Source organism: Atractosteus spatula, chromosome 18 (assembly GCF_055471065.1).
Source record: "Atractosteus spatula isolate fAtrSpa1 chromosome 18, fAtrSpa1.hap1, whole genome shotgun sequence".
NCBI classification, from domain to species: Eukaryota; Metazoa; Chordata; class Actinopteri; order Semionotiformes; family Lepisosteidae; genus Atractosteus; species Atractosteus spatula.
In genome coordinates, this window is record NC_142723.1 from 15853887 (window position 1) to 15996010 (window position 142124).

The 142124-nt window shown below is 43.5% G+C and overlaps 5 protein-coding genes and 2 long non-coding RNA genes across 9 annotated transcripts; 5 read left to right on the forward strand and 2 right to left on the reverse strand.

The window, feature by feature from the left end:
• The first annotated feature begins 1707 nt into the window (after window positions 1-1707).
• LOC148818691 (CREB-binding protein-like) lies at window positions 1708-59203 on the forward strand. 2 transcript variants are annotated; one of them, XM_088936287.1, is made up of 31 exons: window positions 1708-2592; window positions 23210-23889; window positions 30095-30280; window positions 30381-30642; window positions 32401-32514; window positions 33313-33555; window positions 33768-33873; window positions 34196-34342; window positions 34905-35022; window positions 35382-35565; window positions 37282-37344; window positions 38850-38971; window positions 39374-39559; window positions 41776-42186; window positions 42367-42546; window positions 42663-42849; window positions 42991-43109; window positions 43841-44080; window positions 44511-44599; window positions 47983-48063; window positions 48761-48817; window positions 49524-49601; window positions 49711-49778; window positions 51346-51496; window positions 52071-52217; window positions 52362-52475; window positions 52781-52946; window positions 53669-53836; window positions 54644-54805; window positions 55177-55458; window positions 55926-59203. In XM_088936287.1, the coding sequence occupies exons 1-31, from the start codon at window positions 2505-2507 to the stop codon at window positions 58179-58181; spliced, it is 7455 nt and encodes a 2484-aa protein (XP_088792413.1). In that variant the 5' UTR covers window positions 1708-2504; the 3' UTR covers window positions 58182-59203. The 2 variants fall into 2 exon arrangements, with proteins under 2 accessions (XP_088792413.1, XP_088792414.1); XM_088936288.1 differs by having other exon boundaries at window positions 2436-2592; window positions 23213-23889.
• Window positions 59204-61830: 2627 nt separating this feature from the next.
• trap1 (TNF receptor-associated protein 1) lies at window positions 61831-76204 on the forward strand. Its single transcript, XM_088936396.1, has 18 exons — window positions 61831-62069; window positions 63382-63558; window positions 64053-64135; window positions 65058-65198; window positions 67293-67364; window positions 67989-68149; window positions 68462-68571; window positions 68914-68987; window positions 69305-69460; window positions 70153-70273; window positions 70970-71039; window positions 71607-71754; window positions 72463-72648; window positions 72941-73079; window positions 73385-73470; window positions 73593-73738; window positions 74590-74662; window positions 75386-76204. Exons 1-18 carry the CDS (start codon window positions 61931-61933, stop codon window positions 75485-75487), a joined length of 2184 nt encoding a protein of 727 aa, XP_088792522.1. The 5' UTR covers window positions 61831-61930; the 3' UTR covers window positions 75488-76204.
• A 1572-nt stretch (window positions 76205-77776) lies between these two features.
• slx4 (SLX4 structure-specific endonuclease subunit homolog (S. cerevisiae)) lies at window positions 77777-96460 on the forward strand. Its single transcript, XM_088936289.1, has 15 exons — window positions 77777-77823; window positions 78544-78960; window positions 79819-79959; window positions 81382-81562; window positions 82209-82415; window positions 83207-83409; window positions 84357-84646; window positions 85244-85433; window positions 86075-86157; window positions 87288-87434; window positions 87777-87946; window positions 88154-91116; window positions 92126-92225; window positions 93647-94024; window positions 94830-96460. Exons 2-15 carry the CDS (start codon window positions 78669-78671, stop codon window positions 95182-95184), a joined length of 5700 nt encoding a protein of 1899 aa, XP_088792415.1. The 5' UTR covers window positions 77777-77823; window positions 78544-78668; the 3' UTR covers window positions 95185-96460.
• A 1018-nt stretch (window positions 96461-97478) lies between these two features.
• Window positions 97479-107616, reverse strand: mcrip2 (MAPK regulated corepressor interacting protein 2). The gene is made up of 5 exons (XM_088937037.1): window positions 107094-107616; window positions 106766-106835; window positions 103797-103927; window positions 98601-98702; window positions 97479-97842 (listed from the first exon to the last, which is right to left on the reverse strand). Exons 1-5 carry the CDS (start codon window positions 107146-107148, stop codon window positions 97772-97774), a joined length of 429 nt encoding a protein of 142 aa, XP_088793163.1. The 5' UTR covers window positions 107149-107616; the 3' UTR covers window positions 97479-97771.
• Window positions 107617-113942: 6326 nt separating this feature from the next.
• On the forward strand, window positions 113943-115403 carry LOC148818695 (uncharacterized). Its single transcript, XR_016094389.1, has 4 exons — window positions 113943-114175; window positions 114312-114362; window positions 114519-114569; window positions 115201-115403. It is a non-coding gene; the product is annotated as an uncharacterized LOC148818695 (long non-coding RNA).
• An 871-nt stretch (window positions 115404-116274) lies between these two features.
• LOC148818696 (uncharacterized) lies at window positions 116275-117588 on the reverse strand. 2 transcript variants are annotated; one of them, XR_016094466.1, is made up of 4 exons: window positions 117439-117588; window positions 117217-117301; window positions 116955-117010; window positions 116275-116427 (listed from the first exon to the last, which is right to left on the reverse strand). It is a non-coding gene; the product is annotated as an uncharacterized LOC148818696 (long non-coding RNA). The 2 variants fall into 2 exon arrangements; XR_016094467.1 differs by having other exon boundaries at window positions 117459-117498.
• Window positions 117589-119672: 2084 nt separating this feature from the next.
• Window positions 119673-126311, forward strand: LOC148818697 (astacin-like metalloendopeptidase). The gene is made up of 5 exons (XM_088937040.1): window positions 119673-119761; window positions 124108-124235; window positions 124632-124750; window positions 125082-125296; window positions 126195-126311. Coding segments are annotated over exons 1-5 (477 nt in total). The 5' UTR covers window positions 119673-119759; the 3' UTR covers window positions 126208-126311.
• Window positions 126312-142124: the final 15813 nt, after the last annotated feature.

Genomic DNA, 142124 nt, shown 5'->3' on the forward strand with positions numbered 1-142124 from the left:
CTGGACAGGACACCAGTCCATCTCAGGGCACACACACACTCACACCAGGGCCAATTTTCCCATTAGCCAATTACCCTGCCAGTATGTCTTTGGACTGTGGGAAGAAACCGGAGCACCCAGAGGAAACCCATGCAATCACAGGGGGGAACATGCAAACTCCACGCAGACAGTACCCCAGGAATTGAACCCAGGGCTGCAAGGCAGTAGAGCTCACGACTGTGCCACCATGCCACCCTTATATCTGATCTTAATTTTCCATTCAGAAATCTACAATCCCACCAAACCATTTGTTAGCGATGCTGCTTTTGCTGCGTTTTATGTTGTATCAGGTAGGTTTCTCGCTTTTCTGCTATGCTTTTCTCAGTATCGCCCTCTTTTCGTAGTGAATTGTGGAGATGGCAAAGTTCCTGGACTTGCAAGTGTGAAGTGTCCTGCTAAATTTAGACTACACCATCCCGAACTATTAGAAATGTGTCTTGCAGACTGGACTGTGGCGTTACTTTAGTACTGATATTATTTTTGGTGTCTCCTTAAACTTTCTCCTCAGTTCAGCTGGAGGAGAAATTTCTCACGGCGTCACCTATTCTGCTAGTGCTGATCTCTCAGGTGAGTCTGCTCTCCAGTGGTGGACAAAATGGGTCCCCTCCTATATATTGGGAGAGAAGAGTTTATTTGCGAGATGCACATGTAAATTCTCACAGTTCTCCTGTGACATGCACAGTACAATAGACAACACCCCACAATGTGCACAGTACATTACAAAAAAATAATAATGACAGCCACAACTGACTAACATACACAACAACACACTCAACGTTTTTTACTATCTGATGTATTAATCAGATTTATGCAACTGATGCAATGTTGTGTAGTAAAATAGGTTTGTTGCAGTATCATGGACATGGGGAATGACCTCCAAGATATCAGACTCCAGCCGTGTAGTGGTTGATCAATTTCAGGTGTTGCTGTTGTGCTGATGCAGCTGAAAAGCAGCCTTAATTAAACCAATTTAACTTGTCTTTGCGTAGGGATACAGTGTTTTTACTGTATTTGCAAAAGCCTGCACCTTCAAAGATTAAAATAGGCACAAACTGTTACAACGGGGAGCCGTTTTCTGTTTGGGAGCATTTGCTAAATTTTTTGTGGGGGAAAAAAACACAACCATAATTAAACGATACGATGTGCTACACGAATGTATCATCTTTACAGCGTAATACGCACATTGGTAGACTTTTCACAAATATCACTATAAAGACGTTGCGTGCATCACCCGACAAGGTTATGGAAAAGTGAGTTTATTTTTGTCGGTTTGCTAGAGACCATTCGGATTAGCACGGGAAAATAACTTTTTTTGGACACACAAAATTAACAGAGTGATCTGAGCATTTCCAGTAAATGCTCAGATCAGATACTTTGGCCGCTTGATCAGAGTCTGTACAACGCATACCTAGAAACAATTCAATGAGAACACCCCCTTTCGAAGCGTTTCACACACGCTACACACGTCCGTAACACCCGGAGTTTTAACAATCTTTTTCAAATCGAGACATTCGGGTATTTCCGCCCCTAGAGGCATCTTCGTCAGTTTCCGTGTGACGCACGGCGGAGCTGTGCGTAGGGCGTGATTGCGCGGCCCCTCCCCCTCGCAGTCTATCTGGAAAAAGAAAAAAAACTTTTTGTATCGAAGGAATCAACAGCCGCCATCTTGTCGCGGCTCGGAGTCAGGATTTCGGGAGAGCATTATTTTTTATTGAGAACCGGAACATCCGAACCGAGGCCAAACGGGTTTCTTCTGCCGAAAACGAAAAGCTTAGACGCCTTCGAAGACATTTCGTGAGAAAAAACGGAGATTGGGTCGGTTTTCATCGGCCAGAAAACCCCCCATATATCTGATTTCCCCTTCAGAAAGCGCCGCTTCGCTCCGTATCTCGGTTCGCAGCCGTATTGTTTACCGGGAGCAGCCGGCGGACAGACAGCGGGGAAGGGGCGAAATAGCGCCGTGAAATATTTTTTTTTGCACCGGTGCAATTTTTTCGCCGGCAGAAGGGGGTTTTTAGGCAATTAAATTGACGTCAGAAAAAGGGGGTATTTAAAGATGCGAATTTAGCGCACTCCGCAGGCACGAAAACGACCAAAAAATCCGTCGGGGAGATCGTATTTAATTTTTTGTGCCCTTTGTTCCTTCGAAAAAAATATTTTTCATCGGAGGTAATTATTATTGATAATAATGTGGGTGTTGGGTGTTGGATTATCATGGGGTGAATGGTTTTGGCGAAGCGGGGCGCTGTAGCTACTTTTTTGAGAATTTCGCCTTAATTATTTCGCTCCTGCAAACGGAGAGTAGCGAGAAGGCGAGCGTGGAGGGATTGCTCTCTTTTTGGTTTTGATTTTCTCGGGGGGTGGGGATTATTATTATTATTATTTTTTGGGGGGGCCACCGATCCCTCCCCCCTTGTTAGAAAAAAAAATAACCCAATCAAACATAACAATCCGAGTCGATCGCCATGGCCGAGAACCTGCTTGACGTCGGACCTCCCAACCCGAAGCGGCCGAAGCTGAATTCACCTGCCCTGTCCGCCTCCGACGGTCCAGGTAAGGCCCGAGTGCCCCCGGCTCCCCGGCGTGACGGTTTCACCGCCGGCGTGTGCGAGTGTGTATCGCCTTTGGGTGGTGGTGCTGGTATCTCTTCTGAACTGGGGCTAGATCGGGAGCACCCCGGCTGTGCCTCTTGCTGGGCGCTGCGCGCAATCGGCTGCCCACTTCTCTGGTGCCAAGGCTGGGCGGCAGAGGCGTGGAAATGGGCAAGGTGTGCGCTTTGCCCGTGTGCTGGCTCTCCGCTGTGTGCATGGCCCGGCTGCAGGGGACAGTGCTTGGTTGGTGGGTGGGTGGGGAGGCGGTGGTGGTGTGCCTTTCGGCGTTATGAGATTTTTTCCCCTATCCCAAAAAATGATCATGCCCCCCCCCCCCCCCCACACCGTCTCCTCCACCGACCCTCTGATGCCCCGCTTCGTGCCGGTGGTGGTCGGCTGCAAAACAGACTGACGTCGCGATTTGAGGTGTCGGTTTCAGATGCGTTTTTTTTGTTTGTTTGTTTGTTGTGCGGTTGAATGTGGTGGTGGTCGTAGCCAGGTTTGATCGAGAAAAGTCCCCGTGGTGGTGGTGGTGTTTGTTGTCGACTCTGCGCGGCAGCGAGATGTCGGCGGCGTTGCAGGATTTCTCTCTGCCCGGCTGGTGCCGTGCGTCAAAATTCATACTTGCCCCTCCCCAAAAAAATATTTAAGTAACCGCGGGGACTCGCTGGACAGCTCCCTGTCCTTTCATGTTGGCCAAGATCGTGGCCTTTCGTAAGAGACCTGGGTGCAGCCGTGGCGTTGACAGCGGACCACCTGGGCAGCGCCAGCAGCCTGCGCTTCACAAGCCGAGGATGTACATGCAAGAGCATGACAAGAGGGACGTCTTGTATTGCTCTTCCCCCCCTCTCGGTATCCGAAACGGTCCACCCCCCTCCCCCGGTGCCGAAGCGGCCGGGCCTCCTGGCGCTGGGTCCCGGGTCCTGGCCGGAGCCGGAGTTTGTTGCCCGGGAGGTGGTGTTTCATTGCAAGGCGAAGCAGCTATGGCACCGGCAGGGAGAAGCGTGCATCGGGAGTAGCGCTGGAGGGGAGGGCTTGCGCCTGTCAGTCAGCGGCTGAGCCACTGATCGATCTGATTGACACGGCTGATTTGAGAAACGGTGGTGGTGGACGGGACTCCGGGCTGGGTCGCACACGGTTGGGCGGTCGGTCGGCGGAGTCTGTCCCGCGTGTGGTTTGTGGATCCTCCACGCCTCCTCCCGATCTGATCGCCAAAACACTGTTTAATTCGGGGATCCCCTCAGTTCTGCTTTCGGAAAACGAAACGGTTTGGTTTGTGTCCTGTAAGCGGAGGGGGGCGTGACGCCGTGCGCTCCTGGCCGGAGACAGGAGCTCCGCTGGCGCTCCTGGCGTGCCCCTGCAGGCTGTGTGGAGGGAGATCTGTCGGCCTGGGAGGGTGGAAACTCTCACATGTTAGCTTTCCACAAGTGTGCGGACCCTCGCTGTGCAGTCGGGCAACCGGTGCGCCATCCCTACCGGTCACGACGGGCAACAGTGCCGGGGAAAGTCACGCCGGTACGGTGCTGGCATCTCGGCTGCGTGTACGCTGACGTGGGCGTGGAGGCAGGAGAGCGCTGTAATTTGAGGGCTGCTGCGATTGGTCGGATCGGAATCATTAAAAGTGAACTTTAACAGCTTGTGCTTGGACTATAGCCGTCCATTGTCGCCCTAATTAAAGGGGCATTTGTCGGATTTAAAGCCCAGCGCCTGCTGTCAGTCTGGGTTTAGGAGAGCGACACTTGCAGGTTTTTCACGGCTTAAGGTCTGATTCAGTTATATTCATTGAGCGGCCATGGCAGAAGAGTGACTGAACTGAGTTCCCATTTGCGTTAATTGTGTTTTCTCTCCAGCAAAGAGAGGCTTTTCTGGGTTTTAAACATTACCTTGTGCCAGCAAGTGCGTTGTTAAAACGTGTTTTGGCCTATTTAAAATACACTTTCACTGTATCGGGACCCTTTTCAACTTTAGAATAACAGAAATATCCCTACAGTCCGTTTTACTGTTCCACCAAGGTGTGGTGAAGTAAAACCTGCAACAGAAATAGGCTCCATTCACAGTGATGTCCATGACGATTTTATGTTAAACGATATTAACTCCAGAAAAGGGAGAGAATTCATATTTTGTCAGTGGCTGAAAAAAAAGTTGAGAGATTGACATGGTCCTGACAAAATAAGTAAGCCTTCTTTCTTTTTATCTGGTTTCAATTTTCTTGAGACTGAACTATCACATTTGAAGAAAATCTCTCGGTAGTTTAAATTGCGTTGGATGTGGATTTATTATGAAAAGGGCATGACATTTGCTTCTCAAGACAATGAAGTGCACTAGTTACTAGTGTTTACTATTCTTCTCTGTAATTCTATAGGTGGCGATTGTATCTGTGTTTTTTCATTTGAGAAATGACATGACTTGTTCTGTTTCTTCACTTGGCTGTGCTGGAGGGATTAAGTAGGATTTGTTTAACTGCAGCCAGTTCTTGCTTTACAGTGTAATCTGATCACATTGGTGTAAAACAATGTACAATACTGTACCTGGTGGCACGGACACGTCTTCACATTTAAGATGCTGAGACCATGCTGTTTTTGTCTTGGTAAAAATCAGCTCTTTCATGTCTTTGAATGCGTACACTTGGACTCGTGAGCTGGTAAGGTGTGCATCTAACCCCATTTTGGCTGTGGTTCACGGGGGACAGAAGAGTTATGCTCTTCTAACATCACAGCTTCTGCAGGGGCAGTTTGAGATGGTGTTAGAAAAGTGATCGTTTCCTCAGTGTGACCTTGGTTTTGGAAGCCAAATATTAAATCTGGAGCTGTGAATGGGGGTGGGGCGATCGGTCTGGATTACACTGGCCTTCTTTGAAAGCACGCGGGTTTAGTCGTTTGAGTTCGGCTACCTTGGCTAATGACAGTCTCTCTTGCCTTGGGGTCCTCTCCTGGCCCTAAGCAGGTTTTGAAGTTTGTGATCTCATTGATGATGATCCATTTACTTAAAAAATTAACCTTAACTCGGTCCGGGCCCTAGTCTTAAGCATTATATACTCCAGTTATTACACAACAAATAAATTATTTTGAGCACAGTACATAAAGGTCCAAGGTGTACTGTTCTTTGGGAAAAGACTGAATTATTGTTAAAACAGGTTCAGCTTTAAAGGCTTTGGGTCTTATCTGCTTAGTGTTGGTCCTATGGGGAGGAATTCTGAAACCTCGTTTTCCTCCTTAGCCTGACGTGTACTCAGCATTGCTGTTTTAAGCTTGCCGTCAATAGTAATCTGGGAGAAGCGAGGTGCAGTTTTGCTTATTGCCTGTGTTTTGAGTTAAGCGTGTAATTAGTATGCAAGCAGGCCCATGAATCGCACAGAAATTCACACATTTATACTAAGAGGCTGTAAATATTGGTACTATGTAGAATATACCCTGGGGCGCTTGCTTTGTGTTTGATTGCTCGCTGTCGGCAAAGGAATAATCACACATACATTTAAACTGTATAATTTTTGATAATTCACAGCCTGGAAATAGGGAAGCATTGGAGACTTGAAAGAAAAAAACATCAGATAAGATAAGATCACTTTATTGGCCATATACAATTTCTTGTATTAGGAATTTGTCTTATCACAGTCAGTTCATCAGTGTAATGAACAAGCATTTTGGCTTTGTAATCTGCACGTTTGTTGAATAGAAAGCATTCTTGTACACACAAAATGTGCTAATTTAGTATTTATGTATAGTAGGTTTTAAGCTTATCAGAGGGCACAGGTCTTTAAATTATGCAGTGATTCATTTGTAATTTTGCGTGTATTTATGTGTACAGTCATTCTTTTTTCAACAGCACAGGGAAGCATGTCTAGAGCTTTGTTAGATCACTGTTATGCCAGTAGTTCCACTTCAGCAATTGTGGGGGCAATGTGTTTCTCCTAATGTGTTTTAATTAAAAGACTATTTTTGGCAAGAACAAATATGCTTCCTGTAAATGTGACATTTTAGTCTTATAAAGTGGAGAAGCAATAAAGGCTAACAATTTTAGGATGTATAGTTAAAAGCATAGTATTTAGATCAGGGTTATGTTAAAAAGGTACAATGCATTAGTAAGACCTCAAAATATTCTAAAAATTCTATTTTGATCATCACATTACAAAGATTTTGCTTTAGTGGTATCTGTCCAGAGAAGAGAGACCAGAACAATTCCTGGGTTCAAAGGAATGTCACTCTCTGACATATCCAGACTGTCTTAAAAGTGCTAAATCTTTCTAAACTTGATCAGATCACTATGAGGGGACTCGGGTATCGACAAAGTGGACGTTGTCATCTTGTTCCGAATCAACAGTGAAGCACGTTGTAGGAGACCGTGGGAATGAATGAAGAACTGGAGGAGGGAATCCTTGACAGAACGGGTGTGTGGGAGTCTGGAGCACACTTACCCAGCCTTGTTGTTAACAATGATACTGATCTGGTCAGTTTCAACAAATGGATGGACAAGTGCCTCAGATCAATTATCGACTATAAACCAGACCAGCTAGCTAGCGTAAATGGCCTTCTTTGTTTTGAAAACTTTTATTACTGTATTTGAAAGGTTTTACCATGTTCCTGAAGATTTCCTCCATGAGATCAGCAATTTATCTTCTAAATAGCAGGTTTATCATTCACTTGTTTTTCCTAATTGGCAATATCGAATTGCTTTTTTCAGTTTAATTTCCTTGGCGTTTTGGCACTGCTGTTGGAATATGGAAGAGCAACACATCCAAGGCATGCAGGCAGGGTGATGGGCATTTGTGTTCCTGTAAATCTAGAACAACTGTGCCAACTCGAGGGAAGTTTAAAGATTTTCTGTCGTCCTAAATGCTGTTACCGTGTTGTTTTGAAAAGCCCCAGTTTACATCCCTGACACCTTCTTGAGCTCCAAGATCTGCCTCTTATGAGCCACCAGCAATTCCACTTGAAGTGGTAGAGACTTCGAATACTGGGCTTTATCCTTCTTTAACCCACTTCCCCAGACACTTGCTGGCCTTACAAGTCATTAAGGGTTGAAGTTGTTCGTAATGAAAACTCAACCATAAGTTTCTTGAGGAATGTCAGTTTTCTTAAGACAAACCTGTACAGATATATCAGAACTCTTTTATATTGAAGGCCTTGTGATGTCCAGCCTTGCTTTTAAAGGGATGGATGTCAAAACAAGAAAGATCTTGAGTGCTTTAATGACCATGACACATCCAAGGATGTCCGGTGCGGCATTTCAGAGTAAAGTATCAAACAGAATTATATTAATGGCAGCAGTGACTATAGTGTCATTCTCTATCTCCAAAAGAGCTTATATATTTTTTAAAATATTTAATTAGGAATTTAATTGTTCAAGTTAGTCACATAGTTGTGCATCTTGTAGGAAGGGCATTGACCCACTGTCCTCACATCCAGGCATTGTACTAAAACAAATCTTGCTAAATAGTATTCCAGCATTAACTTACTCTTAATGTCACTGTAGTTGAAATCAGGAGCCTCCCTAACTCAACACTTCAGTCATATCTGTAATAGTTGAAGTACCGAGCCTAATTCTCATTTGTAGGTCTTGATCAGAATATTATATGTATTTAAGTAGCAGAAGAGAATGTAATGCTACTTCAATAGAATCATGGCTTTGCCAACAAAATGGCAAATTAAAGTCGTTATCAAAGTAATTCTGATGTGTTTGATTCAGTAAGATTCCTGCAGTCTCTAAAAGTAATAATGCGCATGTGGCGAACGAGTCTTGGCAATCGATTGTTAGTGTTTTTCCTTTTTCAGAGAAGTGGGAAGCCAGTTTAATTTCTGGGAACTCTAGTGGTGTACTCGGCACAAGGGGTTGGGGGTCTGTCGAGCAGCTTTGTTTTTCCTTAATGTCAGGATACAGGCTCATCCTTAACAGTGGTCTGTTGGAAGCAGATTTATCTGTCTCCCTGATTGATCTTTAAGACGCCCAGGCTAGTGTGAAGCTCAAGGTGCCCTGTGTGCAGATGGAATCCTAACTTCTTTTAGTATATTACTAGTGATGTCTAAAAAAATACTGCCATCATAGTACTGTGACTGACCAGTGTTTGATAAAACCGCAGACATGTTTTTGGTTACACTATGTTTTATTACGGATTTATTTGGTTTGGTATTCTGTAATATGTTAAATGTGGAAAGATTAGAACCAGTGCATCCTCACACATTTTAACTTTTACACAGAGATAATTGTGTTCTTAATTATGTAGTGATTAGTCTTCCTTGGTTACATCAGATTGAAGTAGTGTGTCATCAGTGTCATGCAAAATATTTTTTAGACAGATGTGTGTGAGCCTGCAATTTGTTTTACTACTGACAACAGTTAAGTCCAGGTTATTTCATTGCGTTAAGTTCAAAATGAAGTTGAAATGCCTGTTTCTGTATTGACCAGAACTGGAAAAACTGGACTTGGGGCTTGATATTTTAAGGATCTGTTGTATGCATTAATGTGACCTGTTGTGTGTACTGATGTTTACATGAACAAAACTTGTGAATCTCCGTTTCTCCGACAGAGCATGCATGTTTAGTATGAATAAACAAACGCATGCTGCACTATTTAGTTTTGTATTAATGCTGGTATGGATAATGTCTATAAAAGCTAAATTAAAACAAAATTAGAAGATGTAAAGTGATTATTTAAACAAACTGCTTTTTTACATTTTGTTTACTCAGTGATGCCTAGATTAAGAAAACAAAACAATTCCTTGTGGTGTTGTAACATTTTTTTAACATGAATTTTTAATTCAGATTTACAGCTTGTATTGCAACATATTGCTTTGCACCACAGGTGTTGCTGGGATTTTGTCCTGTTGAGCTGTGTAAAAGATCCTGTCTGCAGGTCCTACATGCTACGTGTGGTCCTAGCTCATCCCACAAAATATCAAGGGGTTTACGACATAACTGTCATTCTCATGTTGCAAGAAAGTCACTGTTACACAAGCACCACGAGGAGTGCGAGCAGATGGGAAGTTTTTGTGTCATGACGGGCCTGCAGGAATGGCGGTAATTGATGTCCCAGGACTTTAATCAGTTTAGCATAGTGCCGTCAATCTGTGTCAGTGCCATCAGTCACTACAGGAAGAGTTCTGTCTTGTCAATATAGACCATCCCATGTAGCCGTCCCCATTGATAGACTCACTGTTGTATGTGCCAGTCATTCTGCATGTCTGAGCCACATTCTGTAGATATGCTTTGGCGCGGTCTTCACTAAACTTTGATTCATTGCTGAAGACTTGGCTCCACAGCGGGAGAGTCCCCCCTGAGGTGGTGCTACAACACAGTGTCCGGCTGCATTGGGCTGCACCCTCCCGGGAGGAGCACTGGCTCGCCAGTTAGTGCAACCTGCATTGGATTGCTCGACCTGCGAGCGATCCTGGAGATGGAGCATGACGATGTCCTGGTGAGGGCTCGTGACTGGAGTTTTCCCAGATAGTGGTCTAACTCGGATGGATTGTTTGCATCGTAATGTCTGGTTTTTAGAGCTGTTGTCCCTGACCGCTTCGGAAAGTGAGCCGGTGTACTGGTTTAGCTGGGGGTTCGTTTCTCTTGATGGTGGGTGACGGTCCCTTTTGGAGTCTGGTGCTCCCACGAATGGTGTAATTTAGTGCTTGTTCAACAAAATCACTCAAGTGTACCACAGTCAGTCATGAACGGTCAATCATTATGATGCTCAAAAGAGCTTAATCAGCATCCAAAAATGATGCTTTGTCTAAAAGCTTATACACTGTGCATATAGAGAGATAGTTTATTTTGATGCACACTATGCAAAGCTGCACTGTAAGAAAGATCCATGAGAGCACAGAGAAAGGCCTGCAAATGTACTCTGAGCTATATTCTCTTCTGCTAGGTAAAATGTTAAAAATGAATTAACTGCTCGGCTGGGTTAGGGGTTCTTGCATGCATTTTTGAAAAAATATGGCTTGTTTCTGTAGTGCTGTAGTGTTAAAGATATGAGGTCTGGTATGATTCAAAATACACTTATTAGTGGCTTACTAACTGAACATAATTATCCATATAAATGGAGAGTTTGTAGTTTTAAAGCATTTTACACTGAATGAGTGTGATAAACAAGGCTGTAGAAGTGAGACCTCCTGGTGCCTCAGTGCCTACATTAATGGGCTGTCAGTAGTGCCAAAGAGCATATAGGTGGATGCTGCACATTGGTGGTGGTGGAGGGGAGTCCAATATAAGTGTAAGCAGTAAGCTTACATAAGAGTAAGCGATGATGATGATTATTATTATTATTATATAAACCCTTTGCAATACATTGTGTGATGGCATTCTGGCAAGTCCTTGATGGCAGAAATCAGAGAGGAGAAATTTGAGTTGTGTATGTAAATGGGGTATGTTAAAGATATCTGTTCTTGTTGCATCTTCTTATTATCTTGAATACGTACCATATACTTAACCAATGGTTACATCTATCAACCACTCTTAGCAGTCAAGGAAGGCAGAGAATTAATGCCTAAAAACATCCCTCATGTTTGTCTCATTGTGGTGCTCTCTTTCAAAGTGTTAATTCTATTTCTTAGTCTGGCGTTACAGAGGAGTAACCTTTGGGACATCCATAGTCCACGTTTGAAAAGCCAGAAGAAACCCCCCTGAAAGCACATGCCTTTCTTAGATAAACAGTTTTATACTGTCCTATTTAAAGAGAACGTGCATGTGTTTTTGATCTTCAGTAAATTTGAATTCTTATGGAATCATGGACAGAAGAGGGTTTCTAGCCAGGTGTGGGCCTTGTATTTTTCTTATTACTTGCTTAATTGACAAAAGGAACTTGTCAGTGTGATTAAAATCATATTTGACATGTTTTAATTATAAATGACATTTTTAGAGTTGATGTTGCAAGATTTTTTTTCAGTGATTCTCAAGTTTCAGGAATTGTTGCAATAAATAAATATGCAGCCTTAGCAACCAGAACTAAAGCATTTGCATCAAGGATCATATCCTATTTGCTTTCTTTCTCCTGCAAAAAAATGAGCTTGTCAGACAAATGAAGCTGTCACAGTTCCTCCTCAGGGATGTATCACACCATGAATGTTGGAACTGGGCACTATGCTGTACGTCGCAAGACTACTTTTATCTTCAGTGACAAGTTAGCTTGTACCTGCCTTTAAAGGCTTTAAAAAAACATGCAGGAAACTAATTGGTATAAATGTTTCAGGTTCCTGGTTCACTTACTATAAATGATTTTCAGATTTTGTAGTCGCTGAATTGTTCTCTTCTATTGAAAAAAGATCCATTGTGGTTTAGAGCTAAAAGCACTGGGTGGTTTTGTAAAAGATTGTCACAGGTGTATGCTAAAACTGTATTGGCTGGTGTAGTTTTAAACTTATAAAACCTTCTGTAGCAGAGCCGCTCCTTTAATGCTGTTTGGAAACAGTCACAGTTTGGATTGTAGGAGTACATCACAGCTCTCGTCTCGGTTTCACAGCAGACACAAGCATCTTCCCTGCTGGAAACGAGATGCCGATTGACACAGGGGTGTCAGTGATGCGTTTGAATCCATAGCACCCCAGTGGTGTACTCAGATTGTTCACAATCTTTCATGATTTTTTTGAGAGGCTAAATTTTCTTTTAGGTGCTATTTTTTTAATTGGTGAATTATAAACATGGGGGTTCCAAGGGGTTCAATCAATCAAGATGGACCCAGTCTGCCACTAGGGTCGTGATTCCACTGGATTTGTTTTTTGCAATGTTAGCAAGTGACATTATATTCTTAAGATGCAATGCGAATCTTTTACCTTTTGTCTTGTAAACGAGATATCATCTCATATTAAACCCTTATGATAACCTGGAACTAGACCATGTGCCTTGTATGTGAGCAGAAAGACCTTACATGCCAGTCCAAATCTGGCGTAGATCCATTGCAATGCGTAGAGCACAGTACTTAAGTGCTAAAGCAGAGTAGTCTTAACAAAAAAGCTGCGGAATTCCCCACATATGTAAGCCAGTTTATTGCCTTGGAAGATTCCCCAGTACGGTAACGTGTTACAGTATTCTCATGTTGAGGACATGAAGGCATCTATCAGTGTTTCAAGTCTTAACTAGTGTCACGCAGTTGGTACAAAAATATATTTGTGAGGCACACAAGATAATACCAAGATTTCCTGTTTCCATCAAGGATTTCTTATCCACTGTCACTATGCACATGCCTCATGTGAAGCACAAATTACAAGTGCCTTGGGACCTGCTGTCTCTATAGTGTGAAGATTTAGGCGTTGTGTTTTTGTGAATGAATTCATCGACAAAGTCCGTTTAAAGATGCAACATAATCCTAATGCTTCATCTAATGCAGGAAAAGATGAGTTACAGGATAGTAATTTTTTGATAAGTTGCAATAATGTCTCCAAAAGCTCATTGCATATAAAGTTCAGTTTTATTGTTCTATAGTCCTTCTCTAAAATAAAAAATAAATGTGAAACATGAGTAATAGCTCTTTATAAAACAATCTGGTTTTCAGGAGGCTAAGGAACTTTTACGATAAGATGTTTTTATCACACTAATGTATTAGCTGTTTTTAAATTTAACCAGATGTCTAGTATTGGTATGCTGCTGATCTGTAGATTGCTATTTTTTCATATTCTGTTTGGACTCTATTGCTAATGCACTGCTAACACTACAGGCATGGCGAAGACACGAGTCTGATTATTGCTTATCGCAAGAGCTTCAGGAGTTGAGTCACAGGCCACTGATGTCAACGTATATAAGATCAGAAAATGAAAAGACAAAAATGTGGCAGTATGGTGGGCGATGCACGAGTGAAGCAATTTGCACTTTTTTTGTCTGAACTATATTCTTCATGTATTGGACCAATCCTTTTGGGATCAGTTTGGTTATCTCTGGGATTTAATGTTCTTCAGTCTGGGGTTCCTGTTTTTCATTTTCACATATGTTTTCTTAACTGGTTTGTGTTTTTTATGTCAGGGGTCTAGGATTAATCTTAATGTCTTCTGGAGTTTTTCTTGCTCAGAGTATCTTTTTTTACTTTGAGGTGCCCAAACTGGGAACATCATGCATGATAGTTTTGTCATTGCTTACCTTGCTGTGAATGAACCTTTTTACTATATCAGCAAAGAGGTGAGTTTCTTTGTTTTTCCAGCTCCATTTGTATGGAAGTATTCAAATACCTGCACGCTTTCTAACTTTTAGCTTTATTTTGATTGATTGCTAGGTGGTTTAACCTTGGACTGTTACCAGACATATTCTTCAGTTATCTCTGGGTTATCAATCCAAACCTGACATTTTTGGTCGAGGGGGAGTGGAGATTGGAATCATTAAGATAAGCTTTAATGACCTATGCAGCCTGTTATGCCTTGAAAAGAAAACAAATTGAATTTCGAACTAATAATTACAACTTTCCCATATAAGGGAAATGTAATAATTTCACTGGAGTGGAGTCCTTGTTGTATTGTACTGAAAATCTGGTTGCCTCACCCTGCTGACTTGACTGTTATGTTTTTTTTGGAGTTTAGGAATGCTGTTAAAAGCACAGTAAAAGCCAAAGGATCATTTGTTTTATTGTTGTAACCTCCGAATCAGCACTCATTTGTACATCCTTCCACTGTTTTTAGAGACCGCGGTTGCTTGTGTGTTGGGTAAGATCCCTTTTCAAGTTTATGCCAGCATTCTGTAGGATTCTGTGGAAGAAATGTTGCTTTCAATGTGACAAATTAACAACTTTATGCACAAGAATTTTATGAATGATACTTAATATTTCTGTTAGTCTTTGAACACTCGTATCGGAGTAATATTTTAATTGTAAGCCCTTGCCATTGAGATACTGTTCTTTTATTAAGATTTCGAACTGTAACCCGAAGGCTTTGATTCCATTCATTGCATAATGATTTTGCCCATATTAAATGAATGAGAAAACATGTCACGCATTTTGTAGCTGGTTCACCTAAAATCTCACTGTGTTAAAGGATTTATAGTAGATATTGAAGCAAATATGTAAAAACAAGGAATCTATTGCTTTGCATAGCAGTTGTTAACCTTTAAATGAATGAAAGAAAAAGGTAATGAGCTTGAAAAAGGAAATGAGTTTATTTCCTTTGCATGTTCCCATATTCTAATATTCAGAACATTTTCAAACGCTTAAATCAGATCTTTGTTTGAATGCAAGTAACAGAGCCAGGTCATAAAACATTAGTTGTCTTTAGTGCTGCCAGACGTCATGTGTTTTTTACTGTACATACTCTCTTTAAACTCCTTGTTGAACACATGCTGCTCTGCTGAATGTGATGTTCAAGATGGGACTTTTGGCACACTGGAAGGTTCTTTGAAAGCTAAGTTTCAGATTGGCAGGATAGACAAAACAATGTTCAGCTTTGGTATAAAACGTAACACCAGGAAATTTCAGTAGCAGTGGAAGTGGAAAAGTATTTTTTTTCTACAGCAAAGTTTGAAGCTAGGGTATATCCTATTCCAGCTATTCCTGAGCTTGGAATCAACTGGTAGTCCATTAGACACTAGAAGTGGAAAGTGTTTAGCTGAATGTGCATGATCTTATTTGATGGAAATGAAAATCAAAGTATACTAAAAAGCAAATAACTGGGCAGGCAGGTGGAGATCTAGGTCAGGTACCACATGTATTAAATTAGTAGAGATTGTGTTAAGCAAGAGTAACAGAAAAGCGTGCTTCAGATGCTCTAAATCTTACTTAGTGAAGAATACCATGCTATAGATTTTCTGTAGCTGTGCACAATAATATTTTTGTTAATGCAGAAACTCACATAGGTAGAAAGATCTGCACTGATCCAAAACTGCCTACATTTGTACTCATTTTTATACAGCTGCGCTTATTTACTGGAGCAGTAGAGCTAGACCCCAGCAGCATCCCAGTTATTAGTCTAGAGCCCCTGTGTCCATGTTATTCCAGATTTGAAATATTAAACCCTTAAATCTTAGAAACTGGGATGACAATGCAGTTTGGTGAAGAAGATCTGGCTCTGCCGAAAAAAACCCTTTTCCATGTAGTCTACTATATAACATTGCTTAGGAGTCTTCCACCTTTGTTTCTTTATACTCCAGTAGGTTGAAGCATCCAACGATCACAGGAGCCTTGCTCAGATGGTGCTGCTGCTGAATAGAACAAAATAAAAGGGAAGCTTTTCCAAAGCTCTCTAGGTGCTTTGGACTGGAGTCTGTAGTGTGGCTCAAGCGTGACGGCAGAGGCAGCTGTTGCAGGTGAAATCCAGACTCGGACGCCCAGCCCCGATCGGTCTGCAGATAGTGCACGATGGGCATTTACTGCTAGACATATTATGTGTTCAGTTTTACTACTGATCATATTCCTGTTTCCATTACTTCCTCTTAGTGGCATTTCTTACTTGAATATGCATCTGAAGTTCATTTTTTTTTAAGCAGCAAACCATGAACAACAAAAACAAATGGACTTTGCTCTAAGTGGATCAAACTCTAGGGTCACTCTTTATTTGAAATTGTTTGATACAAAAGTGCTTTTTTCATTGGTTAGACGATTTTCTGTTAGTACATAAGTAAGGCCAGGTTGGTTTGGAAACCGTAGTATATCCAACTAGTGCATTTGTTCAGTTTAAGTGCATTGTTTTTTTTTTTTGCAGAATGAACACTGTGCATAGCTAATAGATCAGGAACATGCCAGATCCATAAACACCTGCTGTTTCCTTTGAAAACTGGACTTGCTTTACTATGAAGTGCTGGGCAAGTGCACTGTTAGCACTCCTGTAAATACCTGTGGTTTCAGTTCACAGTTGACACTGTTTTCCTTCCTCTGATTTCATTTCATGTTAATGTCTGATCATTTATTATTGCATTTTCTTAGTTTATCTTCCGGTGGACAGTTTTTTACCCCACTAGGTTTAACAAGATTTACTTGCTAGTCTTTTCTGTTGCTGTGATAAGCCATACGTTACAGTTGGCTGTCAGTGTTGGTAGCTGCCCTTCAGCTTCTTCTTGCTAAATTTGTGCTTTTCTGGTGCAGGAGAAGATTACTTGCCTTTCAAATTTGTCAAAGCAGAAATTTGCAGTGTTTTAGTATGTGCTCATAGAAATTAAATGGAAGTTGCTGAGAATTCTGTTGATGTGAATTATGAATGTAATACAGTAAATTCTGAGGTGTGCAGAAACATTTTCATCTGCTTATGTAGAGGAAAGTTCTTCCTTACTGGGAGGTGCTGCACCGTGCAGCATAACAACCAGGGAACGTAAAGAATTTAAAAGCAGAAGAAGAAATGGGCAACATTAGACTGGTCAAGTCAATCTCCAGATTTTCAGTCCAGCTGCCCAGTATTTTTTCATACAGAAGAAGAAATTAGTCGGAACAAGTCAAGAATAGACAATCTCAAAGTGGCTCTAATAACGCATCTCATGATTACATAGGTCCTGTAGGAATGGTAGTGAACTGTTGCCACATAGGTTGCCTGTCTGTTGGCATGGTTGATTTATTGCTGTTTTCATCACAAAGTTGACATTTACTTGTAAGGATTGTATGATTCTTGACTTTTACTAATGTTGTAAACCTAGTAAATGTGAAATCATGTATGTCTTTACTATGTATTATATGGATTTTGTAGATTAAATGTTCTGGTGTCATTTTGATTGGTTCTTAATCACTGTAATTAGTGAGAGTTAATAGACCGAAGAACATTTTCTGTACAATTGGAACGTTAGAGACTTGACTATGCACACTGTCGTTCACCACAGCCAGCAATTTCTAACCCAGCAAAAAACATCACAACCACAGAACTATCTGCAACAACCACTACAAGAGATCTGATGGCTGCATGACGCTGCATTGATCAGGTTGTGTTGCTTTCAGAAGTGGCCACACACTACTAACTTGTGATTTTCACAGAGAACCTTATGCCCAACCCTGCATAAACACTTTGGTAATTTGGTGGTTTACTGCACTTGCAAGTTTCTGTTGATACTGACTACAGAAAAATCAAATCCCTGTAACTGTTCATCTCCATTTTCATCTGGAAAGTACATTAGTGGGTGAAATGATTAATTAGTGCATTAGATTGTTTAACAGTTTTGATAGGAACTGTTGGAACAGATGGGTTGTATGGGATGTAGCAGGTTTGTCTGAGATGCTGCCAGACTAAGAATGACTGACTGATGAGGTGGTGTCTTTACTAAAAGGGAGCCTTTTCAGGCTTTTGTAAATGGTGGAGTGGAGGATAACCATTAACCTGGCCTGGTTCTGTCATTAGGATGACATCAAGAGTTGATTCTCATTGAGATCTACATGCTGTTCCCCTCTCATAAGAGTTCTTAGTGCTGGTCACTGCCCCTCCTCCCACTTGGAATACACACACTGGCCTTATCCATTCTGTGTGCTGAGTGTTGGAAACTTCCTAGGGCTGGAGACTCCCTTTGCATGGAGTCCTGCTTCTTGTACAGTGGAAAATGCATAGTGGAAAGCAAAAGTTAGTGACTTATTGAAGAAGCGCTCTTCTTTTCCTGCTGGTACTAGTACAAACTAAGCACACAGAGCGTACATCACACTGTGATGACCTTATTCTATGGTTTGCTGTGCCTGCATGGAGATGTATTTTGATGGTTTGTGTGCTTTGAACGTGTTGGAATAAACCAGCAAACTGTGGTGCAGCCTGAAATGACGGGGTTAAAGATGGGGGCTAAGCTGAATGAGCTCCAAATTGTTGATTGTTGTAAACTGTGCCTTTTAAGATGGGAGTTTTAATGAGTTTTCCTGACTGTGATGAAGCTTCATTGAGCAGTGGGTAAATCCTTTACATGTTGATGTGACTTTTGAGTCACTCCCAAATACTATTTATAACCAGTGATCACTGCAGAAGAGCTATACCTTTCATTTTGAGAAAGCATTAATTCACACAGTTGTAGGTTTTTATGTCTTCTCATAGGGCAATACTATCTTTTTGTGCATTAAGCTTACATAGCTTTTGTAAAAGGCTTTGCTTTGATTTGGACAGAAAAGTCATAAAGGTATTTGAAACCTCCTGACTTTTTTAATGCACTAGAATGGAAATACCCAGTGGTATTGCTGATGGTCAAAGCAAATAATTCTAATAACAGAAACTGCAACATTAACGTTTATGTCTAGGGATATTTCTGTCAGATCTTAAACTTTTGGGGGAAAAAAATGAACAAAGAGTCCCTTCCATGTTTACATTTAGCCCAAAAAAATACAAGACCTAGTTGTGACTAATTTTCTCCCCTTTTGTAGTTATCACAGAATTTCATGTTACTTAGAATAAACAGGTTATCTCCAACAGACATGCATCATTTAATCATGGCTCTCTAGATGACTTACTCAAGCAGCACTGTTTGTATTGCAGAACAAGTCTATCCCAAAACGGACTCGGTCTGATCAAAAGTGGGAACAAAACGTTATCGAATCTAAATTTGAAAGCGCTTTCCTCAATGGTTTCTGATGCCCCACACTCATACCTTTTGTGATACGTTGAAATAAATTCCCATTAAGTTTAAAATCAAGCAACAGTAGTAGAGAAACGATTTGAAAGGTTGATTTAGTCCAGAAGCAAGCGTGTTCAGTTGTCATGTAACATGGGGGGTTGCGCATTTCATTGGTGCTGCTCACGTGTTGTGTGTGCGTCGTCCCGTCAGGAGTGTCTGTGAAGAGCAGGATCCTGACTGGACCTCAGCTCTGGTGAGTTTGGAGGAGGCGTGTTTGGGCTTATCATCCATCTTAATATCTGCTGTCCTTGCCAACATCATCTTTGTATCTTCATTAATGAGAGAGATCTTCATGAAAGCTGCATTTATTATAGTTCCTAAATGTGGAATGTCACCTGTATCGAGTACTTTTTTCATTTTCATTGCCAAGACCTTGCTGTCCCTTCTACTTTATAAGGCTGAATGGATTTTCTACATGCAACACAACAGAATATGACTGCAAACCCCCAGGTGCAGATATCGTTCTGCAGGAATTTGCTTCTATCTATTAGCTGTGTCATGTAATTAGAATCTCCATAGCTCTGTTTATGGGGAGCTAAAAGCCCTGTTGTAAACAAAGAAGAAAGAATTCTTAATTCTCTTGAATCCCGACGTCTCCCTAAAGGGTTGGGGGGATTGTATAGACCTTTTGAAAATTGGGCAGTTTAGCATGGATTGTTTGGGATGCTAGTTAAGATTGTATAGATGTTTTTAGTTCATCTTAATATAGTAGTTCACTGAAGATCATTATGCAAAAAATAGAATTTTAGAGAAAATTGTATTCCCCTTTCCTTCATTTATACCAGGAGTCTGTTTGCTTTGAAGCTGTTGGACACAGAATCGTGACAATAGGGTTGAGTAATTTTTCTGGCCGCCCTGTTCTGTTCTGAGCAGATGGTGAAAAGTGAAAAGGTCTGTGTGTTATCCCGGCTGTTTTCTCAGCGCTGACAGGGGTTCTCTTCTGCAGTGAGCGCGCTCCTGTGCCGGAGAGCGGATCAAGCCTCCGGCTCCAGTAATTGACTGAAACCCGATACTCTCGCGTTGCAGGAAGAGCCGATGCCACTCTGCGATCTCCAGCAGTGCGTTATCTGACCGCATTGACAGTGATTTCCCTTTTCTCCAGTCAGATAAACGCTGTTCTCGGGCAGCGGTTTGGGTACATTAAAGCATAGCCGTAGCTCTGTGCTTATGTTTGGCAATGTGATATATTTGGCGTTTGCAGTCGCGTGCTGTTGTGGCTTTGTAGTGCTGAGACACGTTCCGCTGTGCTTCCACCACGTTCAGTTTCAGCAGTGTCAGGAAGGCTTCCTGAAATCACGCTTGTGAAGTCTCCTTCCAAAAGAGTCATCTTGCATCTCCCTTGTTCCACTTAACCTTAGTGTTTTTCAATGGCTGTACCATTGAATTTTTTTGGGTGCAGGTGTAAAATCATTCTCTTCAATTCTGGAACATGGTTTAACTGGCATGCCGGTTTTCTTTTAGGAAATGCGTTTGAATATTCAAAGGAATATTTTTATGCCTACATCTGAACAAAATGCACTGCTTAGTGTCTGTGAGAAGTTCCAGTTGACAAAGATCAGTCTTGGTGCGGTGTTTGTGTCACTGATATGGTGCATCTTCTCCTTGGGGATCCTTGTGAGCCACTGCAGAAGAGAAAGTAAATGTGATGTGATAAATTTGCATGAAATGTAAACAGGGTCCTGGCTAGCACAGCGGGAATAGTATACACCGTGTGGACAGAGGGACCCATCTAAGAGTAACAAGTAACTGAGCGCATTACTACTTTTAAAAAGCTAACGCATATTGGAATAGGTCATATTCAGGAATGTCCAAATACAAAGAAAAAAACTTAAGTACACCACTGCTTAGAGTGGATCTTAGTCTTAGCAGTGGTGGACTATACTGTTAATGTCCTTAAAATTAAACCTACAGTTTGCAGCTCTGACCAGCAGCTAATGTTAGAGCATGATCCCTGACTGTCATTTCAGTTTTGCTGTCCTCCACCATGCTACTCTACAACTGAAAGCATATACATGTTTTTTTTTCCCTTTTAACCTTGATTATTTTGTATAGAAGAGCAAAAATTGAATGCCTGAGCAAAAGCATTGCTTCTCCCTCTGATTAACTTGCGTACGTACACAAACGCACATCTTTTGTTTGTAGGCCTGAATGAGACACGTTGTAACTAATGTGATTTTATTTCATCACCCAGTACACATAGCAGCAATAACGTGAATGAGAATGTTTCATTAATGATTGTGCGTGTTTCACCGTTTTCGCATAGAATCTAAAGTTCATATAATCCTTTAAAACTGTTACTTGCTGGCGTTCAGTTGAAACGCAGTAATACTCATTGTGGTGGGCCATAGGCGAGTTGACCACACTGGGAGTTTCTCTGTTTGAATTTGTAATGGCTTAGGAAACCATTCGAGAGAGACAGATATTTTTAGCAGGCACAGGAATTGGATGTCGAGCAGCGAGAGGCTATTCAGCTTCAGCTAGAACTTAGGTCTGCGGTGCTCTGAAACCAAAACAATACTTTGCGTTTGGCAGCATCCCAAGGCTGGGGCATTAGCACAAGACTTGGCAGCGATCTCGCCGTCTGCCATTCAGAGAATTATACTCCGGCGGGGTCGGCGAGCGAGAGTGAAATGCGCAGACGGCGAAATGCTTTTGCTGCGAACTCGAAGGGAAGTATGGTTTTGAAACTCTGCCGTACCTTTCCATGATGGGGTTGTGTCGTTGAGCGGCTGTGATATGTGGTTTAACAGTAGCAGGGTTCGATCAGGTTCATTGATTTGCGTGGTGTGGACGGCGGCTGCTGTTGAAGGGCCCCCAGTGCGCTGGAGGTTGAGCTGCGCTCTGCGGTCAGATGTTTACACTGCTCTAACTGGCCTGAACACCGGTACAGCGGCGGCAGCTCACAGCTGCAAGTCCCTGGGATTGCTCAGAGCAAGCACGCTTCTTCATGTGGAGCAGTGTATTTCACCTCATACTTCTCCCACAGTACATAAAATACCATTCAAAACAGATCTGGTGAAAATTGGTTTTAGATTCTTTTCTAAATGTGGTTTTCCGTTTTGAATCTGGGTCCCCCTGATGTGATGTGAAATTGAGGCATGTATGAAAAAAGTGAATCATGAAGTTCTTCTGGTTTGCCGCCCTTTGTTTTTTTTTGACCATTTGATACAAACCCTGATCACACATTCATTCCTGTAAGCTTGCAAATAGTTAGGTTTGCAACAAATGTGAATACTAATTGTTTAATGCATTCCTTTTGCGATGTTGCATGGTCAGATTTGAAACTACTCTGATAAGCAGAAAGTTCAATTTAAGAATGTGGTTATAAAATATACTGTTACTTCAGTAACGGTAAGAAGCCATCTCTTCAGGTTGCGGTTTTAGGCCATACTATACTGTAGGCATATATAAAAAGTGTTAGATTCTCACTGTTCAATGAAGTTGTATTTGTGCTCTATTGTATGTCTTGTACCTCTGGTAAGGTGCATTTAGTTCCATATTTAATATGTCAGTAACTCAATTTTGAAAGTGAAGTCATTTTTAAACAGGCATTTGTTTAAAGAATGTTTGTCGGTATTGATCATGGTGGAAAGCAGTGGTAGCAGAGTTCTCTGGGGGGTTTCTGACAAATGTCTGTGAGGGATTAGGGCAACCAAGCTCACCTCTGACACTAACAACCCTCTGTCTCCAATATTTAGAGCTGAGTCCTTGCTTAATTCCGCACCCTGTAGGTGGGTCTGACTTTCTTAACCTGCATTGAGATTGCTGCTTGCACCTAACTTCTCAGTAACGCTCCCAAACACCTTTTTGTCTTTGTATTTACTATACAATAGATTTTTATTATTTGGTCTTAGTCGTGTTTCGCGATGAGTGGTATTTGTCTCTGAATTGAGTTTTTGGACATGTTATAGGCTTATCTGACACCTGTGCCATGTTGGATGCTTCAGGTGGAGCAATAGAACAGCTGAAGCCATACCTTCTTGCTGTGCTGCTGTGCACCTTTCTGTTAGTGACGTCTAAGAAAGAATACATTTCGCTTATATGAGATCGTTAAGGTAGATGCACAACTTTCATACAATTTATAAGCAAACTGATTTTTCTCTCTCTTTGTTTTCTCTTTCCTAGTAGACTTGGGATCGCTCTTTGACCTGGAGAACGACCTTCCAGACGAACTGATTCCCAATGGAGGGGACATGACGCTTGGGAGCATGCCCTCCAACGGCGGCTCTGGGATAGGGAGCATGGTCCAGGACGCAGCCTCCAAGCACAAGCAGCTGTCTGAGCTCCTGCGGGCTGGGAGCAGCCCCAGCCTTAATGCAGGAATCAACTCGGGTAGCCCCCAGCCAGGCATGGGCAGCCAGCAGGGTGCCGCCGGGGGGCTGGGGGGCTTGGGCGCGTTAGGCAAGAGCCCCCTGAACCAGGGCCTGCAAGTATCCGGCGGCTCCACCAACGTTCCCTCCCAGGCCCAGAAGCAGGGGGCCGCCCCCCCCAACCCGAGCGGCGCGGGGATGGGCATGAACGCCGGCTTCAACCAGGCCATGCTGAACAGCACCCAGGCCCACGGGCTCCTGAACCAGAACTCCCAGCCGCAGGGCCAGGTGATGAACGGCTCGCTGGGGTCCGTGGGCCGAGGCCGGGGGGCAGCTGGTTTGCAGTACTCCGGCCAGGGCTTGCCGGGAGCCGCGGGGGGCGGCGGAGGGACGAGCGGCGCGGGCAGTGTGCTGGCGGAGACTCTGACCCAGGGGGCGCCCCAGCTCGGCGGGCTCCCAGCCATGAATGCGCAGCAAGCTGGCGCCATGAATAAGGTGAGTGCCTGGCTTTTGATGACCCTGACTGGAGCGTATAGATGAGATGTAAGCCATGAACCCGGCACAGGGCACGTGAGACTAGTCGACATGCTGGGGAGGTGACACGATTCATTACTAAGCATAATGTAATTCTGTCGTACGCAGAGGGAAAGGTAGTTAAGTGTATCTCTACCGATTTGGATCCGTATTCTGAACCTGCTTTGTCTAAAATGTCTCTGGGGTTAATTGGCAATTTGAAGTAGAGCCAAGTAAAATTATTCATTGAACAGGAAGGCCGTTTAACAAAAGTATCTTTTGACAGATTGTGTTGTAGCATTTTAAGTTGACAACTATGAGAACAATTTGTTTTTTTGTGCTTAATTCACAGTGTTAATGCATCTGCTGACATTCAGAAGTTTAACATTTGATAAAACTCAGGAATTGTTAGAATTGATCTCTCTCCCTTCTGTACTTTACTCTGTTGGCTGTCATCCTTTTCTCACTGCTTTCCTTATGCAGTTTGTCCTGCTTGTTGCTGGTTTCTCTTTACTGCAGGCTAATAGTCAATAAGACATTGGATTTCTAATTTGATTTTCAAGGGAGTGTACTGTGGAACTGTATTAATCTGATAAGCTCTCTGAGGTGTATTTTGCGTTCATTGTGGTAGTTCCAGTCATTGTGAGGCACGGTTCTCTTTTCAGGAATTAGTGCAGGTCAGTCCACGGATCGTTTTCTTCCTCTTCTAGATAATTGTCAGTTCATTCTTTCAGGTAATCTGCTGCGGTTCTTCAGTTACACGTTACGAGTTCAAGGCATCATTTTAATCTGCGTTGGGGATTCCTTAAGCTTGTCTTCATGGGAACGCAGGAGAGCCGCAAGGCTCTAGGGGATGAAACAGCGGTAAAATACCATGAGGCAAATAGTTCTGAGCCTTCTGTTTCACAGTAGTCCAGTGTTGTCAGTGGAATATGATTGGGGAGATCACCAGCTTTTCTTTATGCCTTGAAGGAGCAATAGCAAGGTGACAGTAGAATCTGGAAACCAGTAATAGATTTGTCACAATTGCATGCCACTAATACAACACACAAATGTTAAAAGCTGTTCAGGCAAAACATTAATAGGGTCATGGTTTTGAGTATATATGAATCCCCTAACCATGCAACAAAAGAAGGCCAAACTGCTCCAGCACCTATACTGGACTCTGATAGATGATGTTTTCTGCCGTCTACTGTCACTGCCCACAGAAAATCTTCATTTCCTCCTCCTTAAAGCCCCGATCCAGAGCTCATAGATCTTTTATGCTGGCAGGACTTGCAAGTTCTGACAGGCCATGAAGTGTTAAATGCCCTTAACTTTTCTGCATTCACCTTTTATCAAAAATTACTTACATATGAATATAGTAACAATTTCTAAGTGTCTGAGTTCCTTTCACAGGTGCTCTAAAATGGGGGGGAAATGTGTCAAGTTAATGCTACACTGTAAACAGCACTTGGGACATTATTTCTCAGTATATATAATGTTCACAGCATTATCCATCAATTGGAAAGCTGCTTAATCCTGTTAGGCTCCATCCATAAAAGCACAGGGCTCAAGGCAGGAACATACCCTGAGACATTTGGCACTACATGAATTTGCTGTAGTTTTTTACAAACTGATTCTTCCTAGGTTTTTCATTGATTGCTGGTTTCAATGCCTTCAGTTTCACGGTTTGCCTGTGATTAGTTCTTTGCTCAATCTGGACATTAGGGGATAATGTGGTCAGTCGGTGGTGTTCCTGCCCTTGGAGAGTCAGTGGGAATTAGTGCAAGTGATTTGCGAAGATAACTAGAGATGGCACATTTTTGCTGATATGCTCTCAGAATCGCTCAGCATCTGAGCAGTATCATATCAGCCCATCTTTCTTTGTTCTTTGGTTTTTTGTTTTCTGTATGTTCCGGTTGTAGTGAAAAAAGGAAAAAAAAATGGATTTTTTTGATTGAGGATAAAAGGCAAGAATATAAAATATCTACCCACTGTTAAACAGTCAGTTGTTGCTAGTGTTGTCCTTGCCAAACTGAAGTCATAATGTATCAGAACATCACAATGAGTTGCTGCTGTCTGTCTCCACCACATGCAGGTGTACTCACACATTGAATGTAAAAGAATGAAGTGTGAGCTACGCTTTGAACAAACATGTAGCCAAGTACTTTTGTTCGAGTTTGTATTTGAAGTGTGCCGTGTTTTTTGTTTTGCAAAACAGATTACTAGAACTTAAGGCTGTATAGTTTGTTTATATGGGATATGATTTCTAATTCCTAGAAGTACGTTTTTATGGGGAACAGAACTTGGGAAGCTTCAATTCTGAGGTGAACCTGTTGTCCACTGGTACTTACATGGACATGTGTCAATTTGTGATCCTGGTTAGGTCTTAATGTGGATTACCACTCTGCCTGCTTACCACTTGCTTGTTTTTTGGTTTGTTGCTTAGTGGTAATTTACTGTACAGCAATGATCATTTTAACACCGTAGAAAATCTGTCCCTTTTGAAGGTGCCATCATGGATCCTCAGATTCACACTTATCAGTGATGTGAGTTCATGCTGGCCTCTCTGTTGCCTCCGATTTCATGGAAGTGTTTTGCGGAGTTGCAGCTCTGCGCGAACGAGAGAGATGGATCTTGTCTTTATAACTGCAGAGGTTTTCAGCTTGACGTGCAGGAGCACATCGTGTCACACAGGAAACCAGTTGGTTCCGGTTTATCAAAGACCCAGTCTTCTAGCCACAGAAAGGTGCTAACCACAACTGGTGGGGGGCAGGGGAAATTACACAGAAACCAGCACGGGTTCGACTGATGTGCTTGCATCTTGTAACCCCACAATGATTCATAGAATTCCTCTTGTTTACGTAAGCAAACATTTGTATTCTGTTCAGTGCCGGGTTCAGACCAGGCTGTTCTTAGATGTGACAGGTCTTTTTCCTCTGAACGAGCAGTACATTGCTTACCAGACCTGCAAATGTAGAAATGTTGTCAGTTGTCAATCGAAGGCAGTTATATGTGAAAGATCACTGATTGTGTACCCAGTGGTATAAACCAAGCAGACTTTCTTGGGTTTGGTGTAGACATTGGTGTTCAGCTTTCATGTACTTTTTCACCGTTACTGTTAGCTCTAATTGAGTGGATAGTTTTTATAAAAGGAATAAACAGTTCTGGCCATTTTTAATCGATTTGTATAGTAGTGCAGTATCACTCACCTGGTTGCAGATCTATTTTGGAAAAACCCATTGCTATCAAAAAGTGTACAGTGTAATGTCGGATTTTGTGCAAAGCTGTGGAAAATGTGGTATTTATATAAAATAATGTTTTAGAGATAAGCAATTTTATATGAATAACTATGGAAAATTATACAAAAACATGCCGTTTCCATTTTTAATTTGCTTTGCAATATATTTCCAATACCCATATATAGGTGTCAGTGTGTTTTTACAAAAGTAGATTTTCTTTCTAAATTTTGTGCATGTTCATTAACTTGTCGAGCTTTGTAGTGAAGTCACTTTTCTTGTTCAGCTTGCTTTCAAACTAGTGTGCAATTTAGCTTCTTAAAGGCAGCCACCAATGGTTGCATTTAGATCCCTGCTTAGGAGCCAGCTATTTTGACTTTGTAATAGGTTACATTTTAAAACTAGCCTGCAGATCTCGGAAGAAATCTCCTGACTTTTAAAAGTCAAGCAGGTGTCAAGGGAAATTAGTTAGCATCGCCTTTTTCATAGTCACCCTTTTCACTGCAATCGGTTTTCTTCACTCATGTTAGACCTGGCCATGTATTGAAGCACTTGAGAATCTTATGGTAGACGTTGAATATTTTAAAAACTAGAATGTAGACGTGTCAGACAACATGTCTGTAGCATGTACAATAAAATCTTTAGAATGCTAACGTCTATAGGGATAATGTGGTTTTTAGAAGTAGTTTTTGGGTTAAAGTTAAGCCTGGTGGTATGCACACATCCAGTGAAACAGAAAAGTAAATGGAACATTTCAAGTTTCCTTAACGTTGACGAACCACCATTATGGATGCTATTTACCTTGTACGTTTGCCATGAAGGCAGCAAATAATTTTGTCAGAGGAAGGGTCTTTAATCCCTGGTTTGGGCTGCCTGAAAGGGCCCGTGGGGAGTGCCTCATGAATTAGCTCGGTTTTAAAGAGCCTGCCCTGACACTTCCAACAGAAACACAAACACGGGTCTTTCATCTTGTATCTGTGGTGCGTGCAGCGTCTGCATTGTTCCGTAGTAAATCCCGTCTGCGTGTGTGTCTGGCTTTGCAGCACTGCGCCCGGTGTGCCATTAAGGGAAATGCGCTGTAAATCATGTTAAGTGGACAGTGCGTGGCGAGATGGTGGGGGTGGAGAGAGCCGGGCCAGGCGATCTGAATAAAAGATTTCCTTTGGCCTCTGTTGTCTGGCTGTTAAGTGGTTAGTGCTGACTGCTGCGTGTCTGCGTGTGTGGGGGTGTGCCGAGGGAGAGCCGCTGATCTGTGGCGAAAGCTGGTTTCTCGCTGCTTTTATCTGTCTGCTGGATCGCTGTCAGGGTACGAAGGCGCTGTGCACCCCGCGCTGGGGTCTGGAGTAGAGGAATCTTGTGCTTTTTTTTTTAACTCCCATCACTTACGTCTGTCTGGAATTTCAGCCTCAGCTGGAAAGAACAGCCTTTTCTGTTTAAAACTTTGATATTGTTGTGTGTTTTTGTGGGGGAGTTTTTGCTCAGATTAAGGGGAGTGCCAGTTTTTGTTCTGAGACTGTTGTAATGCAGTGGTGAAACAGCCAGAGTCGGAGAAAATCAGTCCGCGGGTTTGCACACAGGAACACCACCGCAGGGCTGCTTTATAACCCCCTGCCTGACGTGCAGAATATATTAATAAACTTTTATTCAGGTTTTAGGGCTCGAATCCAAAATGATCTGCTAGTTGTTAAGACTTTAACAAGAACAAACATTGACTAGAGTGCTTAATGAAGACTTAATTGTGAAACTTGAAATTGATTATTTTGGAGTACATAATGGTTGTTGAATTTTAAGCTCTTGTTTTAAGAGTGAAAGGACACTGGTGTGAAATGCCACAGAATATACAACTTTGAACTAGTAGCAGGGAGACATCTGTTGTGTAATACATTTTTTGAGTAAGCAATTCATTACAGTGAATATTCACTGAAGTTAGTGTCCTATTCAAGCTGTGGATGTGACCAATTAATTTTGAATAGGAGCTTAGATTTCAGAGTTAAACAAGAAAAGATAACTAATGAGCAGTTTGTCTGATCTGCTTAACCTTATTTTGCATCATTTGAGCTGGTTGATTTTATTTTTTTCTCTTCAAGCTTTACATTTTAATAGGAAATGCTTGTAAACACGTTACTTTAATTGGACTTTTACAGATGGAACATATGCTTTTCATTTTGAACTTTTGTCACATTGGACATTGCAACAGAATTGCAAGAGGAGGAGGAGCTTGCTTACCCGTCTTGGGAGAGATTAAAGCACACACAACCCTACAAATTGGCAATTAACTGAACTCTGAATGGGCTAGTTGCAGTATTGTAAGAATCGATGGGATTTCTGTTTTCACCTCCTCTGGTATCCACTTGACCATTGTTTGTTTTATATTGGCAGTGCTGTAAAAATGCAGTACTTCTAAGTAGGGCTTTGCGATATGGCCAAAAACATTATCACGATAAAAATTTTCATATCAGTCGATATCGATAATTATCACGATAAATGTCAAATCATTATTTCTTTCAAGTTTAAAGGCAGATTTTTTCTCCTGAGTAAAAGTTGAAGAAACCAGACAGTTAGTTGGTAAATTAAACAGCTTTTTATTTTAAGAACACAACAAACACTTGCCAAACAGCAGAAACATTAAACAAATCTGTTAGCTGCCCGGTCTGCAACATGCACGCGCACTCGCGCAGTATTTTGTGCGCATGCGCATATCATGCGCAAAGCATAAACATATATATCGAACATTTATCGAACTTTTGTTAAAATTATATCGAGGAAAATTATATCGCGATAATTATTGTTATCAAATTATCGCCCAGCTCTACTTCTAAGGGGTAGCCTGGGAAGGCTACACTCTGAAATGTTTAACTTGCAGTATTTCCCCATGTGGGGAAAAAAACAGCAACTGTCATTAAATAGCAGTGATGTAGTTTGTCTCGGGAGGCAGCGGTGGTAATGGCCTGTGCGCTCTCTTTCAGATGGGGTTGCCGGGGAGCAGCAGTCCTTTTGGCCAGCCATATGGGCAGAACACAGGGCAGCAGCTGGGGACTACAGGGGTGAACCCAGTCAACCCCCAGCTTCAGAACAAAGCAGGGCTGTCCAACAGCCTGCCCCCTTTCCCCACAGACCTGAAGGGGGCTGCCGTTACCAGTGTGCCAAACTTGGTAAGTCCGGAAAAAGAAATCGCTTATCCAAGCATTTCAGCCCTAAGATCAGTAGTCTGTGGAGCTGTCTAGTCACACCTTTACATGCCTGTGCCTCCAGACCCAGATGCAGCAGCAGCCCCAGCAGCAGGTGCCCTCGGTAGGCATGGTCCCCAACCAGGCGGTCTCCACTGGGCCCACCGCCGACCCGGAGAAGCGCAAGCTGATCCAGCAGCAGCTGGTGCTCCTGCTCCACGCCCACAAGTGTCAGCGGCGGGAACAGGCCAACGGGGAGGTGCGCCAGTGTGCCCTGCCGCACTGCCGCACCATGAAGAATGTCCTCAACCACATGACGCACTGCCAGGCCGGCAAGTCCTGCCAGGGTAAGAGGGAGGCTGGGAGCTCAGGCGGGCGGGGGGGGCTGGCGATGCAGTGCTGTCCAGAGATAGAAAGATCTCGCTAGAAAGATCTCGTGATCGCAGCAATGGCCATTGCGCTGTTCAAAATCCACTCGTCTTCATGCAGTAGTTGGACAGACTGAGCTAGGGTTTAGGCAACGGCCTTTTATTTAACCTTCAGATGGTAGCCTGGCACAAACTCATAGCTCACTCTGATTTTTTTGGATGTTCACCCAGAGTTATGTTAAAAAGTAATTTCATTTCTTAGGGGTTAAAAATAACATCGGATCAGTTTGGAAATTCTAGTCTTGGTCTAGATGTGGCATGTACGCAGTCAGCCTTAGTGGTTATTCTTTGCCTAAGTAATTGGCGAATGCCGTTGCAAATTAAGAAATTCTGAGGAAGCAAGTCAGAATGATTTTTTCATGCCATCTGATTTAACTAGGAGGGGTGGGGCTTTCAAGAGTAACTGGCGTGTAACGTAAATTGCTGCTGTGGTATATATTGTATGTGCCTTTTTAATCTTCCTTTCAAGTAAAGGTTGAAAGTAGTTATAGACTAAAGATTTAAAGTTCCTTTTTTTTACTCATTATTTTGTAAACTGTTACCTTCTTTTGTTTTTTAGCGTTTCTGCATTTTATAATTTCCATCTTCTTGTTAAAACTATTGCCAAATTTAAAGGTGCAAAACATTAATAATTAACATTTTGAGAAAATTAAACTAAGTGTGACGGTGACTGATTAGTTAGGGCAATGTTACGTCTTGAGCATAGTCCTTAGCTCAAACAGAGAAAGAAACACATTTAGTGAATTTCACTCTGACAGTGTCAGCATCTTACAGGGTATGAGGATAGATGTGTGTGTTTCGGTTTGCACAGGCTGACTGCAGTGAGAATGAGGCGTACTCCACACCGTGTGTTGTGACTGCATTGTCATCCACACGTCCATTATTCTGACCTCCTTTCGTATTGAAACATATGTTCCTATGTATATAGTGATAATGCAAGTCTTGTAATTCTTCCAAATCAAGACGACTGTAATGTAACAGGTCAAGGACTGCATGCCCTCATGATGTGTGGACAGGTGATCAGTTTGAAGTTTTTGTTTTGAGCCAGGGTTCAGTTGTCATCGGAGAAATTATGGTTGCCATACTAAAATTTAGTTTTATGAGTGTCATTGGAGAGATCCAGATTGTTTCATAAACTGATGGGAATGCTTTTACTTCATCATTTTCATATGCACAGCTCTCTGTGGGTCTGCACTAAGGTGATGATTGTTTTTTGTATATCGTCATTTGTCAGAATGTATTATTTTGGTAAATTACTATCACATTCCCTAGTTTTTCCATGAAGCCAGTCTGCTCATTTGTGTCCTTTGTCGTAATTAGTGACTTCAAGTTCAGTACCACTCTTGCTGGACAAGCATGTGCCTGTTCACTAGTCTATGAGTCCTAGAGGCCACTTGTCATCCCAGCTCTTCCACAAATGTCTGGCAAGTATAGGAACCACCGCAAAATTATCACATTTGCATTTTACATGAAAGCCGATTGTTCTGCAATCGTGGTCAGTCGCAAATCCACCCATTTTCTTTCTAAAAACACATTCAGAACTGTTCATCTGGCCCATTGACAGCAAATGTAAATCCAGTTATTACAGTTATCTGATGAGTTCCATCTGATACTCCTATAAAACAAAATCCGATTTTAAATTCTAATCAGTTTTTAATGTTTTTTCTGGTGTTGCAGTTGCTCACTGTGCATCTTCTCGACAAATCATCTCCCACTGGAAGAACTGCACTCGACACGATTGTCCTGTCTGTCTCCCTCTGAAAAACGCCAGTGACAAGAGGAACCAGCAGCGTAAGTGTAGTTCTACTCACCTACGTAGTACTGTTATAACAATAGTAGTTGCTTTGTGTAGACAACTGGTGATTTTATACCTTTTATTCATTTTCTTCATTGATACAAATTTTGAAAGAATTGAAAGGGCTTAATACCACAGGCAACCAGCTCTACTTTGTTAATATTCTACATAAGAAACTGACTTTTTTTTTTTTACACTAACTTAACCCTTTGTTAGATATGGTAAAGAGCAATTTCCAACAATGTGATATTAAGTTCTAATGCTAGTTTTATCCAGTTTTTAGGAGACTTTTTTTTCCATTCGGCCTGTGTGTTAGTGCAGTGGTCTCTATGGCGCCACCTGCAGTATGCAGGGCGTGGTGAAGCCCTGCACACCCTGAGCTGTGAAGCTGTGAAAGCGAGAGAGGGCTGTTCTTGAGACAGATTCCTGTAGAGCTGGTAATCTGAGAAGCAGGGGAGGGGCTGCAGCGCGATTGGCTGAAATTCTGGTGACTCATTTAAATCCCCTACAGCAGCCCTTGCAGAGCGCTTGCAGACCTACAGACACGCAGCTGTTTTGCATCTTTCTCCACTACATGCTTCTTCGACAGAAGGATGTAGTTTACTCTGGCAAGCTGTGTTCTGTGCAAAATATTTTCTAATTTTCAGAAGAATTACCCCTTTTTTCGATTAAGTTTCCAAGTGTGTTGGTGTAGTTTTAACAGATTTTTCAAACATGTTACTCCTTTCACAAGTCTTGCAACACTTAACCGTAAGGTTCTTTTTTTACCCAACCTGTGTTTGTGCTTTACACAGCGATGTTGAGCTCGCCCAGCGCAGGCTTACAGAATTCGATTGGCACTGTGGGAACAGGCCAGCAGACAACGCCCACCATCAATAGCACTACTCCCATTGACCCCAGCTCCATGCAGAGGGCCTATGCAGCTCTTGGCCTGCCCTATGGCAACCAGCCCCCCACGCAGACCCAGCCTCAGGTACCAGGCCAGCAGACTGCACAGACACAGCCCCACCAGCAGATGAGGCCCATGAACACACTCGGTAGGTGTCAGTGTTCTTCTTCCTTTGGAAGTATGCTGCTTCTGAGAAAGCTATGGGATACTTAAATCTGCTGTGAAATAGGTGGTAAAATTCTTTGTAGATTTAGCTCCTCTTCTATGTATAAGTTTTGTTTTCCATTGCTGAAACATACAACCATATTTTCAATAAACATGTTAACTTGAGGCTTTCTGGCTGTTTTACGCTGTTTAAAGGCACTAATCAGATGAACCTTAGTGGAGGAGGAATGGGTGTCCCAGCCCCTGAGCAGACCAGCCTTCTGTCAGACTCTTCTCTCCCTTCCTCACTCAATACCACAAAGTAAGTGTGAGCTTTGACTGTTAAAAGATGCTGTTATTCAGTTTCCTCATTGCCTTCTGATTCTGCTGCTTGTGAATACTATTTGACCTCTATTGAGAGTCTTGCATTTTTAGAGTATGTGTATATTCATTCCATACACCTAACACAGCATATTTTAAACACTTCAATGTCTTTCCTTGCTTCTGTTTAATGTAACCCGTGCTTGGCTGGGAGTTAAGGTGGAGTATACCTTTTCCTTTTGAGCATCAAAGACTTTATGGATTTTGTGCCTTATTTTAAGTTACACCTCAGGTTAAATCTCTTCTTTGTTTTCCCCTTCCAGTCAGCTGATGCCTGATGGCACGGGCGTGGGCAATGTGGCAAACATGGGTAGCATGCCCACCGCTGCTCCGCTGTCCTCCAGTGGTGTGCGGAAAGCCTGGCACGAACATGTCACTCAGGACTTGCGCAATCACTTGGTACACAAACTGTAAGTCGCAGCAGGGTCGCTCTGATTTCTGAAGAGGCTTTTTTTCCCCACTTAAAGTTAGTGGATGTTTCCCCTGTGTTTTTGTATTGGTTTGGAAATCCTCAGATGCCTTAAAGTGGACTTGTAGCCTGCATTAGACAAAAGTCTAACACTAGAGAGGCCATTTTACTAACATAAAGTAGTTAATTATTCCCTTTTTTTAATAGATTTTATCACTAAAGAATCGAGTCCGTCTCAAAAACTGGTGATTAAGCCAGATCTTAGTAGCTGGTATTTTTAAATCTAAAAGTTTAAACTATGCTGTTAAAATAAACCGTTTGCATCTTTCGTTATAAGAGGCTTGTGAATTTACAACTCTGTTTTAACTCTAGATAAAATTGCCGCCAGAAATGTAAATATCATGGGGACTGTGGAAGTCTTGAGTAATTTTATCTTAAAATAGTCCTATGTACATTTTTTTAGAAAAGGGATGTTTTTTTTTGCAAAAGTTTTAAATTGAGGTTTCAAACGACTCTGCTGATTAGAAGTAATAACACAGTAACATTGCTTTTCTCCCACTCAGTGTTCAAGCCATATTCCCCACACCAGACCCGGCTGCTCTGAAGGATCGCCGCATGGAGAACCTGGTGGCTTATGCACGGAAGGTGGAGGGAGATATGTACGAATCTGCAAACAGCCGGGTATGTTCACTGATCGGTGAAAAGAATTGCTAAGGTTAAGGTGCAGGCCTTCTTTAGAATAAAGAACTGTTTCTGACTCCATTTGGTTGGACTCCATACCACATTTGTGCTGCTGTGTATCATGTTCGTACACAACTGGGTATACTTTGTCTGCAGCTTTGTAATGTATTTGTTTTAGAATGTCTGAAGTCATAAGTTCAGATGGCAAAGTAGTACATTAATCTCCAAAAGCTGCTATAAATGTATCTCCTGTAGAAACGTATTGCCCAAGCACTGTAACGGGCAGAGATTGTTTTCTGAGGGAGCTGCATATTGTGCTACTTGTGGTCATGGCTTCATGTGCTGCTCTGTCCCTGCAGGATGAATATTACCATTTCCTGGCAGAGAAGATCTACAAGATTCAGAAGGAACTGGAAGAGAAGAGACGGTCTAGGCTTCAGAAGCAAAGCATTAATCAAGCACCAATGGCTGCCCCAGGCGGCCAGCAGCCAGGACTGGCACAGCCTTCAGCCATGGGCCCTACTCAGGCTGTGAGACCGCACAGTAAGTACTCTGAAGCCCTGGGCTGCAGTATGAGGGATGCCTGGACATGGTAAATGCATTAACATGTAATGAAACATCAATAACCATTCATCCATTCACTATCTAGAAGGAATGCTACCAGTTAAGGAAAGATTATGGTAAAAGCATAAAATTGTTTTATATTGGGTATATACATAATTGCCTTATACAACATTATATTTCTGTAATGTTTTCAAGAGGCAGTGTTTGCTTCAGTAACATTTTTTAAGTTACCTTCAGATGTTAAGACGGTTAAAGGGTAGATTTGTGTCAGTATTTGTGCTTATTTGTTGTTGCATTCTCTGAAGATGTCAGTCCAGCTACTCAGTGATAGTCTGTGCTTTGTAACTCTCAGAGGTTACGCTACCTACTGTATGAAATGTAGTTTTAAGACAATGGTGTAACAGTGGCAGCTTTCTGTAATGTACACTAAACAAGGCACCCTGTTGGCAAATGATCCAGATCTAGCAACCTAAATTTTGTTTGGGTTTTACTTTATTTTATGCTCTGGTTATTTGTGTCCTGTGGCATCTACTACCAGCTGTGAAAATCTTTCCCTGTGTTTTCAAAAATGCTTTGATATCCCGAGTGCTTGGTGCAGTGGAAACCTCTACACGTTATGAGAGACGTTCCCTGTTGAAATTTGAGTTATGCCAACAAGCTCCCGTGATTGAGAGCTTCCAGGGGGCATCTTGCAATTAGGGTGATGATGTCAGGAGTTGCATAGGTTGCAGTGAGCTGGGAGTCCATTGGCTTTACTGCACAGTTGTGCTCAGTCCTCTAAATGAGATCTTGTTGCGTTGTTAAATTTTAACAAGGTATCCCTTGGTCACCACCATCCTCTTTCCCTTTCATCATCCATTTTATTGTGGTTACAATATTGAATTAACATATTTTTTCAAATATTTGCACAAGCCTACCATATTACATGTACCTATTAGTTCTCTTTTTTTATTTGAAATTTTTTGTTTAAAAGACCACATAAATGCGTAGAGATATATTTTCCCAGCAAACTCATAAACAGACATTAGCAACATATGCCATTTGTTTCACTGATGGTCATTCCTTATGGCTTTTCCCAATTTATGGGATGAAAACTGAAATATACCATTACAAACGTTTCTTCATTTACACATTCCTGATTTTATTATACCAGTTAACAGAATTTGTGATAACTAACTGCTAACACTAAGTTCTTTAAACAATTCTGACACTTGTGAATGTGAGCATCATTAATTCCTCTCAATTTACTTGCTGTGTTTGTTTGTTTTTTTATACATACTGCTACCCCAAGTCTCCCATCTCTTCTGCTTCATTGGAATGCTGTGTGTCCACTCATGTTTGTGTTCCATCGCTCTTCCATGACGTGGAAAGCCTGCAGCTTGTGTTCAAAGCTTTCAGTGTGGAAGAAACAAGTAGCTCAGCATTATATGTTTTGGAAGACCTGTGTGCTTGTCTTGAGGCTTGTCCAGCCTCTTCCTAGACTCGCAGGGTTTTAGTACACGTTTCAGGCCCTGTTGCTTGTGGCCATCACAGTTTGTTGTACAAGGGGATGGATATTTGCTGATTCTAAATTTAAAACGGATTACAAGTAGCTGTTGAAGCATCTAATATTTTTGTGGGAACAAATCTGTTGGGATGGGAGGGAGTCACGACTTCTGTCATGTACTACAGTGTTTTTTTCCCTCCACTTTTCAGATGGACCCATGCCTATTCCCAATGTGCCAAATCAGATCATGAATCGCATTCAAGTTTCACCAGGTATTTCTCCTTGTTGCCATTGAAAATATCAGCAGATGTGTAGAGCTGAATAGATGAACTGTAGATACATTTATGATTGAAAATGCTAGCTTAATGCATGGTTTAAATTCCTTTCTGTGTTTTAGTAACTGCTAAGAATGCTAATACAAGATTTATTAGCTGTAAAAGTCTGCTTAGTGCAGTATGCATATTGCATATATAAAGATGTCATAACCCCTATTTTTATTAAAATGCTTTTGTCATGCCCAATAAGCTCAGTTTTAATTTTCCTTTTGTTTTCATCAGTGTTCAGATATCACTTTTCAGATATCCATTTCCTTTTGAATCATGCATTTTAATCATCTGAAAACACATACTTTTGCATTAAAAAATAATCAAATATACAGCAGAACAGTGTTCCTAAAAAACAGGAGCCGCCTCACTTTCAAAGCAAAGGAACGCTTTCTTGTGAAGTCATCCTAAGTTTGTAGCACAGACCAGATGGTTAGTAACGTCCTTCATTACAGTTAAATCCCCCAAAGCTGTTTCAGGTTTTTGAGAGTTATTCTGGCACGGGACACATTAGAGATTTAACCTGAAGTCATCTCAGTTCCATTTCATTGTCTACTCCTCAAGCGTATCATCTTATATTGCAGTAATGAGTACTTAATGAGGTTCAAGTTACTTATTGCTAGTTATGTTAAAGTACTACTGCTGTGTAAATGTCTTAAGATGCCATGGGCATAAACAGTTTATTCAGAGCCTTTGATAGTGTTTCCTGTTAGAACTTTGACATGGCTTATTTTGCATGAGAAGAAACTGCTTTACATTTAGCGTTTTTTAAATTGTAAATGGATTAACTTCTACAACACTACATCATCTTAACTGATCAGACCTAATTGACTCTTGTATTCATCTATATACTTCCATAAAGTTAAAGCCTTGTTCCTATTCTATAAAATCGGGATTAACCCTTACCTTAAAATGACTAAAATTCCAGATTAGAATTTTCTGTTTAAAGAATAAATGAATAAAGGGTAGAACAATTGAAAATGTCTATGAAGTTGGGTCCCTTTTGAATTTGATTGTAAAAACTGAGGTTAACTTTTCTAGTTTCATTGTCTTTTACCCCTGCAGTTGTTAATGCACATGAAGCAGTGCAAAGCCATTGTCTAACATGTTGTAAAATTGTCAAATGCAGATCCAAGAAGTTGTTTTGGTGAAATGCCAACAGGAAAGCACTTGCTAGTGAGCCTTAAGAATATGAATTTGGAATGGGCATGTAGTAAGGCTTATTATAAGGTCTTAAGGGGTCAGTTGTTGTCATACTTGCTCTCTGTTGGGAATTGGTGCCGGTTTCCAGCAGTTTGTATGTATGATAATAGTACTAGTTCATTCTGCGTCTGTTTTCACTGCTGCTCTTCCTCCTGAAACCTGCTAACAGGGGAGCTTGGTGATATTAAATTAGTTCACCTGAGTTGTCTCTTAATTGAATACTAATTGTCTCTGTTTCTGGCTCTTGCCAGGAGTGAACCAGTTTAACCCCATGGCTATGGGGAATGTGCAGATGTCACAGACCCCCATGGGACCTCGTGCAGCTTCCCCTATGAACCATCCAGTGCAGATGAGCATGGGCTCTGTTCCAGCAGTAAGCAAACCATTTTTCTTTACAGGTTCAGAATTATTGAACTTAACATACAAAGTTGAATTATACAGTGCGTTTGACTGACCATCACTCCTTCTTGAGCTTAATTACTGTGTGAATAAGATGTAACCAAGTCAGCAAAAGATTGGTTCCATCATATACAGTGAGGCTGTCATGAGTATTTTCTTCCAGAATGACATGCATTGTGAGCAGTAGTTTTAATCATAAAACCATCTGTTTCTGGTATGTGACTTCTAGTCAGTGTATTAAAAAAAGTGAGAAGTTTTTCTCTTTGAGTTGTTCTTATGTAAAATATGACCCCTTTTCTGCAGATAAAAGCATCCTGATATCATTCTTGTAACAAGACGAACTGCATAAAGCCTCCCACTTTGTCTTGTTTCCTAGATGGGAATGTCTCCTTCCAGAATGCCACAAGCCCAGGGTATTATGGGAACCCACACTAACAGCATGGTTGGGCAGACGGCAAACCAGAACCAGTTCATGCCCCAGAACCAGTTCCCACCATCCAGTGGGTCTATGAATGTGAACGTGACCATGGGGCAGCCTTCAGCCCAGGCAGCGGTGACGCAGGTATGGAAGCCCTCGGTTTAGGTGGGGGGTCAGGCAACTTAATTCTGCTTGTCCTCAAAAGTGATTTAGAAACATTTTTCCTCTTACTTTGGTTTATAGCCAGGAAAGTGGTTGCAGCCTTTTAAATAAGATAAAAATAGATGAATAATGTTTTTGATGATGTGAAATGGAATTCTTATTAAATGAAAAGTAGTTACCACACAGTTTAGTTGTCTTTAACATGATCGGATTGAACTTTTATGTTCCTTATGAGAACAATGGGCTTTTTAATATATATTGATGCACAAATAATGCTGCCCTTAAACCTTAAAGATTTAAGGAGGCAACAAATAATCACAGGAAAATGAGAAAAAACAACAGATCAAATAGACATTTAAGTCTTCAGTTTAAAAAATGACACTCGTAATGTTAGTGTTAGTACTGGATAACCTCCCTCAGCATTGACATAATCATGGCAGCGTTGGCACGTAGACGACATCAGCCTCTGGACAGACTGCTGTATGATGTCCTGCCACTCTTCCTGTGGAGCTGCAGCCAGCTGGCAAGGGCTGTTCAGTCTCCGTTGTCTCCTGTTGCTGGCATCGGTGATCTGTTCCCACAAATTAATTGGACTCGGATCAGGAAAAAAAAGACAGCCGCAACAAAACCTGAACATTGTAATTCTAACACTGTGTGGTCTTGCACTGGCCTGCAGGAAAATGAATGCTTATGTATTGCCTTAGGGGAATGGAAAAGCTTGTTGGCCCAAGGCCTTTATTGTAGGATTGCCCTCAATCGAAACCAAAGGTGCAGTTAGGATAAAGGAGATCACCGCACTTCCACCTCCCCCAGTGGTTTGCTTGAACAATGCAACTCACCATTTTGTCTCCACGTAAATTGCGGTTTGTAAGGTTTTGCCCCTGTTAGAGACTCAATGTCATTCATCACTACATAAAACACTCTGCCACGCTCTTCTGTTGCCTTGGACATCCTTGTGTCCAAAGGTCGTCCTGATGTCGTCTGTCAGATGGTAGTGTTATCCCCGAAAGGCCTTCAAGCATGCAGATCACCGAATGCAGACAGTCATTCTACTGAAACATGGTTTATTTCTTCATGGATCCTCTTGTGCAATAGTACCTGCTGTTTGAAGAGTGATGGATATAACTGTCAAGGGCTGGTGTGGTAATCCTCTGCTTTCAAGTCCATGGCCTCACAGAGCTGGTTTCTTGGTTTCTCTGGACTTGATTCGCTGAGGCTAAACATCTTATTCTTCAGGAAAGCTTTTCATAGACTGGCTGCTTTCACTTTAGCCCGTAGTAGCTTGGCCATCTTCATTACTCAAACCTGGTTGCATCTTGCTTTATTTTTGCATTTATCAGAATAGTCTTTGAACGTTTACATCGTGCAGATTAACATAGCTCAGTACCCAAGCCAGGCTCCAAGATATAAGATAAGATCACTTTTTTAGTCATATACAATTTCTTGCATTAGGAATTCGTCTTTTCGCGTACCCCAGCTTGCTCTCCATGAAACGCACAGACAGGGAGAGAAGCCGGGGATCAGAGCACAGGGTCTGCCATTGTACAGCGCCCCTGGAGCAGCTGGGGTTAAGGGCTTTGCTCAGGGACCCAACGGAGTAGGATTCCTCTGCCGGCCGCGGGATTTGAACCGGCAACCTTCCGGCCACAGGCACAGATCCTGAGCCACAGTGCCACCGCTCCGCCAATGTAGCGCTTTCGGGCTCACGCCCTACCAGCTGGGGAATTGAACCCGGGCCTTCAGCGTCACTGAACACTGACCAGTCGAGCTGCAGTGAGATCTGCCTTCAAAAGCCAACACTCTCCCTGTTGGGGAATCGAACCCCGGTCTCCCGCGTGACAGGCGGGGGTACTCAACACAATACTAACGAAATATCCCAAGGAGCAAAACTACTCACATCTGCTAACTTGAATCACATCTGTTTTATAAGGACATGTACTTGGTGCACTCTTGATGTTCAGTGCTTGGTTTCGATTGCACATCAGTATAATATAAAAGAAAATCTACAGTAGCCGCTAGTTTATACAACTGGTGTTTTGTCTTACTGGCCTTGATAAAGCCCTCTAACTGAATGATTTTTTTAATTGCTCAGCCTTTACAAAAGCATCTTCACTTGTCAAGAGGTCCTAAGAAGAGAAGTTAGATCCTTGCACAGGGTTGTAATTTGTAACGGTGCCTGTATGCTCTTTGTCTTGCAGCAGCAGCAGCAGCAGCAGCAACAGCAGAGCCAGAACGCTAATCTCCCCATGAACACGCTGGGATCCCTCAGTACGCAGCTGCCCTGCCCCCCGGTCACCCAGTCTCCGCTGCACCAGACTCCGCCGCCTGCGTCCACCACCGCCACCAGCATGCAGCCTCTGCCGCACCAGGCGCCTCAGGGGCTGACCCCCCCGCAGGCGCAGCCCTCCACCCCAGCTTCGTCAGGGGGGCGGGCTTCCACCCCCACCCCCACTCCCAGTGTCCTCCCGAGCACGGCTACCGCACAGAGCACCCCTCCTGGGCCGGCTCCTGGCCAGGTCCCCACCCAGCCGCATACCCCCCTGCAGCCACAGGCGGAGCCCACTGCGCAGCCTCAGCAGCCCACTTCTGTGCAGCCGCCCTCCACTCCGGTGAGTATCCCTGCACCACGAAAGTGTCCGGTGGCTTTTCTGTGGAACACGTGTCCCATAGGGAATTCCTAGTGTAAGGGTGCTTATACAGGGGCGTTATTGGCAACACTAGAGCGACCCTCCACTGCCGTTGACTGTAATGTTAGCGCAGTTAAGCAAGCGTTTCGTTTTCTTGCACAGCTGTCCCAGGCCGCCGCTAGCATTGACAACCGCGTGCCCACCCCGGCCTCCGTCAACAATGCAGAGGTGCACTCCCAGCAGCCTGTGCCTGACATACCCGCGGCAGACCCCAAGCCCGAAGACAAGGAGGAGGAGCTGGAATTTGAATCGAACGAATCGCATACCGAACCCATACAAGAGGTACGCAGGCGGGGGCCTGAGACCTATCCGTGGGGAAGGGTCATATGCCAACTTTAGAGTTGTTCACTTTTAAAAGGAGCAGCAGAAATGATGGTAGCATATTTTCAATTTTGCAGGCTGAAGACGATGCTGTGGCTTTGTCGTCTCAGACGAAGGAAGCGGCTGAAGGGGCGGAGCCAAAGCAGGAGCCAATGGAGGTGGAGGAGAAGAAACCTGAAATAAAGGTGGAGTCTAAAGAGGAAGAGGAAGGCGGGGCAAATGGCACAACCCAGTCAACATCCCCCTCTCAGCCTCGCAGAAAAAGTAAGCATTTATCTTGAGCAGCATTGTAGTAGTGCTGTATTAATAGGCCAGAAGTTTTAGTCAGACCTTTGAAAGTGTATTTCACTGCCATTTTCTGATCTGGCAAAGATGTAACCTTGTCTGATTTTCTGATTTTTCCAGTTTTCAAACCTGAGGAGTTGCGACAGGCTCTGATGCCCACACTGGAAGCGCTGTACCGGCAAGACCCAGAATCTCTGCCCTTCAGGCAACCTGTTGACCCACAGCTCCTGGGAATCCCTGTAAGTAGCAATGGTAGCTCGGGTACTGCAATATACAGCGATTGTGTTTCGGTGTGGAACACACAGTTGTACACATGAAATATGCTGCTGGTAGGTTTGAATGTTTTCCACAATATTGGTTCTTTACAATCCGTTATTTTACGTGTTTATTTGCAACAGCCCTGTGTTCACATAAGAAGTTGTTGGTGTTAAGTGGTGAATGGCAATCTGCTGAGCGGAAGAACAGAACCTTTCAGACTTTCAGCACGAGTATTGACGTAGATCCTGACTTGTGTATTTTTCTTGTTGCCAAGAGCATTTGTTAGAATTAGCCATTTTTTAGTTTTCAAATGGAATTTAGATCAAATTTATTCATGATATTGTTAAAGTTAAAAATGCATCTTAGTGTAAAATTGGATGGAAACTATGTAAAATGGTTTGCAGTTACTTAAAGATTTCTCAAAATGAATTCACTGGGAACATGACTGTATAATAAATGATGCAAAAGTCTTTGTACAGCAAATGTGCGCATCTTCAACAACTGCAACACCATGAAGTGCTTTAACGACAATAATTTGAGTATTACGGTACTTATGTCTATGAAAGAAAAGTGGTTATACAGTAAAGTGTAGGTGTGACTTGTTTTTGGAATTAGAAAATGTCTGACATTTTTTTAAGTACTTATTGGTATGTTACCTCTGGATTATTTCTGTTGGCTTTTACTGGGTTAACCGCTTCTTTCTCCATTGCAGGATTACTTTGACATTGTGAAAAACCCAATTGACCTGTCCACAATCAAGAGGAAGCTGGACACAGGACAGTACCAGGAGCCCTGGCAGTACGTGGATGATGTGTGGTTGATGTTCAACAACGCCTGGCTTTACAACCGCAAGACCTCCCGAGTATACAAATACTGCACTAAGCTGGCTGAGGTCTTTGAGCAAGAGATTGATCCTGTTATGCAGTCCCTTGGGTACTGCTGTGGTCGAAAGGTAGGTGTGCCTCTGGATTTCTTCAGCACAGTGCTGGGGAGATAGTGACTTCACTCGTGCAGACTCGGTGACTTGAGCATTGTTGCGTTGATATGTTTGAATTGGTGGTGAAGGTGAACTAAATGCCAAATGTGCTCTGAAGTACAGAATGAAGGGTTAATTGATATTGATCATTGCAATTTAAACTGTTTGAAGTATTTGTTCTTTGTTCAACTATGAATGCGTGAAGGGAAAAGATTGCAATGTTTAAATTTAGTCTTTTATAATTACAGGATTTCCAGGGTGTTTGATGTAGTTTTCTCCATTGGGAGCTCTTTAGGCTTGTGACACTGCTAGTTTCCACCCTACCTAGCCTTGACAGATTTTGGAAGTCTGAAGTTGGTAAAAAATACCGAATGAAGGTCCTTAATTGAATTCTCTCCTTTTGCAGTATGAATTTTCGCCACAGACTCTGTGCTGCTATGGTAAGCAGCTGTGTACCATCCCCCGCGATGCCACTTACTACAGTTACCAGAACAGGTAAGGAATGCCAAGTGTAGCTGCTAGGAGTGAACTGGGGGGTTACAGCCAGTTCAGACAAACTGAACAGACGAGCTGTGCAAGCCTGTTAGAAGGTGTTGATATTGATCCTGATATTGATATTGATATTGATCCTGTTACTGGGTAGGATAGCTATGGACATCATTCCTTTGGACTCAAATGTTTGGTTGATCTAAGTGTTACATTTTTTTAGTACAGTTTTTTTTAAGTCTAAAACAAGGTTGCTTTGTCTGGATGTTTTAAATTTTATAGTGGTCCTCTTGATTGTAAAATTGTGTGGTTCCAGTAAGTTGCAATTTCCCAACCTCCGCATTTATGTTCAAGTCCTGTGATCAGGGGTTGCATACGATAATAGCCCTTTATTGTAAAACTCAAACAAGACCAGTGACAAAAGGGCTATGAAGAGTTATCTGTTAGGAAAAAGTGCAAAACAAGTTCTGCACACATAAACTGATCTTATGGGATTTCCTATTCTATGACCCTGTTATTACTTCCGCTCATAACTACAGAACATCCCAGTTCTGCCTGTTGCTCGCACTGAAGTGGGGACTTGGCCTCTGTCTAAAACAGGATCATTTACACAGAAGCACACTTAATCAGTCTTATGCCATTGTAATACGGCATCATGGAGTGCCATTCAGTGAAGTTTGGTAGCGCCTTACTTAAAATACCCCCTGAGTCGTGTGCAATAACTATAAATAAAGCCTGTTTAAACTCGTTCCATGGTTGGAGAATGGAACAAGCTTCCCAGCCATGGTTGATACCCTGGCTTCTTTCAGGAAAAGGCTAGGTGAGATCCTTTGATCAATTAATCACTACCAGCTGGATGTACTCCACTCATTTCTAACGTTTCTATGTTCTTATGCCTCTGATTTTCCACATCAGATGTGCTGTAGACTTGAGATTAATTTTTTTTATTAAAAATGAGCATGGTTTCTCATGGGGAGGAGTGGTGGGTCTGCTTAAGGTCTTGGATGTAGTTTGTCTTTGATCACTGGGGGGAAATAAAATTGCTACCCCTGATGTGTCTGGCTAAATAAACTTAATCTATTTTGTGAACAATCTGTGTCTTGAGTTAAAATTCTGATTGGTGAATCCTGTTTAAAGAAATGTTACAGGAACCACATAGTGTTTTTTTGAGTTATGTAGTGGCAATAGGAAATTTTACACCTAGTGATATCCTCACAGAGTTTATATACGAAGGGGAGGGGGTGTCTGTCTCGGTGACTGGTAAGATATAACCCTCAGCTTTATTCTGGAGGTGCAGTGAAATATTAATAAACTACACACGGGTGAATATCTGATGGAACAAGACAAACTGGTGATGGTGAAAAACTGTTGTGTGCACAGAGCTGTCAATTCCATACCTGTTGAAATGTTTTGCTTGTGGTAGAAGGATTGCTTAAACTAATCTAATCAAAGAATTTAAGCTTTCAATTTTGTACTAAAATGTCAGAAAACAAGAAATAGGTTATTTGGAGATGTTGTGCATCAACAGTATGTTGCTACTTCACAAAATAGAAATTTAGAGTTTTTTAGGTAGTACTGCATTTTGTGTTTCTATAGCTTGCACTTATTCCGATAGTGGGACTGGACAATTTTGAATTTGGAATTTTGAGCTTTTTGAATGCATGTGCTTATTGAAGAATGTTCTTGGCGATTTCACCATTTTGAGGTGGTTGGTCTGGTAAATGCTGAGTTTCAGTTTCAGAAGCTATTGAGCAGAGCCAGTCTTGATGATGCAATGTGAGCTGGCAGGACCAACCCTGGTGCTGGACAGCCTCTCTCCACTAGGTCTTGCAGGGTCACCGTTTCTTAAATCATCAGTAGTAAATTAAATGCCCCAGGTCATTTTGAATTTGGCCAGCAGTGATTCCCGAGAGCTACATTGCATGTTCGCATTTTCAAGTTTGACCATTCCTGCTATAGTGTGACTATACTAAGAGTATCTCTAAATTCTGAAATAAGTTTTCATGGGGAGATTTTAATTGTGCCTGCCATTGAAACACTTGGGGTGTTTGGTAGCAGTCTTCTGGGATTTGCTAGGCAGGCTGAGATAGGCAAGGTCAGATGCATTGCAGCATAAGTTTTAATTTGAACAGATTTCAGTTGTGCCGTAAGTGCAAGGTGTAAGTGATGTATTAGAAACTTCTCGGTCAGTACACTGTGTAGAATTGTGTATTTCTTGGGTGTGTTTTCCAAAATGGCTGTATTTCATTACCTGCTTCACTCCCTTCCTCACCCTCTCTCCTTCCCATTCCTAATCAATGCTTTCGCACCTCGGCTACCTGTGTTTCTTTATCCTCCAAGCTTGTACGCGCTTCTTAATTTCATCTCTGTCCTGTTCAACTGTCTTAGCTTTGCAAGCATCCTTCAGTTTTTGTCTAATGATCATTTCACATCAGCTGGTCAAAAATCTGGATTTGCACTTATTGTCTCAAATGCAGATTGTTCACATAACAGATACAAAAAATAATATGTAAAAGTAAATTAAATTTCCAACTCGCCCAATACTGTATTTTCTGCCACTATCTGCCATTTTCCAAAATATTGAAACCACTTATCTCTAAATCCTGAAAGTGAACATTTTAAACCTTTTTAACATGATGCATGGTATACAAAACACCAATTTCAACTTGAAAAGCTAATTTAGTAAACTAATTTGATCATTGTAAATGTTTTGCATGTTTCTAAACTAAAATCTTTTTGTTGAAAGATTTTTTTTGTCAAATTAATCTTAATCAGCAACTTGATAGAAGGTAAAATATTCCTGTGAAAGCTGGTGCACTGCACCAAGACTTCATAATAATAACTCCATGTGAAGAGTAATCCATCGGAGAAATACCATTTGAACAGAATAGCTTAGTTTTCCTGGTTTTGTAAATAAAAGTTCTATGTAGAGAACTCGAAATGGATCTTAGAACCATTTTTCTCAATGCTAAAGTTAATCTGTTAAAATGGAGAAGAAATTAGTGCCACATTTTTTTAATCTGACCCTACCTTTTGAAGTGTTTTTTTACCTAAGAACAGAATGCCAGATGTTTGAAATGAGACTGACTGCTAACCTGTGCTTTGCTTTGGCTTTCTGCTGTTTTGTCTCTGTGTTGGCGTCTTACCTTTTCTTTCATTGTCCTGTGCCATTTGTTCTCATCCCCTTAACTCCCTTTGCGTCTAATCCCCCGCCCCGATCCCACCCCCTCCCTGCCTGTTCATTGTCCCATCTTCCATCAACCAACCAACCCAACGCCTGCCCCTTCTCGCCGTGGTGCTCTGCCCTGCTTTCTGATTGGTGGCGCCAATTGTTCGGGTGGCTGTGTTGTTTGACGGGCCAGTTCACCCAAATATGGCCTTCTTGCTGACAGGTATCACTTCTGTGAGAAGTGTTTCAACGAAATCCAGGGCGAAAGTGTAACCCTGGGAGACGACCCTGCACAGCCACAAACGTAAGTGATTTAACCACATGAGCCATGCAGGGGGGCTTGCATGGTAAAACACTTGAGTTTAAAGAGAGTTGGTGTTCATGTTAATTCCTGCAGTGAAAAGGGCGCTTTGATTTTGTTTAATTCTGTGCTTTGTAATAACTCAAGTTGATGCATCATTTTTATTACTACTTGATCTTGGTAAAAGTAAAATCCTAAACCTCTGATATGCATTCATTATTGGTACTAATGTTGATTATGGGTTGGTTAACGTTCAGATCCTTCAATAATGAAGAGCTTTTAGAGATACGTTCTTTAAAAAAGTTGATTTCCCAGCTTCCTGCATTTGCTCACTAAATCATTCTAAATCTATTTCCTAAACAGTTGAGTTCCCAGAGTCTGTAGCATCTAATCCAGTGCCCCTGTTTATTGCAATGTTGAGTACACCCTGCTGGTGTTAATTAAATACATAACCTCTTCATAGAGTCTCCCTCATTGGCATTCTGTGTGCATTTAGATCTTTACGAGTTCTGTGTATGGTTTGAACTAGTTCAAACTAGTTCACCTGAACTATTTAAGTTCCGATTTGAAGACTCTCACCTCCGAGCTGCAGTTGGGCACCCAATCATGTCTATCCTATAGTCCCTGCTGCAGCAGTACCTAGTCTTGTGTTGAATTCAGTGGGCTGTGCTAACTCTATCTGCACGCTTTCCCCCTGCAGCATGATATCAAAAGACCAGTTTGAAAAGAAGAAAAACGACACATTAGACCCTGAACCGTAAGTACCACTAAAATATGACGATACTTTTGCTGTCCATTTTCTGCTTTGTGGTTTACTTGAAAGGGTAAGAGGTAGCATTAAGCAGAACTGCTGTTACTTCCTTACTTGCACCTGTTTAGAGCTCTTGGGCTGTGTTAGATTGCACTGGAGGGACTGACGAAGTGAGAATTCTTTACTTCCCTTGCCATCTCCAGGATTTTCATCAGAGGAGAAGTTAACTTGGCAAAGAGAACATTGTGGCGTAATGTAAAACTATAAATGCTGAAATAAGCTAAAGGTTAGATGGAAAAACAAGTTAAAACCCTAAGTTTACACGTTGGAAAGGGCAAGCATGACTCTGTCTTGAACCATTGTTTTATTGATCCACAGTTCTCTCTCAATTTGTTAGTACCTCCACTAGTGCCAAAATAACCATGTGCTTAACAGCACCCTCTACTGTATCAAAAGATAGTGTTAAGTAACAGAAACATTTCATCAGCTGAATATACAATTCAGTGTTGTTTAAATCCATTTAGGAAACACTGTTCTATAGATTTTGTTTTGACAGCATAATGAACAAGACTGTTTTGATTAGCTTCATAAATAAGGATAGAATTAATGGCAGTTCCAAGGTATTTATGAATGCAGATAAAATCAACAAAGGATTTTTTTTAAATAAGTTTTCTTTGGCTCATCTTAACCTCAGTTAAAACTCTCTCCACAGATTTGTTGAATGTAAAGATTGTGGACGCAAAATGCACCAGATCTGTGTACTACATTATGATGTTATCTGGCCATCTGGGTAAGCAGTTTGTGGTATACTGTGATTTTATGTGCACTGAGGTGTGTATTTATTTGGTCACTGGGTAAGTGCTTGGTCTCCCAGTTTGACTGTAGCCTTTTCTTTTCAGGTTTGTCTGCGACAACTGTTTGAAGAAGACTGGTAAAACAAGAAAGGAGAACAAGTTTGCAGCCAAACGTAAGTGGTTTAGTCCTTTCCTCTGTTACAGTCGCAAACCTGCTGTAAGATTCCTTCGTGATGGGCACACTTTGAGAATTTCCATGGTTAATGCTCTGAAAAAGGACTATGGCTTTGCAGTGCGCAGTGCCAAGTCTGGAAGATTTCCTACGTGCTCGTGTTACAAAGTCTGATTAGAGCAGTATCTGTTTAAGGACTTGTGGTAGATTTCGAATGATGCTTGAGTGCTTTCCATTCAATTGCTGATCCATTCAGGCTCCCTGAGGATCTCATGTTTTCACAAAGCATGTGTTTTGACTGGGCTGCCCTGGCGTGCGCCACTGTAACAAGTGTCAGTTTGTTCTCCTACCAAAGTCTCTTGGGTTCTGGTCGTTCTTCCTAGCCGACGCAGAGCACGTACAACTTTTCAGTTTCCGTGCAGCGTCCCATTTCTCTATTAAGTTCCTTAACTTGGTCATTTTCATGCATTAAAAATAATAGTGTGCCCCAGATCAACTGTTAGAGCCGGTGATGTGGGGATAAAGAGCCTCTCAGTCACTACAATCTTTTATTACTATATTGAGATTTCTTTTTCTCTCCTAAGAAAATGTAAAGTATTTTGTCTTTTTCTGGCCGTCAGAAGCTTAACTACCAGAGTATTTTGAAACCCTCCTACCACCCCTTATTGATGTATTATATTCAGTGCATTACATCGCGGTCCTAGTGTTTGAATAGATGGCATCTGTGATAAGTACCACCCTTTCAACTAGCCAGTATTAAATCCCTTTAAAAATAGTTGTAACTGTACTTGACTGGTTAGCACATAAAAACATACATTCCTATATGTGAATAATTCCTTGCTTTTGTATAGAGTTTTTCACCCCAAAAGTGAAATGCAGCTCCCACCTGGGTGACAGTAGGCATTGTGGACCAGCAGCCCAAATAGATAGCACATCATACAGAGCATGACGATAGTGAGAAACTGCATCTGCATTGCACAAGCCTGGAGTGGAATTTATCCGGGACTCTGGGGCTAGCACCGTAATTTTTAACGAAGTGCTACAATATGTTTAGTAGTAGTCATCGTACTGTGGAGTAGTTGGGACCTTAGTTTTTCGTTTCAACTGAAGGATGTCGCCTTCTGCTGCGTAGTGTTCCTGATTGCCATTCTGGGGATATGATTTGCAAATTCTGGCCTGGATGGAAGAGTGCCATCTACTGGTCTGCCAGCACCACAGGCAGCAGAAATGTATTCATACCTTAATAACTGTGTTTCTGCTACTCATCCCAGAGCACTTTACTGACAGGACATGCAGCGTGCAGCCTGGGTTATGTGTGGCAGCCATTATGCACAAGCAAATTAAGTTGAAAAAATAGAAATAGCTTAAACTGTTTAAATTTAGAGTAAATGTTTAGTGGAATTTTGGTCTTGCACCCTTGTCAGTCAGGACCTTAGTTTAAGGGTCTCATCCAAAAAATGGTGATATTTCTTCTCAAGAGATTTGAATGAATAATAAATGCAGTGGTTTTTCCCAGTACATGATGTGTCTTTTTGAATAATACTTAAGTTGTTCTGGTCTCTTTGCAGGGTTACAGTCGACAAGGCTGGGAATGTACATAGAGGACCGAGTGAACAAGTACTTGAAGAGACAGAATCACCCTGAGGCTGGGGAGGTGTTTGTGCGAGTGGTGGCCAGCTCAGACAAAACGGTGGAAGTCAAACCAGGAATGAAAGCTAGGTGAGGGAATTAGCTCTGGATTTAAAACTGTCAGTGCTCTTTGATTTTTTTCAGAATATCGGTCCTTTAAGACCACTGGCAAGTTCTTTCAGTGAATCCCAAGACCTGTCTGGTGGAACAGCCGATCATGACCCACCTAGCAAGGAATTTAAAAGTTTTGTGACCTCCTTCGTCCATACGAACCTTTTACAGTGTGCGAGTATGACCTCTTTAGGCAGGATGCAAAGATCTAAAGACTTGTCAAAACTTTTAAAGCCGTCCTTTTAGATATAACGTCTGAGCTTCTTGTGGAGGAGAAATAAGAATAACAAGTAACAAGACTTAACGAGTGTAATTGTAGTTTCTAATAACTATTACACCTAATATTTAATAAATCTTGATCCTTGACCATCACTGAACACTAGCAGGAAAGTATACCAAAAGAAGGGGGAATAGCCTGAAAATCATTCTGTGAATGAGTCTCAAACGGATCTAAGCTCTTTTTAATGTTTTCTGTATGAAAGGTTGTAGTAATATTAGAGTTGTCTAGATTGTTTCCTTGTGTTGATAATAGGTTTGTTTGTTCCTGTTACAGATTTGTAGATGCAGGAGAAATGTCAGAAACCTTCCCATACAGAACCAAAGCACTTTTTGCTTTTGAAGAGATTGATGGGGTGGATGTGTGTTTCTTTGGCATGCATGTGCAGGAGTATGGCTCTGAATGCCCATTTCCCAATACCAGGTAAGGAATTGTAGCTTTGTCATCCCTGAAGATAGCTGGTACTTGAAAGACATAGCTGAGGAAATGTGCACTTGTAGTTATTTAAACCAAAGAGGTTGGCATCTTTGTAACCTTTATGCTTGCAATGTTCTCATTTTTTTGCAGGCGTGTATACATATCATACCTCGACAGTATTCATTTCTTCAAACCTCGGTGTCTGCGTACTGCAGTTTATCACGAAATCCTAATTGGGTATCTGGAATATGTCAAGAAACTTGGGTACGTTGAAAACTTTTTTCTCAAAATTCAGTGATACTCTTGTGGTGCTGTTCATCACACAACATTAAAGATTCAATTAATGGAAGTCACGAGAATAGAAGATTGGAGATTATAAACAGATAATGCTTTTGTTGTCGACGAATTTTATCTGTAACTCAGTTCTTGTACATTATTTTGCAAGACGTACAGAAATTAAATTTAATAATTCAGAATAATCAAATGCTTGCACACTTTTTAGTTCTTAGCATTTAGTTCAAAAAGCAATAGATTTGTTTTAACCTGGGTTTGTCCTTTTCTTTTCACAGGTACGTGACTGGTCATATCTGGGCCTGTCCCCCAAGTGAAGGAGACGACTATATCTTCCACTGTCACCCCCCTGATCAGAAAATCCCCAAGCCCAAGAGACTGCAGGAGTGGTATAGGAAGATGCTGGACAAGGCTTTCGCTGAAAGGATCATCCATGACTATAAAGTGAGTTTTATCTACATCTTGAAGCAGACCTAATTTGTGTGGTACTGAATTAGGTCTCTTGTTTATGGGTGTTCTTTATTTCTCGGCGTACTTAGCTATAACTCAAAACTGTTTTAACTAGACACATCTTCTGTAATTGGCAACGTTATACTCTTGTCCAGTTTGCCTTTGAAAGGAATCTGTAGAAGGATTGAGTACTGTTTAGAGTACAATCTACTTTTTTAAAGCTAGGAGCGGATTTTGGTTTCAGTTGGGGCCAGTCTTTGAGTTGAAGACTTCGTTGCCCTCTAAATTGACTAGAGCTTGATCTCATGCAAAGTTATTTCTGTCATGAGGGCCTCCAAGTGGCTCAGCCAGTAAAGATCCTTGCCTGGATTGGAAGAGTAGTCTTTAGCATTGCTCGTTTGAGCCTGTCCTGTTTTTAGTGCCTGTGACCAGGACTTCCCAAGCATTGGAATAGAACTGATCAGGTTTTTATAGCTCAGCAGGGGTCCAAATAGTGCAGGAACGGAGCTACAGCATTAAAATTAATAGATTCACCATTGGTCACTCCCAAATGGATATTTAAAAAATGGAAGTAGATTTTGCCCCAGTCTTGGAAATTATTAAATGTGTTTTCATGATAAAGTACAAGTATTTCTAACTTGAACCCTTTCAAAAAGGAGAGTGCGTTCAAGACCAGTGTCAAACTTGAAGGCTAATGTCATCTGGTCTTCTGACAGGATATCTTCAAGCAAGCCACCGAGGACCGGCTGACCAGTGCAAATGAGCTGCCCTACTTTGAGGGTGACTTCTGGCCCAACGTGTTGGAGGAGAGTATTAAGGAACTGGAGCAGGAAGAGGAGGAGCGCAAGAAGGAGGAGAACACTGCAGCCTGTGAAACGCCAGAGGTGAGCCCAGGTCTAGCCTAAGCTGCAGGCTGTAAGTACTGCCGAGCCAGCTCGGGGACATCACGTTCTCTGCGCCTGGCTTAAAGTTACCAGAGCTCTCATTCAAGCTTCCATCATCGTTCAGATTGTTGCTTTAAAGAGGAAAGCAGCACATCTTGTTCACAGTTAGTGTCATTTTTGAATCACCACCTTATAGCAGGATCTCAGAAGCTACGTTAGGCTGGGTCTGGTCAGTAATGGTGTGCGAGACCTCCAAGGGCTACAAAATAAGTTGCTGTAATTTGGATTGGTGGACCAGTAAGTGTGCTCTTCCCTCAGGGAATTTCTAAACCAGCACACCAGTATGGTGACAGGAGACACTGTGCCATTCTTTGGATGAGAGACCTGAGATGCTGACTACTTGGTCTGTAAATATTTATTTAAATAAGTGTTTGTAAGAGGAGAGATGTACCCTGCATGGACTCTACTCTGGGGCATGTAACATCTTGACTTCCCAAAGTTTACCCATTAAATCGAAAAGGTTTTTGACTTCTCCACCTGGTCTGATGTGTAGTGAGGCAGCTGGTGTAAATCAGCTGACGTGCGGAGGTCACCCAGGTGCGTTTCACACTTCAGTGGGCAGGAGAGAGCCCTCCTATATGTAAAGTCCCTTGAGATCCATTTGGATGACAAGATCCATAAAATTGCAAGACATTAATTTAACTGAAAAGGAAACGAATCAACTCTCCCCACCCCTTTACCTTTCGATATGATTTTACCCACCTGGCACAAGTGGTTTGTTGACTTGGTGTATGCGTTCTGTTTCAGGGCAATCAGGGAGATAGTAAAAATGCTAAGAAGAAGAACAACAAAAAGACCAATAAGAATAAGAGCAGCGTGAGTCGAGCCAATAAGAAGAAGCCAGGGATGCCGAATGTGTCAAATGATCTGTCCCAGAAGCTTTATGCAACCATGGAAAAGCACAAAGAGGTAAGTGCTAAGGTTTCAGCAGCGAGTCAAAGTATCAACAAATCATAAGCAAGAACAGCACTGGATTCACAGTAATCCATTTCCAAATATAACAGTATCGCATCAATCTGCTCTATGAAGTAGGATAAGAAAGCAACTTCAGACATGGACATATCCAACATTCATCAGTATCTCTCAGGATTACGAGGTTGGAGAACAAATTGTATCTTTATTTCTTATCGGACATGAGTGTTATTTAGAATTTAAAAGTTTTTAACACTCTACGTCTTGCCCGTTCACTTGTTTGTGCTCCATCCGCTGACGTGCATGACTGTGTGATCTGCTTTGGGTCAGCGGCGGTTCCCTGATGGATTTCTCTCTGCTCCTGGCAGGTGTTTTTCGTGATCCACCTCCACTCAGGTCCGGTCATCAACACTCTCCCCCCCATCATGGACCCAGACCCCCTGCTCACCTGCGACCTGATGGACGGGCGGGACGCCTTCCTGACGCTGGCCCGGGACAAGCACTGGGAGTTTTCCTCCTTGCGACGCTCCAAGTGGTCCACTATGTGCATGCTGGTGGAGCTGCACAACCAGGGCCAGGACCGCTTCGTCTACACCTGCAACGAGTGCAAGCACCACGTGGAGACCCGCTGGCACTGTACAGTCTGTGAGGTAAGCTACCTGTGGTTTTCCCTGCTCTGCACGCGAAAGCTCCTAGCCTCACTGTAGGCATACAAGGACTGTGGTAGGTCATTGAGTTTTACATGGCAACTGGCCAAAGTGGATTTTTATTGAAATGGATGCTTTTATACATGTCTAGAGTTTGAGGATCTGCCTGTTGAACAAGCGTGGTGGGGAGTTGGCACATGGATGCTGAGAATAGACGAAGTATGGTTTATTGGTCATATGTGGGATCTCTTCCATTCATGTGATGCTGTGAAATTCAAGCTCAGTTGTTTTAGTTTTGGAATGTCATGAGAAAAGACAGGATTGGCCTAGCACTCGTTCCTTAAGAGGGCACTGCATAACTCGAGTGACAGGCTGGCTTCAAATTAGGCTCGGGGAAGACTTAACTGACTGCCCTACATTTCATTTGAGTTCAGACTCCTGTAATTCTTATGTACTGTTGTGTTTTTCAGGACTACGACCTTTGTGTCAACTGCTACAACACTAAAGGGCATGATCACACAATGGTTAAGTGGGGCCTGGGGCTGGATGACGAGGGCAACAGCCAGGGCGGTGAGGCCTCAAAGAGCCCCCAGGAGAGCCGGCGCCTGAGTATCCAGCGCTGCATCCAGTCCCTGGTTCACGCCTGCCAGTGCCGCAATGCAAACTGCTCCCTGCCATCCTGCCAGAAGATGAAACGGGTGGTGCAGCACACCAAGGGCTGCAAGCGCAAGACCAACGGCGGCTGTCCCGTGTGCAAGCAGCTCATTGCCCTGTGCTGCTACCACGCCAAGCACTGCCAGGAGAACAAGTGCCCCGTGCCCTTCTGTCTCAACATCAAACACAAGCTCCGGCAGCAGCAGCTCCAGCACCGGCTGCAGCAGGCCCAGATGATGCGGCGCCGGATGGCCACCATGCAGGGCCGGGGGATGCCCCAAAGTCTGCCTTCGCCACCTACCTCAGCTGCTCCGGGCACCCCGACTGGCCATCAACAACCCGGCACCCCCCAGACGCCACAGCCTGCGGCTGCACAGCCCCAGCCCCAGACGCCCACCGCGGGGGTCATGCCTCCAGCCTTCCCCACCACGCCGCGAGGCAACCAGCCCCCAGCCCCCGCCTCCCAGGGTAAGCAAGGGAACCAGGCCTCGCCCCTGCAGCAGCCCCAGCCTCCCCTGCCTCCGGCCCCGCAGCAGCAACAGCAGCAGCAGCCGCAGCAGCAGCCGGCACCCCCGCCAGCCGCTGTGGAAATAGCTCGGCACATCGAGCGCGTGGCCCAGCAGCAGGTTTTCCGCGGCAACAATCTGAACGGCATCCCCATCAACCACCCGAGGATGGTGGGGCAGATGCCCGCAGCCATGCAGATGGGGGTGCCTCGCGGAGTCATGACTTCCATGCAGCCAGGACAGTGGCCCCCAGGACCGCAAGGGCCCATGCAGGCCCCTCAGCAGCAGCCGCAGCAGGTCCCTCCGCCCCAGCCGCCGGTTCCTCCTCAGCAGCCCCAGGGACCTCAGCCTCCCCAGCAGCCTCCTCCCATGCAGAGGCCCATGATGAATCAGCCGCAGGGGCCCAGGATGCCTGGTGTCGTCCCGCCCCAGGGCCCATCCCAGCAGCCCCCGCCTCAGCAGACGCCCCAGAGAGGCAGCATCCATCCGACCGCCCTGCAGGACTTGTTACGCACCCTCAAGTCTCCGAGCTCGCCCCAGCAGCAGCAGCAGGTCCTCAACATTCTCAAATCCAACCCCCAGCTCATGGCGGCCTTCATCAAGCAGAGGACACTCAAGTACCAAACCAGCCAGCCCCAGCAGCAGACCCCACCGGGTATGCACGCAGGGCAGCCCGGCATGCAGAGCCTGGCTTCCATGCAGGCCGGAGCTGTGCAGAGGCCAGGAATGGCGCCTCAGCAGCCCCAGCAGTCTGCCCAGCAGGGGATGGGCGCGCTGGGGGCGCAGGGCCAGCTGATGAATCCTGCCCACAACGCAAACCCCCAGTATCAGATGTTTCGTCGGCAAATCATGCACCATCAGCAACAGCAACAGCAGCAGCAGCAGCAGCAACAGCAGGGGGCCATGCCCCAGGCTCACGGCCAGTTTCCGCAGTCGCAGGGGTCCGCTGCCAGCTATTCCCAAACCATTCAGCAGCGCATGCAGCACCTGGCGATGCAAGGCGGCAGTGGGCCCATGGGCCAGCTGCCGTCCGTGGCACAGATGGGCCAACCTGGATTGGGGCTGGATGGCGCTCAGAACCTCCTGCACCAGCGGATGCTCCAGCAGCAGCAGCAGCAGCAACAGCAGCAGCAGCAGCAGCATCCGCAGCAGCAGCAGGCGGTGCTGAAGCAGCAGATGAGCTCGCCCGCGCAGCCCAGCCCCATGAGCCCCCAGCCGCACATGCTCCCCGGCCAGCAGATGGCCACCTCCCTCAGCAACCAGGTGCGCTCCCCGGCGCCCGTGCAGTCGCCCTGCCCGCAGTCGCAGCCGCCACATTCCAGCCCCTCGCCGCGGATACAGCCCCAGCCGTCGCCCCACCACGTCTCCCCGCAGACGGGCTCGCCCCACCCCGGCCTCGCAGCTCCCATGCCAAACTCCATGGAGCAAGGACACTTGGGCACATCGGAGCAGAGCGCCATGCTACCGCAGCTAAACACCCCCAACCGTGGCGCTCTGGCCAGTGACTTGAACATGGTGGGCGACGCCACAGGAGACACGCTAGAAAAGTTCGTGGAGGGATTGTAGCATTTTGAGACGCGGCACGGTCTCTTTGGGCTCTGGTTTTGTTAATCTCGAAGAACTTTTTGTACTGACATGTAAAAAGATTAAAAATCAAAAGACAAAATTCTAGGGAATTTTAAATGTTTCCTAAACCAAGGGACTGCTATTTCTTCCTACAAGTCGAGGGATTTAAAAAAAATTGCTGTTTAAAGAAAAAATAATTCAAAGAATATATTTTTTGGTTCAGACCGGATAAGAATGAAATGGTTCTGGTCTTTGTGTTTTCTTGTTTTTAATTCTGTTTTTTTGTTCTGATTTTTGCTTTTGTTTTGGTATGGACTCATGCCTTTTTTTAATGAAATTTACAAAACAAAAACTATTTCATTATTATTCATATTTTTTATTTTCTACCTTGCAAACTTTAAAACATTTTGTGTTGAGAGAGACTGTAAAATAATTTGTCTGGGAATTTAGCCAGTTTTTTTGTTTTGTTTTCTCATTCCTGGCTAATGCATTCTAAAGTTGTACCAATTTTCAAAAGGACATGCTTTTGGGAGGAACTTTTCGTTTTTTTTCTTTTCCAATTGTGAAGTCTGTGCGGGAGATTTAAGTATTAATTTGTATAGATAGGAACTAGAATATTGCGCGCGCACACACACACACACATATACATACACAAATACATGTACAACTTGCTGGCCTGGAACCAGAAATTCTGTCTTGCAGATGTAGAAAATTGTTGCTTTGTTTCTCCTTTAATCTTTGAAATTTGTCATAAAGAAAGGAATTGGTCCCTAAAACTGACCGTGAAGGTGATCACTGTTTGACTGCTGATTTTAGTAGAGAAAGCAAGTCGTGGTATCTATCCTCATTCCTCTTACATGAAACTTGAACTGAGGGTGAACTGTTCTCTAATGTAAATCATGCAAGTTATTAAATTACTATAAATATAAGGAAAATTCAAATCACTGTATAAACTGGTTAAAATAACTCATTTCTTACTTATATACCATATTGTTAAATAAACTGTGTGCAACAGATAAACCGCCTCTTGTTGCTTCAAACTATGGGCTGTGTGAAGACTTGGGATGAGCAGTGAATAAAGTTCCATCTCTATTTCCACATTGGTTAGGAACAGAGGGAGAGACTTCAGCTGGGAGATGCCAGTGCTTGAAGTTCTGTTAAGATGTGTTGAATTCCACTTGAGTACAGATGTGTAACAGGACCATAATTAACTTAAACCGGCACCCTTAGCTGATGCGACTAACAGTGTAAGTATATTCATAAAGTGTACGAGTACAAAGGAGAATAGTCATGCAGGCAGAATACATGGAGTGCCAGAGGCTTGCACAGAGTTTGAAATACAGTGCAAGTGTTGAGCAAAACCATGTAAAGGACCAGAATGTATCAAGCATGTGCAGTGTGGCTATCCAGCGGTAATGCAAACATCCTTATGTTGTGTGTTTACAGGGTTTAACGTGCATTCTCATGCCATGTCATGCCATGACAGTTGCTCGGGATGCAGTGTTGGAGGTCCCCAGAGCAAAGATGTTTTGAATAGTGTTGTGGAGGGTTATGGGCAAAATCAACGTGTTATTCATGGTCTTAAAGTAGTATTGCTCATTGTAAAGTGCAAGGGAAGAGAATAGTCTTCTAACAGTAGCAGGTAAGCCAAATGAAATGTTTGTAAAGGCAATTTAGTAAATTTTCTGTTTGAGAAACGGGCTTAGAAATGCAATAATACACAAATTTTAAGAACTCAAAAGTCTTTGGAAGCAAGTAGAGAACAGGACCTGACAGTTCGTTCTGCACATCTTAGTAGAGTGAAATATTTAATTACATTTGAGGTGAATTTTTTGTACAATATTGTGATTGGGTTCTTTCATGACAATTCCTGGGTAATTAGCTCGCAACTGTGACATTCTTGCAGAGCAGGTGTTAATTTTAGTGCATTTGATTAACATTTATTACTCCTGTTTTAATTATAGAAGTTGTGTGGAAAACACATTGGAGTTCATCAGAAATGGCAGCTTCTGAATTAAGCACTGATTGCCTGCAGGGGTGCAGTGCTTAAAGCTTGCAGAACCCTTTTAATTTTAAACTTCAGCTTTCAGGAGCAAAGTGATGCATCGACACTTTGTCAACAGAGATGAAAAGATATTGCTGAAGGCGATGATAGTTGTTAACAGGTTTGCAGTTCCTCGTGTCCTGGTCTCGTCAGGCTTCGGAAGCTTAGCGCAGCTGGGCCTGGTGAGTTATGTACTGGAATGGGTGACCTTCAGGCATCACTGGGCTGCTACTTTAATGAGTGTGGATGGATCAGTAGTGGTGCTCTTCCTCCTGGTCTCGTTTCCAATCCAAAACCCTGGCCGGGGTTGCAGTACAGTCAGAGGTGCTAGCATCCGTATGCAACGTTAAACCTTGAGACTGCTGTGTTAATACGGATCCCACCATGCTGTTGTGAGAGAAGGGGGAGTTAGCCCTGGAGACTAGTCTAGCTGAGGTTGGCGATTAATACAACTGGTGATGCTATTTCCCATTTATCCAACTGGCCTGCAGTGCAGTGGGGCTGCGTGTGCAGAATGACTGCTGTGTGTCACCCAGGTGCTGGCTGCATTAAAATGGGGGATGAACTGGCTTCCTTGTATCTGAAACACTTTGGGATCTACTGAGATGAAAGGAGGATTTCAATACAATCATTATTATTAATATAATACAAGTTATATGATGGGAAGATCGGAGAAGCCGAGATCCAAAAGGAATCTACCTATGAAATAGTCATTTAATAATATCACCCCAATCTGAACATTCACCCCTATCTGTGCCCCTATCCTTTAATTCCTAAATTTGAGAATGAATCTTTTATGATGAACTTTACCAAATTATTCTGAAAATCTAACCATACCATATCACATGCAGTGTTTGTATCCAGCACTCTTAGAAAAGTTAAACAAAACCCATCTTTTCAAAATCTTAGATTCTACACAATGGAGATCTAGTGTTCTGTAATTATTTTTACGAATAGTGGATACATTAGCCATGTTCTAGTCAGTGGGTATAATACCTGTGTCAAGAGTCTGCTGGAAGAATTATTAACCATGGTTCATACCATCTTAAAACATCTTTTTTTCCCCTAAATACAACTGATCTTTGCAGATTACTCCGTTTTAATAGAGATCTTAAGTGTTTCCAGTACCTGTAGCACCTCTGTTCAATCTCAGATCAGTTTCTTCAGCCTAAAAGCATTGTTTTCTTTAGTATCCTTTCCGTGAAAACAGAACATTGCCAGTTTTATTTTTTTTAATGCACATGAGAGACGTTTCAACGTTACTTTGCAATGTGATTACCGTCTGCTTGCAGGGCAGCACGACTATCAATTTCGTGATATTTCTGGATATTTCTAAAGCAACGCAGCTCAGCTCGACTTCCATGACCTTCAAATTCCTTCTCCCGAGGACACACTGAACCTTTAACAATATCACGGCTGATCAAGTTGAAAAAGCCAATTATTTTATTTAAATGTAATAATGTTAAAGCGCGTAGATATGCACGTTTAACATTAGGTCCGCTAACGTGCATTCAATAAATGACATTATGCGCGTCTTGAATTTGGAGTTCGTGGGCTCGTTTCAGGCAGCGCGCTGGGCGTTCGGTGACGTCATCCCCGAGCGCCGGGCCAGTGAGAGGGGGCGGGGTGTGACCACGCTCTTCGAGTTCGCTCTGTGAACTGTGCTGGTCGGCTGTGGAGGTCAGTCTACTGGAGCGCTACAACGATGTTTCGGTACCAGGCGCTGATCAAGCTGGGTTTACGAGCCTCGCAAACTGCCGATCGCCGGGTCCTGCAGTCTTGGGGCCGAGCGTGGGGGAGCAGAGGCATCTCTGCGGCGTTCAGTTCTGGAAGCCCAGCCGGAGGTATGTTGCGTACAGCAACGCCAGGTGTTCCATGTGTACAGCACTGGCAAGTGACAGCCCCTTCTCAATTAGAGGCAGGACATTTTGTGATCAAGGATCAGTTTTTGAGCGACTTTACCATGAATTCACTGAGGAGAACGCGAAAATAACGTTCTTTGACCTATTATTATTAGGTAGTTTTTTAATTATTATTTGGGTGACATTGATGCTTTCTTTCTTAGCCGGATATATCACGGTTATACGTCACTGCCAGAAGCATTTCTGTGTGTCAGTGGGAGAAGTTAGTGTTCGCATCACTCTGTCTTAAACTCATTGCGGTAGGTTTCACTACATTAATAAAAAAAAATGTGCATTTTAATACGTTTACAAGGGAAGTTTAATCACTTCATTTCTCGAGCTCACCTCTGCTACCCACGTACAACTCTTCACACTTCTCAACACTGAGATTGATTCCCCCGACAGTGCCTATTCCTCTTACCTTTTCTGTAGTTCATGTGTTACCAGTTTGTAGTGTTTGTCGCTTTTTCCTATCAGGGGTTTGGTGTCTGACCAAAGGAAAGGAGGCAAGTCTACCAGGAATTGGTCCTGATGACTTATCTGAGTCCGCTTGTATCCTTGGTGGGAAAAGGAATGCAGCAGAATCTAACCATGTGAACATACAGCACGTGTTGTTTTAAATCCTAACATGCATCTCGAGACCTTTGATCTTCTTCATCCCCTTTTCGCTTCAACCTCTGTTGCACACAAGCTCTGCGAAAGTGTACAACACTAAAAATGCTTGTGTCTCTTGTTTGGGTCTATATAACAGGAAAACAAATGCACGTAGGGTGTATTTAGATTTTGCCTCCATCTCCCAATCCCTGACTCTTGTTCCTGGTTGGTCACCTTGTCAGGCTGGCAGCACTGACTGTTCTCACTGTCATTTTTAAAGAGTCCAGCTGCTCATTTGTATCTTTTAGTTGGTCGTGGAAAATCAATGCAAATTAGGGCAACAGCTCCCCACCACACTTAGAAGGATGCATAGCAGTATTCTCGTGCCGAAGACATCTCCAGTTGTGGCTGCCAGTATTAACTCTTGTCGCCAAAGAAACGCTCAAGCACAGCCTTGCTCTATATGTCGGCTCAATCCTAAGTATTTGAAAACACACGTATGCCCTCAGTTTAAGCTTTTGACTGCTGTGTATTCTCAGCCAGGTAGTAGCTGAGCTCCTATTCTGCTTCAGGATTCCGTGCTCGTGGCGATGCTGCTGTCCTGCACAGGCCTCGTCTCTGAAAGGGCTCTGTGCTGTTCTGGGCCGATGTGTGTTTCCAGACAGCTCGACGGTGAGGCCCAGGATCTTGGGGGGAGCACTTCGTGTCCTGAGTGTCCAGAGGCAGCCCAGTCTGCCCGGCCGGGCCCTGCCTTGGAGGGCCCACAGCACCCAGACCGCCGAGAGCACGGAGGAGGAGCCCCTGCACAACATCATCAGCGACACAGAACACGTCCAGGGTGAGTGAGCAGCCCCGAGGGTGAGACGGGATGCCCTTCTGCTGAAATAGATGGCTGACTTCCAAGAGGAAGAAGTGGCCTTATCTTTTGTGTCTCCTGTTTCATGCAAATGTTTGCAAAAGAGGCATTTTTTTAGGGATTTATAAATACGCAAATACATCTGTTTTGTGAACAGTGTTAGCACTTTTATTTAATTCAGATTTGTCTGATGCTTTTATCCAAAGCGATACCCATTTGTACCGCTGTGCGTTTTACTGGAGCGGTGTGGGTGAGGTACTTTGCTGAAAGGGACAGCGGCAGGGTCTTCTCTGGGAATTGAACTCCTGAACCCTCACCACAGCTCCACGCTGCTCCTGCCTGCCTGCCTGCGGCGGGGGAGTGACACAGTACCTCTGTGCAATGCAGCTCGCAGGCTCACTTGCATGTTTGATGCTTAACCATGCAACCACAGTCAGGTTTGGCTTGACTTTTTCTCCTGGTTCCATTGCTGGCAGGATCCTTTGACAAGCATGAGTTCCAGGCAGAAACCAAGAAGCTCCTGGACATTGTGGCGCGGTCTCTGTACTCTGAGAAGGAGGTGAGTGAGGCGCTGTTCTGTCTGGAGACCTGGATTTTCCCTTTAAGGCTGAAGATTGCTGGCTTGAGCCCAGACTGTGCTTCTGTTTTCTGCTACTGAAAGTCTGGGAAGCTCACAACTCGTCCAACATTAAACATGAAGCCATGGATTGGGTTTGACAGTTATTAGAAATAGAGCATATGTTATGATGTACTATCACTAGCTTAATATCCCCTGTGATGTGGTTTCACTTGCAGGAAGGCTGATACCTCTCTCAATGTTAATACAGTAAAGCTTTGGTTCCTGGACACCCATAAGACTCACTGTTGCACAACACATTTGAGAAGAGGCTGGGAAATGTAAAACTCGCTTTTCCTTTGCAGCACCTAGAACACAGATTTGCAGCTCTTTGAGCAGGTACAGTCATATTTAGTTAATGTTATTGGTTGAATTTATTCTTTCTCTCTCCTTTGCTTTGCCTCCCTGCCCTTGGGATGGGCTAGTGGGACGGCCGTCAGCTCCACTCTTTCTCGATTCCAGGATCCTGGATTGGATTCTAGCTCGGGGTACAAGTCTGCGTGGAGTTTGCATGTTCTCTCCGCGGGTGCAAAGGTTCTTTTGTGTGTTGTGGCATTTTGCTCCCAATACAACCTGGAATCCTGGCAGCTGTGCTGCGGAATCAGACGAGCACATTGGCAAGCTCAGAACCAAAGACCAGACAGTCGCTTTACCACTCTGTGCCCTTCCTGAATTTTGGAAAAGAAAGGGGTGAGAGTCAGGCTGGCTGGGCTGGTAAGCACTTTGCTATTGACCCGTGGATCTCATTCAGCCTCAGCCTTGAAAGAAGCCAGGATCTCGGACTTCAGCTCCATGACTGTCTCGCTTGTCCCCGGCTCCCTCACCCCAGGGTGTCTATCACGCGCTCTGCCGTTTCCCCCTGTAGGTGTTCATCCGGGAGCTGATCTCCAACGGCAGCGATGCTCTGGAGAAGATGCGTCACAGGCAGGTGTCGGCGGGGGGAGAGTCTGGGCCCATGGAGATCCACCTGCAGACCGACTCTGCCAAAGGCACCTTCACCATCCAGGTACCGGCCTGCCACGCCCGCCGCGGGCACACCGTCCCACACTGTGCGACTGCACAGCGCCTCTCGGGAGCAAGGTGTCCAGATCCCTGTCCTGCCATTACAGCACACGGCAAATGTGTGCTAAAAGAAGATAAGATCACTTTATTGGCCATATATGATTTCTTGTATTTGTCTTGTGGAATTTGTCTTTTCGCTGACCCCAGCTTGCTCTCCATGAGACACGCAGACGGGGAGAGAAGCTTGGCGTCGGAGCGCAGGGTCAGCCATTGATACGGCTCCCCTGGAGAAGCTGGGGTTAAGGGCCTTGCTCAGGGGCCCAACGGAGTAGGATTCCTCTGCCGGCCGCGGGATACAAACCGACAACCTTCCAGCCACAGGCGCAGATCCTGAGCCACAGTGCCAGGTGTATAATGCACATTCATGAACATCATTTCTCAGCTGCTTTCATCGACTAGGTGACTGCAGTGAAGGCCAACAGATCTATAGAGAACACAATAGCTGAAGGCTATTCATTAAAAATGGTCAGAAATAACCAGGGGATCTGCATTTATGAAATCAAAAGAGAATGATTTACACTGTGTGGAGATAGTAGCTTCTGGAGGTGGTGAGATTCAGGCACACGAAGCAAATAAGTTACTGTAGCCGAGTTAGAAAAGGTGCTGCCTGCCTTTGAGAAGCCGTGCAGTGGACAGGTCCCAGGCCAGTAATCTTCATTCTGAACAAACTGAAGCCTTTTCAGTTCTACAGCTGAAACCCCATAGAGTCCGACTCTGCCCGTTAGTGCTCATAAAAACACTGCTGGTATTTCCCTGCTGTCTCCCAGCCTGAAAGCTGCATGCACACAACCTGCATCACAGGATCCAGGCGTTTCTGCAGCACAAACTGGTTTGATGTGAGCTGATCACGCTGTGGAGCTCATCCTCGAAAGGCTGGCTGGCATTTACTTTCTGAGGTTGGACATGCCCAACTGAGCATGTGATACACTCACTTTTTAGTGCAGATGGAGACAAATGGGAGTGTGCACAGGAGTGACATTTATACCATTTAAACTGGACAGGAAAGTGTTCTCTTCAGGTAAAGATAATAGAGTTTCTATATCAAGAAGTGATTGCTTTTAAGATCAAGATTGGGATAATGTTATAATTAGATGATGCACAATGCAAATATATCCGAAGAAGAGTTGCTTTGTGTATCAGTTCCCTGATATGTTCTTTGTAGATTAGAGGTGTTACAATAGATGCAAATTCTTTAGTTCACTTGTTAACTCTCTTGGCTCGGAGGCCATGCACTTGGCACAGCCTTGACATTTTCTGGAGCAAAATGAGGCTTTGGCACAAATCAGAGAAAAGACAAATTACCTTTTTAATGTTGGAAAATGGCAAATGCTAAAAGAAAAAACTGCCGTTCCGCCATCTGGTGGCTGACCAGGATACTGCATCAGCATGGTAAATTGCGTTACTTATGTTGGGCCTCAGAGTATTTTACAATAACGTGCAATATAAAGAATGGAAAATGTACTTATAAATACTATGATCTAACACTTTTTAAGTATCTGAGACATAAATGTGATTATCTTCATTTCTTACCCAGTTTGCTCTTTGTGCTTTGAAGCTTAATGTCAAATGATCTGAAAGACGTACAGATGCATCTCTGTGGGGTCATTGTCCAAAACATTCTGCTCTCACTCCATTGCTTAACAGCTGAGGGCACTGCCAGAAGGTGTACACTTTGCCATACATGCTGAAATGGAAATTGTTGCAAATCATTACAAATTACGCTTCATGAAATGCAACTGAGCAATGTTGTATACATCACAGTTGAATACTGAGGTATCCCAGAACCCTGTACAGGACTTCTAATGCATTAGTAACACAAGGCAAGTGTTCATGATGGTTATCAGGTTGGTAAAGATCATTTCTCAATTTCTTTCAGGGGCTATTAAGGATCAAAACCCTCAGTTTTCCTAATGTCCTAGGCCTCCTGTGATTAAACTGTTAGGAATCATCTAAATATCTGCATCTTATTGTTATATTGCCTTCCTTTGATATGTTGCTGGTCCAGTGCAGTTCTCACCCCCTGCCACCCTCTCTGCAGGACACCGGCATTGGCATGACTAAGGAGGAACTGGTCTCCAACCTGGGCACCATCGCTCGCTCCGGCTCTAAGGTAGGAGTGCCTCTGGTCTCGTCCTGGAGTCCTGAGTCCCGCTCTGCTCTCCTCAGATGTTGCACATTCCTGCACCCACTCCCCCACCCACCCCGCGCGCCAGCAGGGCATCTGTGGAGATTTGTAAAGATGTCGTCTGCTCCCCTGATCGTCTGAAGCCAGACCCCCTGTTCCTGCAGCAGCTCTGCAAGACTGAGACTCGGACTCGGTGCCGTGCTCAGTAATGGACAGGGATGTTACGACCTTGACTCATGCTCTGTCGCACCTTTCGAGGAAACCATCCTCCCCAGATCACTGTCCTTTAAAAGGAATTATATTCGAAAATACATTTTCATTTTTAATTGGCTCTCATCCGATGCTTTTATCCAAGGCAACTCATGCTGGTGCTCATTTATGCAGCTGGAAGCTTTCCTGAGGCAATCTGAGCAAGGTCTCGATCCCCGAAGTACAACTGCTGTGCCTCTTCAGGGATTTGAACTCGGGGCACCTGACCACCATTTCAGTAACAGCTTAGCGGTTGATCACAGAGCAGCAGTTTTAGCGCCGACTGTCCCCCGGCTCAGCAAGGACACCCCTCGATCTCTAGCGCCCCATGTGCTTGAGCTCCCGTCTCTCGTCCCGCAGGCGTTCCTGGAGGCCCTCCAGAACCAGGCGGAGGCCAGCAGCAAGATCATCGGCCAGTTCGGCGTGGGCTTCTACTCCGCCTTCATGGTGGCCGACAGAGTGGACGTGTTCTCTCAGTGCGCGGAGCCGGGCAGCACCGGATACAAGTGGTGTTCCGACGGGTAAGAGGGAACGCCGCCCGCGTTCTCCTGAAAGCAGTGGTCTGCTTTCTTTAAGGCACGTACGTCGCCGAAGACCCGGTTCCTTCCTGGCAGGTACCTGTGACCAAGCAGCTGCTGCGCGGTGCGATGGCGCTGGCACACTTGGCACTGCCAACCTGCCAAGTTGGGTTTTCAGTGCTTGAGTGGTTTGTCCTCGTTTTTCACCCCCCCCCCGTCCCCTCTCCAGGACACCTGGACCTACACACTTGTCCCCTGTTGCACAGACCTCTTCCGTCTCCTCAGCTCCTCACTCTCCTGCGTGGTGTTTTCCAGCTCCGGGGTGTTTGAGATTGCCGAGGCGAAAGGAGTGAGACAGGGCACCAAGATCGTCCTGCACCTCAAGGATGACTGCAAGGAGTTTGCTTCTGAGGACAGGGTCAAAGGTAAGACAAGCCAGGACCTGCTCGGGGTGAGCAGTGGTCTGTGTGGCTGTTGCATAATCTAGCCATGTAACTAGAGGAACCAGTCAGCTAGAGCACAGCAGAAGTCTCGGGTATTAGGAGGAATGCAGAACAAAAACAGAAAGAGGTCAAATTTAGGATATTCTCAGGGGTCTATTAATTAGGCAGTGGTCTCCATTTTTTATCCTGGTGAACCTCAATCATTCATTTTATAGGTGAAATGAGGATACGTCAGTTTTTTGCCGTGCCTTGTCTTGCTGGTAGAGTGTTCAGCGTGCTGGGCTAAACATCTGGGCGAGACTAACGCTGGTCTCTTCATTGCAGAGGTGGTCACCAAGTACAGCAACTTCGTCAGCTTCCCCATATTCCTGAACGGGCGGAGGCTCAACACCCTGCAGGTAAGGGCCGCCCGTCTGTCTCCCTTCCTCTCCTGCCCCCAGCCCTGCGCTCTGAGCCCCGAGACGCCGCAGGACCGGTCAGCCACAGCAGCAACAGCACTGTTAGCTCAGCCAGGTGCCTCTTGCGGAAGCCAGACGAATGATGGGGAGAAAACTGCACTGATCCGCTCTGGAAGGCAGTTTGTTTATCGTGATGTCCCATGGGCCTGTAAACGCTGATTTAATGTTCCGGGGGGGCTGCTGGTCTTGAGAGGTGGTGGAGTGCGGCCCACCAGCGCGTGAGGTCTACCGGCGGTGTTTGCTGTGCTGTCTCCCAGGCTCTGTGGATGATGGACCCCAGGGAAATCAGCGAATGGCAGCACGAGGAGTTCTACCGCTACGTGGCGCAGGCCTACGACAAGCCCCGCTACGTGCTGCACTACCGCACCGACGCCCCCCTCAACATCCGCAGCATCTTCTACGTGCCGGAGATGGTGAGAGCGGCCGGCGCCGCGGCGTGCTCGCGCCAGTGTGTGGCTGCGAGCGTGCGCTTTCGAGAACGCAACTGTGTGTTATTGTCACATGCCCTGTCTGGAAAAGCGCGTCTTCCTGCCTCTGTCCGAGTTCCCTGTCCATCTGTGGTATGGAAGAGGGTGGCTGAGGTGCGACTGCTGCCCTAAGTGGAGGAGTTGAAAGGGGAACTGCAGCACCATTTTTGTATTTTAGGGTTAGAAAGAATGAGCATTGATGAGTGCATTTCAAACTACAATAAAAGTCAAATGTACCCAGTAATGTGTAAAACCTCCAATTGACATCACTAAATAGATTCAATTTGCAAGTATGCGCAGCAACAAAACGACTGGTGACGTGCTGCAGCCCTGTTACACTGTAAACAAGCTGGCTTGTGAGTACGTCGCTTTTAATCCAATACAAATATGGCTCTTGATTTCGAGATGGTTTTGCTGACAAATACTCCTGACCTGTTAACTCTGCAGATCACAGGGGAACATTTCCGTGGTGAAATGTCTGCGGCACGGCCTGCACGTCCTCGCTCGTACATCGCAGTACATTCTTGTACAGGTTGCCGGTGCCCTGTGGAAGAGTGTTGAGCTCCGACAGGGCGATTTACCCAAGCTGAGGCAGGGGGAGGTGGGCTGACGGTGCTTCGTTGTCTGTCTCTGTGCAGAAGCCCTCCATGTTTGACGTCAGCAGGGAGATGGGCTCCAGTGTGGCTCTGTACAGCCGGAAGGTGCTGATCCAAACCAAGGCCACCGACATCCTGCCCAAGTGGCTGCGCTTCCTGAGAGGTCAGTGTCATGGAGCTGATACCACCTGAGTTCGTATGTTCTCCCCGTGTTTGTGTGGGTTTCCATAGGCCCCCCCCCCCCCAGACCCTGAATTAAAATACATGAACGGATAAAGCAGTTTTGGGTCTGGATCATGTTGATAGAAAATATATTTTTGGGGAATACATGTAGATTAGATCTGCAAGGTAGTCCTTGTAGTCCAACAGTATGTGACATATTTTAATTCATTGGCAGTAAAATGTAACAGGGGAACCTTTTTCTTCCTCTTTGGAGAAGGTAATTTGCTGCATATCGCCAGCTGTCCTTGTTGCTGACGTTCTTCTCGCTCAGCCCAGACTCACAAACTTCTCCACCTGGCCTATTGTGAAGACGGTTCACACTTTCAATAATGTGACGGTTGTAGACCACGTGACAAAGGTTTCAGACAGTCACTCCCAGGCAGGCCGGCACAGGATTTGGGGCAGATGCTCTCCCATTTACATGAAGTAGATCTGAAGCACAGCAAGTGCCCAGTTTCGTGCTCCTCGTGGAAACTATGCAAAACCTCTTGATTGTGTTTCTCAGGACAGTCAGTGCATGCACCTCCCTAATATATTACATCACTGCCTGCTGTTCTGTGCATAACTGTTTGACGAGTACGCTGGGGTCTCCTGGAGGAGAGGTCTGGAAGTGAAGAGTCTGTTGTGCTCTGTGCAGGTGTGGTGGACAGCGAAGACATTCCCCTGAACCTAAGCAGAGAGCTCCTGCAGGAGAGCGCCCTCATCAGGTGAGGTGGAGCAGCACATTGTAAAGCAATTAGATTCTCAACATAGGCAGCCAAAAGTCTCCGAGAAAAAGTGGCAGATAGGAGCTAACTATCACTTGTACTAAAGTTCCCTTGGATACCAAAAACCAGCACTGAGTGTAAAAAAAAAAGTAGTGTAGGAACGCTAGCCCTTACCCTTGCTGGGGTTTCAACAGAGCAGTCCTACAGTCTCTCCAGTATTTTCCAATGAAGCCCTCCAGTCATCAGATTTGAAATGTTCTTTGAATCAAAACATATGAGCCTAAAACAATCCAAACTGTTGAAAAAAGCTCTTGGAAAATGATCGCCTTCAATAATGTGTCTTCTTTAGGCACGTTTTCAAACAGCTGAAAAATGCTGCAAAAATGCTATTGACATGAGCTTGCATTTCAGGACAGTGTAGAGTTTGGGTTACTAAAACCATTGAATGTTGACTCCAGTTATACATCTAGTTGCTCGTGAAAATGACAGAGTTTTCCCAGTAGAATAGGTTTTCTTCTGGCACTCTGTTTCTCTGTTCTTCAACGCTCAACTCTGCCCCCCTCTCAGAAAGCTGCGCGATGTTCTTCAGAGGCGTCTCATCAAGTTCTTTGTGGACCAGAGCAAGAAGGAGCCCGAGAAGTACGCCAAGTTCTTCGAGGACTATGGCCTGTTCATGAGGGAAGGCATTGTCACCACCGCAGAGCAAGACGTCAAGGTAACCCCGAGATCCAGGAGCCTGCTGCGTGTCACTGGGGGCTTTTTGGGGCACAGAGGTTGGCAGGCTGGGGGCTTGACAATAGGTGAGGGTTGGCTGGAACTGGGGAAACTGGTTTTAGGGAATCCACGCTGCCTCACGTGCCCCTTCACAGAGAGGTCAGCCGTGACGCCAAGCTCATTCTGCTCCTGGTAACTAATACGAGGAGCTCGTTCGGTCGTGATCTCCTCTTCGACAGCATGACTACGTAGCTTGTTCCAGACGCCCACAGTGTATTTCTCGACAATAAATTCATTTCTCTGCAGTTAATACACGTCCTTTACTTTTTGGTTCACTGTGTATTCTGAAGAACTCCCCTTGATGAATTTGGTCAATGCCTTTGGGGGTTTTGAAAACTGGTATCAGTTTTCTCTGTTCAGGGTTAAAAAGCTTCTGTTTTTGTGCCTGACAGACCATATAGAGTATTCTCCGATTCTTCACAGACCATCTTTACACAGTGCTCCTACTCTTGGACAAGCATTGAAATTGCTGATATGATGGCTAGGCGTTATAATGGGTGGGGTATATAAAGGGACAGCTGCACACGGATCAGCCTGTGATTTCTTTGCTCGCTGTGTAACGCTGAGGCTTGCCGTGTCTGTTTATTTGAGTTGACTTGCTGGCTGGCGGGATCTCCTTCTCAGTTCGAGTGCCCTCCTGTCTCTGCAGGAGGACATCGCCAAGCTGCTGCGCTACGAGTCCTCTGCCCTGCCAGCTGGCCAGCAGACCAGCCTGCAGGAGTACGCCAGCCGCATGAAGGCGGGCACCCGCAACATCTACTACCTGTGCGCCCCCAACCGCCACCTGGCCGAGCATTCGCCCTACTTCGAGGCCATGCGCAAGAAGGACATGGAGGTACGCTCCTGGCCTGGGCCACACTGAGGATGCCAGGACTATCTGCTAGCAACCATCTCGATGGGCCAAATGGCTTCCTGTCCTTTGCAAGCATTTGAAAATGTTATGATGCCCCTGCTGTGCTGTCCTTGTTTGGTCATGAGAGTCTGATGTCTGGGACTCGCCGACTGTGACCAGACTGCGTGTTCAGTGGACCAAGGCCCCAAGGATGTGACTGGGTAGCCCCCCCACCCCTCCCCCCTCTCTTTTACAGCAGAGATCCTGTGGCTTTAATCTCTTCCTCTGTCTCTAGGTGCTCTTCTGCTTTGAGCAGTTTGATGAGCTCACCCTGCTGCACCTGCGGGAGTTTGACAAGAAGAAGCTCATTTCCGTGGAGACGGACATTGTTGTTGACCACTACAAGGAAGAGAAATTTGAGGACAGCAAGCCAGGTAGCAGACTAAAGACACTGCTACCTGCTGGGTGCATTGTTTCAAACTTTACGCCGGGCTTGATGTTTCATGCAATGTTATAGATTTGCTTTGCAGTTCTTTTCCTCATTGAACTCATTGATGCCTTCACTATATCTCTGTTTATGCATCAGTAATTAAGGATCGGATATTTAGCCATCCATCCATTTTCTAAGAAGTAAAGACTTTTGAAAACCGGATATGCACTTGAACATTTCCAGGGTTTTTTCTTTCCTGCTCTGATTGGTTTGGTTGAGAGGGGCTCACCTCGCCCGCTGTCTCCTCAGCCTCAGAGCGCCTCCCGGAGAAGCAGGCTGAAGATCTGATGTCCTGGATGAGGAACGTCCTGGGGCAGCGTGTCGCCAACATCAAGGTACGGACATGTCTTTCCGCACTGCTCCCTCTGCCTTTCGCCCACTTCCTCACCTCCCCTCCCCTCCGTCGCTCCGTCTGCGCTGGGTGACGGTGTCTCTCCGCCCCGCCCCCTGTTCCCAGGTCACCCCTCGTCTGGACACCCACCCCGCCATGATCACGGTGCTGGAGATGGGCGCCGCTCGGCACTTCCTGCGCACGCAGCAGCTGGCCAAGAGCAGCGAGGAGCGGGCCCAGATCCTGCAGCCCACGCTGGAGATCAACGCCGGGTGAGGCTCAGGGTGGAGGACACTGGGGCGGACACTGTCCAGTTCTGGACAGTGGGAAATGTGAAGACTGCAAAGGTTCCCCCAGCTCTTATATGCAGTATAGGTACATGTGATACATGACAGAGGTTCACTTCACATCTTAGGGGTTTTGTCCTGATGTTTGAAGTTTCTTGCTTCTGCTTTTTACACTTTGTGGGAGGAAATTCATTTCTGCATCAGTTAATAGAACTCAGTTTTCTCTTCCTTTGACGTACTTTTTGGTATAGGCAGTACAAGACTAGGTTAACAGATTCTAAATTACTCTGTTACCTTCCACGGTGGGATAAGGCAGTGTTGTCACCTGGAGTACGTGTTCGATGTAATATGTCCCAGTTGAGGCCTTTGTCTGAGTTTGAAAACTTCACGTTTTAAGATGCGAGCTGATTTCTGCTGTGTGTAGCCATTGTGGCTGGAATTTCTAGAAACTCAGGTGTTTTTTAGGATTATTTTAACAAACGTTGCAGTCCTCAAAAATGATAAACAAATTTGCTGGCTGTCTTCCTTTGTCTGATCTTAATAAATGTTTAATATTCAAGTCCTTTGAGAACAACACCCTTTAGCTTTCTTTAAATGTCACATTATTAAATTGCAAAAATCCATTTCTGGATCCAAATCCAAAGTTAAAGCCAGCTGGTTGCCTTCAATCAGATTTACAGAGACGCTTTGACTACTGAAAAGGGGAGCTGAAGCAGATTATTCACAGAGATGCCGAAAGATGAGGAAAACTACCTCAGGTCCTGGAGGCATGCCCAAAACCACAGGTATGCTTCTGCCTCCCCAAATGAGCCGTAAACAGCTCTTCTTTCCATCAGGCACGACCTCATCAAGAAGCTGAATGAGCTGAAGGACTCAAACTCCGATCTGGCGCAGTTACTGCTGGAGCAGGTAAGGCTGCTGTGATGTCTGAGCACCGGAGAGCGGAGTGGGGTTGAGCCTGTGGAGCTGGAGACAGTGCTCAGTCCAGCTTTAAAATCTCCAGCTCCCGAGTTGCCCAGAATCAGCAAAAGGATGCAGATGTTTGGATTAAACAACTTGGTAGTTCTAATTAGCAAAGGACATGGGGTTGGTGTGTGTTGGCCTCCAGGGCTAGGACTGGGAACCCATGCGCAAGGTCAGTGTTCCAAACTGGAGGAGTTTGAACGTCCGTTTTGTGCTTTATCCATCCATCCATTCTCTTCCCGCTTCACCTGATTCAGGATGGCATGGGAACCGGAGCGAACAACGGGCGCAAGGCAGGGTACACCCTTGGATAGGATGACAGTCCGTCACAGGGCACACCCAGACACAAACACACCCTCAGACTAGGGCCGGTTTGTCTTTAGACTGTGGGAGGATACTGGACCACCTGGACAAAAACGCACACGAACCCGAGAAGAACGTGCAAACTCCACACAAACAGCACCCCAGGTCCAGGATTGAATTCAGGGCCCCAGCTCTCTGGGGCTGCGATACTGATCACAGCGCCACCGTGCCATCCCTTTTACACTTTATATCCTAGCTATTTTATGTCTTCATCACAGCTGTTTGTTTTTTCCAGCACAACAGAGCGCTCTAGTCATAAGGCTCCTCTGCCAGGGTTGTCCCTCAGCGCAGTGTCTCTTCTTGCAGATCTACGACAACGCCATGATCGCAGCAGGACTGAACGACGACCCCCGCCCCATGATCGGCCGCCTCAACGAGCTGCTGACCCGAGCTCTGGAGAAGCACTGACCCTTCGGACCCGCCCGCGCCGAACACAGGCCACCAGGCTGCATCAGGAGGCAGCGGGGCCTGGAATCAGTGCGAGGACTAGAAGTTTCATCCCGGAATCTGGGGCTGGAGAAAGAGATCGACCCCGATAACTTTTGGTCTTGCAGCCCTGCCCTAAGAGGACGTTTACAGTAGCCCCATAGAAGAGGCCATTACAGCAGAGATCCAGAAGTGGGCTCCGATGGATCTTCACTTTAAATTCAGTATCGCAGTAGTGAGGAAGCATCTTCAGAAAAAGACTCATTCGAATCCTCTTTCTTCATTTTCAAAGTAGTTCCTTGCATGGAGAATATTCATTAGGGTTGACATCAAATGATTTTTTCTGGGTATGAAGCAGGTCCTTTATCTTCCTAACATACTCTGTTCAGGCAGTGCTGTTGTGAGCTGATCTGTGCCCTCTGAACCATCTACTCGCACTTGTTGTATGTTTGTGCTTAACTGTTAGTGACTGTGATGAAAGGGTCAGCAGATGTGAATTTGGATTTTGTCTCAATAAAATCCCTGCATTCTTCTGTTAAGAGTTTAGTTGGGAATGATAAAGGACACAGACAAACCTTATGTGTACATTAGCCTGGAATGTCTGTATTCTTTCGGCCTTTAATTTTCATTGGGTAGCTGTGAATTGTAACATTTAAAAATGTAGTTGGGAATAAAAAGGCTTGAATACTTTTTGCGAAAGGTTCTGCAGGCTGAATGAATATATTCTGCTCCATATTTAGATTCTGAAAGATTTTAAAACCATTAGTGGAACAGCCTAAAGCAGGTCTCTTCAACACTAGTTGTGGAGTGCCCTAGTAATTCATGGTTTTATAGAGCATTCTAACTTTTTTATTTTTGAGGATTGGAAACACTTAAGTTATTAGTCAAGTATGCATGTTCTTTGTTTAGTTAAAAGCAAGTCGGTCCCTGACGACTGAAGTTTGTTTGCTCCAAATTGTCTGTAAATTAACAGATCACCAATCTAATCAGTCCAATCAAGAAATTGGATTGCAGCTTTCTGGGAACTGGGTTGTAGATGCTGGCTCTAGAGCGTAATTAACAACAGTAGCAAAGGAAATTGTGGCAAGAGCGATATGGTAGAAACCTCAGATGTTGCATGTAGTCGCTCCTGCTGTGATTAGGTGTGCAGGTAGTAAAGAACTGTTACAATGAGTCTGTTACACCTGGGAATTGAGAGAAAACAGTGAAGAACAAAAATGCAAATCTTATCGGGGGCCGATGATACTTTGGTGTTAGTGGTAACGTGCTCACTGGATATGCCTGGATACTCATGTAGAAAAGAAACCCTAAAAGCCCAGGATCTGTGAGAGGCTTTGCTGTGGCACGGCCTGAGAGTGGGCGCTCACAGGTTTAGCTCAGATTGCTCTGTGCTTTTACCTGCACACAGCATCTGCGATCTTTGGGCAGACTGTGCATTTCATCTTCACTCAGATCTCCCTGTTTCTCTCGCCCTATAAAAATGTTTCCTTTTTCTCTGTACCTTAGGGACACCTTTTCCTTGTTCTCTTCTCTCCCTGTGATCAGCACACACACCTGTATAGATCAGTAAAGGAGACGAAACCCTGAGCCTGTCTCTGCTCACCTACACGTCCATAGGGATCAGGGAAGATTGCTGCAGTACTAATTCCAGGCCCTCAGCACGAGGCTTGTTAAAGAATCACAGGGGAATCAGCTTCCACAAGGGCTGGGATAGAGTGGGTAGTCGATGGCCTCCTCCACTTCATAATACCTGCCTTCGTAGAGTGCAATGTGTAGAAAGTGCATTCTGGCTGGCCAGACCCAAGGTAAGAGGGCCCTGTAGCACTACAGCTGCAGCAATGTCAATCCTGCGAGCGCATTGTAAGAAGCTAGCATTGGCATGGTCATCAGGAAACCAAAAAAGACTACAATAAAAAAGGCATCATTCACCAAAGTCTGGATCTGAACCCTGTCTAGCACGTGTGTGGGAATCACTGGCCGAGGTTAACATATAACAGGTTAACAACATGACGAAAGTCATCACACCAAACAATTCAAGACATTTATGGAGAACGAAATGTAGGTTCGATTAGGTACAGAAAAAAATGTTTTGAATTATACTTAAGCCAAAAGCATACATTTTCGTGCAAACCTAAATGTTGCACCTTTCTATAAAAATACCTTAGAACTGTTCTGTTAAAAACCAGCAAAGGATTACGTGCAAAATACTTTCACTATAACGCGCACTGGGGAAATCATGTGAGTTGGGGTTTGTCATATGACGTGGACGGTACGGCCGTGGTCATGTGACAGGAAGTACAAAGCCCAGCGGGTTCTGTGTGAGTTTGAATTGTGTAATATTTTAAAACAACACCTAAAAAAATAAATGAAGTCTATGTGATCTGGTAAACGTGAAGGCATAGAACTCAGATTCGGGTTCTGATCTGCTCGCAAGACGTCGAGAAATGTTTTATTTGTGGTTAGCTGGAGTTATTACAATGTAAATCTCTTGGCGGTTTTGCACCAAGTGCACCAATTGCATACAAATTATTTTAATGCAATTTATATCTTCAAATAATTTAGACAAATTGTGCATAAGTGGTTACAGTGCATGCTTCAGAAGATGCTACAGAGAAGACAGGCGAATTTCTGTCATCGTTCATCGTATGACGAACTGATGTATTTATGAATTTAAACTAAAAGTTCAATCTCTGAAAAATCAGGACGTAAAATGTGTTAAAAACTGTAGTTTGGCGTATGACAGCGGACATGTGATGTAAAAAAATTATCGTTTTCGTAACGTTTTAAAGAGGACGGGTGCATTGCGTTCTGATATCACCCCGTGCTCTTTGCGTATCCTTTTGCATTGTTACTGCTTTATCTCCCGATACTGTATTGTTATTTTTTTGCACTTTTCTGTCATTCTGTCTGCAAACTAGAAATGATCAGATCAAATAAAATGGCAAAACTCAGGGCTGTGCTTCAAACTTCTTGCAGTTGCTCTCCCTTGAGTTTCCTCTCACCGGGAGCTGATGGAGTTTTGTTTGCTGTTTCCACAGTGTTTTGCGACAGGGGGCGTTCAGTGGGCTAATGTCCGCTGTGGACGAGCCTTAAAGATGGGGTGTGAAGCGAGGGGCCCTTAGACGCCCCCCGGCTGGAAGGGGCTGGGATTTGGGGGAGACGGATGGAAGACTCAGATGAGGATTTCACCGAGCTCTGCACCAAGGTGCTGAGACGGGTGAAAAAGGCGGAGGGGGAGAATGGCCAACAGAGGGACATCGGGGCTCCTAGAGGTCGGGGCAGGCTGAGGAGAGGAGCCGGGGGTAAGAGGGGGCCCGACCCGGGTTCGAAGAGGAAGGGGTGCGGCTCAGGCCGCGCGTCCCAGACCGCCGTGCCCCTTGCGGTGTGCCCAGCCCCGGAGAGTGACCCCCCTGCAGCACCTCCGGCGGTCAGCGTCGGCGAAGCCTCACCCCGAGGTAGGAGAAGAGCGCATACCCTCACCTTCGCTCTGCCTCAGTCGTCGTTTCTGTGTCCAGAATTCAAATCTGCCATCTGTATGTCATGTACTGGGTGTTGGCCTTGTTTTGAATGTTTCCTTGAAACTGGTCCTTAAGCTTTCCTGCGCATTGTAATTGGCTTCCAGTGTTTGGTTCTGTGATGCCATAAGAGAAATGAAAAGTCAGTGGAAGGCATAGATGCCATATAGCTTGTTTGATTGCTGCTGGCTAAGTGACTCAAGGATCTCATTGAGAAGTCAAGGTGTTGGCGTCAACAGCATGGCTCTGCTTGTTCCACACTCCTACAACTCGTGGTGTAGAAAAGCCTCCTGTCCTGAGTCATGACTCCACTTTCTGTACTTGCGGTTTCTGCTTGTCACTTGTATTTCACTGTTAGATCTAAAGAGGTCTGATGGGTCATACTGCTGTCTTCTCTGTTAAAGACTACAGCAGTTGAGTTCCTGAAGCTTGTCAGAGCATGACTGTCCTTAAATCCCAGGACTTTCTCTCTTCTCTGCACTGATTCCAGGCCTGCACTTTTTTTGTAATGTGCCCAATGCAGTTGTTCATTATGAGCTCTTATAAATAACATCCTGTAGTTTCCATTCTGCACTTTTTATCTATATAGCCTGACACCCTGTTCACCTTTTTCCTCGAATTTTCTACAATAGTAATATTAATAATAAAGTAAAACATGGGTGGCACAGTGGTTAGCGATGCTGCCTCAGAGCACTGGGGCCCTGGGTTCAATTCCTGGGCCACTGTCTGCATGGGGTTGGTATGTTCTCTCCGGTTTCCTTCCTGCAGTGCTCAGTGCTCACATGTCGCGCTCTCCAGGTGTCCAGGGCCCAGGGAGAATGGGGGTGAAGGAGAAGGTGGTGCGGCGGCTGCAGCAGTTTAAGAGAGTGAGCCCAGAGAGACTGACGCACACGGACCTGGGCACGGGGCGGGACCGGGACACGACAGCTTCGGGTCCAGGTCAGACTGGGCTCCTGAGCATCCAGGGCTTTAAATCCCCACGGTCACCTTCGGTCCTCAGACCGAACACATTTTACCCTTCAGAAAGCGTGAAAGTCTTGTGTATCGCTCATAGCAAGGACTCTGTAAGAATTTAAAAGATTTCCTAAATGTCGTGGGTAGGTGGTTCCAAACACCTCCAACTATTTAAGTAAAAAGCACTTAATTTTTCATCATGGCCACAGGTTTTCACTTATGTCTTCACCAAAAAATAACTGTTACAGGTCACCCTATCAGAACTATTCAGAAATGCAGATCTTGTATTCTTTTAGCATATGTCATTTTATCTTTTTATGTTGGTTGTCTGTTCTCATGTGTGTTTTAATGTCCATCTTGGCTTTTCCACACTGTTTTCACGGAGTGTGAAAGCACTCCAGGTGACGGTGAGGTAAATTGCTGTATATTTTCAGGAGTTTTGGCAGATTTCAAGGTGTATATATTTTTCTCCAGCTTTGTGACTCCACAGAGTAGATTGTTGTTGCAGGGGACTTTCCCCCTGAGTCGACCATGTGCCTCGACCATTTTAATCTGTGAAATACAAGAGGTTTGCATTATTTCTCATAATTTGCTTGTTAGTTTTGAATTTATTTATTTTTAATTTTAGAGAACAAAACAAAACCATTGTACATATAATCACCCTTACTCAGCCTTACTTTTACAATACACTTTCGACTATACATCACAACCAAAAATGGTCTTTTGCTATTTGTTCCCTTAGTATTTTACAGTTATATAACTTTTAAGCAAAACTATATATATTAAAAAAAAGTGAGATGTATACTTTTATGAATATGAAGAGTTAGTTTTGATTATTTAAAAGAACTTACACCCGAGCCCTCCTATGTTGAATGGCTCAGCCTCGGTATCGAGGAGATGTGTATTCCACAGAACTGCAAGCTAACAGAGCACGCTCCCTCGCAGTGTGCGGGATCTGTACATTGTGCAGGCCCTGATGCATACGCTCGTGTTGAATACCGATGCTTGCGCGGCACTCATGGAACTCCTGACGGGAGACGGGGAAATAATTCCGCTCGTGTTGAGAGATTGTTTTTCAAGTAGGGCATTATAATCTGCATCACTGCTTGAAGAGTGTCATTGGTCGTTAGTTTTATTTGGACTTTTTTTTTTTTGAAGGACTGCAGTGAATTGGAGTGGTAGTTTGTTCCACAAGCTACCACAAGTCCAGCTGATGCAGATTCTAATGGAAAGAGAGCGTTTTTACAGCCTTCAAATGTAGAGGCCGGAAAAGATCTACTGCATCTCTTCTTTCCTGTACAGAGTGATTGTTCATTGTTAGCCCCAGGTAGAAGGAGGGAGCGGAGACCCCTGGGCTCTGCCTGCTCCCCGCTGCTCCAGCGCCCTGCTCTGTTTTGGGTCCTGCAGTGCCCGCTGTAGTCCTGGACCCCCAGGGTGACGAGGCCTTGGCCTGCCAGCTGCAGGAGGCCCTGCAGAGGGAGGCGCTGGGCCTGGAGGGTCTGGAGGAGGGGGGGCTGTTCTTCTGCCAGATCTGCCAGAAGGACCTGTCCGCGATGAACTCCCTGCGCCGGACACAGCACCTCAACAGGTCAGTGCCACTCTGCTCCCTGGCCGGGCTGCTCCGCGGAGATCGGGTCCACTTGAAGTCAGGGTTGCCACCAGCCCTAGTCTCTCCCGTGCCATCCGGAGTCCTAGATTTCCCAAACTATGCCCAGAGTTTGAGAAGGAGACCCCTGATCTTCGCTTTCCAGCCTTGTCGGTGGTTGTGGGTGCAAGACACCCAAGTCTCCATCTCCACCACGCAATTTATCTTCAGGTTTCTAGTAAAGATGGCAACCCTAGTACAAATACAGCACACCACGAATCAGGGGCTGCAGCTCTGATACAGCCCATACTGTTTAAGTGCATTTAAAAGCCCTGGTGCATGAGAGCTTGTCTTAAATGTATGCCCTGCTGGCGTCTCTCAGAATTCCAGGATACGCTACGATGCAATAACACTCATGGTGACCTGAGATTCCTGTTGCTTGTTGGGAGATGACTGTCACACCTAAAAGAAATTACACTCATTTGACTTTTTCTCACGGTGTCTTATTCCTCATCTCTTCTTGTTCATAACGAATTGGGTGGCTTGTGTGTTCATATATGCAGAAAGCTACAGCTGTAATGGAGTGGCACACAAAAAGCGTGTTGATTCTCAATCGACAGATGCTGGCTTTGTGCCTCCTCTCTGGCAGGTGTTTGGATGACGCCGAAGCAAGCGCGCCCCCCTCCTCCACAGGAGTGCCCGAGTGTCCGATCTGCGGGAAGGAGTTCCGACACCCCAAAACCCGAGCGGCACACCTGAAGCGATGTGCTTCGGAGATGGGGGTCCCTCCGGCACAGCTCCTAGAGGCCATAAAGAGACAGGCAGAAGACCAAGGGGGGAACACAGCCAGGCCCCAGTGAGTGAGCCTCCGAACCCTGCTGTCCTGCTCCAAGTTTTATCACACAGAAATGGCTTCTGCTCTTCTTCGCTTTTAAATTGTAAATTCACTTTTCACTTTGGAAAATCAGCGTATTGTTTGACACTAGAACAGTTTCACTGCTGTGTTTAGATACTGAGAATCACAGAATGACACACTGTTATAACCATTGCATTTTTGACTACAGGCAATGAACCAAAGGAGATTTACGAGCATGCCTTGAAAGTATATTATAACATTAAAAATGGAGTGAAAATCATGTTGCTGCTAGAAATGGGGTTGGTGGACCAGTAGGTGGTGCTCTTTCCTCTGGATCTAAATGTTCAAACCAGGGCCCCAGTATGCCTACCAGGATCACTGTCCCTTAGGAAACACTCCCCTGTGGATGAGATTTTAAACTGGTGTACTGATTATTGGTTATTAAAGATCCCATAGCACTGTTTGGAAGAGCAGGAGTGTGGCCTCTGGTTTCCTGACTGAATTCCTCTCTGGGTTTGCACAGTCTGGCCTCCCTAAATCCATCCATCCGTTTACTAACGGATGTCCCACTCCTCTCCCTGCTGTGCTGGGCAGTGTAGCGCCTGCTGCAGGAAGGCTGCCACCTGTCGGCGCAGTGCAGGACGAAATGTGTCTCCTCCCGTATGTAAAACACCTTGGGATCCATTAGGATCACAAGCACTGTGTTCCGATGATTAAATATTAGGTGTGCCTTAAATACCGAGGTGACCTCATTTTAACTCATAAGCCTTCTTGCTCACTGTGACACTCAGCCCCCCAGGCGGGCGGTCCAAGAGAAGGGGCGCGGGGGACCCCGGCAGGCCGGCGAAGAGGCCCCGGAAGCAGGCCGAGCCGCTGGACGAGGACACCATGCTGGCCCTGGCTTTGTCGCGCTCCATGGCGGAGGAGGAGGAGGCGGAGCTGAAGCTTAAGCCTCCTGGAAAAGCCCCAGGTGTACAGGGGAGACCCACAGCAGGTGAGCGCCAGGGGAGTACACTCTCCTTAGCCTCTGAGAAGAGGAGCCAGATCTTCTGTACAGCGACGAAGAGAGCCTGTACTTCATTCACACCTAAAAGCATTCAGTTGTTGAACAGTGAAAAGACGGTTTTCATGTAGGCATCTTATTATTGTTTTTGCTGTTTTTAGACTCTTTACAAGCTAAATGTCTTTTTTAATCTGATGATACTGGAAGAGTTTCTGACTGAGCGATGTTGTGAAATGTTGTTTTGTATGGTGTTGTGTTGTTTGTGTTGTATTATTATAGTGTCTTATATGTTTATGAGCTCTTGATGTGGATTCCCTTAGGGGCAGTAAAGGTTAATTCAATTCAAAACTAGAACTGCAGTGGGAGGGTTATATTTCTGCAGTCTGTTTAATCTCCCTGTCAGGCGTTAGTGACGTGTTTTTAAGCCATTCCTAGCAAAAGCAATTCAATTATAATTACTGGGAAATTAGTCAAAATGGTATGGAGAGTATTTATTGTCGGAGTATCAGCGACGATATCATTATCAGTGCTGACAATAACACTGATCCAGGGCAAGGTCTTTCACTCTTAAGGATCTTGTTAATAAAGAGGCACAAAATCCACCATCCAGTACATTTGAGGTGCACCTATTTAAAGGGGAGTTAAAAAAAGAGATTCTTATCATTCATTCTGGTGTTTTCATGTATATTGAGGTTCTTTTGTCCACTGACGATACTTAAGGGTCTTACGCTTTCACACACATGGAGACGGAGGGATTTTTGAACTGAAGTTTCTCCTGGGAGTTGATTTTGAGAAGAGCTGACCTCTCCGTGCTTGCGTGAAGGGGCAGTGCAGTTCGGCAGGCAGACGGTACTGCGTCGCCTCGCGTGGGCTGTGGTACGGCGCTGCCACATGACCTTCGTGACCTTCAGCGCCGTTGCCTCCCCCCCCCCCCGCAGGCAGGCGACGCAGGAAGGCCGCGCCCGGGCCCCTCCCGCTGCTGCTGGCGCAAGACCCCGAGGCCGCGCGGCGCAGGCTGCAGGAGCGCGCCGCCGCCCTGCTGCTCCGAGAGTGGCCGAGGGTCCCTCCCGGGCCCGGCTTGCCGACCAGCGCCCTTCGCGCGGAGAGAGGCGGCGTGGGCCTGTGGGAGCGCAGCGCCTTGCGCGACGTGGACTGCGGCCCCGCCCCCGCCCCCGCCTTCTACAGCCGCGAGCTCGTGCCTCCCATCGAGCCCTGGGCTCCAGCCTCGGTGAGCCGTGCTGCACTGTGATCTCGCGATGACTCGAGCAAATCACCCGTGGAGTGGATCAGTTTGTTTGTTCAGTCTCCATCCATCCATCCATTGAATCAATCAATCAATCAATGAACCATTAAAACAATGTTATTCTTATATTGCGCCTTTCAATCCAGAGAATTCACCATGATTTCATCTTGATTTGATCGCTACTATTACAACTATTTAATAGATCCAATACTTCAAAAATGTGTTGGACCGGGGCTTTCCGGGACCAGAGATAATGCTGCTTAAGGTTTGTGCCACTAGCACAGATGAGCTAGGTGACATTGTGATAATTTCAACTTTTTCTCAGAGGAAGAAGATCATTTTAATGTCTTTAATGGGTGTCTTTAAGAGAGCTTCACATGAAGCAAATGTTTTCCTTCTCATTCGGTGAACAGTAATTTTAAGAACTGTTTAGCGGTTGCCTTTGGTAAAGCCATGACCTTAACTACACCACTGCAGCTGATCTGTCAATAATCTAATGAGGTACTAGAAAATACCATGTTTTTTTCATTTAGCACAGTCTGTGTAATTTGAAGTGTTAACCTCACGCTCTCCCGCTGGCAGAAAAGCGGAGCCCCAGGGAGCCCTGCTGCAGAGCTGGGGACACAGCCGGTGACATCTGACCCTGGGGGGGCCCCCAGCCCCCAGGGCAGCCAGACTCTGTGTGACCTGATGGAGCTGGCGGGCGAGGGGCTGACCCTCACGCAGTGGGGTCTCCGGCCGGCAGGTGCTCCCGGCGCCGCGCAGGACCGTGGTGAGTCGGACCAGCAGGCCCGCCTCGCAGAACGCCCAGTAACAAGCAGTACTTGCATCTCGCCGTCTTTCTACTGTATGTCTTCAACAACCTGTTGTGGCTTTTCGAAGACCTCGGGTTCTTTGGCACGTATGATGTATAAATTAAATTAAAAAGCTGATCAAATGCCAATGCCACACCATTTGATGATCAGATACGATCAGTACTGCTTTCACTGGGAGCCTCAGTGTCATTCTCAGTGCTGCTAAGAGTCTCTCAGTGTGACAGTACTCAGCTTTAGGAGAGGGTTTGTCTCACGTCAGGGTGGAATTAACATGTGTGGTTGGTGTGAAGCTTTCCCCAGTATCCCATCTTTCAGTCATCGTGTTCAAGTTATGTTTCTGAAACAACTTCATTCTCTTTCTCCAAGTGTGATTACTGTGGTCCGACCCCTGGTTGTGCTTTCTTTCTCGTAGTGCGATTACCACAGTCTGACCTTTAGTCACGCTTTCTTTCTTGTAGTGCGATTACCACGGTCTGACCCTTAGTCAGTCGTGCTTTCTTTCTCGTAGTATGATTAGCACGGTCTGATCCTTGGTCGTGCTTTCTTTCTCGTAGTGCGATTACCATGGTCTGACCCTTGGTCGTGCTTTCTGTCTCAGGTACGGACGCCACGGTGACTGACCTTCCTCTCAGTGGCTTTGTTCCAGCTGCAGAGAACATCCAGGCAGCTCCCCAGGGCTCGGTGAGGAACTTCTCTAGTCTGCACTGGCTCAGCTCATTAGTGGCCCTCAGAAGGGGTGATCAGCCAATCCTATAAGGACCTGAAATGTTGGAGGTTTAAATACTTCCATTGCAGGATAAATTCTAAGTTGCTCAGGGTCTCAGAATAAGTCCGTAACTTATTCTCAACAAAAATGAAAGGTTTCTATTTAAAATTTCTTAAAAATGGGAAATATTTGTATTTGCTTGAGAGATGCACCAAAAATCCATCCACCCATTTTCTAATCTGCTCTTATCCAGTATGGGGTGCGGGGCAGCAAAAGACTATCTTGGCAAGCAATGGGCCAATGTCCGGAACACCCAGAGGAAACCCACGCAAACCTAGGGAGAACATACAGGCTCCACACAGACAGCACCCCAGGTCTGGAAGTGAACCCAGGGCCCCAGAGCTTTGAGGCAGATGTGCTAATCACTGTGCCTTTCACAACCATGATTATTTACTAAAACTGTAATTGATGGGCAGACTGCCCAGTTATGCATATTAAATGTGTTGACAGTGATAACAGAGGTCTTTCAAGAAATATTATCCATTTACATGAAGTGAAATCCATCTTTACTCACTGCTATTTAATGGTTGATAAAAGTTTGAGATGTATAAAAGCAGGGACGACCCCATCCTAATTAGAAACTGATTATAATTTAGGAGAAATTGTAAAAAAAAATAAGGTAATTTGAAAGTGTTTTAGATTGAAATCCAAAAGTTTCTAAACTTTAAGACTGGAGGTTTCCCCACCAATCAAAACAAATCTAAACTGTTCACCATAAAGGTCTGTGCATCCTGTGGTGACAGACCATTGATACACATACTGTATACTGGGTGAATGCATCATTAGAAATAGGTGAAGATACCAAATGTAAATGTTCAACCTATGCTTTTGCAGCATTCTTCCCTTGAAAGTTGTTGAATTTGTTCCACTTCTTTATGAAATGACTTCTTCAGGTTTTCTAAAGTTGGAAAAGTCAGTCAAGCCATGCTGCATCCCTCTCATGACCCGGAAATGACCCCTAGTAACACTCGTGACTCTTCCTCGTTGTAGAATGCCCTTCTTGCCATCTCACACGGTGCCTAATGCTGATCCTCCCTCCCTGTAGGTGGCGCAGTGTCAGCTGGTCTCAGACCTGGCTGGCATGGTGAATAACCCCCAGCTCAGTGACGTGCAGTTCCAGACAGACTCTGGAGATGTGCTTTTCGCTCACTCCTTCATGCTGTATGCACGCTGCCCTCTACTGGTCCAACTGGTAATGTCAGCTTTAACTTTTTAATCGGTCTTCATTGTGCCATTGAGTCCGCGTGTTCGCAAGCACTCTGAGCAGCATGGTGAACTTCACTCGACCTATGTTAATAATAGTAACAGTTAGATACGAAAGGAGCAGTTTATTTTAAGTTTAGTTTCAGTTTTTTATATTTCATTACATAGTTTTTTAACGGATATGTTCCCAAGAAGGTTTTCAGTGCAGTTTTTAAGACTACATGTGTTGCGTAGAGCTTTCACATGCTGCTGCCCGGACTCCTCCAGTCCATGAGCACCGCGGGCCGTGTGTCCCTGCCTGACTGAAGGGCTCCTGTTTTTTCACCCGAAGGTCCACGACGAGGGTTTTTCTGTGGAGGAAGAGGCCATGCCCCCTGCCAGGCGCGTGCTGCTGGGCGAGGTGCCGCCCGAGGCCGCCCGCCTGCTGCTGCAGTACCTCTACACCGCCCGCTGTTCCCTCTCGCCCGCGCTGGCACCCCCGCTGCAGGACCTGGCCTCCAGGTGCGCTCGCCCAGCTGCATGTCCCGAGGCTTCCCCTGAGGGGTGCTTCCTGGGCACTGGGCATTTGAGATCGGTGTTTTTAGCTTTGCCCCTCTGATGGTAGCAGTTCTTAATAGACTTTCTCTTGGACTCAAAACCCAGGAGCATGGCAGGGTTACTGAGTGAGCCAGCCATGCAGAAACATGCTTTTCTGTCCCTTTGCCCCAGGTTTGGCCTGAAGGAGCTGGAGGAGCTGTGCCGAGACACAGCTGCGAGCGGAGAGGCCAGAGAAGAGGTGGAGGCCCGGCTGGACTCCGAGGAAGAGTGTAGCAACAGTGATCGCAATTTCCAGGAGCTGCTACGCTCCATGTGGGTGGAGGAGGAGGAAGAGGAGGAGGATGGGCAAGGCCTGGGGAGGCGCGAGGAAGGTCCTGCTGAGGGTTTTGGCTTGCAGCCCGAGACCCGAGCAGCGGGAGACGAGGACCCAGACAACGAGAGGGTGGGTGAGGAGGAGCTGGAGGAGATCTATGAGTTTGCTGCCACCCAGGGGAGGACAGTGGGCAGGTCGGAGGGGGAGAGTGAAGAGGAGGAGGAAGATGAAGAATGCCTGAATACTGGAAGTGAAGATGCAGGGAAGGACCGGAAAAAGGAAGAAGAGTGCATGCTGAGGACAGGGTGTCCGTCTTCACCTCAGAGAGACAGAGGCCACTTGAGTACTCCGCTGGGAGCAGGAGGCTGCGAATCTAAGCAAAGCCAGGTCATCCATCCCTCGAATGGCTCAGACTTGGGCAGCAGCGTTTCCCAGACACCGCGTCGAGAGGGAGCAGGTGAATTTGAAAGCAGTCGTGGAAACATGGACAAGGGAAATTCAGTAACCGCTCCTGTCCCGGTATATCAGGAGAAAGGCAAAGCAGCCTTGGACACCTCAGGTGCATCCGTTCCAGGTCGCGATTGTGAAAAGAGTTTGGATAAGAGCTACGACAGGATCTTCTCCGAGTCCTGGGGTGATTATGTGGAGCCCTCTCAAGAAGACAGGCAGCACACACAGGAAACTGGGGCTGGGGAGGCTGTGGAAGAGCACCCTACCTCAAGGCCAAATATGGAAATCTGTGAAACAGCAAGCAGAAAAGATCTTGATCCTCCATCCGACAGCGAGTCTTCAGTCATCGACCTGTCTGTCAGCCCTGCCCAGGAGCCAGGAGATGCCTCCTCTTTCCCCTTTGTGGGCTCCTCTCCTATTTCACCTCTCGAGAAATTCTCAGGAGCACGAAATGCAACGTTAGTGGAATGTGGAACAACATCGTCCAAAGGGTCCGTCTTAACTAATAATCTTGGGATCTGTCGGAATCACCCTGGCGACCACTTGAGTGAGGTCAGTCGCCAGCCCGATGGGACAGGGAGGACGTCTGTCTCCTCCAGTAAGGAGAGCAGCACCCCAAGGAAGACAAGTCAAGGACCAACTTGTACCTTTTCCCAAAGGGACTCATCTGCTTCCAAACCAGTGGACATTATTGTCCTGCTGGATTCTGACGAAGAAATGGAGCTTGACCCAGGAAGGGAAGCAACCACATTTTCCACAAAAGAAATCAAGACCTCAGAGGGGGAGGCGACTGCTCACGAGACACCCAGCAGTTTGTATTTGAATCACCTGAAAGAGGAGGGCGAAAAGCTTTTGGAGAAATCACCCGAAAATCCAATAAGACCAGAGAGGGAAGGTGATTTCCAGCTGTCACCTGAGGTTTCCTCCCCAGACCTGAATATACCTGTGGAAACCTCCCTGGAGTCCTGTAGATTGAGCCTTCAACTGAGCAGTGAGAGTGATCTTGGCCATGAAGATAGCACCAGCATGGAGACCTCCTGGATGATCCCTGGCACTCCTGTACTTCCTGTCAGAACGAGGCATGAGTCCACACAGACCCCCAGCACAATGGGAGTGCAAGCCATCAGGCGGACCAATCTGTTTCGCAAGTCCTCTAGGAACGAGCCTGGTTTGTTCAGCAGTGGCAGCTTGGCTAGATCCAGGGAAGAGTCCTCTGGCGTCGACTGTTCAGAGACCACAGGCCTTTCTAAATCTACCAGCAATCTAACCTCTTCTCCTGCAGAGATGCACCAGCCAGGCAGGAGACGGCACAGTTCAGCAGAGTCGCCAACACTGCATGAGAGGAAAGGCAGCTTCCGGGCTGTGAAATCCGTTTCGAGGAGCCAGATTTCTCCGCAGGAACCCGGCAATGCTGAATCTGACAGCACAGTTTCTAGAAGTCCCAACCGGCTGTCGCTGTCCACTGTTCCTCTTTGCCAGAGCCAACTGCCAAGCCTTACTTCACCTCCCAGCAAGGACTTCATCTTAAAAAAGAGCTCGTCTGCCACTCCAGCCGATGAAAGCCATGGGTCAGCAGGTTCTCACAGCTCCCCTGAGACTCTGTCACTTATCAGGACAAAGCACCGTTCATCTACTGACCCTGATGTAAGCTGTAAGAGTTCTGAACACTCAGGATCGTGCTCCATGGGTTCACCGAGTTCTCTGGATGTCAGTGAAAGCGACCGGATTCAGGGATCCAGCCGTAGTAGTAGAATCTCCAAAGGAAGTGGTAGGGAAGTCAAAACCAATCAAAGCACCGGTTCACTAAAGCTCTCCTCATTGAAATACAGCCCTGAAAGGAAAAGCTTTGAATCTCAGTGTTTTTCTGAGTCCAATTCTTCACCAAAAATGGCAGAGCCTGGTGTGAACCAGGGCAGTGAGAACTCTGTTGGGTCTCTCTCGAAGTGTGAGAGTGATCCACAGGCGTTGGCCAGCAGGCGGTCCCCCGCCACAGCAGTGTTTGAGGTAGAGGAGAGCGACGAAGACGGGCACAGCCCTCCTCGGCCTGACCACAACTTCTGTCTGGATGAGGAGCCCCCCCTACCCTTCGAGATGAGCTGGAGTGCGCCCAGGAGCAGTGAGTTAGTGCGTTCAAGCCCCCTGGGGACCACCAGGGATGCAGTCTCTCCGGAGAAATCCCCTCCTTCTTCCCAGCCTAATCCCACCCAGCAGCCCCAGGCGGTGCTGTCCATGGAGGGCCACCCCAGCCTACTGGACTCGAAGATCTGGGATGTCTGGGAGGAAGAGGAGGAGGACGACGACATCCTGCCTCTTTCACAAAGGGTGCCTTCCATCGCCCTATCCCAGAGAGTGAAGGAGCTCAGAACTCCAGGTACGTTTCCCCTGGTAGGGCATGAAACCTCAATCAGATATTCCCCCCTCAGTTTCGTTCATCTGCGAGGCTTGAGCACACCTGTTTAATTGAAAGGCGATGAATTGTTTCTACACTTCCATTCACCTCCCCTGGCAGACCTCCAGTGTTGGGACCTGTACGGTGTTCGCGTCAGGCTTGCTGCCCAAATGTCATTCCCTGCCCTAAGTCTGCGCCTGCTGCAGCACCTTCACTAGCCCCTGTTGCTACAGGTTTACAGACGAATGACAGCATCTGCATCTGCAGGCGTCCAACCTGTGACCCCAGCAGCTACAGGCATCCAGTATTTGCTGCTCCTTCCCAGGCTATGACCTTGAACTGCCCTGAATTGTACTGGTGTAACTGGGATCTAATAGGTTTAAGAAGACTCTTAGAAACATAAGAACACCTTATATGAAAGTAAGATGCAGTCAAGGGGTGTTGTCCTGTAGAAAACAGAAATATGTATATATTATTTTTGCTCATATTTTGTTTAGTTTTTTACTTTTCTTACAATATCTTTGTCTGCTTTTAAATCGTTTTCATTGATTTTGAATTATAGCATACACTCTCCCCTATCAGTTTTCTGTGAATTTTGAAGAATGTGGGTAAATGATAGAAACTGGGAGAATGACAGCCTGTTTGAATTGCATTATAATACAGTCCAATGCAGGTTCTTTAGTTCTCAAGGATTGCGAGACTCAAATCAGAGGATAAAAATTTAACTTTAATTCTGTACGAAAATAGTCTGCTGTCATGAGCGGCAGCAAAATATTTTACCTGTATTCCTCTCACACGGCTCATCTTCGGTCACAGTTCACATGTGAAAACTTTTGAAAAAGTGGTCATTAAGTCTTATAGCGCAGGCTCAGATGTTGGCTGCTTTCGCCCTGGAGCTGTCTGAAAGCCCACGGACTCTAAACTATTAGAAAGTACCAGTCACCCGGGGGTCAGTGACTCCAGCCCTGGTTTCCTGCTCCTTGCCTTGCAGTTGCCCGCCGGAGGAAAGCCAGGGGCCCAGTGGTGCCCATCACGCCGATGCCCAGCTACTCCGACATGGACACTCCAGAACTGAAGGCCAAGCTCAACAGGTGAGCCCTCTCTCCACCTTCTCTCAGGAAGAGCATCACCTGAAGGCTGGGTCTGAACTTGTAGCTGTGTAGGTTCCCATCAGTAAGAATGTGAGGACAGTTACACACAAGGGGAGGCAATTTTCTCTGTTTAGCCCCTTGGGTAGCTAATTGATCCCAGGATCTCATCTTTCTTGAAAGAAGCCAGGGTATCGCCTTCATCGCATGGCTGGGCAGCTTGTTACACACTCCTGCCACCCTTGGAATAAACATAGGGTATGATCTATGATAGATGGGTAAAGCTTTATTTGAATGTTTCTGCATAGCGTTGGTCATGACATTTGTTTTAGCATCATCAGCGCTTGATACGATATGATGCTACAGCAGTTATCACCCCCTATGCGCACATTGTCTTTTGGCATGTCCCTATAAAGCATTGTGCATGTGATCTTGTGTACCAGTAATGATGGAATTATTTATAGCAACATTCAAATAAAGTTACCATTATATATTATGAGAGAGTTATGATGACCCTGACTGGGACGGTCGACTAACACCAGAATGACACTCATTTATGTCATGTTATTGCAGAAAGAAATCGTTGGAAACATTTGCACCTGACAAAAGGAATTGTTGTCGCTTTTACTCTGTGTTTCCAGATTTAGCTTGTTCGCCCTGACTAAACATGGCATTTCAGTACGGCAGCAACTTTCAAGTCATAGAAAAGTCAGACATTGGGACTAACTCAACAACTAGTGCACAAAACAGTCCTTGAAAAGCTGGTCTATGATATCAAAGCCAGTGGTCATTTAACAGCTGTCATTTAAAATTTCAGTTTCATCATGTTTTGTTCCACTGCTATACTGTCTTGGCAGGATTTGTCAAAACTGTGGCTTCCAAAATTGTGTCGTGTTGAGACACGACCCACTAGACTGCACGGTGCTCGATCTCTCTTGCTTCACGTCCTGCAGGCTCGTTCTGATGTGCACGTCCTCCTTCTCCACATGCATCAGTGGGTTTCTTCCGAGATGGGAATGTGACAGTCATGCCAGGCGCACCCTGCTTGTCAGGCTTGGGCCACAGTCGGCACTTGAGGGCTGATTTGTCACTTCTTGAGCACAGGGATTAGAAAACGGGCCCTTTCTTATTTTGGCCTCTACTGGAAGAACAGGACAGAATCCCACAAGACCACATCTGGAAGCTAGTGCAAAGCATGCATCACAAGTGTACGCCTTGTACTGCTTCCAGTAGTGGCCACACAAGACTCTGACCTTTACAGTATTCCCATGGATTGATGACAGTCAGCATAAAAACTTAGAAACAAGACAGATGTTCCTGAAGACGTTGTGAATTTGTTGCAGTTGAGTTCCAGGTTTCTTGTGATGCTTTATGCGTCTTGTGAAGAGCTGAATCTTAGCTAACAGGGCTGGCGCTCTCTCCAGGTTCGGTGTCCGACCTCTGCCCAAGCGCCAGATGGTCCTGAAGCTGAAGGAGATCCACCAGTACACGCACCAGCTGACCAGCTCAGACTCGGAGGACGAGGGGCTGTCCTCGCGGCGCCCCCCGGCCTCGGCCCAGCCCGCTCAACCCGGCCCCGTGTTTCCCAGTGCTGCCAGCTCCTCTGAGGCCCCACGCCCACGGGCAAGGAAACCCCTCCCCAGCGATGCAGGATCTGGGGATCCGGGGCGATTTGAAGAGCCCGGGCGCGGGGCGTCGCCTGGGGAGGCAGGGGGCTTGGAGGGGGCCGAGCAGCTGCCCGCCTCGCAAGGCTCCACCGCCTCATCCGCTACAGCCAGCGAAGACTCCTTCTCGTCCCAGAGGTAGGGCGCGTCTCTCGGGCGGACGAGTGGGCGAGCGTGGGTTTCACAGGGCTGGGATCGAGGAGCTGGGGGGGGCAGCTGCCGCACGGGCCGGATGTAGCTCTTTGGTGAAGAACTGCTGTCTGGACCGGAGCGCGCGAGATCAGATAAGTTCTGAATCCAGAATCGGAATCCAGCTGCTTGTTGGCCTCTCAGCGAAGCCCAGCAGGTAGGGAGCTGGGCCTTTGCAGGTGCGTGATGGAAGCTGGCGATAAAAAAAATAGACCATGACGCTGTTGTCCAGTTTCCGATGCTGGTGAACAGTGAGCAAAAGAAAATGAACTGCTGTGTACTGAAAGTATTTACCAGCTTCAAACCGTCAGCAAAAGCTGATGTCATTTACAGTATCCAATATGATCTGCCTGTATAGGCTAAAGTATAATGGAGGATCAAAGCAATCTTGAACATTTTGATTTAGCTTTCTGAGCCAAAATGGACTATACTGTATATGGCAGCTGCTGTGCTTCCTATACTTAGAGGCCTTGAAAGGGCAACTAATACTGCTGGTTCCAAACTCGAGGCGAATCGGATACAAGGTAGCCAGATTATAGCCAGGCTGTTTGGGGATCCTCTTCTCATGTTTCTTCATTAGGGTGGAGAGAGAGTGATTTTAATAGCTTTTTTCCTCAAGGGTATTGCTGTACTTTTTGTGAAAGATGGGAGTCTAGCCAGAGGTATTAGGAACAGAAAGAAAAATGTTATATTAGAGGAAACGGAAGCTGTTTATTTGGAGGTAGGAAGTACATTCTGCTGTGTCTGATCCCAGGTCGAACCCGGAGGAATGCGATCCTTCGGGGGACGAGGATGAGGAGGAAGGGTTTACCCTGTCGCAGGCCACAGTGCGGGAGGCGGACAAGATCGAGGCGGTGCGCCGGTTCATCACCTCTGACCCCGAGCTGCACCGCTCCATCCTGCTCTACCAGCCCCTGGTCCTCTCCCAGCTCCAGGCACAGCTCCGGCAGGCGGGCATCCGGCTGGGAGCGGCCAAGCTGCTGGACTTCCTGGACTCCCAGTGCATCACCTTCACCACCGCCAAGCCTGGCCAGCCCCGGGGGCATCGCCGGCGCCAGAGAGGGGGCAAGTCGGGGCGCCACAGAGGAGCGGGCAAGGGGGGGGAGTGAGGGACACCGGCTCATCATAGAGGAGTAGGAGCCAGCCCCCCCACGGGCACAGCTCGCTGCCACCTTGGCACTCGGACTCTTGGGAATCCCAGTAGCACCGATACCGAAATCCTGCAAGAGCAGCGGTTCACCCTTCTTCACAACCTCCTCAGTATTCGCCGTCTTAGTTTAGGGCTTTAGGATCATTAGTGACACTGTGGAGAAGGTTTATATAAAGATCGGTGGCTACCAGTCCTGAATAAGGGCTACAACAGTGGATTTCGAACAGTAAGATTTTAATTCAGTTCAGCGAAAGCGGTACCTTTTATGAAAGTCTTTTGTAAATGGACAGACTGATACCAAAATACGGTGATGGTGAAGGGAACAGTTTTTGGAGATCTCTCAAGGTTCTGCTGTTGTGTTGACTTTACTGGGCACCCAGGTTTTGATGTATTTCAATCTGTTACTGGGAACCATGTTTTTCATTTCAAACTATCTGAGCCATAGCTGTTCACATTCCAAGTGTTTCCTTTCTCCCAACTTATCTATCAGCATATACAAGCTGGCACAGAACATTTTAGTTTTAGTTCATATTTACGGATAGGATTGTAATTGCATTTCTAGCTTGTTTCTGGTCTTTTGTTTTGTTTCATACCGTGAAGCAATTGCTTCTTGCTTATTTTTGTTTCCATTTCCATTCCTTGCTAGTATTTATGTTGTGGCACAAGCAGGGTGCCCTTTAATATGGACGATGAATTCGGACCGTGACAAAATGAACACGGCCTCTGTACAGTAAGTGGAACTTAATCAGTTCCGTTTGTGATTGCATGTCTCAGCAAATTCTGCATAAAAGGCGACAGTTTGGTTTGGGAAATTTGTATTAAGACCCGTAATCTTGCTTTTATGTCATTTAAGATGCATTTCAGCTCTGAAAGGTATCTTGGCCAGTTTAGCCAGTTATTTGTGTGCAGTTACCTACCAGGACACTTGTGCAGTTCTGTTGAATTTTCCATCCTTTCTCAAGGCTTTTGGACTTTGGACTGACATTTTTCAGGTTTGATATTTAGAAATGCAACAGCTCAGTGTTCTGATCTTCACCAGCTTCACTTCTGTGGACATCTGGAGATTAATCTACGATTTAAGAATTTATGCTATGAATTTGTAGAACTGTTTTTAAATTACTGTAGTACACTTTTATTGCTTTGAGATGTACTGAAAAAAAGTCTGTATTGTAGTGTCTGATCTGTTGTGATATACATGTACTTCGGTGTTTAAGAAATACATTGTTTTTGTAAAAGCAAGGTATCATTGCTTAATATAAATCCTCAAGAAAAAGAATCCTTGATTTTAAGGATTTAAGGAAACGATTTTAAGATGTACCCTCTTGATGCCTGACGTTCAATACCAGGGAAATCCTTATCGTCATGTATTTAAATATCAAAGTCTCTTGACACTTGAAGGTTCTTGCTCAAAGCTATATGCTTTATCCCTTTAAGATAGGGATTAATTTTTAAATAAGCATTCCTTCTCTTTTGCTCATCACTCAGCTTTATGGGGATATCTTTCTTGTTCTCAGGTTCTGTTCAGTTAAACTTTGCCATTATATAGGCCAATCTTGCCTTTCGGTGAACTCACAGGGACCTTTGTAAACTGGAATAGCTTTCCTCTGGAATCCTCTTTTGACTCCCTGCAAGTTCCACAGCGTCTGTGTGTATCAGTGGGCAGAACAGTACGCCTCTCCTTGCAGCTGTTGGGAGTTGCTTGCTGCAAAGGCCACCAATGATCCTGGATCACACAGCTCGGCTAATTGCACACTCTGACACAGGGAATACCAGTCCCAGCAGGTTACTGCAGTGACCCAGCCTCACCGCCACAGTGCCTGCATCCAGGAGCTCACCTTATGCTCCGAGAATGCATCGTTTCTGCGTCGGTCCCAAGCTTTTACAAAATTGAGTAATGTTAGAAGTCAACAGCCAAATACTATCAGAACTCACCTTAATTTAGATGACATTTAAAAAAAATAACAGAAGTGAACAGTGCACTGAATCAGACACTGCTGTCTGAGCATTATGAATGCTGTTAGGGGCTGCTTTAGGAGAAGGACAGTTTATTAAACAACCTGAGGATAAACTAAATGACGATCAGCTGGGTGAATCTCCTGGCAGCTAAACACCCACTTCTTAAAGAGTGCAAGGATAAATTTGTCCAAGTAATTCATGGTTCTGTTATAACAAAAAGCAGGTGAGAGATGGGACCCTACGGATAAAATTTCAGGGAAATTGGGGAAAAAAAATTTCAGCACTCGCTGTATTACTGAAAATACCCTTTACTTTAAGCAGCTACCAGCCAAGTAAGAGACATCTCTTCTCACAACAGTATCTGTTAAAAAAAGAACAGCGATCCTCTGATTGGCCAGCAGGTAGAAGACACTCCATGGCGTTGTGGCGTGGGGGGAGGGGCTTGGAGGGGGGGGTCAGAGTTCAGCCACATGTTGCCAAGGGAATGTCATGGCAGTGTGGGAATTCGAGCCACACCGAGCTCTCTGCAGATATCAAGCGGAGTCCCCTGAGTCCAGACGTCGGCTTTTGTAGCCAAAACCGGCTTCTCTTCACGAAAGATTCACAATGTTGGCCAGGAACCTCTGAGCCCACCATTCGTCCAGGTCGATGGGCACGAAATCTGAGGGCAAATACATATTGTGTGAGATGACTGGTGTGCAATCTTCTACCACGCCGTGCTAGAAATCAAACAGTGTTACACAGCAAACTGCACGGAGCTCATTTGCACAACCGTTAATCAGTCCAAACAGCAATCAAACTGATTTCACTGGGACTCTCACTCTGAGCAGGTGACTGTTTCATCAAGCTCTGTCTGTAGCTCTGTAGATTACACAGAGGAAACTAAAACTATAGAAACAGGAAAAGCACATGGGAGGACTAATTGCTGTTAAAATGGCTGTGCAGCCGCCATGTGAACAAATGATTTTTATCCTTGCAAGAGAGACAACAGCAAGCAGGTAGGGTAGGGAAGCTGGCAGTGGTCCGGTATGGAGCACAACACTCTGTGGTGACAGACACTGTTATACCGGGAAACCATATGGTAGATATATTTTAGTATTTTCTCAATAACAATGGGTTAAGATCTGGGGTAGATTAGGTTTATTATGACAAAATAACCAGCTCAGGTTATAACCAGCCAAGGGGCTTGGAGGCCCACACACCTGCTGGGTTTCATTCTAGCCCATCTTAAACACCTAACTGATACAAGTTTCCTGACTGGAATATTTCCATTCAATTCAAAATCCTTTATTCACCCCCAAGGGAGACGATTTAATTTGAATTATTTTGATCGAATGCTTTTATCTCTCTAATGAAATACAGTAAGTTAAAAGACAACCTCCGCCATGTTTAAGAGGCGAGATGGAGATGGACACTCACTCTTCGTGCTGGGGCTGGGGCTCTTCTCCGTGTACTGGACTGGTCCCTGTCCATTCTCGGCCTGTCTCCCATCTCCCATCCGCTGCTCTACGTCCTGCCAGGCTGCAAACACACACACACACACACACACACACATTAGTGACCCAACACTGCCTCCATAACTGATGATGTCAATTGGTGTGAACTGTGGTTGCAGGTTCCCGATAGGCGTGAATCTCTGCCCTCTATCTTAACAGTGTCCACAGCAGTACCACTGCTGTTTCCCTTGACTCCTGTTTGGAATTGTAGGAAGCTACAGAATTCCCAGATTGTCATTCTTTTTTATGAGAATTCAAGTTCATAGCAAAAACAGTACAGCATGACACACATTGAGTACTAATTAAACAATTAAACAGAACCTGTGCGATTTGTTTTAACTGAGCACGGAGCTTGGAATCAGGTCTTTGTGTGGAAGGAGGGGGGATTAAACTTTTAAATGTTTCGGTTACTGAACCTCAACATACACAGCAAGTGCATGACAGACTCACGAATGCAGAGCGCAGGGACGGAGTTGCTCAGGTCAGAACAGAGAGGATTGGGCAGAGCATTAAGAAAAGCCAGGTCTGGATGAGCTTCATCCCATCAGCTGTCATCAGACAGCAGGAACCGGAGATTAACTCCTGTGCCGCGGAGACCTCATGACAATACAGTAAGAGACTGCTGTGCGGCCCTGGCTCTTCATTTTCTGGTTTATTTTCAGTTAAAACCAGCCGATTCTGTTTCCCGGTTAAAAAAAGGAAAGCTCTGCTGATTAAGAGACAAGTCAACGTTCTTGTCATTTCAATCACAGCTGCCGTGTGTTCGGCCTCATGGGTGATTCTGATCATTTGTCCCCAATCCCCTTTCATTCGCACTTCTGCCTTGCAGTGTAGCCCAAGGACGCCTTTTAGACAGAACTGAAATGTACAGTATTTAATATAGGACGTTTCAGGGTGCAATGTTTGACATTATTTTAGCTAAGGAAGTCTTTGTGAATGCAATGAATACTTTTAACTGGGAACCAGTAAGACTCAGTGATGCTCATTTAGACCCGTACCTATCCGCAGCTTTTCTGGGTCTCTTTAAAGAACCATCACATCTCATTGAAACGGTGACAGACCTGATGTACTCTAATGAAAACACATTACAATGAGTTTCATGTGTGATCCATTACAACAGCCTACAGGTATTAAAAGTAACGAACGCTTCCAGAGTTGGGTGAAGAGCAGCTTCTGTTACTGGCTCAGTCTCTCAGTTCTGTACAACAGTGCTTGTCAAACAACCAGCTCTTCAAATCCATTCCAGTGCAGGCTACTGGTTCAGTCGGCTCCTTCATCCCACTGCCTAATCTTCAGCTTAGGGAAGAATCTGAAGCATGTGGTACCCAAGTGGTCCATGTGGTATGGACTGACTGGAAAGGCTGACTGTCACCAGGTTTTCACTTGAGATGTGTTAAATATCAAAATCCAAACTGACGTTTAATAGGTTAACTTGACATTTTTGAATGATTCGGTCTCTAAACGGGAAGACTACATTCTTTGCAAAGATTTATAGTTGATGTGGAATTTCTAGTATTTAGAGCTCAAAAGGGCTCTAAGGGCTTTAGGTGGTCAGTGCTGTAGTGCAGATGTCATTTGACGGATAATGTTTCTGCCTTCCAACATTATTAGGGAGGAAAAAAGGTCTGATCATAATGTAAAAGATGCACAAAAAAGATTAAAGAGGAAAAGGTCAAATTAAATCTGACTGGAAATATAACAAAAATGCACAAATGCTTCAGGTTGCCTATATTAAGGCTGTATTCCTGAGAATAGCATCTAGCCTTGAAAAAGGCTGTGTGCTACAGATCCTTCATCGGAATCATGCGATAAATAATAAAGTCTAAACAGCAGAAGTTAAACAAGCACATAACGAGGAATGCAATAGACAGTTCAAACAAGCCACTTTCGAAAGCAGCTCCAGATAAGATACCGTACATGAGCAAGTAAAAAAACCCACGACAGCTTTATCACCAACTGCGTAATCCGCTTCTTCCCTGATTGGCTCAAAGGTTAACAAGTTGGACATAATGCAGGCTTGTAGCTGCGTGTGGATGAGGTCTGGGATCCTGACCCCTGGGCGTCTGTGACTTCTGGCTCCCTGCCCACAGCGCCGGGGGGAGAGAGTCCAGCAGGGCACCTGACGCAAGACCACGCTCGTGTGAGCACGTCAGGATAGTTCTGCGTGATGAGGGCGATGCACATACAGCGGTGAGTTTCCTGCTTGCACTTTTTAAGCAGACTTTCTTCTGGCTTTGTGCCCACTGTGGTTTAACTCTGACTCACAAGCCCACCCCCCCTTCCAACTTAAAATGGTAGATACCGACTCTGTGCACATTCAAAGCACATGCCTGTGTTTTGAATCTTCAACCTTTGATCTCTCACTGTGGTGTTGCACAGGGACCTACACGACACTGACTCTGATTATAACACGAATACACCAATGTGTGTACACAACATGTGGATCTACATTATCTGTTTGTTTAATCACAAGATCGGTCTGTAGATTTACCATAGCTGATGCAGTTTCCCAGTTAAAAACGTTAAAATTCTACTGATCGCGAACGAGGCCTGGGCTGCTTCTAACTGAATATGACAGCCGCCGACAGGTTGAGCTTGTCCATTCCTTTAAGCAGTTTACAAGTGATGCTGACACTAATCGCAGAGCCTGTTTAATCTCCATTTCGGCCCTGTAGTTTCACAATTCAGCCCAGAGTGGACTTGCTTATGGTTATGGGTTTACTTTCATCAGCAGGTAAATGAGTCATCCAGATAAATACAATATTCTTTTCAGCAGAATGGAGATGTATGTAGTTCTCAATAGTCACTACTGCAATGTCCAGAATAATACAATCTATCTGGACACCAAAAACATATGAATAATTCTTACTTTGGCTCTAGTGAAGACTCAACTGCTGCATATTACTCTTCATAGGAAGTAATCGGTAAACTGAAACTGAAAATGAAAATCCTTCATTTAACACTGAAGACATGCAATGATTGCAAAGAACTGTTGTGTGAAACTTCTGGGTTACTATCACACAACTGGCCAGTATAGATTGATCAGTGGGCTCTGAACTTTACTCATTTGTTCACAGTGTTTCCTAGTTTGTGTATTCATGTAGGCTTGAGATAGCAGAGTACCTTTTCTTTGTTTTCTCTCTGCTGTTGAGACCTACTGGCAGAACTGATTATTCAACAGGCCATCTTTGACAAAGACATAGCAATACTCTACTTCAACCACAGGACGTCCTGTCAGTCCGAACCAGTTGCGTGTCGTAAGGGCGTGTACAGTAAAACACACCTCTGTAAGATAACACAATCCTACACTGAAGACCTATCAGCACTGCCAGAGGTGTGCCTTGTGGTCAGCTTTTAACATGGACTGACAAATGCACAGAATACGTAACTGAAACAGTCTAGACTGACGGTTTTGAATATGCTCTTTTTGAAATGAAGCTGTAAAAATGTTATTACTTTATTAAAATTGTGTTTTATTTTCCAGGAAATGGCTTAGAAAGACAGCCAAGTAAGACAACTCCAAACATACAATCATTAGCTGAAACAAGCAATGAAAGCATTGCATTACAATGACCAAATAACACCCGCCTGGATCTTCACAGTAAACTGCAAACACTAAAATATTACCAAGACATCGACTAAGAGTCCGTGTCAAACGAGAGCACAGTGTTCTTTAGCAGGAAGGACAGCAGTTTCAGCTCAGCATTATACTGTAGGTCGCTGAAAGACCATGGGGCAGAATTCCTGAATTCAACTTCAGTTAGCACAAAAGGCACTGCCATTCATTTTAAAAAAAGACATTGAAGATAGCAGCTCTTAATTGGACAGCCATTAAGCTTCGGATGAAGCTTAATTTGTTTGGTCTTTAATTACTATTACTATAATTGTTAGAATGTTACAAAGCTAAAAGGTTAAGTACTTTAATGTCATTTGAAGTAGCTGCATCACAAACCACAGACTTTTTTTTAGGACATGTAACAGGATTTATTTCTCAGAAGAACATTAGGGCCAGAAACAGGTTGTTTGCAGCCATTTCTAGCAGAAAAACACTTCTCTCGAATGGCCCTGAACTCAATGACATTACTGAGGGAGTCAAGGAGGCTGCAGCCTGATAGGCAGAAATGGCACAATGTAGCCTTGCAGGGACTCCAGAGGCTAAGTGTATTTGACACATTTTTAAACAGCTGCTACCTGTAGAAAAGACTATTTACTTTTATACTAAAGATGTTTGCTTTCCCAGCTGTAGCTCTTGAAATTGTTTTATTTACCAAGTAATGCATATTGTTTAGAAGTGACAAACAGAGGAGTGAGGATAATTAAATTTTACATGAGAGAAAGGGTTTCAATAAGGACATTTGAAAGGTTACAAATGAGAGAAGACCATCTGGACCACCTAGCCCATCTGATAGTTAGCCAATACAAGGATCTGGCCATTTCTTGAAAGAACTCAAGGAACTACTGGCTGGCTGGCTTGTTCCACACTCCCACAACCCTTTGGGTAAAACAGTGCTTTCTGTTCTTGGTTTTAAATTTGCTTTTACAAAGTCGAAACTAAAAATTAAAGAATTCTATGCCAGTAATGAACCAATGGACAGGTTTTTTAAAAGACTACACTATGTAAGGCATCTCCTATCCTGCAGTTCATAAGTGCCCAGTGTTCACAACTTACTTGGCAAGAAGACAGAGCTGTCGGTTTTTCTGTGTTAAAGTTAATCGGTGATTTAGACCTCGTTCCGTGCGTATTTAATAACCTTTTCAATTCAGTTGCTACCTTATTTTCAGGAGGCAGAAAGCGAACTTCTGCAAAACATCACTGAGGTGGCGTACTTGTGGGTGAAAATTAGTCTCCACCCATGGCAGAAGACATCGTTACTCTGCTATTTTACAAATCCTTTCATTAACATGAACACGACAAGAAATGACAGTGGCTCTTCTCAGCTTCATGACTGTACCTGAATGAAACGTCACACAATCACTACTTACCCGAGTCAAAAGCTTCTTATTAGTTTCAGATACACCTTCACGTTATAGCCCCACTGAAAATCGATTCAGTAGCACACGTCATCAGCACATTTCAAACAATGCCAGCTCACGTCTTTCCCCTCAGATCCCGGCCTACCTTCGTATACGAACTTGACATTTTCCTCGTGCGCCGGCGTGTAGCCCTCTCCCTGCGAGTCTGTCTGAGGCGTCAGCGTGGGGGTCTTCTTCCCGTTCAGGCGGTTAAACACGAGCTTGGGTGCCGGAGAGCTGGGGGAGGGTGGGGGGGAGAGAAACCATCAAGCACATTGTCGTCGGGCCCTGCTGTCTCCACAGGGGGGCCTCCCCTCCAGGTCCCGGCTGTGAATATCCACCGCACGGCCCAGCAACACTGCTCACAGTGCCGGCTTGTAGGGGACCATTACAAGATCACTAAAATGCGAGAAGAGTTGGGTTCAGGTTTTATGTTGTTAGAACAGTGCGAGAGATCCAAGAAGTGGTGTTGTTGCAAATTAATCCCCCATCTACACCCTTCTGAGTGCTACATTCTCCCCTAGTCTTTCAAACTGTGCATTTTTGTAAGTATTTGGCTGGTGGCTTTATCAAAGGTGCCTTGTTAGAGCTGCAAAGTTTTATTTTAACATTTTAATGCAGTCATATCTGCCCCTAGTTGCTGAAGGATGAAGGTTAACCCAACTGTTTTTGGTGACCTCATATACTCTAGTAATCTGATCTGGCCTTCCTTGGTAAAAGGGGGTGGAATGCATGTAAAAACTAGGAGAGCCCTTAACACAAACATTTCTCAGATATCATTTTACTATTTTGTGGCCAAGATAATGCTGCTTGTTCTTGATCCAAGAAACTGGATTGACCTTGCAGTTCTTTCAACTGAAATTATTCTGCCAGTAGATCCTTTCCTTTCACGATATTGAGGTACTCAGAAGTCACTTCTTAGCCTACTTGACAAACTAATGAATGACAATTTGTCAGCCTCCCATTCTGCTCTGTCACAAGCCTTTGAACCTTTATTTCTCCCAGTTGTAATGTAATTGCAGCAAATGACTAATTTGAGCCTTAACTAATTTACACTGGTGCTGAAGATCACTTTGTGGGCGGAGCGGTGGCTCTGTGGCTCAGGATCTGTGCCAGCGGCTGGAAGGTTGCTGGTTCAAATCCTGCGGCCAGCAGAGGAATCCTACTCTGTCGGGCCCCTGAGCAAGGCCCTTAACCCCAGCTGCTCCAGGGGCGCCTTATAAATGGCTGACCCTGCGCTCTGACCCCAAACTTCTCTCTCCCCTTCTGTGTGCCTATGTGTCTCATGGAGAGCAAGCTGGGATATGCCAAAAGACAACTTCCAAATGGAAGAAATTGTAGAGGGCTAATAAAGTGATCTTATCTTCTCTTGTTTAAGGATGAGCTGGAAAAAAGACCTGGAATGGAATGGAAGTGCCAAGGATCTGCACCCTTGATAAAGGTCAGGTGTGTCAAACTCCGTTCCCGGCGGGCCTTGTGGGTTCTAGTTTTTGTTCTGACCGGAATAGTCAATTAAACAATTAATCTCGCTTTCTCGATTGCACATATAGATGATTTTTCTTAAGGCCTTTTACAGTTGATTAATGAAGTGAATGTCTTCTGTAAAGACATTCCTCATCACCTACTGTGAGTAGTTCAGAGCCGGTAGTTACACCAACTATACGACAGAATATATTTGGAACAAAGCCCAGCAGGCACTGGGCCTTCAGGAACTGAGTGTGAGACGCCATGTTTAGGTGCAGCTTATGAAACATGTTTAAGGAAGGTCTTTCCTTTCACAGACATGATGACTTCAGGGTCTATTTCCAATCCAGCTGGACTGTCAGTTGCTTAATTAGGCCTTTTAAATGATTTAGTACTCCTGAAATGTGGTAGTTTCAAATAAGCTTAACTTTTTTAGAGGCAGGTTTCTGGTATTAAAATGTGTTTGTTTTTTTTATCAACAAAGTGTTAACTGGCGTAGAGTTAAATCACTTGGCTTGGCTGGAATAAAACCCAGCAGACAGTGGGCTCACAAATATATGGGACAGGCAAGCCTTGCCTTAAAAGAGAAACTTTCTACAGGGTCCCAGAGAAATCACTTTCCAGAGAATCTAAATACTGAATAAGAACAGGCATGTGGAGCTTAAAGTTTGCATACTCAAAAATGGTTAATTCCATATTTGTGAATAGCATTTTTTTTGTCTTTTCTAAAATTAAGGGACAAATGGTTTAGGTATTCTGTTTTTCGACCTTTACAGTGCATGAGTCTGTCTTTCTCTGGCTGTAAATGTGGGCAGGAGCTCACCAGCACAGTGAGGACTTTTTTGAGGCCATACTTCCTTACACAACGGTGGTTGCTATGGCGACAGCACCACGATTACGAAAGCCTAGAAAATTAACTATATGTGCTCCTCGCTCAAGAAAACCAAAAGTGGCGTTTAATCGTACTTTCAATTCCCGAATTGCTAGTTGACCTGCAGCTGTCTTCACTATTAGTCCACTAATCTCACGTTTATAACTGAATAACTTCTGAACTGCGATAGAACAAAAAAAAAATGCGGAGAGGCCTCTCGTGTCGCAGGTGTCCTTGCTTAGCTTAGTTTACCGGTTGATTCGTGTAAATCAGTCCTTTCTAAAACGCGTCTGGTTCAATGCAGAGTCTGTTTCAACGGGGTGGCTCAACATTTTACAGTGCTTTTCTCCACGGGCACCGCGTTTCACGGCAGTAAGGGACAGTCACGGTAACCTTGTCTAAAAGCAAGGTCACCCCCTCGCCGGCGTGCCACGAACTGCAGGCGCTCTGGCAACTGGGCGACAGGGGCTTCCTGGATAATATCTCGTTGGCTCACCCCACGGTTAATCGGTTAGGAAGATGCGTTAACAAAATAAAAGCGCCCTTCGTCTTTAACGACATGAGGACGTACCTAGCCGGCAAGCGCTGCCCGAGCAGCAGCGCAGCTCACATAGCAAGAGCCCCGAGCTGGAAGGGGCTCCGTCTGGCAAACCACGCTGTAGCGCCTCGGCAGTCACATTGTGTGCCGATCATGTCGCAGTCATGCAAATGTCTTTCATGAACGTTAACCGGTTACTTACTGTGCCGCTGACCAGTGGGCCTGTTTGTGTTTCAGGTCGTTAATTTTGTTCTCTATTTGCTGCGTAGGACCTTAAAATTAAAAGATAAGGGACACAATAATTTAAAAATACGCTCCGAACCGTATCCAAACGATGCAAGGATAAGCTGTGTAACCTTAAGCACTGGCTACACATGTAGCAGTGCATTCAAAACTCGTAGGCATTAAGCAATGAAGATGTTATGTATCAGACACGCTGCCACATGTAAAATAAATGTAATGCCAAAGTACGGCCATTCTTTAAAGAAGAGATGGGAAATTAAATGGTATAATCAGAAACACTCGGATACCTGTTCTCCGCTGTGTCACAAGTTTGCTGGGACCCCTGGTGATCGTGTACATCATGTGTTACCGAAATCCCGGTGGCTTCAGCGTTGCACTTTAAAAAAAAAGTATCCGATTGCACGCTTGGACTGCGAGTGAGCCAAAGTTTTTTTTCGTGAATCAAAAAAACAAAAACCTGTACACGCCGACAAAGCCCTTGGCAGTCTTAGTGTCGTGGCAGTCACGCTGTAATAAGGCACCGAGTCGCACAAACAGCCGTAGAAAAAAAGTGATCTGAACGCTACAACGTGTCTGCTGTGGCTGATCCCCAGAGGATCTGACCAAAACTGTTTTAAAAAAAAGTGCTTGTGCGCCGGTCGAGGTCAGCGGAGGTGAAGCGATCTGCGGCGGGCGAAGGGTTTGCTACTTCCAGCGGAGCTGCCGTGTGGTGCTGGTTCGGTCCGGACCGGGAATGTAGCTGGGGGGGGGGGGGGGTGCAGCTTTAGTTAATTCTGATGAAACCAGCTGTCATTCAGCCGCTCTGACTCTGAGAAATGTTCTCCACCATTTACCCCCGTGACGTCGCCACACGCCCCCTAGACAGCCTTAAAGCGGCAGCCTCCTTCAAGCTTGTACTGACCTTTCACCTGAAATAACTGCTGGGAAAGAGGGGAGACGGTGGCTGGCCATGCGGCACATTGTCTCATTCTAACAAACTGATTTTTAAGTTAAATATTTGCTTACAGTACGTGCACAGGCCACATGGGCTCTTGCGGGACATAACTCCACATGGAAGAAGAGAGGCGATGTTCAGATCTCTCCCCTGGGTCGGCGAGTGTGGCTGACGTTTGTACAGTATGCCCGCACACGTGAACTTTGTGTCCTCGTAAAAGATTACGTGCAGGCAGAAATTTTAAGTTAAAGCTGACCCAGACTTTAAAAAAGCCTTCACAGTCTCAGCTCCCAGGGGAACATATCCTTTTGAGGCAATTTTGAGCTTTTCCAAGATAACAGACGGATTTTAAAACCGGGCTAATATGCCTGATATAATACGCATTCAGTAAAAGAGTGGTGTGAATCCTCCGAGTTTCAACAGAAAAAAATAAAACCCTACAAAGTCACACGAAGCGTTAATGCATTTGCACAAAGGCAAATTAAAACCGGCTTAGATGTCAGGTGAAAAACTAGCGGGTTTCATTACAGCCCTTTAATTCAGTGAGACACCTGTGCTGAGACGCAGTAGATTTGAATTCTATTCTCTTTACCGAAAGGCTTAGCGATTGAGTTAAAGGTGTGTATATTAACGTCCTCGTTTTTGGTTTCACTTCAGTCGAGCGCTTTTAAGTCCGTAAAAATATCTGGTTCCCATGTTCAAGTCATAAAAGCACAAGTTTTTTGTCCTCCCCCCCCCCCAAAAAAAAAAACAGGCAAAATATTGTTTTAGAACAGAAGCGACAGTGTGTTCCAAGCCCGCATACAGTACGTGGGCTGTGGTACGCGGAATACTCTTGTATCTTCGAGTACTCCTTGTCCGCCACCCGACCTTGAACGGACACGCGGGTGACATTGAAACGATTTAGGGACTGGAATTCAAAGATTATTGACTGTGCGCGGTAGTTTATCAAAGTCTGTCATCGTAGTGCCAGATAAAGGGGAGATTAGGAACGAAAAACATTCCACGAGCCGTGTGAATGAAGGACTTGTTGCAACAACTGCATTTCACGCACGCTGCTCCTAGGACGCGCAGGGCTCGGAGCGCCGGGTACTCCAGCTTCCGTTTTCACTCTGTTTCGCATGAAAAGACAGCTGCTCGGACAGTTTGCATGCGTTTGTGGCTTTCTCAACTCAAAATTTGGAAATAACCAGGGTGGTGTAGGGACTGAGCGCATTCCTCGTTGTGCCCAGCCGGTTCGCGCACTTCTAACCTGGGGTTTTCTTAACCAGGTGCCAAGTGATGGGTTAGTTCCCCAAACTCCCCTCTTCGGGATCCGACTGTTTTCCTCACTCCTTGAGTGAGCAGCTCTGCACCTGGGGGAAGGTTTAAAATTGACCCAATTGGGTTTGAACTAGACAAGTTGGGTGTCCCTTCTCCACCCCTTTAAGATGTCGGTGCTTTGTTGTCGGGGTCAGAAAGTGGGACAGTCCGGTGCCAGGTTCAAGCTTATAATACTGACGGATTTTCTCCTAATGTGTCGTGTGCTGTAGTGCGGTAAGGAACAGGTGGCACACAGCGGTCACAGCCGCTACTGCGGTTCAAAGCGCAGTTGTGTGCTTGGCTGTGTCGCCAGTGAGTGTCTCTTGAATGTCACACAGGGAGCAGTCTGGGCCGGTTGTAACAGTCATAAGTTGCTGGGGCAGTTTAATTTTTAAAGCACTAGGGACGAGGAAGGATGGAGGTCTGCGATAGACGTATGTTCAATTACTTTATGTGATTTTCTTTTTAATCCGCATTGCTTCAAGAGTAAGTAATAGCTGACAATATTTTTTTTGTCAGTTAATAATGATACTAAGGTAAAAATGCAACCAAATTACAGTTTATTCCTTTTAAACATTTCATAGCTTGTAAATGACGCACTTTTACTTAGTTTTCACTGCAATTGCGTGGTTAATAGTTACTATGATACCTACTTCTGTGAGCACAGCAACACTGACCAAGTCCTACACTGTTAAAACTATGCGCTATACAGTATGTACACACTGTGGCGGCCGGAACTCTCAGTCACCCTAACACGCAGCTCAAGTCTCTTTTAGCAGTTAAACTAGAGGGAGAGGGAAATAGAGGAGTTTTCACAAAAACAGCGGTAAAAAATAAACCCCATACAGGATACATACGAGAAACGAATATATATATACACGCACGTCTATATCCACAACGATGTTTGTTAGAGGTGGATTCTGTTCTCAAATATGATACTTAAGGGCTCTACTCTGACTCGACAGTGGTCATTATAATGCAAAGAATTTATGAAGACGTAAAAATTATTCATAAGGTTGAAGGTTGCCTCCTACTTAGATTTAAATAGGATATATTATGTAATCCTACCAGTTCTATAGTTTCAGAAACTCTAAACATGTTTCATCGAGTCATCAGCTACCTAGAAAACGATATGATTGGCTGCTCAGTTCCTTACGTCTGACCAATAGGAATGAATATACGCCTCAGCTTATTGACCAATAGAAACAGCTCTCCAGTATATGAATAACTGACCAATAGGAAATAAAAGTACTCCAGCCCCCCCACCTGCCAATAGAGCGTGTCTCTGGTTTCTGTGCTTTGTCCAAGAAAAACTTCTCACGTCTTCAGGCAGGAAGCAGAAGAAAAAAAAAAACAAAAACAAGAAATGATAGTGCTACCTTATACTTTTGTATTTAGCAATTCTGAGCATACTCAGAACAAATCCAGACTATTGAATTCCAGTCTAGACTAACAATTGTTTCCCTTTCATTTAATTTCTGATTTCTCTAGCTGGTACAGGGGCTGTTGGTGTAGAGTGGCTGGTATGTCTCACCTTGGAAAGCTGCATTTCCATGACAGATGAAGTCTACTCTAGCCAATATATAAAATACATAAAAACCATGAAGATGTAACATTTAGTTATTGGAATGTTAAGGTACAGCTCTGGTCTCAGTCTAGGTAGTTCCAAGAAATGTCAGCATGTGACACTAATGCAACCTTTGTGTCCTGAATTTTGTATTGATGTTAAATTACCAAGTACTTACATCCTTGCCCCCAGCCACCCCCACAGGGATATGTGAAGTAGTTAACCAAAATATAGGAGGAAGAATGGCAACTTTGGAATATCCCAGACAGCAGTTAATCTAATAAATTACTGCAAGAGGTGTACTACCCTCCCCCTGCACTTTAGTAACAAAACTGTATATGCTCTAGATTAAGAGGAGACTCTCACCTATGGGGAGCTTTAGCTCAGTAAGTTAAAGTATTATTTAATCACATGGACTAACCCTCCAACTGATGTGGTTTTTGTTGTAATGCATTCAGAATTTTACAAGACCCTGCAACGTAAGGAGCTCCCCTCACTGAGTGATCAAGTTACATAACAGCACAATACCTTTCACCAGTGCTTCTAGTTAAACAGGGGGGTGATATGGAAAACCTTACATGGCATTTTTTAGGATAAAGTATGGAGATGCCTTCTCTAGTCATGTCTTGCAGAAAGGGCATCTTCAAAGGCACAATTCAGAAACACGAGTTAAGATACTTTACACCTTTGAAGGAGAAAACTAGCCTGCAGCAGCTGCCACAGCTGAGATAGAAACAGGCCAATCCCACCCAGGGAACCCTGTCAACTGCCAGCTAGGCACTTGATCACTGTACTGTAGCAGCACTGACAAGCCTGTGCTCCCTTGGTCGTGTCAATAGGACTGTACATCTGCATAACCAAAGCACCTTGGTTAGTGCAAGGCATGATGCCATTTAGACTTTACCAGTATAATGAGGGGAAGTTGCATATGTACATGTTAAGATACAGTAATTTTCCTCCAGGTGGCATCGTTACCTAAGCAAAGCTATCCTTGAAGATACAGTTAACCAATGACTGTCCTCCCACTGAACTTCAGACCAATAAAGCATTGGAGATTATCCACTGGTACCCCAACACCACAGCAGAGTTCATAGTTATTGGCCGTATACAAAGACTTTCAGTGACACTTTCACTTTATTGCACAAACACTATACAGGTGTTGGAAGATCAGGGTCAAGGACATGACAGAAGGTCAGAAGATCAAAATACAAACCACACATCTTGGTTCTACATTGCAGATGCAGTGTGGAGGATGGCACATTCCTGTTGGAGAGTGTCAGTTGCCAGTCTCCATTCTTCACAGAGGGCTTTTTTAGCAGGACAAAAAAAAAACAAAAAAAACACAGGACTTGGGTCATTGTAGCACCATCTACAAATAACACTCCCATACCAACAACATTCCTACCAGGCCAGTCACACTTTGGACTCTCAAGCTCCTTACCTTACACAGTGAGCTGCGTTGTCCATGACAGGTCTGTGGGATGGCCAATGGAGATACTGCTGTAAGGAAATACACTTTAGCACAAAAGGACTGGATGTTTACAATACCTTTGATTGCTCCTCATTTCAACAGGCAAGTACAGCAGTGCCCTACCTGGGATCTCAGTGTAGGGGTCTCTCCTCACTGGCTGTGCAGCAGGGTTAAGCTGGGTTTCTGGATCCTCAAGACAGAAACACACTGGGCTCCTCCTGGTATATAGCTTTCTTCAAGAACCTGGAGACGTAGTCCTTTGGAAGGGGCTCTGGTGGAGTCACATCTTTCCCCACAGCAGTGCTCTGCCAAGACCAGATGGATTTTCCAGGCATCCTGCATTGAAGATGGATCAATGCAAGGAATTAGAAATACCCATGAAGTCTCAATTGTGCAGAGGCTTTCATAGTCCTGTGATTAAGACTATACTGTCCCCAGAGGCAGTACAGAGGAGCAGCCAGCTAACCCACATCTAAAGCAGGTCTTTAGACTACGGACACTAAGCAATATGGACAGCCTGTGCTTGTTTTCACATTCAGCATCAATGAGTAAGTGTTCTGCAATGGCAATTTACTCCACAACTTGCACTCACCCCAGCTTGCCTTACTCATGAGTTGATACATCTCAGCACATGTAGCTCTCCCTACTGGACAGCAGCACTCACTGCACTTCCACACCACAACTTAGCTTGTCAAGTCCCACAGATAGTCAGCTGGCTTCAAGAATGGTGTTCCAGCTGAATCTCCAAACCATTCACATCTTGCTGTTCTCACCAAATAAATCCCACTATTCTAAAGCCATAGGAACATTGGAAATACAACTCACAATAAAAACAAATCTAATATTCCTCTCCAAATCAAAGCACAATCTAAACCTTTGTCTCCCAGGCTTCACTTTTATAAGCCTCTTCATTAACTACAGGGGCTTGGCTAATTCTGTAGGAACCTATCCCAAAAGTCCAGGTGTGTCCAGCTCAATAACACACACCTGCTTCCTGATCCCTGCCTGCTCAGAAGCCATCTTGGCTCAGAGAAACACCACAGCCTGGGCTTGAGCCAAAATGTAAGGTTCCTGCAGAAGCCTTCTCTGGGACACTATGACATTGCTTTAATACCTTGAACACTATTAGATTTGTGTTCTTTCTAAACCTTTCAGTACAGCTCAATCTACTCAAGAAACAGATTAACAGAGAAAGATAATGACTTGATTATAGTTTATATATACTTATACATCTACACATTTGTGATATTTAACCCTTATTATTTCTCTTCCTATGTCAGAGCACTTGTCAATGCCTGCTATTGAATGGTGTTCTCAGTCGATGTATCACAAAGGAGAAACTCAAATCTCCTACAGCCAGCTTCGGCTGGGAGACTATACTCTCCACCTGTTTCACTGACACTCAAGGATGAGGGACTGATATGTCATGAGCATTTGCTTATGTTCCTCCTCATTCCTCTCCTCCTATGCTCTGTTAATTCAATGAGGGCTCCCTGCTTTGGTCTCTAAGCAAAGCAAGTACAGCACTGAGATAAATCAGGCTATAGAACAGTAAGCGTCCTGCAAAGAACTTCAGACCCCACAGCTCCACTACATATTGCTAAACTCTTTCATTCACATTCCTGTGTCTCTCAAACACTCATAAGGATTAAATGTACTGTGATTACTCCGATGGCCATGGGAAAAAAGATTTTGAAACTTGTTACTCATGGGGGCTTCTGTAAACAGGCTCGATATCTTTAACAAGTTTTCAGGTGGAGCCAAGAAAAAAAGCCGCCTGCACCGTCAGTCTGTAGCCACGCCCACTCGAATGACATCTCTCGCAGGCCACGCCCCGCGCACCTGTGCGCCAGGTTCTGCTGGAGAGAGCGGAGCTGACTGAGTTTGTTCCGCGGCTTTTAGGATTATTTTTTATTTTTCCTTTTTTTTAATGTAGTTACAATTTAACTCGTGTACTTATGTCGTCTAAACCACGCAGGAGAAAGGAGTAAAATACGTATTTTCGTTGGGAGCTAAATAACATTTTTATTGTAACTCTTTGTTCACAAAATCAAGCGTGTGCATTTATCCAAACCGAAATAGCTTACCTAGATTTGTAAGTTTTTTTAAAATTATTTTCCAGAGTATTTTGTGTGTTTGCTCTTAGATTCGTGGTTAAAAATTCACTTGCTACGAATACTTATTGGTTTCAATTGTCTTAAATTCAAAATTCTGCATTTCTGTGTTTTCAGTTTAGTGTCTTCGGGAAGGACATGCTTGGCTCAGCTGCTGCAATTATCCAAGTAAGTATAAATGTTTTATTCATTTCGTTATACGTATCTCTTTTAAATTATTTTCTGTGTTATCTATCCTGGTGAAAACGCCGTTTGCTACTAAGAAACCTTGGTTTCAATTATCTTTAAATAATCGTCTAAATACTTGTGTTCTTGTGTTTCCAGTTTGGTGTCTGCGGGCAGGACATGCTTGGCTCAGCTGCTGCAATTATCGATGTAAGTTTAAACCTTTTTATTCGTTTACACGCATCATTTTTGAAGTACAGTATATAATGTATCTCCCGAAAATTGTTGTTGGAAAACATGATGCACCTTTACAAAAAAAAAAAACACAAACGAGACGATACTAGATTTATCCAGGTCAGAAATGGTTTTGACCCGACAACACTGTAGGCCTGCTGTTCATAGAAATAATTTTCTGCTAAAACTGCGAAAGCTTTTCGCTTTTTTGGTTTCAAATTTTTAGCTTCCAAATTGCATCACAACAATTAAAACAACTAAGCCTATAAAGTTATGAATTAATTATTCATGTGTTAACTAAGTTGTTTCAGAAAATAATTTGCTAATCAAAACCGTAAAAACGCATTAGAATGTGCTAGTCTCTAATCGATACACTGTAGCTGTGTTGGGTCTTCGGCATTCAGACTTTAAATGAAACTACTTCAATACCCTGTTGAACTGGTATTTCTGTTACACCAGGCTTAGCGCTTTATCCCAACTGTAAATCTTCTTAAACCGTTTCATCTACTGAACATGTCAGTAAAAACAAAAGCTCGGTCTAACTTAATTTCGACTTAATTTCAAGATTCTGTTTGTTACAAAGTTAATACTGATTTCTGTTTTGCAGGAAACGCAACGACGTTTCAGTCTTCATTCTAGTCGCTGCCTCGACTGATACATCGGAGAACCAGTAACGTGCTGTATGTTTCTGTTTTAACATGTAGTTGTTTGCAAATGTTTTCTTACTCTATTGACTTGTAACAGTATTTAGCGTTAATGTAGCCGTGCTTTGACACTTTGTAATTGAAATGCATGTTCATTTTCACTCGAAGCTTGTGCATCCGACGTATTGTAATGCTTTGTTTTGTATGCCATTTTCGCTCAATAAATTGTTGATTGAACCTTGATTTTGTTCTTTCATTTCTTGTGCAGAGTTCTGTACCCCTTGGCCCTGAAAAACCCCGATGTTGGTGAGTTTTTTGGCGGAGAGATTTTGCTAACAGTTTGTGGCCGCAAGGGGACACCCTATCGCTTTTTGACTTGAAAAGGTCAAAGGCTACCCCCTTTTTAAGCGTGTCCAGATTTTCCCGCCAAAAAACTTAGTATCTGGGGTCTTCTTCAGAGTGTGGTAGCAATCAAGCCGAGCCTCGCCCAGCCCCCCTCATTGGAGAGGGGTAGGCGGGGGCTGGCTGATTGACCGCAGCTCTAGCCAAGCCCACTCGCTCCCGGCAGGAGAGGATGGCAGGCTGGTGGTGGCTTTGGTCCCTGCAGGGAGGCAGGTCTCCTGGTGTGTGGACTTAGAAAGCTGTCAGTTGCAAGCTGTGACTGATAGGCTGAGTCCGCCCTGGGTGCCTCCTCTCTCTCGGGCTGAGGCCATCTCCAGCCTGCCTTCCCCTCCTGCTGGGAGTGAGGGGGCTTGGCTAGAGCTATCCTCGGTTCTCCTCCCCCCAGGGCTATACCCACGCTCCCTCCTAGGGACCCTTTCCCCCCCCCACAGACTATCTAAAAAGGCGGGAGTCTTCGCACTTTTCCAAGTCAAAGTAGTGCGATACGGTGTCGCCATGTGCGTGGCGCACACTGCAAGACAACCCTTCGCACCTTCGAAAATACAGGACAATGCAGACAATGAAATCAAGAGTTTTTATTGCAGAATTCACAGCACATACAATAGCAGCAGTCAACAGAAAACATGCAGGTCAAGAATAAAATACAGCACTGAATCGAGACATTACAGATCAAGCCACTGGTATCAAAAATCAAATGTAAGAAAAAGCACACATTGTCAAGAAGAACTTGGCCAACGTTTGTCGAGTTGCTGGAGTGGAGCTGGAAAGGAGATCGTCGGAGCGCAGAACTGAAGGCAAAAGAAAAAGGATCAAGTTAACAGGATATCAGACTCGCAGAATCGATTAACTTGACGTTCTGAAGTCTACTAACTGTTTAAATAAAATGCGGGAATAAAGATATGTAAAAACACTCAAATTGAACAATAAACCATGGAAAATCACCAATACATCTCAGTCCTACTATTTCAATACTTGGAAAATACGTTCAGCCACATTGAAATTCAATGCTTCTTGTAAATACAAGACCAGGTAACACTTACAGCGTGTATAATATTCGAATAAACTCTGCTTTGAAAACCATCGATAAAATTCGTTGGTATTATCCATCTTTACCCAATGAATTCAATAAATGAATAAAAGTATCATAAAAAAGAACCAGTGTCTTAGTGTTTCTTTTTCTATTCAACAAAAGCACAACAAAACGAAAAAAAGTTCTCTAGTTAGCATAAACCCGTTCTGGTGTTAAAATGTTGGAAATACGCAGTCTTTTATATACTATTTAAATAGTATAGTGCAAAGCAGAAATAAAACTTACCTTGGAAAAAACACTTTTTCATAACTGAGGCACCGTTCCTGAAATCCTTTTGTCACCTGGAGAAATAAAAAAAAACATACGAATTAGTTAATTAAACCTTTACAATATTTTATCATTTCGGAGTGGAAAGCGTTATTATAGCCCGAAGCCGAAAAGAGGAGATTTCACAGCTGCTGACTTTAGAAAGCAATTGTTTGAAGGTTAACTACAGCCTTTTTTCCTTAAAAAGAAACAGAAACATTGTCTTACAAAACATACTTACATGAAAGGTAGTACAAGAACGCTGAATGCAGACTTTTAAAACTTCAAGAGCACGCTCAAACGGACAGAAGACTCATTTCGGCGTCCTAAAACACAAATTAACCTAGAACAAATGCAATTAACAAACGATGCAAGAGCAATACATTTTATCAAGCCTTCCTCAAAGTGAAATTTGAGTTTTTGTCTTTAAAATAAGAAAATTCGACATAAAACGCAAACGCACCTCACGCCGCAGAAACTCACCCCGCCGCCATCTTGCCGGGCGCACCTGTGGAACAGGTGGACGGGGCGTGTCCGCTGAGGAAGGTCACTCTGGGGGCGGGCTCGGCTCCTGAATGACAGCTGGGCACTCTGTTACAAGGGCTCAACACTCACGGTACTGAAGATAAAAAGAAACTTGAACTCACCAAATCATACATAAAGTATTTAACGGCTGAAGATTTTCAGACAACTTGACACAGTAGCATTCCTCTACGAGTCTGTTTGCTGGATTCGTTTATCTTGTGGCCGGTTGATCGAATCAAGAGAAATGTACTGGAGAGAGACCCCTGTCGCTCCTAGTTAGGACTGCACCTCTCTTGCACTGCTAGTGCCACACCTGTCCTGAAGGTGTCTCAGTGGTATAAGGGGCTGCTTTTTAGAATTGAATTCCGATCTATGCATTTATAAAGGACTTAAACCCCCCATTTTCCCTGTTTTGGAAGGCCCCGAAAATGGAGCCCCCCAAAACGGCCAGCGTGGTAGAGAACAGCCGCTTGTACAAACTCACCCCGACAGCATGAGAGCTTCACCCGGGGCTTAGATCTCAGACTGACGGGGAGGCTCGGGGCTCGACTTCAACTCACACAACTCTCCGGGAGTCGATCTGCTCTCTGAACTTTAGACGTGTCCGATGGTTCAGCCCGCGGAGCCACCAGGCCGGCCATACAGAATACCGGCCATGTACATCTCTTATTTTACGAACGATAGTGGTCATTCGTGTGACAAGGTTCACACAGAAATTTAATAGTTCAGATTAAAAATTTGAAAATGAAAAGCAATGCATATAAATAGAATGTGAACTGGTGTATGCATAGAAAACAGAATAGTGATGAGGATGTAATACCTAGTTTTGTGCAAAGAAAGCACATATCGCTCTTTATTATATTAGAAGTGCTATTATTGAATATACCATGAGATATATAGAAGACTGCAGGTAGTAAAAATGTTGTCTATGAAAAACAGTCGTCTGGCAGTGAACTAGTGGAAACAGCGTGCGGCAGGTATTTAGGAGCTTTATATGAACTCATAATTGTCATCTCTAAGAGAGAGATGCAACTTCATTTAGATTAATTTAAAAATTCATTAAAATTCAATATTGTTATACATTGTAAACAGATTATACAGTGAAAAGTGTTGGGGAACCACTGTCAATTCATGATGTACAGTACGGTAATCACAGGTAAGATTGACTTTCAAACACACACAATATAATTCTTACTGCTTGATCTAAACTTAAAAGACAGGAATTCTGTGATTGTTTCTGACGCGAATTTCTGACCTTTTACTATTGATGATCTGAATCCCTGGGGATGAATAAAGTATTTTGAATTGAAAACAAATCGTAAAAATTCAATTAAAGTTTTAGTAAGTTTACTTAATCAATACTTCAATACAAATATATGGATAATGACGTTTTTAAAACCTAGATATATGTTCAATAATTTCATGTACAAATAAAAGAAAATACCCATATTTCCGAGGTCTGCATTTGTGAGACAGCAAGAGTTTCCAATGTTGTTTTGCAGGTGTATTATGAACTACGTAGATCAAATTAGTACATCGCCCCTTAAAAAACAAATCCTGGTTCTTTTTCACGTTTCCGAATTTGTTTCGCATAAAATAGATAACACAAAAATTATCTTGTACTACAAGAAGTTGCTAATTCTAATATTTTTAAATACTGTACGTGGCTCGAAAGACTGGCTGAATTTTTTAAAGTCCCTCGATTTGTACATTTTAAGGCGGAGACAAAAAGAAAGTGATTACTTCTTCAGATTAAAAAAAAATGTTGACACGGCTGCAGTGTTAGGATGTGCTAAAGTCTTTTTTGAAAACTTGCAATTGTTTGGTAATCTTCCTATTCTAAGGCTAAACCTGCAACTCTTGAGATTACGGTGTGATGTTGGAGACGAGCTTAATTTTCCCGTTCACACAAACGCACAGAGAACGCTGGTATTAAATGCAAAATCAACCGCAGCTCCCGGGCAAACAGAGAAACAAAATTGTACGTACTTATCCTTGCAGCAGCAATAGTGTGCTTGAACTTTCCCCACGGGGTGACTAGCGGTCAAAGGCGCTATATATATATATGGTCACGTGATTACCCGAAAAAAATAGGCGCTATATCTCGGGAACAGGAGCAGCTGGGAAGCTACAGTACGTTCAAGTGTTCAAACCGGCACAAGCGCAGCGAATGTGGCGGGTTTCACCGTTTCTGCTGCCCGTAGGAGGCAAACTTCGCGGACCTCACTCAACAGCTTGGCTTTCGTCAGTGGATTCAAAATGTAGGAGTACCTGATTTAAGTAGACATTGGTTTGTCAGTCAAAATGGCATTTTGGAAACTATGTTAGAGCTGAGCATTGCGGGAGTCTGGAACAAGGTATTGTCTATGAGAAAAAATAAAGACATTGTGTATATGCTTATCTATAACTTACTGTATACATATTTATTTTTTTTTTACTGCAGGCAACATGTAAAAATAGACCACATACAAAACTGTGTAGGCAATTGACCTAGCCAAATAGTGCAGCATTGAGATTTCTGCCTTTTTAACCTATTGCACCTTTTTTAAAACAAAATATGTAAAATAATTTAGTTTATCCAATTTATAAAGCCTTTCCATCTATTTTTAAAGTAGGCTTGCATTTTAATGTATTTTCTTTCAAAGTACATTATTTTTAATCTACAGTGTACTGATATGGTCTGTGTGATATTTAGATATACTCACTGTATTTTACAGCTCATTTCCTACTCTGGGTGACACGGTTAGCAATGCTAGCCACTGTGCCTCCTACATGAAATGTGACACTACTAAAGGCAATAACTGAACAGATTTGAGTATTTTCTTCAACACCAATCAAAAATATGAGAATGCTTTCTGAGACTTTTCAGTATATTGTCAGCACCAGTGCTGAGAGGGCCATCAGTGATATAAATGTTAGATCTCAGGAAAGTGAAATCAATACAGCACCAAGGCGAGAAGTAGAGGCTGTAGAAATACAAGGGCCTCTGGCTGAGGTGATGAAATATAAGGTGTGGAGCTGAGAAAGTGACTCCTCACTTCTGAAGGACAGGACTGGCTTCACGATATTGTCTGTGATACAGCTCGTGAAAGCCTGGCTAAAAAAGGATATGAGGTTTCTGACTACTGATCTGATTCTGGTATTTAAAGTTTGAGGAATAAAACGCACACAATTGTGTAGCAGAGCTGCGTCTGTCTTATGATACTTCTATCTGGTTTCCAATTGTAGTCGTTTTCAAATGGAAACACATTCTGTATCTGATTCCATGAACTGAGTAGGCTCTCATGTATTGGGCTTGCTGTAGAGGCTTATTGGTGACAGGCACCAGAAGGATTGTGGATACCCTCGAACCTGGGACAACTGGGCAATCTGTGTGTCATCAGACCTCTCCCCTTAAAGAAACAGCTGTGACTGTGCAGCTCATGCTTGCTTGGATCAGAAAAGAAATTGGATACAGAGAAAGCACAAAGGCCCATATGAGTGGCCTTGTGTCCAGAGCAGAACCAGACCAGTGCTCTACAGCTGCAGCTACACAAGCTTCCTCCAGGCCAGATACAGGCACGGTCTCCCGTACATTAATTTTTAAATACCTAGAAAACCCTATTAAATTCTATTTCAATCACACACAAAACATAAGAAAGTTCCCAGCTCTCTAGTAAGTGGGAACTTAAAGGGATGGCAGTATAAAATGCTTCTTTATATTTTTGAAGGCTTTTCACATCAGTTCGAGCCTCATTATGTAACTAACCAGCCGACCAGCAGATCAGAGGTTTAGGTGTGAAGGTCCTGTCCACTTCACCACAGTAGCACATTGTAATCTGGTCTTTTCTTTCATACTGAAATGTCGGGAGAACTGCAGTAGGGGTCACACAATGTCACTGTTTATTAATAATTATTAATTATATTAATTATTAATTGTATTAATTATTATACAATTAATTATTAATATTAATAATAATAAACTTTATTTTATATAGCGCCTTTAAAGGTTGCTTCTCAAAGTGCTAATTCGATATTAGATTAGCTAGATTAGTCTAATTATGTATCATCAAGAATAGAAATCAGCAGGTGTAAGGGGTTCCAAGACTTGAAACTGAGAGCAGATTTTGCCCTGAGCTCTGTACATGAGCAAACCGTAATTAACCAGCTACGGTAATTATAGCCCAACTGGTCTTCTACACAAGAGCAACAATGGTCTCAACACCTTATCCGCGGGTCAATGTTTCTAAACTACTTTTCAATAATGGTCAAATAACATAGTGACCACAGCCCTTCACTCAGGCTGTACATTCTTTCCTTCTGCTGAATCTCAAATCTGCATCCTGTGCTGTTACTGGAATGCCCTGATTACCTCAGGACTGGTCACGCCTGCTGAAGCTTTTTTTAACAAATGACACTTTTAAACAGGTCCCACTGACCTGCGCTAATGTGTATGAATTCATGTCCATCTTGTATTCTTACTGCTGCCAAGACAATATGTATTGGAGGTCAAACAGCACAGGAAAGGTGTGACCATTAAAGGTTTCTAATTCAGATTATTAGATACAGATACAGCAGATACTATAAACAGACTCAAAACTCCTCAGGAAGCTCTCTCTCTCTCTCACATGGCAATAAAGAACATAAAGATGAAGCAGAAAATGGGACCATTTTGTTCACATTTGCATCACAATCTTTTAGACACTGAGTATTTGACTCAAATGCCTTCACTGCTTCTTCTAAACAAGGTAAAAAAACATACAGTGAAAAGTAAAAATATTGGGACAGTGAGGTGAAATTTGACATTTTTGCTGTATACCAATGACATTTGTATTTAAGATCAATGTAAGTGAAAGGTACAGAATTGTAGTTCTAGGTATTATTTTGTATACATGTTAATCCATGTTAGAACAATGTCATTTGTTGTGTTCAATCAGGTGAGCATAATTACTGGGACAAATGGCTGTCAGCTGTTTCTATTTGCTCAGGTGTTCAATATTGCATTAATTGAAAAAAAAGTGCAAGAGCTGTGAGTATATAGCCTTGATCCAAGGATTGGCACTTATTTTGAATCTGCTTCTTGAGTTTAGGGGTAAGGTAAGATGATAAATAACGAGTTGTCAATTGTGGGGGGAAAAAAGCTAGAAGATGTAAAGATAAGAGCAAAGAGAATTCCAGTTAGAACCATTGCTGAGAGACTGGACATCAATGATACAAACTGTCTTGAAAAAGAAAACCTACTGGCGCAATAAGCAATTGATAAAGAGCAGTTCATCCAAGGAAGATGACAGTTGATGACAATCTTCACTAGAACTATGAAGAAAAAACACTAAAATAACAGGCAAAGAGGTTGTAGACAATTTCCAGAAGTCAGGGGTGAAAATATCTCAATTCACCATGCACTGCAAGATGCAAGTCTCTCGTCTGCACTAAAAACTAAATGACCAGATTTAGAATTTGCCAGGAAGTGTAACTCTTCTGGAATGTTTTAAGGACAGACGAGAAGGAAAAAACTGGATCAAACTGATGGGAAGTTAAAAATGTGGAGAAAGAGGGAGTGCAAGTGAGCCTGAGCCCATGTGTGAAGCAGGAGGGAGGGAGAGTCATGGCCTGAGCCTGCATGGCTGCCTCTGGAACTGGCTCACTGGGCTCTGTCAGTGGTGTCACTGAGGATGGCAGCAGAAGAAATCCTGAAAGACACAGGAACATCTTGTCTGCCCAGGTCCAAAAGCAGGCCTCTTAACTCACTGGGCAGCAGGACGGTGATCCAAAACTACGAAGAAGGTCTGTTATCGAGTGTAAGTGTACTTGTGACGGCTTCTGGCACTGTAGAGGCTCTTCACTGCTACCTTAGTCAGTTCCTTTGAGGATTCTGAATGTCTGTCAGGTCCCTCGTAATCTTCCCTGTAACGATAATACTGTCTTTAACAGAAAGGAGGTTGTATATGCTGTATGAAATGCATAACTGCGACATTGGGGGTGGGGGGGGGAACATGGCAAGTGATAAATCAATCCGTATTCAGACAGCAATGACTTTTTGCCAATTTGGAATCTAGTGCAGTAACTTCTAATTGCCTTTTATTGGCATTATGTGGCTGTGGATATATCTGTTCTCATTGTGATAAGTGTGTCACTTCTGTCTTGGGATAAAGTGCTTATGAATCTTTATAGGTACCATGGAAATGTAAGTCAACGCAATAAAGGATGTTGAATATTCTTGCAGCTTTAACATCCCGTCCACCATCCACGTCCCTGCTTTATGTTCTTAAATAGCCTGTTTCTCAGACTCTAGTTCTGTTCTCATTTGATAATGCAGCCCCAGTTAAGACTTTCTCGTAGTCTTGTAACAAACTGAGTAAGGGAAGGAACCTCCTACTGATGTCTACTCTTTTCTTTAATGAGCTCACAGAGGTATAAACTATCAGATAAATGATGATTTTCTGGAATGACCTTGTCACTTCTTATTTTGGGCTATTGCTTGTAAAGGCATGTGGTTAATTTGCCACTAGCATTAGTATTGATTATTGATGATTTTTTTTTCTTTTTCCTCATGATTTCAGCTAAACTTCAGAATGAGAAAATGTGATCAATGTATAGACAAACAACTGAATTTTCTTTTTCTTTGCAGGGATGCTTTTGCTAAACCATATGGTCTGCAAACACTGGTGCCCTTTCCTGACAGCACAAGACAAATCGGGATGGGCAGCTGGCTGACTGGCATCGACGTCCTGAAGATCAACAGACTCTACGACTGCAGTGAGCCTCTTTCAGATTCATGCTGTACTCTCTCTGCCTTTGACCTGCCACACTAATACTGCTCTAGACCTGCAAGGCTCCGAGATTCTTCCACATCAGTGTAAACATGTCTTTTCTGAGCAATCAGGCTGTGGTTTACTGTTCTTTTATTCCATTTGATTAGATGGAGAATCGAAGACGCAGACATTGACTAAAACACCTACAACTACGACGACAAGTACTCCCTCCTGCCCCTCCTCCTGTTGGTCCCATCTTGCTGTTAGGCTGAATGAGCTCTTTTTCTAGTCATCTGGTTTCCCAGAAGCCCATCATGACCTACCTGCTTGGTAACAAGGTTTTAAAATCAATACAGTTCTGTCTCCACTCTGATTCTTTGTTCATTTGAACTTTTTTCAGGTTGTGGAATGACTGTCAGGGTCTCATCAGAAGACACAGGGAAGATTTATTCTACTAACTACCCTAATGTGTACCCCAACAATGAAAACTGCCTGTGGCGCATAGAAGCAGAGTCACCGGTAAGTGTTACTCTTTAGTATGTGAGCTTTATACCGCTGATAAAACCTGATGTATTCTGCCTGTTTGGTCTTCATTTCATTTATAAAACCTGGAAATCCTCAACAAGTAAACTATTAAGGTTGTACATGTAAGAATTTCATGGAATGGGGTTATTAGACTCTTGCTGGACTCATTGTGCTTTCATCCTAACCCACTTTAACTATCGTTTTCAACATCCTGAAAAAAAGCTTGTGATTCTTTCCAGTGAAATATCTGTACTGTGGTTTTCCCCCTAACAAGACTCGCAGCACAAAACATGAGATTTCTTTTCCTTTTTATTTATAAATCTAGATCTCGTTATCCTTTGAGACGATGGACATACAAGACTCTGAGGGCTGCACATCTGACTACGCTTTGATATACGATGTCAAGTTTAAAACCTTTATTGGGCCAAAGCTCTGTGGCTCCAGTACACCTGCTCCTATCCTGTCTTTCGGCCCCATTCTTGCGATCGAGTTCCATACCGATGGGTCTGTCAACAACAGGGGCTTCAGCATGTCATTCAGGTAAGGCAAATATTACAAGAAAGAAGATCCACTGAAGTGTAAAATAATATCAGAGTTGGCATTTCTATATCAAGTCCACAATACACAATTGTTTGTTTTTTTTGGTAATGTGCACTTCCTTAGCTATGAAGATAAGTGGTCTCTTTGGAATGACGCGTGATTCTGAGTCATGGGCCTTTAAGATCATGGACATGCATCTTTAATATGCCTAATCTTCACCTGATGGCAAGTTTGACTAATTGAGCTGGGAACAGAGAAGATGAAGCAGTGAAGAGTTCAGGCAGATGGCTCCGATCAGCTCGTATAATAGAGGCTGTTAGAATAGATTTTAACCACTTCACTCCAGACAATTAGCAGGGCTGTATATGCAGTGATCCACACTGGTCAAATGTCTGTGTTTGAATCACTTGAGTAGCCTCAGCCTGGCACTAATCAGATGCCTCTACAGCTTGCCAGCTGCCTCTTAGCACACAGGACCATTCCTGCTTTAGTCAGTAGACTGGAAGATCTTCTGAGGCACTGTGGACTTTCTACTTGTCAAATAGTACAGCAGCCTGACAGTGGGACTCTCAGAGGAGTAGGACACAACCCCCTCTGAGCCAGTAATTTAACAATTTTAAATAAATATTTTGACCAAAACAATTCAACACTGGAAACCTAAAGGGATGACATTCTAGACACTTAGACATCTTAACGCACAACCTAGCTCCTGTTAGGTTATACCAGGGTTTAAGTGAAATAAGATATAATTTAAACATGACAGTTCCAAAATACTTGCTCAGGCCCCAGAAGAATGTTTTACCATCAGTCTATTCTGTCCCTTCTTTTAAATGCGCTGCACACAAATCAAGGTGTTCAGTTGTTCAGGCTCTAATTGTGCCTCTGCGGCTTCTTTCAGGTCACTTTGGTGAAGTGAATAAGAAGTGGCCAGCTCTTCTATGAAGAGGACTCTTACACAGACCACTTTGGTGAAACACTGAAGAAGAATGTCAAGATCAAGACTTTCACGTTTTGCAATAAAAATTAAAATGATGCATATTCCAGCCCTTTAATTACTGTTGCACTTGAAATGCATGGTAATCTTAAACGCCTTCCACTTCTGCCACTGCAGATCCAGTGGTCCTGTGACAAGACGGCAGCACAGGCTGTCCCAGCTCTTGGTTTTTGGCCTCAGTCATGGGTGTGAGTTTGGCTGAGCTGCGCACTGTATTTCACAGTGGAGGCAGAGCCCTGGATTTAGGGCGACGCGCTGTCTTGGCAACCACAGCTGCCCTGGCTAATTAATTAAGGACGAGCTGCACCTGTGAGGCCCTTGAGGACACACTGAACAGACCCCGCAAGGGTTCCCGGGGAGAGGGATTGTGAAGGGAGCATTGAGGCCGAGTCTTTGCTGCTTTTTATTCTCCCCCCCTCCTATCCCGCTATCCTGCGAGGATGCAGCGGTGCAGGTTGAATTTTCTTTTATTTTTGGCCTCGTTCTCCTTTTCTTCCAGTCTGGACCCCGCTGAATAGCGATGGTCCGGACTGGAGACCGCTATGCAAAGCGGTGTGCTTTTTCTTTTCGGGTTTTGCAGACCTCACACCCTCAAACGGGGCGTCGGTTTTACTGGCGTTGACCGCGGCTCCGCCCACTGCTGCACTGTTACACATCTAAAAGCTTTTAACTGCACTAGTAAGCTACGAGTTCACCGGCTACTGGTGAGAATAGCCTTCAATGAGCTCCTTACTTAATTATAGAATATCTGACGTTGGAAGAAACACCTCTTATCGACCTAAGGTCTCTTTATACTCTCTACATACAGTATGCACACGGATGCGTAAAGGTTTACACGACCTGTTTCAACAAACATTGCCTTCTGTTTTTGAGAGGGTAAACATAATTAGCTGAAGTGATAATTCTGCTGTCTTGTACAGTTAAATTAATGGAGTTTCCTCTGACTACGCTATTGGCTATAAAGTAAATTTAAAACGGCAAAAAAAAAAAATTCTCCTGCTAAAGAAGGCGACCCCGTCAGGAATCGAACACCCAGCACAGTAGCTGTGTGATGGCACTCAAAGCTCTTGCACCACTGGAATTCATGCTGTCTTTAATCTCACTGGTGCAGCCGAAGAACTGCTGCTCGGAGTGCTGAATGATGCATCTGTGTGTAAATATTACTGGGATAAACAAACACTATGTTTAGCCCAAGAAACATCAACGTAAAATATTCCCCTGTGAGTTATTTGACGACGTGTTCTAATTTTTTGATTATTTCCACATTCGTGCAGAAATGCGAATTTTAAAGTACCAGGAACCAAGGAATCATTTTGAACAGGCTATTAATATCTTCCTTCCCTTATTGAATCAAAATGTAGACCAGAGCTCCTCTCCCTGACCTGCAAATGTATAATCCTTCAGGAATGAACATGGCCTGTCTAGAATTAGGGCTTCCCAAAGAGCCATTGCTCGCTTGATACTGCAAATGAAAGCCAGGGCTGACTAAAGCAGAGAGAAGACCTGAGTAGAGAATAGCGCCCTCTTCTGGACCTAAGGATGAGCAACATGCCTCTTTATGATGCAGCTTTGTCACAACTGAAATTTTTTAATTTTCAGTATTTGTTTGGAGTATTTCACCCAAAACAAATACTATATACTCTCCTTACATTATTGGTTATTAGATTTTTTTTTTTACATTTATCTCTCAATTAAAGAAAATAGGATGGATTTTGCATTTCAAAGTTGCTAAAGAAGCTGCCTTGAGGAATCGTTGAACTCAGTGCTAAGGACAGTCGTTAATTCTTCTCAGGTGTCAAATGGCTAATTGGCTGCACCTGGTCTAAGCATGGGGTTGTTTCAGGGTCAGTCCTCATGCAGTGAGAAAGCAAGGCAGCCACTTGGACACAGTTCCAGAACATGCAGAGAGAACAGGACTTTAAAGGTTCTCTATACAGAAAGTGCAGGTAAAGGCTTAAACTGACTGGGATCTCATCGCTAAAAAAGTTGTTTGTATTGATCATGTGATGAAATTATAATTCTTAGTTAGATTAAAAAAGAAGAATACATTCTCATTTTTTTTTGTTTTTGGTTACCTGCATTTAAATGAATAATGAGCCTCCCAAATAATCTGTGTAAATATTCTCAATTGTTAAATTGTTTTGGTAGTGTGAACACCAGTCACTATTAATGAAGTGACAACACATTGATCTGATATGTTTATTTCCACTCAAACACGTTTATTCACCATGATTGAACAGTTAAAGAGCATGAAATGAGGAAACATTTACAGATCTCATGGTGTTTGTGGGGGAAACTCATTTTATATTAGAGACTCGTTTGAGTCAGTAAAAGATGTTCATTTATACCCAAAAAAGTCAATACTTCTTTCAGTAAAATATTTGTACTTCATATGTAAAATTATACAGCTATATTTCAGGGAAAGCATTCCACAAAGTTTGTAAAACTAAATAAACTTAGTTTGGTACTTTTGCACATACAGACATGTTGTGATCAAATTAATGATGACCCATGTTCATGATGAGTGGGTTCACACAAAAATAATATACCTGACTGTGCCATTAGTCTCTCATGTAACAAAATTAAATTTAGCCATAATGCTTTTTGTGAGAACTGATAATCAAGGCATCTTCCTGAGGAATGACTGTTTCCATCTGGTCTTTCATCAAAACACCATATGTAATTATTATTCTATTATTTGCACTTAATCTAACATGGTCTTGAATATACAGTATGATCTGATCTACTGTATGTGTTCTGTATGAGAGATAAAGCTGTACGTTGTTAACCTGCATTCAGAGTTTCAGCCACTAGAGAGGTCAAATGTGTTCATTTCCTGTCTACATCACCTGCTGTTGTTCTTCTGGCATCCAGGATATGAGATCCTATCTCAACCTTCATACAGTACAATACTAATTGAAACTGTTACGTCATATTAGGAGGATTAATGGCCTCAACACAAAATACCAGGGTTTAAAATTTACTAAGCTCTCCCTTAACACAACACATGAACTTCCAACAACATATGAATGGATATTATTTAATTATTAAGCTATTTGGTTGATGCATTTTTACAACGTGACTTATTTGTGTACTCTTTTATACCAGCAGGTCATTTTCATAAGTTGATGTGAGCAATATGCAAAACTGACAAACTAAATGTTTAAAAATTGTACTGAATTAAAAAAAAAACTAAATCAGAGAATAATGAATACTTTAATAATCTGGGATCTTGCACAGGCTCATTGACGTCTCTCAAGTAGATTGTTGAAAAGTAAACAGAAATCTAAAGTTTTGATGTACTGTAGTAGAGATGTGAATGGTTTTGTTTTGTAAAGAATTACCATCAGTTTACATACTATAGCTTGCACCTTCTAGAAAACCCTAGAGAATAGACCTATTGCCTGGGACCTATTGGAGAAATTGTCTTCTAGGAGGACCAGAGCAGGAATTGGATACAGATATACAGTAGCAGGAGACCCATGTTAATGGTCTTTTTATAACCAGGCCTGTGCAGCACCAGTAGAGTTATACAAGTAACTGGGACAAGAGATCAGGTCGGTCACCAGTAGTGTCATTGTATTCAGGTTTTAAACCCCATAAAACCTAAAATGAATCAGATCCAATTCAATCCTCAATAAGGTTCCATTTTCCTACCTACTACACTTCATATTTTAGATTCATCAGTTACATTATGATTCCTAATCAAATCATGTCCGTGTAGTTTTGAGAGTTTCAGACTTTTCCAACACCCAGTAAATGAGACCTCCCTCCCTTGCAGGCAGGAGGACCTGGTGGGCTGTTCAAGGAATTTCACAACAGTTTTGTTAACGTTATGTTAATTCACTTGCACAGTCTAAGCTCAGATCTTCAGAAGAATAAACTGTTCTTTCCAACACAAAACCACATTGCGGTGTGGCGACACTACAGTTCATTCTCTTCCCATGGACTGCTCTTCCCCATGGCTCTCCAGGAAGAGTGATATTAAGGCTTTTAGGTGAATATTGCACCTTGCTCACAAGATCTCTGTCCAAAAAATAAGAAAGGCTAAGACTGAAAGAGGACCATGTTGTGCCACTTCTTGTTGGCAGTTTAGTAATAGACACAAGTAACATTTCTGAGGAATCTCACACTCAGTGATACGCACATGGAAGGGCAGATATTGAGAGTAAATTTTGCCACAGTTTCCTCTATTTCCTCCTCCACTACTATGTGCAGCATTTGGTTCTTTCTACTCTGGAACAAGGTCCTTGGGACATTGGCATGGAGATTAGAATGTTACATTGCACAACCTTCTCACTCTACAGTACATCAATGTGCTTTGTTGGCTATTATGATGTTCTACTTTGTTTATTATGGCCTTTTATATACCTACATTTTTTTCATAGGTGAATTCTTAATTCTGCAAAAAAGAAGCCTGTGATCATTGTAGTTCTTTGATATTTGTTACAATTGTAGTGTTGCATTGCATCAATATTAAATATCATGCTATACCAGGAAGGACAGTATACTGTTAACCAGTTTGATATCTGGTAAAGGTGCTGTAGTCGTTAATTGCCTTTTAAGGAGAGATGTCCTGTATAGTTTTAAAATAGAAAATATTTAAATATAAATATATTAATTGAATATATGGAACACTATTTTGTTGAACTTCATTATTTTTCTAATAAAATGCTTGTGAGTGCTTGAGTTTTCATAGACATGAATGCAAAGACCTTAAATCTACATGGACTACAGTGGAAAATTATGGATCTCATATGATCGTGTCCTCATCTGCCAAATGTCCTTGTTCCTTCATTATGCTATGTTTTTCAGTTCAGCTCCGATTCCATTGTCTACTGGATCTATCAAGGAAGATGTCTTGTGGCTTCTAACAGATCTTGAATATGGGAAGGAGCTCACTCCAGCTTATTTAAACAGTAAGTATACATTTTAGGAAAAAGCACATCTTTAAGAAAAAGATTGGGACACTGGACACCTCCAGCCAGGCTGCTGCTGAACTCCCATCCCAGCACCTTCACTGCTGCTCAGATCCGCTCAGACATGGAGCTCCTCGCCTGGATCATTGTTCTCCTCCCAGTTTTCCAGATTTCTGCCTCTCCAGTGCCGGTAAGTGGTGCTACTTGGGAATTTTATATGCAAATCCTTCTCCAATCATGTTGAAGTATTGCTCCTGTTATTGGGATATTGAAGGGGACATGGCAGACTTTGTGAAAGTCATGATATTCATCTCTAATTTGTTCAGGTGGGTGGCTGCAAAGGAACAAATAAGAGGTTTATTACATTCTGAAAAGAGAAAAGAAAAAAGAGAAAACACAACGTTTCGAAGCCTACACAGCTGAAACGTTGTTTTCTTTTTTCTCTTTTCAATCTGGAATATCTCTAATTTGTGTTAATTAATGTCTTATAAGATACAAAAAGAACCCAAACAACAGTGACAATGTATTAGAGAAAGAGGACAAATGAGAAGAAACAACAATCAAATACAAGTGAAATACAGGCCTGTGATGAGCATAATATACAGGACAGGACACTGCAATGTCCTCTGATGGACATTTGTCTACTTCTCCTAAAATCAAAAGCTTCAAAGAAAGTGATTTTTCTATTAGTGATATATTTCCATTAGACTTTTACCATTAGTGATACATTCTGTTTGGTTTAGTGAGGTGGTTTGAGATGCATATCTTGATTCAGTGAAGTATATTTTCCTCCCAGATCAGTGAGAGATTCTGGAAAGTCTTTTGAAGAAGGTCTAAACCCTAACCATAAACTTTGCAAAGTCCCCAGCTAGGGTTAGGGTTAGGATTCCGACAAAAGGTAGGCAGATTTTGATTGCATGGCTGTGTTTTCCAGTAGCAATTATGTTTAGGAAACATGATATTTCAAAGTTATCTTCACACTTTGTTTTCCATATACAGTACAGTGGATTCCCCTGTAAGGCACTGTTGTCCAACTTGTTTTAAAAGCAAAAGTGTGAAAGAAAGTGATTATTGCTTTCAAACTCTTGCATTTGCATTGAATGCAAAGGCAAATTAACTAAAGAAGACAGTACTAATTGAGTATCCATGACTCTGAGACTAGTTAAGCCTGAAACCATGCTCATTGAGAAATCAATACAACAAGAAATTTTTCGTAACAGGGATTTTGTCAACAATATTTTTTTACCATTAGTGATACATCCTGTTTGATTTAGTAAGGTGGTTTAAGATGAATATCTTGACTTAGTGAAGTCTATTTTCCTCCCAGATCAGTGAGAGATTCTGGAAAGTCTTTTGAAGATGGTCTAAACCCTAACCTTAACCTAGGCAAAGTCCCCAGCTAGGGTTAGGGTTAGGATTCTAAGAAATGTAGGCAGTTTTTGATTGCATGGCTGTGTGTTTTTGGACAGCATTTATGCTTAGAAAACATCATATTTCAAAGGTATCTTCATGTTTTTTTTCGTCCATATATGGCCATATACAGTACACTGGTTTCTCCTGTAAGGCACTGTTGTCCAACTTGTTCTAAAAGCTAAAGTTTGAAAGAAAGTGATTATTGCTTTCAAATTCTTGCATTTGCATTGAATGCAATGGCAAATTAACTAATGAAGCCAGTACTGATGAAGTATTCATGACTCTTAGACTAATAGAGCCTGAAACCACACTCATTGAGAAGGCCATTTGACGTGAAATATCTCCTAACAGATTACTTCTGAACAATAAAGTTTTACAGTTCATGCTACTTTCTGTTTGGGATAGTGAGGTGGTTTAAGATGAATATCTTGATTTAGTGAAGTCTATTTTCCTCCCAGATCAGTGAGAGATTCTGGAAAGTCTTTTGAAGATGGTCTAAACCCTAACCCTAACCTAGGCAAAGTCCCCAGCTAGGGTTAGGGTTAGGATTCTAAGAAATGTAGGCAGTTTTTGATTGCATGGCTGTGTTTTCGGACAGCATTTATGCTTAGAAAACATCATATTTCAATGGTATCTTCATGTTTTTTTTCGTCCATATATGGCCATATACAGTACACTGGTTTCTCCTGTAAGGCACTGTTGTCCAACTTGTTCTAAAAGCTAAAGTTTGAAAGAAAGTGATTATTGCTTTCAAATTCTTGCATTTGCATTGAATGCAATGGCAAATTAACTAATGAAGCCAGTACTGATGAAGAATTCATGACTCTTAGACTAATAGAGCCTGAAACCACGCTCATTGAGAAGACCATTTCACGTGAAATGTCTCCTAACAGATTACTTCTCAACAATAGAATTTTACAGTTCATGCTACTTTCTGTTTGGTATAGTGAGGTGGTTTAAGATGAATATCTTGATTTAGTGAAGTCTATTTTCCTCCCAGATCAGTAAGAGATTCTGGAAAGTCCTTTGAAGACGGTCTAAACCCTAACCCTAACCTAGGCAAAGTCCCCAGCTAGGGTTAGGGTTAGGATTCTAAGAAATGTAGGCAGTTTTTGATTGCATGGCTGTGTTCTCGGACGGGATTTATGCTTAGGAAACATCATATTTCAATGGTATCTTCATGTTTTTTTTCGTCCATATATTGCCATATACAGTACACTGGTTTCTCCTGTAAGGCACTGTTGTCCAACTTGTTCTAAAAGCTAAAGATTGAAAGAAAGTGATTATTGCATTCAAATTCTTGCATTTGCATTGAATGCAATGGCAAATTAACTAATGAAGCCAGTACTGATGAAGTATTCATGACTCTTAGACTAATAGAGCCTGAAACCACGCTCATTGAGAAGACCATTTCACGTGAAATGTCTCCTAACAGATTACTTCTCAACAATAGAATTTTACAGTTCATGCTACATTCTGTTTGGTATAATGAGGTGGTTTAAGATTAATATCTTCATTTAGTGAAGTCTATTCTCTTTCCAGATCAGTGAGAGATTCTGGAAAGTCTTTTGAAGATGGTCTAAACCCTAACCCTAACGTAGGCAAAGTCCCGAGCTAGGGTTAGGGTTAGGATTCTAAGAAATGTAGGCAGTTTTTGATTGCATGGCTGTGTTCTCGGACGGGATTTATGCTTAGGAAACATCATATTTCAATGGTATCTTCATGTTTTTTTTCGTCCATATATTGCCATATACAGTACACTGGTTTCTCCTGTAAGGCACTGTTGTCCAACTTGTTCTAAAAGCTAAAGTTTGAAAGAAAGAGATTATTGCTTTCAAATTCTTGCATTTGCATTGAATGCAATGGCAAATTAACTAATGAAGCCAGTATTAATGAAGTATTCATGACTCTTAGACTAATAGAGCCTGAAACCACGCTCATTGAGAAGACCATTTCACGTGAAATGTCTCCTAACAGATTACTTCTCAACAATAGAATTTTACAGTTCATGCTACATTCTGTTTGGTATAGTGAGGTGGTTTAAGATTAATATCTTGATTTAGTGAAGTCTATTTTCCTCCCAGATCAGGGAGAGATTTTGGAAAGTCTTTTGAAGATGGTCTAAACCCTAACCCTAACCTAGTCGAAGTCCCCAGCTAGGGTTAGGGTTAGGATTCTAAGAAATGTAGGCAGTTTTTGATTGCATGGCTGTGTTTTCGGACAGGATTTATGCTTAGGAAACATCATATTTCAATGGAATCTTCCTATTTTTTTTCGTCCATATATGGCCATATACAGTACACTGGTTACTCCTGTAAGGCACTGTTGTCCAACTTGTTCTAAAAGCTAAAGTTTGAAATAAAGTGATTATTGCTTTCAAATATTTGCATTTGCATTAAATACAATGGGAAATTAACTAATGAAGCCAGTACTGATGAAGTATTCATGACTCTTAGACTAATAAAGCCTGAAACCACGCTCATTGAGAAGACTATTTCACGTGAAATGTCTCCTAACAGATTACTTCTCAACAATAGAATTTTACAGTTCATGCTACATTCTGTTTGATATAGTGAGGTGGTTTAAGATTAATATCTTGATTTAGTGAAGTCTATTCTCTTTCCAGTTCAGTGAGAGATTCTGGAAAGTATTTTGAAGATGGTCTAAACCCTAACCCTAACCTAGGCAAAGTCCCGAGCTAGGGTTAGGGTTAGGATTCTAAGAAATGTAGGCAGTTTTTGATTGCATGGCTGTGTTCTCGGACAGGATTTATGCTTAGGAAACATCATATTTCAATGGTATCTTCATGTTTTTTTTCGTCCATATATGGCCATATACAGTACACTGGTTTCTCCTGTAAAGCACTGTTGTCCAACTTGTTCTAAAAGCTAAAGTTTGAAAGAAAGTGATTATTGCTTTCAAATTCTTGCATTTGCATTGAATGCAACGGCAAATTAACTAATGAAGCCAGTACTGATGAAGTATTCATGACTCTTAGACTAATAGAGCCTGAAACCACGCTCATTGAGAAGACCATTTCAAGTGCAATGTTACCTAACAGATTACTTCTCAACAATAGAATTTTACAGTTCATGCTACATTCTGTTTGGTATAGTGAGGTGGTTTAAGATTAATATCTTGATTTAGTGAAGTCTATTCTCTTTCCAGATCAGTGAGAGATTCTGGAAAGTCTTTTGAAGATGGTCTAAACCCTAACCCTAACCTAGGCAAAGTCCTCAGCTAGGGTTAGGGTTAGGATTCTAAGAAATGTAGGCAGTTTTTGATTGCATAGCTGTGTTCTCGGACAGGATTGATGCTTAGGAAACATCATATTTCAATGGTATCTTCATGTTTTTTTTCATCCATACTTGGCCATATACAGTACGTTGGTTTCTCCTGTAAGGCACTGTTGTCCAACTTGTTCTAAAAGTTAACGTTTGAAAGAAAGTGATTATTGCTTTCAAAAACTTGCTTTTGAATTGAATGCAATGGCAAATTAACTAATGAAGCCAGTACTGATGAAGTATTCATGACTCTTAGACTAATAGAGCCTGAAACCACGCTCATTGAGAAGACCATTTCACGTGAAATGTCTCCTAACAGATTACTTCTCAACAATAAAATTTTACAGTTCATGCTACATTCTGTTTGGTATAGTATGGTGGTTTAAGATGAATATCTTGATTTAGTGAAGTCTATTTTCCTCCCAGATCAGTGAGAGATTCTGGAAAGTCTTTTGAAGATGGTCTAAACCCTAACCCTAACCTAGGCAAAGTCCCCAGCTAGGGTTAGGGTTAGGATTCTAAGAAATGTAGGCAGGTTTTGATTGCATGGCTGTGTTCTCGGTCAGGATTTATGCTTAGGAAACATCATATTTCAAAGGTATCTTCATGTTTTTTTTCGTCCATATATGGCCATATACAGTACACTGGTTTCTCCTGTAAGGCACTGTTGTCCAACTTGTTCTAAAAGTTAAAGTTTGAAAGAAAATGATTATTGCTTTCAAATTCTTGCTTTTGCATTGAATGCAATGGCAAATTAACTAATGAAGCCAGTACTGATGAAGTATTCATGACTCTTAGACTAATAGAGCCTGAAACCACGCTCATTGAGAAGACCATTTCACGTGAAATGTCTCCTAACAGATTACTTCTCAACAATAAAATTTTACAGTTCATGCTACATTCTGTTTGGTATAGTATGGTGGTTTAAGATGAATATCTTGATTTAGTGAAGTCTATTTTCCTCCCAGATCAGTGAGAGATTCTGGAAAGTCTTTTGAAGATGGTCTAAACTCTAACCCTAACCTAGGCAAAGTCCCCAGCTAGGGTTAGGGTTAGGATTCTAAGAAATGTAGGCAGTTTTTGATTGCATGGCTGTGTTCTCGGACGGGATTTATGCTTAGGAAACATCATATTTCAATGGTATCTTCATGTTTTTTTTCGTCCATATATTGCCATATACAGTACACTGGTTTCTCCTGTAAGGCACTGTTGTCCAACTTGTTCTAAAAGTTAACGTTTGAAAGAAAGTGATTATTGCTTTCAAAAACTTGCTTTTGCATTGAATGCAATGGCAACTTAACTAATGAAGCCAGTACTGATGAAGTATTCATGACTCTTAAACTAATAGAGCCTGAAACCACGCTCATTGAGAAGACCATTTCACGTGCAATGTCACCTAACAGATTACTTCTCAACAATAGAATTTTACAGTTCATGCTACATTCTGTTTGGTATAGTGAGGTGGTTTAAGATTAATATCTTGATTTAGTGAAGTCTATTCTCTTTCCAGATCAGTGAGAGATTCTGGAAAGTCTTTTGAAGATGGTCTAAACCCTAACCCTAACCTAGGCAAAGTCCTCAGCTAGGGTTAGGGTTAGGATTCTAAGAAATGTAGGCAGTTTTTGATTGCATAGCTGTGTTCTCGGACAGGATTGATGCTTAGGAAACATGATATTTCAATGGTATCTTCATGTTTTTTTTCATCCGTACTTGGCCATATACAGGACGCTGGTTTCTCCTGTAAGGCACTGTTGTCCAACTTGTTCTAAAAGTTAACGTTTGAAAGAAAGTGATTATTGCTTTCAAAAACTTGCTTTTGCATTGAATGCAATGGCAAATTAACAAATGAAGCCAGTACTGATGAAGTATTCATGACTCTTAGACTAATAGAGCCTGAAACCACGCTCATTGAGAAGACCATTTCACGTGAAATGTCTCCTAACAGATTACTTCTCAACAATAAAATTTTACAGTTCATGCTACATTCTGTTTGGTATAGTATGGTGGTTTAAGATGAATATCTTGATTTAGTGAAGTCTATTTTCCTCCCAGATCAGTGAGAGATTCTGGAAAGTCTTTTGAAGATGGTCTAAACCCTAATCCTAACCTAGGCAAAGTCCCCAGCTAGGGTTAGGGTTAGGATTCTAAGAAATGTAGGCAGGTTTTGATTGCATGGCTGTGTTCTCGGTCAGGATTTATGCTTAGGAAACATCATATTTCAAAGGTATCTTCATGTTTTTTTTCGTCCATATATGGCCATATACAGTACACTGGTTTCTCCTGTAAGGCACTGTTGTCCAACTTGTTCTAAAAGCTAAAGTTTGAAAGAAAGTGATTATTGCTTTCAAATTCTTGCATTTGCATTGAATGCAATGGTAAATTAACTAATGAAGCCAGAACTGATGAAGTATTCATGACTCTTAGACTAATAAAGCCTGAAACCACGCTCATTGAGAAGACCATTTCAAGTGAAATGTCTCCTAACAGATTACTTCTCAACAATAAAATTTTACAGTTCATGCAACTTTCTGTTTGATATAGTGAGGTGGATTAAAATTAATATCTTCATTTAGTGAACTCTATTCTCTTTCCAGATCAGTGAGAGATTCTGGAAAGTCTTTTGAAGATGGTCTAAACCCTAACCCTAACCTAGGCAAAGTCCCCAGCTAGGGTTAGGGTTAGGATTCTAAGAAATGTAGGCAGTTTTTGATTGCATGGCTGTGTTCTCGGACAGGATTGATGCTTAGGAAACATGATATTTCAATGGTATCTTCATGTTTTTTTTCATCCGTACTTGGCCATATACAGGACGCTGGTTTCTCCTGTAAGGCACTGTTGTCCAACTTGTTCTAAAAGTTAACGTTTGAAAGAAAGTGATTATTGCTTTCAAAAACTTGCTTTTGCATTGAATGCAATGGCAAATTAACAAATGAAGCCAGTACTGATGAAGTATTCATGACTCTTAGACTAATAGAGCCTGAAACCACGCTCATTGAGAAGACCATTTCACGTGAAATGTCTCCTAACAGATTACTTCTCAACAATAAAATTTTACAGTTCATGCTACATTCTGTTTGGTATAGTATGGTGGTTTAAGATGAATATCTTGATTTAGTGAAGTCTATTTTCCTCCCAGATCAGTGAGAGATTCTGGAAAGTCTTTTGAAGATGGTCTAAACCCTAATCCTAACCTAGGCAAAGTCCCCAGCTAGGGTTAGGGTTAGGATTCTAAGAAATGTAGGCAGGTTTTGATTGCATGGCTGTGTTCTCGGTCAGGATTTATGCTTAGGAAACATCATATTTCAAAGGTATCTTCATGTTTTTTTTCGTCCATATATGGCCATATACAGTACACTGGTTTCTCCTGTAAGGCACTGTTGTCCAACTTGTTCTAAAAGCTAAAGTTTGAAAGAAAGTGATTATTGCTTTCAAATTCTTGCATTTGCATTGAATGCAATGGTAAATTAACTAATGAAGCCAGAACTGATGAAGTATTCATGACTCTTAGACTAATAAAGCCTGAAACCACGCTCATTGAGAAGACCATTTCAAGTGAAATGTCTCCTAACAGATTACTTCTCAACAATAAAATTTTACAGTTCATGCAACTTTCTGTTTGATATAGTGAGGTGGATTAAAATTAATATCTTCATTTAGTGAACTCTATTCTCTTTCCAGATCAGTGAGAGATTCTGGAAAGTCTTTTGAAGATGGTCTAAACCCTAACCCTAACCTAGGCAAAGTCCCCAGCTAGGGTTAGGGTTAGGATTCTAAGAAATGTAGGCAGTTTTTGATTGCATGGCTGTGTTCTCGGACAGGATTTATGCTTAGGAAACATCATATTTCAATGGTATCTTCATGTTTTTTTCGTCCATATATGGCCATATACAATACACTGGTTTCTCCTGTAAGGCACTGTTGTCCAACTTGTTCTAAAAGCTAAAGATTGAAAGACAGTCATTATTGCTTTCAAATTCTTGCATTTGCATTGAATGCAATGGTAAATTAACTAATGAAGCCAGTACTGATGAAGTATTCATGACTCTTAGACTAATAGAGCCTGAAACCACGCTCATTGAGAAGACTATTTCACGTGCAATGTCACCTAACAGATTACTTCTCAACAATAGAATTTTACAGTTCATGCTACATTCTGTTTGGTATAGTGAGGTGGTTTAAGATTAATATCTTGATTTAGTGAAGTCTATTCTCTTTCCAGATCAGTGAGAGATTCTGGAAAGTCTTTTGAAGATGGTCTAAACCCTAACCCTAACCTAGGCAAAGTCCTCAGCTAGGGTAAGGGTTAGGATTCTAAGAAATGTAGGCAGTTTTTGATTGGATAGCTGTGTTCTCGGACAGGATTGATGCTTAGGAAACATCATATTTCAATGGTATCTTCATGTTTTTTTTCATCCATACTTGGCCATATACAGTACGCTGGTTTCTCCTGTAAGGCACTGTTGTCCAACTTGTTCTAAAAGTTAACGTTTGAAAGAAAGTGATTATTGCTTTCAAAAACTTGCTTTTGCATTGAATGCAATGGCAACTTAACTAATGAAGCCAGTACTGATGAAGTATTCATGACTCTTAGACTAATAGAGCCTGAAACCACGCTCATTGAGAAGACCATTTCACGTGAAATGTCTCCTAACAGATTACTTCTCAACAATAAAATTTTACAGTTCATGCTACATTCTGTTTGATATAGTGAGGTGGTTTAAGATTAATATCTTCATTTAGTGAAGTCTATTCTCTTTCCAGATCAGTGAGAGATTCTGGAAAGTCTTTTGAAGATGGTCTAAACTCTAACCCTAACCTAGGCAAAGTCCCCAGCTAGGGTTAGGGTTAGGATTCTAAGAAATGTAGGCAGTTTTTGATTGCATAGCTCTGTTTTTGGATAGAATTTATGCTTAGGAAACATCATATTTCAATGGTATCTTCATGTTTTTTTTCGTCCATATATGGCCATATACAGTACACTGGTTTCTCCTGTAAGGCACTGTTGTCCAAATTGTTCTAAAAGCTAAAGTTTGAAAGAAAGTGATTATTGCTTTCAAATTCTTGCATTTGCATTGAATGCAATGGTAAATTAACTAATGAAGCCAGTACTGATGAAGTATTCATGCCTCTTAGACTAATAGAGCCTGAAACCACGCTCATTGAGGAGACCATTTACGTGAAATGTCTCCTAACAGATTACTTCTCAACAATAAAATTTTACAGTTCATGCTACATTCTGTTTGGTATAGTATGGTGGTTTAAGATGAATATCTTGATTTAGTGAAGTCTATTTTCCTCCCAGATCAGTGAGAGATTCTGGAAAGTCTTTTGAAGATGGTCTAAACCCTAACCCTAACCTAGGCAAAGTCCCGAGCTAGGGTTAGGGTTAGGATTCTAAGAAATGTAGGCAGTTTTTGATTGCATGGCTGTGTTCTCGGACAGGATTTATGCTTAGGAAACATCATATTTCAATAGTATTTTCATGTTTTTTTTCGTCCATATATGGCCATATACAGTACACTGGTTTCTCCTGTAAGGCACTGTTGTCCAACTTGTTCTAAAAGCTAAAGTTTGAAAGAAAGTGATTATTGCTTTCAAATTCTTGCATTTGCATTGTATGCAATGGCAAATTAACTAATGAAGCCAGTACTGATGAAGTATTCATGATTCTTAGACTAATAAAGCCTGAAACCACGCTCATTGAGAAGACCATTTCACGTGAAATGTCTCCTAACAGATAACGTCTCAACAATAGAATTTTATAGTTCATGCTACTTTCTGTTTGGTATAGTGAGGTGGTTTAAGATGAATATCTTGATTTAGTGCAGTCTATTCTCTTTCCAGATCAGTGAGAGATTCTGGAAAGTCTTTTGAAGATGGTCTAAACCCTAACCCTAACCTAGGCAAAGTCCCCAGCTAGGGTTAGGGTTAGGATTCTAAGAAATGTAGGCAGTTTTTGATTGCATGGCTGTGTTCTCGGACAGGATTTATGCTTAGGAAACATCATATTTCAATGGTATCTTCATGTTTTTTTTCGTCCATATATGGCCATATACAGTACACTGGTTTCTCCTGTAAGGCACTGTTGTCCAACTTGTTCTAAAAGCTAAAGTTTGAAAGAAAGTGATTATTGCTTTCAAATTCTTGCATTTGCATCGAATGCAACGGCAAATTAACTAATGAAGCCAGTACTGATGAAGTATTCATGATTCTTAGAC

What these genes read in the sequence shown, in the direction of transcription:
- LOC148818691 (XM_088936287.1), top strand. Translation starts at nt 2,505, where the DNA reads ATGGCCGAGAACCTGCTTGACGTCGGACCTCCCAACCCGAAGCGGCCG. An exon ending in GGCCGGCAAGTCCTGCCAGG is followed by an intron (nt 30,643 to 32,400) that starts GTAAGAGGGAGG and finishes CTGGTGTTGCAG; the next exon opens with TTGCTCACTGTGCATCTTCT. An exon ending in AAACCAGGAATGAAAGCTAG is followed by an intron (nt 51,497 to 52,070) that starts GTGAGGGAATTA and finishes TTCCTGTTACAG; the next exon opens with ATTTGTAGATGCAGGAGAAA.
- trap1 (XM_088936396.1), top strand. Translation starts at nt 61,931, where the DNA reads ATGTTTCGGTACCAGGCGCTGATCAAGCTGGGTTTACGAGCCTCGCAA. An exon ending in TACAAGTGGTGTTCCGACGG is followed by an intron (nt 68,150 to 68,461) that starts GTAAGAGGGAAC and finishes GGTGTTTTCCAG; the next exon opens with CTCCGGGGTGTTTGAGATTG. An exon ending in TCTTCTACGTGCCGGAGATG is followed by an intron (nt 69,461 to 70,152) that starts GTGAGAGCGGCC and finishes GTCTCTGTGCAG; the next exon opens with AAGCCCTCCATGTTTGACGT.
- slx4 (XM_088936289.1), top strand. Translation starts at nt 78,669, where the DNA reads ATGGAAGACTCAGATGAGGATTTCACCGAGCTCTGCACCAAGGTGCTG. An exon ending in CACGACAGCTTCGGGTCCAG is followed by an intron (nt 79,960 to 81,381) that starts GTCAGACTGGGC and finishes TGGGTCCTGCAG; the next exon opens with TGCCCGCTGTAGTCCTGGAC. An exon ending in CTGAAGGCCAAGCTCAACAG is followed by an intron (nt 92,226 to 93,646) that starts GTGAGCCCTCTC and finishes CGCTCTCTCCAG; the next exon opens with GTTCGGTGTCCGACCTCTGC.
- mcrip2 (XM_088937037.1), bottom strand. Translation starts at nt 107,148, where the DNA reads ATGATGTACACGATCACCAGGGGTCCCAGCAAACTTGTGACACAGCGG. An exon ending in TGTGACACAGCGGAGAACAG is followed by an intron (nt 106,836 to 107,093) that starts GTATCCGAGTGT and finishes TTTAATTTTAAG; the next exon opens with GTCCTACGCAGCAAATAGAG. An exon ending in GCCCACTGGTCAGCGGCACA is followed by an intron (nt 103,928 to 106,765) that starts GTAAGTAACCGG and finishes ACCCTCCCCCAG; the next exon opens with CTCTCCGGCACCCAAGCTCG.
- LOC148818697 (XM_088937040.1), top strand. An exon ending in CAACAGACTCTACGACTGCA is followed by an intron (nt 124,236 to 124,631) that starts GTGAGCCTCTTT and finishes AACTTTTTTCAG; the next exon opens with GTTGTGGAATGACTGTCAGG. An exon ending in GCATAGAAGCAGAGTCACCG is followed by an intron (nt 124,751 to 125,081) that starts GTAAGTGTTACT and finishes TTATAAATCTAG; the next exon opens with ATCTCGTTATCCTTTGAGAC.